Below are 144,179 nucleotides of genomic sequence, written 5' to 3'. Positions count from 1 at the left end.
TGGCTGTGGAGCAGCTTTGGTTGGGTCTTGGCTTTACTCGCGATGTCATTTTCAAACTGTCTCTCTGCTTCCCTCCTCACTCTGATGTACTCATTTCTGGCCCTCTGGTACCTCTCCCTGCTCTCTGGTGTTCTGTTATTTCTGTAGTTTCTCCATGTTCTTTTACTCAGTTGTTTCGCTACCTTACATTCCTGGTTGAACCATGGGTTTTTCTGTTGTTTTTCGTTTATCTCCTTTTGGACGGGGATAAACCTGTCTGCAGCTTCCTGGCACTTTTGGGTGACAATATCCATCATGACCTGCACATTCTTGTCTCTAAGTTCTGTTTCCCATGGTATTCCCATTAGGAAGTTCCTCATCTCGTCATATTTTCCTCTTCGGTAATTCAGTCTTTTCCCCTCCACTCCCATCCTTGGATAGGTTATCCCTACCTCCACCAAGTACTCAAAGGTCAGTACACTATGGTCACTCATTCCTATGGGGGCTTCAACTTTGACTTCCCTTATTTCTGACTCATTTAGGGTGAATATTAAGTCGAGTCTAGCTGGTTCATCATTGCCTCTCATTCTTGTGGGTTCCTTGACATGCTGGCTCAGAAAATTCCTTGTTGCCACTTCCAAGAGTTTAGCTCGCCACGTATCTGCACCACCATGTGGGTCCCCATTCTCCCAGTCTATCTTTCCATGGTTGAAGTCACCCATGATTAAGAGTCTTGAGCCATTCCTGCAGGCAACTGAAGCTGCTCTCTCTATTATATTAATAGTTGCCATGTTGTTCCTATCAAACTCCTGTCTAGGTCTTCTGTCATTTAGGGGAGGGTTGTAAATGACTGCCACTATTATCTTAGGTCCACCCATTGTTATAGTTCCTGTTATGTAATCTCTGAATCCGTCACAGCCCGGAATTTCCATCTCATCAAAACTCCAGTCCTTCCTTATCAGCAGGGCCACTCCTCCACCTCCTCTCCCTTCCCTCTCTTTCCTTACTATATAGTAGTCCTTTGGAAACACAGCATCTGTTATGACTCCTGACAATTTTGTTTCTGTTAGTCCTATTACATCAGGGTTTTCTTCTTGCACCCTTTCTGCCAGTTCACTTGCTTTATTGGTAATCCCATCAATGTTTGAGTACATTACCTTGAAGCTCACTTTCTTATATCCAATTTCACCCACACTCCCTACAAGTGTAGGAGGTTGTTCTATGGTCCTTGCTACTTGGGTAGGCTCCTCCTCCTGTGAGGTAGTTGCCAGGGGTTCAGGGGGAGGTGGGGTGGGGGGTGGAGGGCTTAGGTCTTCCTCAGGCCTGCTTGGGTCAGGAAGAAGTCCTGGGGGTGAGGGAGCAGGGATTGCTTGGGGAGAGGGCACGCCCTCCTGCGGTGTAGTTGACAGGGGTTTGGAGGGAGGTGGAGTGGGGGATAGAGGGCTTTGGTCCTGCTCAGGCCTGCTTGGGGCAGGGAGAAGACCAGGGGTTGGGAAAGCAGGGGCTACTTGGGGTAAGGGGAGGGGGAGGATTTGGGTTTCATGATGGGCATTATGCAGGGGCAAGGAAGGGTTTGTGCTGGGGGGTAGAGAGGGCCCTATTGGGTGGTGGACTGGGGTGTTGCATTCCCCCCTGGGGTTCCTGGGTTGCTGGATTGGGGTTCCCCACTCCCCTCTGGGATTGCTGGGTTGGAGGCTGAGGTTCCCTGGCTCTCTTCCCTCTCCTTGCGCCTTTTCCTTGCATCTGCTGCCCTTACTATCTCGTCTCTGGTCATGTCCCTCTGAACATATACCTCTTTGTAGTTCCTTGCATGCCTCAGTTTGTTCTTCCTTACTAGAATGTCCTCTTTGATGTCCTCGCTCTTGAATACTACCTTGATCAATCTTTTTTTGTCTCTGTTGTACTGGCCAATCCGGAAAAACTGTTCTATGTCTCGTTCAGCCCCTTCCATTCCTATCTCCTTTAATATCCCTGCCACTGCAGCTTTGTCTTTAGTCTTCGTTTCCTCCCTTGTGGAGCCCTCTTGTTCCTCGACACCTACCACTACTACAGCTCTTTTCCTTTCCATTAGCTGGCTTGTGCATCTAGCTGCCTCCTGTGAGGTTACTGCTTTCATTACAACATCCTTGACTGTGGACATTGCTCCTGGGCTCTTGAGCATTTCAGCAAAGGTTGGGCCAATTGTAGGGGTCCCTGCCATAGCTACATCTCCTGGCACCTGGGGGTTGGTCCCCTGGACCAGAGTCTGAGGAGGACCTGTTTTTAGGCTTTTTATCTCCTCTTGTGCTGCACTTAGTTCTATCTGCAGCTTACATATAGTTTCCCTCAGGTCCTTCAATTCCCCACTGACTTCCTTCCATGCCTTAGCAATCATCTCCATGAATGACTCGTCCAGTCCCTCTCCTCCAGCTTCATTCTGTTGTCTTACCATCCCGCTTGACCTGTGTGTGTGTGTGTGTGTGTGTGTGTGTGTGTGTGTGTGTGTGTGTGTGTCTGTGTGTGTGTCTGTATGTGCGTGTGTGTGTGCGTGTGTGTGTGTCCGTGTGTGTCTTTGTGTGCGTGCGTGTGCGTGTGTGTGTGTGTGTGTGTGTGTGTGTGTGTGTGTGTGTGTGTGTGTGTGTGTGTGTGTGTGTGTGTTGGGTGCGGGGGTGTTTGTGTATAGGGGATGGGGTAGGGGGGTGTCTTGGGGCAGTGTAAGGCGTGGGAAGGTGTGGGGTGAGATGGTGAGCGGTCACCAGGGTATCATGTGTCAAGCCCCACCCAAGTGAGCCACGGAGTTGTATATTTGAGATATTGAGACCTACTTTAAATTAGGTATTTTAAGTCACTCTGTACACCTTATTGATGACCTAGAGAGGGGTACCTACCGTCAGCTCACCCCGAGCAAGCACGCCTAGGTGAGTTTGAAGAGATGTCCTTATGACGGGGTTGGTCGCTTGCCCTCTCCTCTCTCTGGTATCAATGTTGTCTCCACGTGCTACTGTTGTCTCCACGTGCTACTGTTGTCTCCACGTGCTACTGTTGTCTCCACGTGCTACTGTTGTCTCCACGTGCTCCTGGTAACATTCGTTCCTATCTTCCTCACTGGTCGTCACCACTATGTGCACTTAGCATACGATCCTAAACGGTGCACACACTTCGGGGGATCAATCACTAAGTATGCTACAATCTGCTTCACAACACATCACTCAGCAAACAAAACGTAGGTCTTGCTAGGCTGGGTGGCTAGGCTGACCCAACGGTACACACTGATCTTGCCACTCGGCCTTATTTTTGTTTCTTAATTGCTCTACCGCTGTAGGAGCTCACTATACACTTGATCACTGCGTTTGCGTACACTTCTGTGACAAAAAACTATGTTTCTTGTCTCAGTGACCCTTCAATGTCTCGAGATAATTGATGTTATTCGCGGACCCTACGGACACAACGTGTGACTCTCTCCAGAGCTGAACTGAACTAGTAACTGGTGTTACTGGGTAGCTGGTTGTGGGTTCCCCCCTCGCCTCTGGGGGTGTTGTGTTGGGAGCTGTGACTTCCTGGTTTTCCCCTCTCGCCCTGCGCCTCTTCCTTGCTTCTGCCGCCATGGCTCTCTCCTCCCTTGTCATGTCTCTCTGGAGGAATACATTTTTTAATTTTCCCACGTTTTTCAGGGAGCTCTTCCTTGATAGGATCTTCTCCTTTGTGCTCTCGTTTGCAAACACTATCTTTATCATTCGGTCTCGGTCTTTGTTGTACCGGCCTAGCCTGAAAACCTTCTCAATGCTATGCTCAGCCCCTTCCATGTCTAGTGCCTTTAGTACTTCATTCACTGCTGCTTTGTCCTTGTCATTCCACTCTGTCCTATTGGAGCCTTCCTGTTCTTTAATACCCACAGCAACCACTGATCTGTTCCTTTCCAGCAGTTGGCTAGTGGAGCGTGCCGCCTCCTGTGAGGTGGCTGCTTTCATGGCCACCTCCATCACTGCAGTCATTACTTCAGAGTTATTTTTTTTTAGTATTTCCGCAAATGTTGCTTTTATTGTGGCATTCTCATCCAAAAAACTATTACCACCTTCTCCCTGGATGGTTTTCTGACTCTCAGCCTCGATACCATTCTCTTTGAGGGCTCTAATCTCCTCCTCTGCTGCTGTCAGCTCTCTTTTCAGGTTGTTTATTTCGTGTGTGTGTGTGTGTGTGTACTCACCTAGTTGTGTCTGCAGGATCGAGCACCGACTCTTGGATCCCGCCTTTCGAGCATCGGTTGTTTACAGCAATGACTCCTGTCCCATTTCCCTATCATACCTGGTTTTAAAATTGTGAATAGTATTTGCTTTCACAACCTGTTCCTGAAGTGCATTCCATTTTCCCACTATTCTCACGCTAAAAGAAAACTTCCTAACATCTCTGTGACTCATCTGAGTTTCAAGCTTCCATCCATGTCCCCTCATTCTGTTTCTATTCCGTGTGAACATTTCGTCTATGTCCACTCTGTCAATCCCTCTGAGTATTTTATACGTTCCTATCATGTCCCCCCTCTCCCTTCTTCTTTCTAGTGTCGTAAGGCACAGTTCCCTCAGGCGCTCCTCATACCCCATCCCTCGTAGCTCTGGGACGAGTCTCGTTGCAAACCTCTGAACCTTTTCCAGTTTCATTATATGCTTCTTCAGATGGGGACTCCATGATGAGGCGGCATACTCTAAGACTGGCCTCACGTAGGCAGTGTAAAGCGCCCTAAATGCCTCCTTACTTAGGTTTCTGAATGATGTTCTAACTTTTGCCAGTGTAGAGTACGCTGCTGTCGTTTTCCTATTTATATGTGCCTCAGGAGATAGATTAGGTGTTATGTCCACACCCAGGTCTCTTTCGCGCGTCGTCACAGGTAGGCTGTTCCCCTTCATTGTGTACTGTCCCTTTGGTCTTCTATCTCCTAGTCCCATTTCCATAACTTTACATTTGCTCATGTTGAATTCCAGTAGCCATTTCTCTGACCATCTCTGCAACCTGTTCAGGTCCTCTTGGAGGATCCTGCAATCCTCATCTGTCACAACTCTTCTCATCAACTTTGCGTCATCCGCAAACATCAACATTTAGAATTCTACGCCTGTAAACATGTCGTTAACATATACAAGAAATAGAATTGGTCCCAGCACCGATCCTTGTGGTACTCCACTTGTTACTGTTCGCCAGTCCGACTTCTCGCCCCTTACCGTAACTCTTTGGCTCCTTCCTGTTAGGTAGTTCCTTATCCATGCTAGGACCTTTGCCCCCACCCCCGCCTGCCTCTCGAGCTTGAACAGCAGTCTCATGTGCGGTACTGTATCAAAGGCTTTTTGGCAGTCCAGAAATATGCAGTCTGCCCAACCATCTCTGTCCTGTCTTATCCTCGTTATTTTATCATAGAATTCCAGAAGGTTTGTTAGGCACGATTTCCCTGTCCAGAACCCATGTTGATGTTTGTTCACAAACCTAATGTTCTCCAGGTGTGCAACCAGTCGTAGCCTAATTATTCTTTCCAGTATTTTACAGGGGATGCTTGTCAGTGATACAGGTCTATAGTTAAGTGCCTCCTCCCTATCACCTTTCTTGAAGATCGGCACGACATTTGCCTTCTTCCAGCAACTGGGCAATTCTCCCGACATAAGTGACTCATTAAAGATCATTGCCAGAGGCACGCTGAGGGCCTGCACTGCTTCTTTTAGTATCCACGGTGATACTTTGTCTGGTCCAACTGCTTTAGTTGCATCTAGAGTTGTCAACTGTTTCATTACCTCCTCTGCTGTCACCTCTATATCTGATAGTCTTTCATCTAGGGTAACCCCTTCCAACAATGGGAGCTGCTCAGGCTCGGTAGTGAACACTCCATGGAAACTGGCATTCAGTGCCTCGCAGATTTCCTTGTCACTTTCAGTATATGCCCCCTCTGTCTTCCTTAGTCTTGTCACTTGGTCGTTCACCGACATTTTTCTTCTTATATGACTGTGTAGTAACTTAGGTTGTTTTTTCGCTTTGATTGCAATATCGTTCTCATAGTCCCTTTCCGATGTCCGTCTTATGTTAATGTAATCGTTCCTAGCTCTGTTGTATCTGATCCTGTTGTCCTCTGTCCTTTGTCTTCTGTACTTCTTCCACTCCCTCCTGCTGGCCATTTTTGCTTCCTGACACTGTCTATTAAACCATGGGTTATTATATTCCTTCTTATTTTTTCCCTTTACTGTTGGTATAAATCTCTCTTCGGCCTCCTGGCATTTCTGTGTCTAGGTCCATCATATCTTGGACTGTTTTTCCTCTAATTTCTTCCTCCCACTGCAATTCACCCAGATAGTCCCTTATCCTCTTGTAGTCCCCTTTCCTGTAGTCAACTCTCCTTTCCCAGATCTCTTGTCCCATGGTCATAAGTGTGTGTGTGTGTATTCACCTAATTGTGTTTGCGGGGGTTGAGCTTTGCTCTTTCGGCCCGCCTCTCAACTGTCAATCAACCGTTTATTAACTACTTATTTTTTCTCCACACCACACACACATCCCAGGAAGCACCCCATGACAGCTGACTAACTCCCAGGTACCTATTTACTGCTAGGTAACAGGGGCACTTAGGGTGAAAGAAACTCTGCCCATTTGTTTCTGCCTGGTGCGGGAATCGAGCCCGCGCCACAGAATTATAAGTCCTGCGCGCTATCCACCAGGCTACTAGACCCCACCACCAGGCTGCCAGGGACCAGATTCACGAAAGCAGTTACGCAAGCACTTACGAACGTGTACATCTTTCCTCAATCTTTGACGGCTTTGTTTTCATTTATTAAACAGTTTACAAGCATGAAAACTACCCATTCAACTATTGCTACTGTTATAAACAGCCTCCTGGTGCTTCGGAGCTCATTAACTGTTTAATAATTGGAAACAAAGCTGCCAAAGATTGAACAAAGATGTACAGGTTCGTAAGTGTTTGCGTAAGTGCTTTCGTGAATCTGGCCAGAGGCCCCTTTGTGTGTGTGTGTGTGTGTGTGTGTGTGTGTGTGTGTGTGTGTGTGTGTGTGTGTGTGTAATGCCAGCAGGCTCCGTACAGTTGGTGTGTTTGTCTTGTATGGTTGGAGTGATTATATGGCCGCTGGTGTTCCGGTACAAATGTTGAGCAGCCTCTGCTTCGCTGCGCATATTACAGCATACCCGCTATACTGCACCTCTCCTGCACACCGGTACACCAGCTCCAGTACACCAATCGGTTTACAACCAGTACACCTGATGGGAAGAACGCTTCCTACTGCCTTGATAGACTTGCGACACTCCAAAAATACACAATACACCTATAATGTGTGGCGCAGGCCTACTGGCGCAGCTAGGCCTATCACCCCAGAATATTCTAGACTCAAGTCCCTCCATGTAATGTGCTGAATAATCGCTGGATTCCTATATGCGATCACAGGAGTCTATTTAACCAGAATATTGTTCTGGGCCAGTGAAGGAAGGTGTAGAAACTGTTCACCGGGTCCTGTGTAGAGTCATCTGTTGGTGGGTGAGAGTAGAGTCAGCTGTTGGTGGGTGAGAGTAGAGTCATCTGTTGGTGGGTGAGAGTAGAGTCAGCTGTTGGTGGGTGAGAGTAGAGTCATCTGTTGGTGGGTGAGAGTAGAGTCATCTGTTGGTGGGTGAGAGTAGAGTCATCTGTTGGTGGGTGAGAGTAGAGTCAGCTGTTGGTGGGTGAGAGTAGAGTCATCTGTTGGTGGGTGAGAGTAGAGTCAGCTGTTGGTGGGTGAGAGTAGAGTCATCTGTTGGTGGGTGAGAGTAGAGTCATCTGTTGGTGGGTGAGAGTAGAGTCATCTGTTGGTGGGTGAGAGTAGAGTCATCTGTTGGTGGGTGAGAGTAGAATCAGCTGTTGGTGGGTGAGAGTAGAATCAGCTGTTGGTGGGTGAGAGTAGAGTCATCTGTTGGTGGGTGAGAGTAGAGTCAGCTGTTGGTGGGTGAGAGTAGAGTCATCTGTTGGTGGGTGAGAGTAGAGTCATCTGTTGGTGGGTGAGAGTAGAGTCATCTGTTGGTGGGTGAGAGTAGAGTCATCTGTTGGTGGGTGAGAGTAGAATCAGCTGTTGGTGGGTGAGAGTAGAATCAGCTGTTGGTGGGTGAGAGTAGAATCAGCTGTTGGTGGGTGAGAGTAGAGTCAGCTGTTGGTGGGTGAGAGTAGAATCATCTGTTGGTGGGTGAGAGTAGAGTCATCTGTTGGTGGGTGAGAGTAGAATCATCTGTTGGTGGGTGAGAGTAGAGTCATCTGTTGGTGGGTGAGAGTAGAATCATCTGTTGGTGGGTGAGAGTAGAATCATCTGTTGGTGGGTGAGAGTAGAGTCATCTGTTGGTGGGTGAGAGTAGAATCATCTGTTGGTGGGTGAGAGTAGAATCATCTGTTGGTGGGTGAGAGTAGAATCATCTGTTGGTGGGTGAGAGTAGAATCAGCTGTTGGTGGGTGAGAGTAGAATCAGCTGTTGGTGGGTGAGAGTAAAATCATCTGTTGGTGGGTGAGAGTAGAATCAGCTGGTGGTGGGTGAGTAGAATCATCTGTTGGTGGGTGAGAGTAGAATCATCTGTTGGTGGGTGAGAGTAGAATCATCTGTTGGTGGGTGAGAGTAGAATCATCTGTTGGTGGGTGAGAGTAGAATCATCTGTTGGTGGGTGAGAGTAGAATCATCTGTTGGTGGGTGAGAGTAGAATCAGCTGTTGGTGGGTGAGAGTAGAATCAGCTGTTGGTGGGTGAGAGTAAAATCATCTGTTGGTGGGTGAGAGTAGAATCATCTGTTGGTGGGTGAGAGTAGAATCAGCTGTTGGGGCCGAGTGAGAGTAGCAGAACAGATTGTACCACCCAAAAATCTATCTTAGCCAATCATCGTAGGGAAAGTTGCTCAATTGACTCTCCAGGGAAGGAGAGAAGCTGCCAGCGATCGGCTCAGCCATTTTTGAACTTCCGATTTGAGAAAATTACAGGAATGTGGATGGGAATTTATTAAGCAATTACTGAAAATTTAACAGCAAACGGACGTGTTTGCTTGTAATAATCTTCATTTTGTTTCCTCAGGAGCAGACGACTGTTGGCTCCTGTTAACAGGCCGAGAGCTTTCCCTTCCCGTAGCTCATGGTAAGACTTATACCCAGTGTTTCCCTGGAACACGACCCGTCAATCGGTTTACAACCAAGTTCCTAATTACTGGGAATGATCGCTTATGTTCACTGGGTGAACATAGCGAACAGATAAGGATGTGTGTCTAGGCAATCCTCCTGACCAATAACTTGGGCTCGACGGTAGAACGACGGTCTCGCTTCATGCAGGTTGGGCACCATTCCTTTCCCCCGTCCCATCCCAAACTCCTTCCCAGTGCTATATAGTCGTGATGGCTTGGCGCTTTCTCCTTATAGTTCCTCTAGACAATCCTCCTTAGGCCAGGATTCGAACCCAGATCAAGTTGCTGGCGAGGCGTGGGATTGACCTTGGATGCAACTCCACAAACAGCTAACTCCTGAGTACCTATTTACTACCAGGTGAACAGGTGCATTAGGTGACGGGAAACGTGCCCAACCATTTCTGTCCCTCCCTGGATTCGATCCCGGAATTCCCGATTGCAAGTCGAGCACGAACCAGACTTAATTTCCTATTTCTTCTACTTGTATCCTATTTTCTCTGTATTAAATTTTCTCTACTGATTCATATCCCATTTTCTCTACTTATACTCGAATATATCCCATTTTCTCTCTCTACTTGCAATCCGTTTTCTTCCACAGATATGACAGGTTACTTTACGGTGGTAAGTGACATCGACTGTAAAGGACTTGTCTTAAGTTTGTCCATATCATGAAGGCGCCTGACAGCTGGGTAGACAGCGCTTCGGATTCGTAGTCCTGAGGTTCCGGGTTCGATCCCCCGGTGGAGGCGGAGCCAAATGGGCAAAATGTTTCTTTCACCCTGATGCCCCTGTTACCTAGCAATAAATAGGTACCTGGAAGTTAGACAGCTGCTACGGGCTGCTTCCTGAGGGTGGAAGCCTAGTCGAGGACCGGGCCGCGGGGACACTAAGTCCCGAAATCATATCAAGATAACCTCAAGATCTTGCAGCCTCTTGCTATCTTCCTGCCTTAATCCTCGTAATTGTGCACCAGCTGCAAACATTAAGAGGGATGAGTCTATTCTCCTCTGGAATTTACATATGTGAGGAAAATGGTAAAGTCCAGGAGCTGAAGCTTGTGGGACTTGGGTGGTGACTCCCGCCACTCACCCCTCACAAACTCATTGTCTTCCGTTGTTTAGGTGCTCCTTAATCTTCTTCTCCAACATGTGCATTAGTCTATTATGGTGTGTTGTGTCAAGCGCCTTCTGGCACTCCAAAAATATGCAGTCTAAGTGTAAATCACTTATTATAAAATCGCACGACGTTTCGAACCTACATGGTTCATTCTCAAGTGATGTTACAGTACAGAACATTATATTTTACTACTAATAGTGGGTCTAAGTGTAAATATACAGATTTTTTGTGTGTGTTTACTATTTGGGCCTGCAAGATCGAGTTGTTAGCTCTTGGACCCCGCCTTTCTAATCGTCGGTTGACTCTCGACCTATTTTCCTCTATAATATATACTATATATTTGAAACACACACACACATTCCCAGCTTGCAGCCCGTAACAGCTGCCTAACTCCCAAGTATCTATTTATTGCTAGGTGAACAGCGTGAAACTCTGCCCATTTGTTTCCGCCTCCACCGGGAATCGAACCCGGGCCATTCGGATCACGACCACCAAGACCCCTGTGTGTGTGTGTGTGTGTGTGTGTGTGTGTGTGTGTGTGTGTGTGTGTGTGTGTGTGTGTGTGTGTACCTAGTTGTGCTTGCGGGGGTTGAGCTCTGGCTCTTTGGTCCCGCCTATCAACCGTCAATCAACAGGTGTACAGATTCCTGAGCCTACTGGGCTCTATCATATCTACATTTAAAACTGTGTATGGAGTCAACCTCCACCACATCACTGCCTAATGCATTCCATCCGTTAACTACTCCCACACTGAAAAAGTTCCTTCTAACGTCTCTGTGGCTCACGTGGGTACTCAGTTTCCATCTGTGTCCCCTTGTTCGCGTCCCACCAGTGTTGAATAGTTTATCCTTGTTTACCCGGTCGATACCCCTGAGGATTTTGTAGGTTGTGATCATGTCTCCCCTTACTCTTCTGTCCTCCAGGGTCGTAAGGTGCATTTCCCTCAGCCTTTCCTCGTAACTCATGCCTCTTAGTTCTAGGACTAGTGTAGTGGCATACCTTTGGACTTTTTCCAGCTTCGTCTTGTGCTTGACAAGGTACGGGCTCCATGCTGGGGCCACATACTCCAGGATTGGTCTTACATATGTGGTGTACAAGATTCTGAACGATTCCTTACACAGGTTCCTGAACGCTGTTATGATGTTAGCCAGCCTCGCATATGCCGCAGATGTTATTCTGCGTGTGTGTGTGTGTGTGTGTGTGTAATTACCTAAGTGTAATTACCTAAGTGTAGTTACAGGATGAGAGCTACGCTCGTGGTGTCCCGCCTTCCCAGCACTCTTTGTCATATAACGTTATATAATATAATAATATTAATATAATAATATATATCATATATATATAATATATAATAATATAATAATGTCATATAATGTCATAAATTTGTCACATAATTGTCATATAACAATAACAATGTGTGTGTGTGTGTGTGTGTGTGTGTGTGTGTGTGTGTGTGTGTGTGTGTGTGTGTGAGAGTAAAGTAGGTGAGGGTGCGGCAGGTGTGGACGGGAGCCTCCAGAGCATGACCAAGGTAGCCACCGTTGTTCCGTTGACCGACCACCCCGTCAAGGGTGACCACATCCCCCCCCCCCCCGTCTACTGTTGCTGCTGGTAGTGCTTCCCTCTCTTCTTCTCCCTCTCCCTCCCTCCCTCCCTCCTCCTCCCTCTCCCTCCCTCTCCCTCCCTCCCTCCTCCTCCCTCTCCCTTCCTCCCTCCTCCTCCCTCTCCCTCCCTCCCTCCTCCTCCCTGTCCCTTCCTAGATTGATTGATGAAGATTAAGCCACCCAAAAGGTGGCACGGGCATGAATAGCCCGTAAGTGGTGGCCATTGAGCCATTACCAGTATCATGAGCTGATACTGGAGATCTGTGGAGGTGCGACTGCACCCTGCGTGACGGGAGATGTCTCCCGTGGTCCCTCCTTCCCATCCTTTTGTCCATATTTATAAGCGTGTCTTATAATCACAAAAATGTGTCCTATTAAATTAATAACTTGATCTCTCACACACACCATGATTACCGAAGATTATCAAACATCTTTTATTTTTGTATTATATATATATATATATATATATATATATATATATATATATATATATATATATATATATATATATATATGTCGTACCTAGTAGCCAGAACGCACTTCTATGCCTACTATGCAAGGCCCGATTTGCCTAATAAGCCAAGTTTTCCTGAATTAATATATTTCCTCTAATTTTTTTCTTGTGAAATGATAAAGCTACCCATTTCATTCTGTATGAGGTCAATTTTTTGTTATTGGAGTTAAAATTAACGTAGATATATGACCGAACCTAACCAACCCTACCTAACCTAATCTAACCTATCTTTATAGGTTAGGTTAGGTTAGGTAGCCGAAAAAGTTCGGTTAGGTTAGGTTAGGTAGGTTAGGTAGTCGAAAAACAATTAATTCATGAAAACTTGGCTTATTAGGCAAATCGGGCCTTGCATAGTAGGCTTAGAAGTGCGTTCTGGCTACTAGGTACGACATATATATATATATATTATATATATACACAAATGTTTACATTCTAGTACAGCCACTAGCACGCATAGCGTTTCGGGCAAGTCCTTAATCTTAATTTGCACACGCACACACACACACACGCACACACAATCCCCCAGGAAGCAGCCCGAAGCAGCTGTCTACCTCCGCAGGTACCTATTTATTGCTAGGTGAACAGGTACATCAGGGTGAAAAAAACTGCCCATTTGTTTCCACCTCCACCAGGGATAGAACCCGGACCCTTAGGACTACGAACCCCGAGCACTGTCCACTCAGCCGTCATGCCACTAATGTCATTCTATTCACAGTCTACCATAGTAACATTACCTCGATTACAATTCATCTTGCTCTTCTCTATATTAACATTCATCAGACAAAATTAGGATTCCTTTCACAAGCTCGAGGCGTCTTGTGGGCGCCACGGTCATTGGCTAAGGTGGTCACCGTGTGAGAACAAGTCACCTTAAGTACATCATATATATTTAAGTTACCCCTGCATCATATATATTTAAGTTACCCCTGCATCATATATATTTAAGTTACCCCTGCATCATATATATTTAAGTTACCCCTGTAAAATTGTACCACTATGGCGAGTGTTGCTAGTTACATTTTCTTTGACAAGCTTGCAACCCTTAACTATACTAAACGTTAATCTGGACTCAGAGAGTCGTACTCTACGAGTCTATTGCTCTAGAAATCTCATCAATCATTTAAATATAGAATTTAATCAATATTATTAAAATTTTGAAGAACATTTTTGACCACTTTTTATCTCCGTGTGCGTAGAACGAATAGAAGTTGATGCGTATTGGGCCGGTAGACAAATTTTATAAGTCTCCGGCATAGGCGTAGATACTTTCGTTGTCAGCCACCAATACCAGCAGAGATAAAGGGTAGGAACTGACTTAGGTTCAAGAAGGATTGTGAGAGACATTTGTGTCACAGTTAGACAGGACTGGATGGTCCAGGATAGGCCTAGACTAGTATTGGATGTAGATAACATTGTTTGTTCCAAGGCTTATGAGTGGCTCTTTCCAAAAGGGGAGTTCATCTTCTCATTCGTGTGAGTTGTATAGTGAACGAGGATTCTAAAGGTGGTTTCTAGGCCTATTGGAGTAAAAAATGACAATATATATTATATATATATATTATATATATATATATTATATATATATATTATATATATATTATATATATATATATATATATATATATATTATATATATATATATATATATATATTATATGCAATTGACGATCACAAAACACTGATCATTTTATGCGGAAAATCCACAGAGAAATATGAAATGAGGTGAACGTTTCGGCTTTGTTAAAGCCTTTGTCAACACCAGACTGACTCCAATTTCTCTGTGGATTTTCCGCATATATATTATATATATATATATATTATATATATATATATATTATATATATATATATATATATATATATATATATATATATATATATATATATATATATATATATATATATATATTATATATATATATGTGTGTGTGTGTGTATCACGAAAATAAACACGTGATTAAGAATGTGACAATGTCAGACCACGGAGGAAAATGAAACAGGAATTTCCTTAAGTACTTTCGTATATTAAATGCATCTTCAGAAGGTATCAAACCTTCTGAAGATGTATTTAATATACGAAAGTACTTAAGGAAATTCCTGTTTCATTTTCCTCCGTGGTCTGACATTGTCATATATATATATTATATATATATATATATATATATATATATATATATATATATATATATATATATATATATATATATAGGAGGCATGTAATTCCTTTTGCGTGTAAATACGTATACTGCCCCCGAAATCCAGTTCTTGACCTGTTAATTGCCTCGAGGAATTAATTTAGCTGTTAGAGTGCATCAGTACTTCAGGCGGACTCTGAAAATCCCTTCCGTCCAGCATTTCCCCAGTTGAATTCATTATCACACATCATTAATTAACAACCTCCCATGCTGCGCTGTGCTTTATCTGTCATTTCTCCTCCACGCTGTTTTAGAGTAACCAAGCTAGGAGAAGTGAACCTAATAGTAATAATAAAAGCAATAATAATATAATCATCTGTCTTTAGAAAATATACACGATACAGTCGTTAATTAGTTGTCACAGAGGATGCATGGTTAATAAAGCCACTCATATGTAAAGTGTTTCGACCGTATCAAAACATTTTTTTGTTTTTGAGATATATACAAGAGTTGTTACATAGTTGTAGAGCCACTAGTACGCGTAGCGTTTCGGGCAAGTCCTTAATCCTATGGTCCCTGGAATACGATCCCCTGCCGCGAAGAATCGTGTTTTACAACCAAGTACACATTTTACTGTTGAGTTAAACAGAGGCTACAGTTAAGGAATTGCGCCCAGTAAATCCTCCCCGGCCAGGATACGAACCCATGACATAGCGCTCGCAGAACGCCAGGCGAGTGTCTTACCACTACACCACGGATGACTGGATGTTGAATTTTTTTTACAATTTATATTAGTTTTATGAAGGGAAACATTTAAGTGGTTCGACCTTAAATATAGTGGGGGGAGGGGGGGGGGGTCCTCGATACAAACAAAATTAATTATAAATGGATCTTTCAATAAATTTAGAAAATATATAGAGATTCTAAGTGACCATGAAGAACTTTAAGACCAATAACAAGACGCTCAACTTATCCATAGATGTCCAATACAGTAAGTTACCAGTAGTAGGTCGGTGTGTGAGGAGGTGCCTAAGTCTCCCCTGTCAGCCCGTCCTCCTTAGATTTCTCAACGTTAAAAAACGGACAATTTAAAGTGGTCTCTCCTAACCTACCAGAGGACCCAAAACAGAAAACGGGACAGTACAAAACTTTCGCCAGCCGCTTCCATTTTTTAGTACGACAAATGTTGGCCTTTTGCCTGAAACACTATGTTCTAGTGCCTTTACAAGAATGTAATTTCAACTTAAACGCTAAGTTCTCTGTTAACACTCAATGTACCTTCTTGTATGTATATATATAAATAAATAAATAAATGTAACGCCTACGAGCGAAAAGCGACGTTCTTTGCAGGCGGAGAGCACTAGCAGACGGGCGAGGGCCTTACAATGTACCTACAAATAAACCCCTGTAATATGTTCTAATGTATATTGTATGAATGAAATTCTTATTATGCTAAAACTATTCAAATTATGCTACAATGTCTCTGTTAATAATCATCAAATTTTCCTACAATGTACATACTAATTTTCTTCAAATTTTCCTACAACGCACCTGGTAACATTTTGTTTTCAATTTGGTACAAATTACCTACTTGAAATTATCTGTTAGATTAAGGACCTGCCCGAAACGTTATACTTGTTTGTGGCTTTATAACAATTTAAAAATCTCTCATAAACCCAATGTACCTTCTTGTATATAAATAAATAAATAAATAAATATTAGATGTAATAAATAAAGAAATTGATGCACAGTCAGAGCCGATTTCAGACTAATATAATTACATCAAGTTGCCTGTAGCTCCCGGCGGTCTGAGCGGTGGCTGGATTAGTGTCTTGTACAAGATTAATGACGGACTGCTGCGTTAATGTGTGGTCAACGGTAGTCACCACACCAAGGATTAACGAGGTAATCACTCAAGCTGTGGTCAAGTAACCTTTAAGATCTAATCGGGAACAATTGTAATTACCGCAAATGACAAACATAATATGTCGAACTGAAGTGTAATTTAAAGTTTTCTGTCATTAGAAAATAAATTGGTGTGAAACTGACAAAGTTTCCTAGAGCGTCTGACCTCTAGAGAAGTGAACCTTTATTACTGAACACACAAGTAAAATTGTTTTTAAGAGATATTTTATTTAATTACTCAAAATAAAACCTGTCAACAAATATTAAGATATTCGCGGATATTGCTGGAGCTGCGGAAAATATTCACAGAACAATAATTGTCAATGTTAAATTACGAGAACAATGTAATAACATAGTGGGCTACGTCCTCGACTCACAACCAATTTTTTTTTAATATATGCAAGAGTTGTTACATTCTTTTAAAACCACTTGCACGCATTGCGTTTCGGGCAGGTCCTTAATCCTAATTTGCGTGTGGGGTTCAGTCCCTGAGCTCATTATGTGCCTCTATAACCCTTTCCACTACTGCCCACAAGATGGGTATGGGGTGCATAATAACTAAACTAAACTAACCACCGGAATACGACTCGCCAAATCGTTTAACAACCAGGTACCCATTCACTGCGGGGTGAACAGAGCCTACAGTTAAGGACTGGCACCCAGTCAATCCTCCCAGGCCAGGATACGAACTCTGGACTCCGCAAACATATAGGAACGCGGGTTCGATCCCACTGTAGGGCGTCGGTATTGTCTGATATTCGTGTGCTTGTAGTGCATCAGTGCAGGGAAATAGTGTCGGTCTCACAAGTAATTATATTAAGCTGTCCTTTATAGTTTGGTGAATAATTTCCTACAATCATCATTCTGAATTATTTATGTCCTCTCACCGATAACAAGTGTTAATATTTATTCCCGTAGTCGGAGAATAAATATTAACCTCATCAACACACCAGTTACTCCAGCTATCATCATTCTATTACGCAGGAGGCACCGCACGTCTATGGGTCATCCAGTAATGTTAGCAGACTTCTAGATGTTACCACTGCTAGGCTTAGGCTCGGCTACAAGTACCTCTGGCAGTTTGTAACATCTGCTGATGTAGATTTGACTAAATGTAAACTCTGTCAGCAGAACTATTCGCATACTTTGCGTCATTATATAATGAAATGTGAAAAAATCGCGGAATTCAGAGATAACACCATTAATGGAGTTCCAGAAATGTGTAAGTACTTCATTAATGATGATATACTGCCAGGAATCTTAGTGAAGCATCCAAAATGTGCTTACTGTAGGTGCAGCCTGCACATGACTGTAAAGCTGCCGCCCAGTTGGGTGGGTGTGGAGCACATGACTGTAAAGCTGCCGCCCAGTTGGGTGGGTGTGGAGCACATGACTGTAAAGCTGCCGCCCCGTTGGGTGGGTGTGGAGCACATGACTGTAAAGCTGCCGCCCAGTTGGGTGGGTGTGGAGCACATGACTGTAAAGCTGCCGCCCAGTTGGGTGGGTGTGGAGCACATGACTGTAAAGCTGCCGCCCAGTTGGGTGGGTGTGGAGCACATGACTGTAAAGCTGCCGCCCAGTTGGGTGGGTGTGGATCAAGACTAGTAACTGTGTGACTCACCATAGACGTAAAGTGCCTTGTATAGTGTTACGGTGCCCTCTCCTATCTCTTTCGTTTGCCTGCTTTAAGAGTCATATCAGCTCTCCCTACTGATTCTCTGAGGTTCAGGGAGTCTATTGACATATGTGGCGACCAGACCGGCTGCCGGTTAAAGGAAGGAAGTTACATTATAAGTTGTAAATAAGGGGAAATTGGCGCCCTGATATAAAATGAAAGAGTATCCCCTAATGCAGATATGACCTTTTGGAAGGGACACTAGCCGATCGCGGATTGGCCGACTTAGGTCGCATGCGACCAATCGGGGCCTGCCGTGACGTCACCGAGTGCCCCGGGCGGCGCCAACGTCAGAGTTGACCCGACCTTGGAAGCGACAGGACGCACCTCGGTCTGCTCTCAAGGATTAGAGGCTCTACAAGCCTTATTCAGTGGATTAAACTAGCCATCGCAGCCCACCATAAGTTATTGGAGACCCTGCGCTTCTGGGAAGCAAAAAGGAACCAAGTTCATTGAGCAGAGAAGTGCCAAACTTGGAAAGTAGTCGGCGACGACGCTGGGCGGCGCCGCTGGACGTTGAGGTCTGGAAGGTGCGGCGGGCAGGCCTAGCTGTGACTGGGTCACGTCCACTGAGGGTTTTGGAGGGACGACACCGTGCCTAGGACAAGGAGCAACGCCTTGTGGAAGGGGCGAGTGTGGGAAAATAGTGATTAGCTCAGCGCCTATCAATGAACCAGGATTGGGGTAGCTGAATCTCAGGGATTGGAACGGCGACGACGCGAAGGCTCCACGACACCTGAGGACCTGTGGAACGTTCCTGGATCGTCGAAGATCGACTCAGGAAGCGTGGGAACCTCACACCATCGAGGGACAGGCGTCGTGAGCCAGGAATGTAAGGTAGATCATTTTCCCTCCCATTACCCCTTGTATGAGTAGGCTAGTTAGGCCACAATAGTTACTTATGTATGTGGCAACAGGACATTAATGCTTTAGTAGTAGAATAGGCTGCAAGGCAGCTTGTGTCCAGGACTGTCAGAGGGGACAGTGTGTATGGATGGCAGGACAGTGAAGAAGAGGCGCCGACGTGGTGAAGAGGCCCTCCTGTGAGAGAGTGTGGGACTCCTGTCTCTCTGCCCAGTTGAAGGAGTGTTGGAGGTCGTGGAAGAAGAGGCTGACGATCTCCAGACTTATTATCCATATTTCCATATTCATGTGTTACTTGTGATTGTATGTGTGATTATGTAATTTGCATCAGTAAATTCACACTTTTATCACTGTGTTTAAGTGTGCCTCCATTTATGATATTTCTTTATGAGCATCCACGAAGGTTATCATAGTACCACCTAGGGAACACAACGTTCTCTATAGAAGTTCTTATTGTCTGGTGAGTGGTAAAGACAGCACAGACTTACATAAAAGTGTACCCCTAGCCATCCGATCAGTATCAGTGCCTGACTGGTGGCAACTATTAACGTAGTTTCTGCCCGAAACGCTTTGCGTAATAGTGGCTTTAGGCATTGTATGTACTAGCTCTTATCTATAAAGCCAACAAACTTTGTAAAATCTCTTTATGTATGTACCTTTGCCTAAATAAAAATTATTATTATTATTATTATTATAGTGGCTATAGAGAGAGGTAAAGCCACACAGACCTTCCTGGGAGAGTACCCTGGGCCGACAGTCTAGTAGCAGATCTATGGGAGTAGCAATCTTCTGGCTACAAACAACATATAATACACCCACTGAACTGCATTGCTGGGGTGCAGATATAATAACCCAGCTGGCGACCTTGTTAAGAAGAAGATAGAGAAGACAGGCAAGAAAGGAGTTCCTGCAACCTTTTTGTCTGGCAGGCAAGACTCAGGGAGGTTATTATTATAAGGTAAGTCTGAGTCTTCCTTCACTCCTCCACGGGTCTAGGCCGGAACTGTTAACAGCAGTTTCCCCGTGTTTGACTGAAGGGCTTCCAGGGTGAATCAGTGGCACCCCCCTTTTGTGGTGGAAGCAAAGACCTGCGGAGGTGGGCATTGTTGGTCCTCTCTTGTGTGACCAAGGAGACTCCGGTGAATCCCGGGAGTCGGAGGGGCTGAGTATTCGGCCTTTTGAGCCTCTAGCAGCCGAGTGCTAGCAGAGCCCCGGCCCACCCATCTCCACGTGACAGAGAACTGGCGACCTTGCCAGTGGATTAGTGCTGGCTATTGCAGCCCATCTCACGTATTGGAGACCCCGCACTTCAGTTCACTGTCACGTGGAGGTGGGTGGGCCGGGGCTCTGCTAGCATTCAGCTGCTAGGGGCTCAAAAGGCCGAATACTCAGCCCCTCCGACTCCCGGGATTTACCGGAGTCTCCTTGGTCATATATATATATATATATATATATATATATATATATATATATATATATATATATATATATATATATATATATATATATATATATACACAACATTAACAATTATGCAACTAGCTTCAAAATATTATCACTTGCTTAGCTAAACGAACTATGGGTTCATTTCCTGAACCCAATATGTGCCTCTTTCCAGCGGTATGGGTATGGGGTGCATAATAAAGAAATTGAATTAAATAAGGCTAGGCTAACTTTTGAACCCCCCCCCCCCCTAGGATTCAACACAAAAGTTGCCTAATTTCCAATCACCTATATGCTAGGTGAACAGAGGCATCAGATGTCTCCGTGGTGTAGTGGTAAGACACTCGCATGGCGTTCCGCGAGCGCTATGTCATGGGTTCGTATCCTGGCCGGGGAGGATTTACTGGGCGCAATTCCTTAACTGTAGCCTCTGTTTAACGCAACAGTAAAATGTGTACTTGGATGAAAAAACGATTCTTCGCGGCAGGGGATCGTATTCCAGGGACCATAGGATTAAGGACTTGCCCGAAACGCTACGCGTACTAGTGGCTGTACAAGAATGTAACAACTCTTGTATATATCTCAAAAAAAAAAAAAAAAAAAAAAAAAAAAAATGTATAGATACGTGGACAAAATTAGAATTTGGGATTGAATTGAATTATTGATTTCAATAATTGAATTATAAAAAAATCTCATCTTGCCGTGGGAATCGAACAACAGGTTGTGACAGTGTGCTAACTAGGCTACAACAGGTTGTGACAGTGAACTAACTAGGCTACAACAGGTTGTGACAGTGAGCTAACTAGCCTACAACAGGTTGTGACAGTGTGCTAACTACCCTACAACAGGTTGTGAGTGAGCTAACTAGCCTACAACAGGTTGTGACAGTGAGCTAACTAGCCTACAACAGGTTGTGACAGTGAGCTAACTAGGCTGCAACAGGTTGTGACAGTGTGCTAACTAGCCTACAACAGGTTGTGAGTGAGCTAACTACCCTACAACAGGTTGTGACAGTGAGCTAACTACCCTACAACAGGTTGTGACAGTGAGCTAAATAGCCTACAACAGGTTGTGACAGTGAGCTAACTAGCCTACAACAGGTTGTGAGTGAGCTAACTACCCTACAACAGGTTGTGACAGTGTGCTAACTAGCCTACAACAGGTTGTGACAGTGAGCTAACTAGCCTACAACAGGTTGTGACAGTGAGCTAACTAGCCTACAACAGGTTGTGACAGTGAGCTAACTACCCTACAACAGGTTGTGACAGTGAGCTAAATAGCCTACAACAGGTTGTGACAGTGAGCTAACTACCCTACAACAGGTTGTGACAGTGAGCTAACTAGCCTACAACAGGTTGTGACAGTGAGCTAAATAGCCTACAACAGGTTGTGACAGTGAGCTAAATAGCCTACAACAGGTTGTGACAGTGTGCTAACTAGGCTGCAACAGGTTGTGACAGTGTGCTAACTAGCCTACAACAGGTTGTGACAGTGTGCTAACTAGGCTACAACAGGTTGTGACAGTGAGCTAACTAGCCTACAACAGGTTGTGACAGTGAGCTAAATAGCCTACAACAGGTTGTGACAGTGAGCTAACTAGCCTACAACAGGTTGTGACAGTGAGCTAACTAGCCTACAACAGGTTGTGACAGTGAGCTAAATAGCCTACAACAGGTTGTGACAGTGAGCTAACTACCCTACAACAGGTTGTGACAGTGTGCTAACTACCCTACAACAGGTTGTGACAGTGTGCTAACTAGGCTACAACAGGTTGTGACAGTGAGCTAACTAGCCTACAACAGGTTGTGACAGTGAGCTAAATAGCCTACAACAGGTTGTGACAGTGAGCTAACTAGCCTACAACAGGTTGTGACAGTGAGCTAACTAGCCTACAACAGGTTGTGACAGTGAGCTAAATAGCCTACAACAGGTTGTGACAGTGAGCTAACTAGCCTACAACAGGTTGTGACAGTGAGCTAACTAGCCTACAACAGGTTGTGACAGTGAGCTAACTACCCTACAACAGGTTGTGACAGTGAGCTAAATAGCCTACAACAGGTTGTGACAGTGAGCTAACTACCCTACAACAGGTTGTGACAGTGAGCTAACTAGCCTACAACAGGTTGTGACATTGAGCTAAATAGCCTACAACAGGTTGTGACAGTGAGCTAAATAGCCTACAACAGGTTGTGACAGTGTGCTAACTAGGCTGCAACAGGTTGTGACAGTGAGCTAACTAGCCTACAACAGGTTGTGACAGTGAACTAACTAGGCTACAACAGGTTGTGACAGTGTGCTAACTAGCCTACAACAGGTTGTGACAGTGTGCTAACTAGCCTACAACAGGTTGTGAGTGAGCTAACTACCCTACAACAGGTTGTGACAGTGTGCTAACTAGGCTACAACAGGTTGTGACAGTGAGCTAACTAGCCTACAACAGGTTGTGACAGTGAACTAACTAGGCTACAACAGGTTGTGACAGTGTGCTAACTAGCCTACAACAGGTTGTGAGTGAGCTAACTACCCTACAACAGGTTGTGACAGTGAGCTAACTACCCTACAACAGGTTGTGACAGTGAGCTAACTACCCTACAACAGGTTGTGACAGTGAGCTAACTAGCCTACAACAGGTTGTGACAGTGAGCTAACTAGCCTACAACAGGTTGTGACAGTGTGCTAACTAGCCTACAACAGGTTGTGACAGTGAGCTAACTAGCCTACAACAGGTTGTGACAGTGAGCTAACTAGCCTACAACAGGTTGTGACAGTGAGCTAACTAGCCTACAACAGGTTGTGACAGTGAGCTAACTAGGCTGCAACAGGTTGTGACAGTGAGCTAACTAGCCTACAACAGGTTGTGACAGTGAGCTAACTAGCCTACAACAGGTTGTGACAGTGAGCTAACTAGCCTACAACAGGTTGTGACAGTGTGCTAACTAGCCTACAACAGGTTGTGACAGTGTGCTAACTAGCCTACAACAGGTTGTGACAGTGAGCTAACTAGCCTACAACAGGTTGTGACAGTGAGCTAACTAGCCTACAACAGGTTGTGACAGTGAGCTAACTAGGCTGCAACAGGTTGTGACAGTGAGCTAACTAGCCTACAACAGGTTGTGACAGTGAGCTAACTAGCCTACAACAGGTTGTGACAGTGAGCTAACTAGCCTACAACAGGTTGTGACAGTGTGCTAACTAGCAGTGTGTGTTAATCACCGTATTTCATGGTTGTTATATTGAGTGCATATTTCACTGCATTATATTGAGTGCATATTTCACTGCATTATTCCTTGTAATGATCCTCAAGTTATGTTTCAATGAACCAGTTGATAACCTTATCTTAGCCTAATGTACTTACTAATCTTTGTCATAATTGCGTTTCATCATTATTGTGTATTAATCTAATCTTTGTGTATTGTGTCAAATTTTCTTACAATGTGTCTGTAAAGTTTTTTTGTCAGTTCTGCTGGAAATTACCTACTTAAAATTATCTATTAAAATAAGGACCTGCCCGATACGCTATGCGTGATCGTGGCTTTACAAGGATGTAAAATCTTCATTGTTATGTACTCTCGTAACCCCCAATGTACCTTCTTGTATATAAATAATTACATAAATAGATAAATACATAAATAACTAGGCTACAGCTCACCTCACAGCGAGTGACGCCTGGGTTCCCTTGACGGACACATCTCCACACGCACCTAATCATAAAATATTAATATTAGTATACAAACACGTGGACATAAAACATGAATTTCAATTACAAGTGACTTAATAAAATTTGCAATTTAAGATATATCGAACTAGACACTGGGAGAGGTTAAATTTTAATCCAGATAAATTGTGAAAATCTAATTGTAAGACAGGAAATAGGGAGGGGGGGGGGGGGGGCAGGATATTTATATATATTTATATATATTTATTTATATATACAAGAGTTCTTACATTCTTGTAAAGCCACTAGCACGCATAGCGGTTCGGGTAGGTCCTGTATCCTAATTTTCACATACACACACACTCAGGAAGCAGCCCGTAGCAGCTGTAACTCCCAGGTACCTATTTACTGTTAGGTGAACAGGTGCATCAGGGTGAAGAAACTCCTCCTACTTGTTTCCACCTCCGCCGGGGATCGAACCCGGACCCTTAGGATTACGAACACCGAGCGTTGTCCACACAGCCGTCAGGGCCCCTGACGGCATAGGACCCCCGTATCCTAACCTAAGCTAGACAACCCTAACTTAACCTAGTCTAGCCTAACCGAGCATAGCTTAGCCGATCCAAGCCTAGCCGATCCGAGCCTAACCAAGGCACCTTTGTATGCCATTCCAAGTTTAGCAAATCCTGTAGCGTAGTGGGCTACGTCCTCGGCTCACAGCCGAAATAAGTCTAAGTACAGGTTTCATGTCCACGACAACGGGAATATATTTTCAGATAACTGTCTACACACGGTCCTCGGATTGTCAATTCCTACGGCTTTGGCTGCCTTTACAACCTTCCATCACGGTGGAAATGATCACTTATGAAACCATCTAATTGAATTAAGACTTCAAATCAACTATATAACAATCATCGTCATCATATTGGACACTCCTTCACTAAATCAACTGCATAATTTTCTCGATTCATTCACAATTCAAACGTATTTAAATTCATTACACTAGCATATTCTCATTTAGTGTTTGACTTAAAGCGTAACAAGCACAGGGGGTCGGTGTGTTTTGAATTATATTCATGTATTTGTGCGTTTGTAGCCTTATAACCCGTGAGAAAGACAAAATGTAAGTGCTCATCACCAGAATATTAAGTTCTGTCTGTGCTGGACAACTATCAATGGTTTGGCTGTGGTGACGGTATACCATTTCCACTACCGCCCACAGGGTGGGCATGGGGGTCCACTACCACCCACAGGGTGGGCATGGGGGCCACTACTGCCAAAAGGATGGGCATGGAGGTCCACTACCGCCCACAGGATGGGCATGGGGGTCCACTACCGCCCGCAGGATGGGCATGGAGGTCCACTACCACCCACAGGATGGGCATGGGGGCCACTACCGCCCATAGGATGGGCATGGAGGTCCACTACCGCCCACAGGATGGGCATGGGGGCCACTACCACCCACAGGATGGGCATGGGGGCCACTACCACCCACAGGATGGGCATGGGGGCCACTAGCACCCACAGGATGGGCATGGGGGCCACTACCACCCACAGGATGGGCATGGAGGTCCACTACCGCCCACAGGATGGGCATGGGGGCCACTACCACCCACAGGATGGGCATGGGGTCCACTACCACCCACAGGATGGGCATGGGGGCCACTACCACCCACAGGATGGGCATGGGGGCCACTACCACCCACAGGATGGGCATGGGGGCCACTACCACCCACAGGATGGGCATGGGGGCCACTACCACCCACAGGATGGGCATGGGGGCCACTACCACCCACAGGATGGGCATGGGGGCCACTACCACCCACAGGATGGGCATGGGGGCCACTACCACCCACAGGATGGGCATGGAGGTCCACTACCACCCACAGGATGGGCATGGGGGCCACTACCACCCACAGGATGGGCATGGGGGCCACTACCACCCACAGGATGGGCATGGAGGTCCACTACCGCCCACAGGATGGGCATGGGGGCCACTACCACCCACAGGATGGGCATGGGGGCCACTACCGCCCACAGGATGGGCATGGGGGCCACTACCGCCCACAGGATGGGCATGGGGGCCACTACCGCCCACAGGATGGGCATGGGGGCCACTACCGCCCATAGGATGGGCATGGGGGCCACTACCACCCACAGGATGGGCATGGGGGTCCACTACCACCCACAGGGTGGGCATGGGGGCCACTACTGCCAACAGGATGGGCATGGAGGTCCACTACCGCCCACAGGATGGGCATGGGGGTCCACTACCGCCCGCAGGATGGGCATGGAGGTCCACTACCACCCACAGGATGGGCATGGGGGCCACTACCGCCCACAGGATGGGCATGGAGGTCCACTACCGCCCACAGGATGGGCATGGGGGCCACTACCACCCACAGGATGGGCATGGGGGCCACTACCACCCACAGGATGGGCATGGGGGCCACTAGCACCCACAGGATGGGCATGGGGGCCACTACCACCCACAGGATGGGCATGGAGGTCCACTACCGCCCACAGGATGGGCATGGGGGCCACTACCACCCACAGGATGGGCATGGGGTCCACTACCACCCACAGGATGGGCATGGGGGCCACTACCACCCACAGGATGGGCATGGGGGCCACTACCACCCACAGGATGGGCATGGGGGCCACTACCACCCACAGGATGGGCATGGGGGCCACTACCACCCACAGGATGGGCATGGGGGCCACTACCACCCACAGGATGGGCATGGGGGCCACTACCACCCACAGGATGGGCATGGGGGCCACTACCACCCACAGGATGGGCATGGAGGTCCACTACCACCCACAGGATGGGCATGGGGGCCACTACCACCCACAGGATGGGCATGGGGGCCACTACCACCCACAGGATGGGCATGGAGGTCCACTACCGCCCACAGGATGGGCATGGGGGCCACTACCACCCACAGGATGGGCATGGGGGCCACTACCGCCCACAGGATGGGCATGGGGGCCACTACCGCCCACAGGATGGGCATGGGGGCCACTACCGCCCACAGGATGGGCATGGGGGCCACTACCGCCCATAGGATGGGCATGGGGGCCACTACCACCCACAGGATGGGCATGGGGGCCACTACCACCCACAGGATGGGCATGGGGGCCACTACCACCCACAGGATGGGCATGGAGGTCCACTACCGCCCACAGGATGGGCATGGGGGCCACTACCACCCACAGGATGGGCATGGGGGCCACTACCACCCACAGGATGGGCATGGGGGCCACTAGCACCCACAGGATGGGCATGGGGGCCACTACCACCCACAGGATGGGCATGGAGGTCCACTACCGCCCACAGGATGGGCATGGGGGCCACTACCACCCACATGATGGGCATGGGGTCCACTACCACCCACAGGATGGGCATGGGGGCCACTACCACCCACAGGATGGGCATGGGGGCCACTACCACCCACAGGATGGGCATGGGGGCCACTACCACCCACAGGATGGGCATGGGGGCCACTACCACCCACAGGATGGGCATGGGGGCCACTACCACCCACAGGATGGGCATGGGGGCCACTACCACCCACAGGATGGGCATGGGGGCCACTACCACCCACAGGATGGGCATGGAGGTCCACTACCACCCACAGGATGGGCATGGGGGCCACTACCACCCACAGGATGGGCATGGGGGCCACTACCACCCACAGGATGGGCATGGAGGTCCACTACCGCCCACAGGATGGGCATGGGGGCCACTACCACCCACAGGATGGGCATGGGGGCCACTACCGCCCACAGGATGGGCATGGGGGCCACTACCGCCCACAGGATGGGCATGGGGGCCACTACCGCCCACAGGATGGGCATGGGGGCCACTACCGCCCATAGGATGGGCATGGGGGCCACTACCACCCACAGGATGGGCATGGGGCCACTACCACCCACAGGATGGGCATGGGGGCCACTACCACCCACAGGATGGGCATGGGGTCCACTACCACCCACAGGGTGGGCATGGGGGCCACTACCACCCACAGGATGGGCATGGGGGCCACTACCACCCACAGGATGGGCATGGGGGCCACTACCACCCACAGGATGGGCATGGGGGTCCACTACCACCCGCAGGATGGGCATGGAGGTCCACTACCACCCACAGGATGGGCATGGGGGTCCACTACCGCCCACAGGATGGGCATGGGGGTCCACTACCGCCCACAGGGTGGGCATGGGGGTCCACTACCGCCCACAGGATGGGCATGGGGGTCCACTACCGCCCACAGGATGGGCATGGGGGTCCACTACCGCCCGCAGGGTGGGCATGGGGGCCACTACTGCCCACAGGATGGGCATGGGGGTCCACTACCACCCGCAGGGTGGGCATGGGGGCCACTACTGCCCACAGGATGGGCGTGGGGGCCACTACCACCCACAGGATGGGCATGGGGGCCACTACTGCCCACAGGATGGGCATGGGGGCCACTACTGCCCACAGGATGGGTATGGGGGTCCACTACTGCCCACAGGATGGGCATGGGGGGCCACTACTGCCCACAGGATGGGCATGGGGGTCCACTACCACCCACAGGATGGGCATGGGGGCCACTACTGCCCACAGGATGGGCATGGGGGTCCACTACCACCCACAGGATGGGCATGGGGGCCACTACCGCCCACAGGATGGGCATGGGGGCCACTACCACCCACAGGATGGGCATGGGGGTCCACTACTGCCCACAGGATGGGCATGGGGTCCACTACCACCCACAGGATGGGCATGGGGGCCACTACTGCCCACAGGATGGGCATGGGGGCCACTACCACCCACAGGATGGGCATGGGGGTCCACTACTGCCCACAGGATGGGCATGGGGGCCACTACCACCCACAGGATGGGCATGGGGGCCACTACCACCCACAGGATGGGCATGGGGGCCACTGCCACCCACAGGATGGGCATGGGGGCCACTACCACCCACAGGATGGGCATGGAGGTCCACTACCACCCACAGGATGGGCATGGGGGCCACTACCACCCACAGGATGGGCATGGGGGCCACTACCACCCACAGGATGGGCATGGAGGTCCACTACCGCCCACAGGATGGGCATGGGGGCCACTACCACCCACAGGATGGGCATGGGGGCCACTACCACCCACAGGATGGGCATGGGGGCCACTACCACCCACAGGATGGGCATGGAGGTCCACTACCACCCACAGGATGGGCATGGGGGCCACTACCACCCACAGGATGGGCATGGGGGCTGTTACGGCCCTCTCGGGACGCAACGGGGTTCTCACTCTGATGTTGTTAGAGGAAGATATATATGTATCCGTTCCCAAGCCAGTAGTGGCTATCAAGGGATGAGATCCGTGACGCAAGTAACTTAAAGGGAGTAGGGAAAGAAAGATAAGAACTTAATATAATATAATGTTCACCATCACCGTTTAAATATATAGAATAAAAGAGTACACAAGGGGGAGGGGTATTAACACTTTACAAAGGGGATCAACACTGTAGTCTTCTGCTGGAGACTATGGATCCTCGAAGCTAGGTGCTGAGTCCGCGGTGCTTTCTTCGTGGCCTCAAGACGTGTCTTCTGAGAATGCCGAGCCTACCCTGGCCACAGGTCAGCCAAAACACAGGTCCACTGGGGGCACCGTCGTGGAGGCCGTCAACCACACGTCCAGCAGGTCTGCTGGCAGGTACTGAGCCACCAAGGCTGGTACGGCCACTCCACGAACGATATATGAGGTACGCCCTAGACAGGAGTCTCGTGTGATATCACCAATCACCCTCCTGTCCTCAATACCCCAGTGGATTATCGTCTCCAACCGTCGGTCCCGGGTAAATCCTTTCACTGCCACTCCACTGGCAGGCTTAACACACCACAGTGTTCTTCCGGGGGGACGACGTCACAACAGCTGCAGCTAACTTCACAGTATGGAGACTGGCTGCCTCGGGTAGACTGACTCAATCGTCAACACAGTGGTCCCAGGTCGGCTCTGTAAGCAGACACGTCATTAATAACCGGGACACTAATACACCACACTCACAGGCTCAGATACTAACACCTGACGTATCCAGTCCATAGATGGCGCTGTCGTCGGAGCACCACCTCACCAGAGGTCAGGAGTGGCGGTGTTGAGTGCTGAACCAGACTGGAAACTGGTCCTCGAGGCCAGTACACGCTGTCCTCACCAGGTGTCGTCGTTCGTTTGGCGGGGGTTTCGGGAGCTGACCCACAGATGGCGTAGTTGTTACTGCTCCTTGCTCGGACGCTGGATCCGGGTTCGTAACAGGGGCCACTACCGCCCACAGGATGGGCATGGAGGTCCACTACCGCCCACAGGATGGGCATGGGGGCTACTACCACCCACAGGATGGGCATGGGGGCCACTACCGCCCACAGGATGGGCATGGGGGCCACTACCGCCCACAGGATGGGCATGGGGGCCACTACCGCTCATAGGATGGGCATGGGGGCCACTACCACCCACAGGATGGGCATGGGGGCCACTACCACCCACAGGATGGGCATGGGGGCCAATACCACCCACAGGATGGGCATGGGGTCCACTACCACCCACAGGGTGGGCATGGGGGCCACTACCACCCACAGGATGGGCATGGGGGCCACTACCACCCACAGGATGGGCATGGGGGTCCACTACCACCCGCAGGATGGGCATGGAGGTCCACTACCACCCACAGGATGGGCATGGGGGTCCACTACCGCCCACAGGATGGGCATGGGGGTCCACTACCGCCCACAGGGTGGGCATGGGGGTCCACTACCGCCCACAGGATGGGCATGGGGGTCCACTACCGCCCACAGGATGGGCATGGGGGTCCACTACCACCCGCAGGGTGAGGCATGGGGGCCACTACTGCCCACAGGATGGGCATGGGGGTCCACTACCACCCGCAGGGTGGGCATGGGGGCCACTACTGCCCACAGGATGGGCGTGGGGGCCACTACCACCCACAGGATGGGCATGGGGGCCACTACTGCCCACAGGATGGGCATGGGGGCCACTACTGCCCACAGGATGGGCATGGGGGTCCACTACTGCCCACAGGATGGGCATGGGGGCCACTACTGCCCACAGGATGGGCATGGGGGTCCACTACCACCCACAGGATGGGCATGGGGGCCACTACTGCCCACAGGATGGGCATGGGGGTCCACTACCACCCACAGGATGGGCATGGGGGCCACTACTGCCCACAGGATGGGCATGGGGGTCCACTACTGCCCACAGGATGGGCATGGGGTCCACTACCACCCACAGGATGGGCATGGGGTCCACTACCACCCACAGGATGGGCATGGGGGCCACTACTGCCCACAGGATGGGCATGGGGGCCACTACCACCCACAGGATGGGCATGGGGGTCCACTACTGCCCACAGGATGGGCATGGGGGCCACTACCACCCACAGGATGGGCATGGGGGCCACTACCACCCACAGGATGGGCATGGGGGTCCACTACCACCCACAGGATGGGCATGGGGGTCCACTACCACCCACAGGATGGGCATGGGGGCCACTACTGCCCACAGGATGGGCATGGGGGCCACTACCACCCACAGGATGGGCATGGGGGTCCACTACTGCCCACAGGATGGGCATGGGGTCCACTACCACCCACAGGATGGGCATGGGGGCCACTACTGCCCACAGGATGGGCATGGGGGCCACTACCACCCACAGGATGGGCATGGGAGTCCACTACTGCCCACAGGATGGGCATGGGGGCCACTACCACCCACAGGATGGGCATGGGGGCCACTACTGCCCACGGGATGGGCATGGGGGCCACTACCACCCACAGGATGGGCATGGGGGCCACTACCACCCACAGGATGGGCATGGGGGCCACTACCACCCACAGGATGGGCATGGGGGCCACTACCACCCACAGGATGGGCATGGGGGTCCACTACTGCCCACAGGATGGGCATGGGGGCCACTACCACCCACAGGATGGGCATGGGGGCCACTACCACCCACAGGATGGGCATGGGGGTCCACTACTGCCCACAGGATGGGCATGGGGGCCACTACCACCCACAGGATGGGCATGGGGGCCACTACTGCCCACGGGATGGGCATGGGGGCCACTACCACCCACAGGATGGGCATGGGGGTCCACTACCACCCACAGGATGGGCATGGGGGCCACTACTGCCCACAGGATGGGCATGGGGGCCACTACTGCCCACGGGATGGGCATGGGGGCCACTACTGCCCACAGGATGGGCATGGGGGTCCACTACCACCCACAGGATGGGCATGGGGGCCACTACTGCCCACAGGATGGGCATGGGGGACTTACTGAACGCCCTAACAATGTGCCAACTCACCCCCGCAAAACACAACTAGGTGAATACAAGGTTGTTATTTTGCCCAAATATCTAAAACATAAATTTTGCGCGGTGAAATATGCCGCGATGTTCTGATTGGCTAAAACAATGATGGAGACAATGAGTCACAATAAGGTAGTTGAAGATATGAAGCCTAAACCACACACCAAAATATGAGGAGACGAGGAAGACGGCCCAAAGACCATGAGAATGGCCGTAACGTCGTCGTCTCCTCAAGTGTGTGGTTTATGTCTTCAAACAATGATGGTTCTTGAGACTGCTCCTCTATACTTACAATCAACACACTTCCAGCTTGCTGGCTTGCTCACTCCCTGCTCCGCACGTCTTGACATGGCACCTTTGTGCCCGACAAATGGCAGGAGGCGCCGGGGGCGACGACCCCACCTGGCAAGTGTAACAAGACTGGCAACTATGGGTCACTTGGCGCCACCCGGGGCGCTCAGCCCGCCCCGGCCTCCTCTATATAATCATTGCTATTGCTCTTGTTAATATTAATATTATTTCTTTATGTATGTATATAGAAGAATTATAGTAACAAGATTCGTCCACATCAGCTCCGGACCTCCAAAATCTATATAAATAAAAATTGAAATGCTCGTTTGGTTAAAAAATCTCTAATCTCCGAAATTTCTTCACCTGTTGCTATGAAATTTTCACACAACGTTCCATTCGAATACGCCCGTGTTTTTATATATCTATTATATAGATGTCTGTGACAGGTAAAAATGTTGTTTTTTATACTGTTTTTTTCATGTGAGGGAAATCTCTGAAACCTCTTTACCAATTGCTTTGAAATTTTGACACAAACGTTGCATTCGAATACGCGCGTTTTCATATACCTATTATATATATGCCACACCTGAGACAGGTAAAAACGTGCTTTTTTTTGGAAGACAGCGCCATCTGTTGGACGTGAAAACAACAAATGCTATACTACATATGTTACGATTCCATTTCACTGTTTCCGATTGCATTATTAAATTGAATTGTCATAGATTTCGATTTATTTTCATTTTGATATAATTATTTTGTGACATTGTATTGGAATTGAGCTGTGTTGTTTACCATACCATTCATTTCCTGAGTATAGTTTATTTTGTATTTTTTAATTGTTTTTATTTTGTTTTTTTTAATTAACTGCTTTTCTTATTTTTCAATGATGGGAACATCAGATCATTTGAGAACGCATCGGACGGGGGAGTGGGGAATGGGGAATGGTGGGGAGAACGAGGGGACAGGGGAGTGGGGGATGGTGAGAAGGACGAGGGGAAGGGGGGGAATGGTGGGGAGGATGAGGGGACAGGTGAGTCGGGGATGGTGAGGAGGACGAGGAGATAGGGGTGTGGGGAATGGGGAGGGAGGGGATGAGGGGAATGGTGGGGAGGACGGAGGAGGGTTGCTGTTGATCAGCAACGCGTGGCTGGGTACAACTTGTGTGTTTATATATATATATATATATATATATATATATATATATATATATATATATATATATATATATATATATATATATATATATGCGAACAAGCCTGAATGGTCCCCAGGACAATATGCAACTGAAAACTCACACCCCAGAAGTGACTCGAACCCATACTCCCAGAAGCAACGCAACTGGTATGTACAAGACGCCTTAATCCACTTGACCATCACGACCGGACATAATGAGGTGATAGCCGAGGATATTTGAACCACCCCACCGCCGGCACTCGGATAGTAATCTTGGGCATAGCATTTTACCAAATCACCTCATTCTTTGGGGCACACGTGAGGAACACAAATGCGAAGCGAAGCAGTTGCGTTGCTTCTGGGAGTATGGGTTCGAGTCACTTCTGGAGTGTGAGTTTTCAGTTGCATATTGTCCTGGGGACCATTCAGGCTTGTTCGCATTTGTGTTCCTCACGTGTGCCCCAAAGAATGAGGTGATTTGGTAAAATGCTATGCCCAAGATTACTATCCGAGTGCCGGCGGTGGGGTGGTTCAAATAGCCTCGGCTATCACCTCATTATGTCCGGTCGTGATGGTCAAGTGGATTAAGGCGTCTTGTACATACCAGTTGCGTTGCTTCTGGGAGTATGGGTTCGAGTCACTTCTGGGGTGTGAGTTTTCAGTTGCATATTGTCCTGGGGACCATTCAGGCTTGTTCGCATTTGTGTTCCTCACGTGTGCCCCAAAGAATGAGGTGATTTGGTAAAATGCTATGCCCAAGATTACTATCCGAGTGCCGGCGGTGGGGTGGTTCAAATAGCCTCGGCTATCACCTCATTATGTCCGGTCGTGATGGTCAAGTGGATTAAGGCGTCTTGTACATACCAGTTGCGTTGCTTCTGGGAGTATGGGTTCGAGTCACTTCTGGGGTGTGAGTTTTCAGTTGCATATTGTCCTGGGGACCATTCAGGCTTGTTCGCATTTGTGTTCCTCACGTGTGCCCCAAAGAATGAGGTGATTTGGTAAAATGCTATGCCCAAGATTACTATCCGAGTGCCGGCGGTGGGGTGGTTCAAATAGCCTCGGCTATCACCTCATTATGTCCGGTCGTGATGGTCAAGTGGATTAAGGCGTCTTGTACATACCAGTTGCGTTGCTTCTGGGAGTATGGGTTCGAGTCACTTCTGGGGTGTGAGTTTTCAGTTGCATATTGTCCTGGGGACCATTCAGGCTTGTTCGCATTTGTGTTCCTCACGTGTGCCCCAAAGAATGAGGTGATTTGGTAAAATGCTATGCCCAAGATTACTATCCGAGTGCCGGCGGTGGGGTGGTTCAAATAGCCTCGGCTATCACCTCATTATGTCCGGTCGTGATGGTCAAGTGGATTAAGGCGTCTTGTACATACCAGTTGCGTTGCTTCTGGGAGTATGGGTTCGAGTCACTTCTGGGGTGTGAGTTTTCAGTTGCATATTGTCCTGGGGACCATTCAGGCTTGTTCGCATTTGTGTTCCTCACGTGTGCCCCAAAGAATGAGGTGATTTGGTAAAATGCTATGCCCAAGATTACTATCCGAGTGCCGGCGGTGGGGTGGTTCAAATAGCCTCGGCTATCACCTCATTATGTCCGGTCGTGATGGTCAAGTGGATTAAGGCGTCTTGTACATACCAGTTGCGTTGCTTCTGGGAGTATGGGTTCGAGTCACTTCTGGGGTGTGAGTTTTCAGTTGCATATTGTCCTGGGGACCATTCAGGCTTGTTCGCATTTGTGTTCCTCACGTGTGCCCCAAAGAATGAGGTGATTTGGTAAAATGCTATGCCCAAGATTACTATCCGAGTGCCGGCGGTGGGGTGGTTCAAATAGCCTCGGCTATCACCTCATTATGTCCGGTCGTGATGGTCAAGTGGATTAAGGCGTCTTGTACATACCAGTTGCGTTGCTTCTGGGAGTATGGGTTCGAGTCACTTCTGGGGTGTGAGTTTTCAGTTGCATATTGTCCTGGGGACCATTCAGGCTTGTTCGCATTTGTGTTCCTCACGTGTGCCCCAAAGAATGAGGTGATTTGGTAAAATGCTATGCCCAAGATTACTATCCGAGTGCCGGCGGTGGGGTGGTTCAAATAGCCTCGGCTATCACCTCATTATGTCCGGTCGTGATGGTCAAGTGGATTAAGGCGTCTTGTACATACCAGTTGCGTTGCTTCTGGGAGTATGGGTTCGAGTCACTTCTGGGGTGTGAGTTTTCAGTTATATATATATATATATATATATATATATATATATATATATATATATATATATATATATATATATATATATATATATATATACTATATATATATATATATATATATATATATATATATATATATATATATATATATATATATATATATATATATATATAGTATATATATACTGTATACAAGATGTCTTTCATTGTTGTACAGCCACTATAGCACACATGGTGTTTTCATTACCATACTGTACCTGTTCATTTCCATACTGTACCTGTTCATTACCATACTATACCTGTTCATTACCATACTATACCTGTTCATTACCATACTATACCTGTTCATTACCATACTATACCTGTTCATTACCATGCTATACCTGTTCATTACCATACTATACCTGTTCATTACCATACTGTACCTGTTCATTACCATACTGTACCTGTTCATTACCATACTATACCTGTTCATTACCATACTATACCTGTTCATTACCATACTATACCTGTTCATTACCATACTATACCTGTTCATTACCATGCTATACCTGTTCATTACCATACTATACCTGTTCATTACCATACTGTACCTGTTCATTACCATACTGTACCTGTTCATTACCATACTGTACTTGTTCATTACCATACTATACCTGTTCATTACCATACTGTACCTGTTCATTACCATACTATACCTGTTCATTACCATACTATACCTGTTCATTACCATACTATACCTGTTCATTACCATGCTATACCTGTTCATTACCATACTATACCTGTTCATTACCATACTGTACCTGTTCATTACCATACTGTACCTGTTCATTACCATACTGTACCTGTTCATTACCATACTATACCTGTTCATTACCATACTGTACCTGTTCATTACCATACTATACCTGTTCATTACCATGCTATACCTGTTCATTACCATGCTATACCTGTTCATTACCATACTATACCTGTTCATTACCATACTGTACCTGTTCATTACCATACTATACCTGTTCATTACCATGCTATACCTGTTCATTACCATGCTATACTTGATCATTACCATGCTATACCTGTTCATTACCATACTGTACCTGCTCATTGCCATGCTATACCTGTTCATTTCCATACTGTACCTGTTCATTACCATGCTATACCTGTTTGTTACACGATATTATTCTGAACTGTTATCAATTGATAAGCTATTCTATTCTGTTTACTACTCAAACACTATTTTGTCTCACTGATGTGAAATCATTTAAATACTGTATGTTGTATTTTTAAACTACAATTTATTATTGCCTGTTACGGCTCATTGTTCAATGAAACACACTGCTTTTTTAAACACTGATAAATGTTGTTTTTAAATCTAAATCTAGATTACAGTATATAATTATAATAAATACATGTTTTGCTATTAATATGACTTACTCTTGTGTAAATAATGTAAACTAATTCAACAAACATTGTACAAGCATTAATGAATACAGTTTTTTATTTTTTATTTTAATTTAAATATTAAAGTATGAGTCAAGATAATCTTTTCTTTTGACAGGGGAGAGAGAGTTTAATAATTTAATCACCTTTTATTATACCCCTTTCAAGATTGAATCAATTAATTTATTTTAAGAGTTCTATATGATTTAAGGCTATGTATCAACTTTGTCACTTGACCCAATAATGAATTGTGCAGAGTGAGGAAGACATTCTTAGCTTATAAAACAAACATCTTCCAATAAAATTTAAACATAAATAAATTTATATAGCCTCAATACACTGTTTCTTGGCTTTAAATTACCAGCCACTAGCACCCCCAGATCTTTCTTTGTATACCTGCTTGATGGGGTTCTGGGAGTTCTTCTACTCCCCAAGCCCGGCTCGAGGCCAGGCTTGACTTGTGAGAGCTTGGTCCAACAGGCTGTTGCTTGGAGCAGCCCGCAGGCCCACATATCCATCACAGCCTGGTTGGTACGGCACTTCTTGAAGAAAACCATCTAAGTTTTCTCTCGATGATGTCCCACAGTTTGGGCAATATTCCTTATAGTCGCTGGGAGGGCGTTGAACAACCGTGGACCTCTGATGTTTATACAGTGTTCTTTGATTGTGCCTACTGCACCCCTGCTCTTCACTGGTTCTATTCTGAATTTTCTTCTATATCATTCACTCCAGTGCACTGTTATTTTTATTGAGTAGATATCTTTATTGGTGCTACAGTGTTCATCCAACAGCAATTTTTTTTAAATTTTCAATATGAATTACCCTGTACCTTAAATTTATCAGCATTTAATCTTTCCTACCACTTTCATACATTAGTTTAAGATTGATATTGTAGCTTATGTGACACAACATGGCAATAGGGCTTCTTTACTTTAAAATCACTTTCTATAAATGACGAAACATATTAACATTTTTTTTCACAAAATATAATTGGAAAATAGGGGTGTTTTCAGTGGAGATGAATTTTATATGCCAACAAATAAAGTATGGTACAATGGGGCCTCGACTTACGATGCTAATCCGTTCCCAGAGACGGATCGTAAGTTGAAATATCGTAAGTCGAAGCGATTTTTCCCATAAGAAATAAAGGGAATTGAATTAATCCGTTCCCCACCCTCCAAAATATTAACATACAAATACATTTTATATTGAATACAATGTTTTTTTCTAACTACAATACAGTACCAAAGTTTCCCTTACCTTTATGGAGGGCTCTTGATGGCGTATGGAAGATGGTGATGAGGGGGGAGGAGGAGAGATGTTACTGTTTGGAAGGGGAGTCCCCTTCCATTATCACATCAGGCAGTGATGTTTTCTCTAGGGTACTCTCTCTCCTACGTTTTGCCTGAATACCACTAGAACCTGGTTGTGGTTCAGTGCTTGTTAGTCTCACTACAAATTTGTCAAGAGACATTTGTTTTTCCCTTCGTTTTAACATTTGTCTGTAATGCTGCATCACAGTGTCATTGAATAGGTTAAGGCAACGACCTACTGCAGCTTGATTTGTGTGAGTCGTTTCAGCAAAGGTTTGCAATTCTTCCCATGCTGCACACATTTTCTTAATTGTTGAGGAAGAGACATTCTGTACTCTTGTTTCTGCTCTGTGATCATCCTTACAAAGGTTTTCGTATGTTGAGCCTTACCACTAACGTTCCTGGGACTCATGGCGTGATATATAATAATTACTTTAATGTTCAAAATGCAAAAAATCACCACAAAAGCGAAATTTCTTATAGGCACGATCGTTACTAAGCGGGCAGCTGTAGTAAACTGAGGCAGGTCGGCTGCGTGACCGGAAACCACGCGCTTCATCGACCCAAACGTGTACCAACAAATATCGGAAGTCGACGACACCATCGGATGTCGAGTCACATTTTTCGATGAAATTTACATCGTAACTCGAAATTATCATAAGTAGGGGCAATCGTATGTCAAGGTGCCACTGTATTTTGTTTTATCACTTTTGTTACATTTGGTTGTTGCAAGCTGGACATTTACTTTTCTGTACAGTTACCTATTGCAAGGCTAGTTTTGCCTTCCACTGTGTATAATTATTAGTGAAGTATTTTAATTTTCGTGAGTACCATTTTGTGCCATTAGCCAGTCATTCACTTACTTGTTTTACCAGTGTTCCTTTTTAATAATATGTCCTTTGATAATATCCTCAGTGAATCTGGCACCTTTCATGTCGCTCGTCTTCTCTCTCTCTCTTTGCTCTGGTATTGGCATCCTGAATAATATCTAGGAATTTGTTTAATATTCAGCGGCACGATATTGAATATTCTTACAGGCTTGGTGCCTTCTTTTGACTTTGGCACCTTAATGTTCAGCTATGCATTTACATGTCTGCTTGCCTAAGTGAAAAAAATAAAAAATCTTTCTACAATTATTAATTTGGACGTAAAAAGTATGGAAAAGTGGAAATAAAGTAACCATCCACATTTTAGCCAGTTTTGTGCAGGGAACAGGTGGAGTGTGTGTGCACACACGTGTGGCAGCTCGGCTCCGTCTGTCAACACCAGACATTCACAGTGACCCACCCACACCACTCTCAGTGTTGACCTTGCATGTCTACTACATCACGAATACACTGGTATGTATGTATGTATGTATGTTGAATGAATGAAAGAGTGAATTAGAAGATAAGAATTTAGACAACTGCATAAGGCTTATTAGCCCATACAAGGCACCTTCTATTTTATATCATTGATGTAAATACTGTAAGAGCATCCTCATATCAGCCAATAGGCCCGTATATAAATAAATATGGGTGGATATAAATGGGAGCTGTCTTGCATGGGTCACTAGGCCTTCTGCAGTTCCTTTTATTATGTTCAAATGATCATTAGTTGACCTGTTATACTTCATTACAACCTTACACAATTGTGAAAATCACATCAACATAACCAATATGCATACGTATCACATAATTATTATGGAATTTCATACCATGATGATTGCTGCATTGGAATAGTATCATTTGCAATGATAAGCACATATGCAATTATGCATAATAGGCAATCATGAAATGACAGCGGGATTTTTTTCATGGGGTCAAGGTAAACTCCACTACATCCATACTATTATATATATATTTGTATCATTAGTGTAAAACCACGACTAAATGAACTGTAGTAACTAAATAATAACTTAATGATAAATAACTAAACTGTAAATGTTGACCAAACCACACACTAGAAAGTGAAGAGACGACGACGTTTCGGTCCGTCCTGGACCATTATTAAGTCGATTTTTCAGGCAGGTTATTGTGACTTTTCATCTGCATTCTAATACACATCTTTGGGATTAAATTAATGTAAATCCATTCCAAATTAAACGTTTTGTTATATTTTGCTCAAAGTGCAGGTGTTACCGGACTAGGAACTTTTTCAAAATTAACATAGCTCGTCTATAAAATGAGCTCATCTGTATTAATAACACCTTACACACTTTAAAAATATTTATATCACGTGCAAGAAAATCAGTGGATCTGTTAACAAATTAAAAGCTTTGAGATAGTACCTTTATTGTTCAATAAATAAGTAAAAAATATTTAAAGTCTGGATCAGCCTTTTAGGTAGTACAGTAATACAGTATACCTCGTCCATGACCCACTCTACATGCTTCTCACTTTTATCTTAAATTATCAGATACCTTTCTTTTCTTTAACCATGTGAAATAATTTTCCACAACAAAAATTAAAAAGAGAAAACTACTGTACATATATAGAAAATCAAAGCCAGTTTCATAGTTTTACTCGTTTATAATGTAAACACTGGCTTCAACTTCAGTAATTAAATTAGTTTTCAGGAGAAATTCTACTTTCAGTAATTATGCACTTCAAGGGGAAATTCTAAACGCACACAATTTTCTTTGTCGACACTCACATTAAAAAGCCAAATATTACATTAAATTATTCCATGCTCTTGATTCACTGAGCACAAGCACATGAGTTGGCAGCCTCCTCCTGCTTTTCTAATTTCTCTTCTTGGAGTTTTCTCCATGTGAACATAGCCTCTAATACATCCCACAGGCAGGATTCCTTTGGGTAATCATTATCAACTAGATTCACGAGGTAATAATTGTTGGTAATGTGCTGGATTATCTCTTGAGATCGGCTTCCCTCGGGATACAACTTGCCCCATTGTTCTTCCCATAGACCAAATGCTTCCTCCTTTAAGAAAAATAAGCAAATTATTTGTCTATCCATTTGTAATGGAGAAAAATCAATGTTTCTACTATATACTTTTACATACATGTCTATGTAATATACACAGGCAAATAAACCTAGGCATGTTTTCATCATAGCTGAGGGGAGGAATTTCAGATTTAGCATATCTCAAGATACAAATAATGGTATGATGGTAATGAGTACAAGGGGTGCAATGATTACAAGATTTCATATAACTAAAGGGCATAAACAAATTCACAAGGGCCTTGATGAGGATTCAAACCTATGCGCTGGATTTTCACAGACACGTCTGGGCATATAATGAATACTTTAAGTATGAATACTGAATTGACTATAGAAATTATGGTCCAAGACCAAGGATATGAGTACAAAACATAATGTTCACCACAAAGGTCTTCAATTTGTGCAACACAGGTAAATACATACAAACTGGAGGAAAGAGGTAACGAAAAATGCAGCAGTTTGAATCCACACAAAATGTGTCCATCACAGAGGTCAAGCAGATAGCAAATGGAGCCACATAAAGAGGCAGCTGACAATTTCATGCCAAGGTAAAGAGATCCACTTAAGGATGCCTGAATGACTCTCATATACATTGATAGAAGTCTATGTCTACTGTCCACACTGTAAAAATCTGATGAAAGAAGCAGATGTCATCCATGAGAATGTTTGAAACATCTTTGTATATGAACTGTACTGACGCTATCCTTGAAGCCTCCCCACTCCTCCCTGACCCCCAAAAGGGAGAAGGACCTGGTGGACCCATCCCACTTTAGGCAATGAACCACTGGTGTTCAATCCCAGTAAAGCTCATTGTAAAGTAAATTCTAAGCCTCATAGAAGAGAAAAGTATGAAAGCACCATTCAGACTGCTGCAAACATCACCGTGATCTGTGCCTGCATCAGGGAAAGATACCCCAACTCCTGACCGATGTGGTGAGTGCTGGAGACAAAGCCCCAGGCAAGATCCAATGTCTGTGTACAACTCAAAGAGACATAGCGAGATGGATAGGAACAGGCCAATGAGCAGCTCAATGATTCAGAGATGTGAGAAACATCTGGGCCAAAACCAGCAGGTGAATCTGGTACACTGTGGTTATCTAGAATGTTGGACAATAAGTAAGTGCATTTGGGAAAAGAAGATCAAGAATTAACTAAGGCTCTGAAGAGTCCTTTGGAGTCAGAAAAAATTAGACAAACCCCTAATGATACATGTCACTGCTAAGACACACTTGTTGAACAAGTTATGGATGACATTACAGAGTAGATGTTTGAGCCAGATATCTAACTCGAAAAGGAGGTCCAAGTCCACCAAAGCCTCTTGAATTGAGGCTGAAAGCCAAGTTGTCCAAGAACCAAGCCTAATAAATGGCTCCCAAGTATGCTCTATCACTGGTCACCAAACTTGGGTGATCGTTGTCATGCCCCGGTTGAAGTCTGAAGAGGCACTCGCAGATGGACAAACCATCTCCAAATGTTACTGCACAGAGAAGAGCTTCTGAGAAGTGTAAAAAAAAGGAAAACTTTCAGAAGCAATCTGGAATACTGGACATTGAGTTACCACACCCGTACATCACAGGAAGAGGGGCAGACATGAGCAAAGCATGACTGACAGCAGAAGACACTAAAGACAGGGGGTAATCATCAACATCCTCGAGTGAGTGCAACAAAAAGTCGCCACTTCTCCAAGGAGAACAACAGACTGCTCACTAACTTGAAGGAAACCTGGACCTCATACATTAACTAGGAAGCAACCGAGTTATTTGTAGAATTTTGGGTCAAATTCAGATGCATAGGAACAGTCTTACTGTAGTAACTACACCACATCTCATCAAGGAAGGCAAGATTTCAGGAACCCACAGAGTGGGTTCAAATGTAAACCCTGAACCAGGACTCAGAAACATGCTGACAAAGCTAAGGGGGGTAACTGAAAAAGTATCAAACTGGTTGGAAAACCTATATCCCTAACTTGGAAGGAAAGACCCTCCCTTGTCACAGAAGAGGAAGCGATAGAGTTTCAGGACAACTCCAACATACAACCCACTGAAAATTAAGCCTCGGGAAAACCTCGAGAGGTTGCCCCCCTGCCCTCTGTTCTTTGCCCGTGTGATTTGGGCAGCCTAGGTTAATCACCTATAAGAGTCAGTTGAGTATTGCATTGTTTGTCTGAAAGAGGAGAATATAATGTGTTGATCATTATCAGTGTACAATTGACAAATGTACTTCACTTGTTTTTCTGCTTTCAGAGCAACAATATCATTTGTAGTCTGCAAGTCTAGACATTACATTAAGTTAAATATATAAAGCATAATAACAACATAAAAGAAGACACGATGCAAACACAGGCAAAAATATCAACCCAAACAATTAGCCTAGATTGCATGGCATTGGAGATGTATTATTCTATAAACTCAAGGGCTGAAAAATTGTTGTCATGTGGACGTGAAAACCTTAGTTTAAGGTGTCCTAGTATCAAGCATGGATTATACAGTACACAAAACATACAAAAAGTAACTGACACATCACAAGTAATGACATGCTGCATAAAGGTGAAAATCATTGTTAATGAACTAGTACACAAATACCATTTGTGGAGTTTAAGAGAATATGAACATAGTACAATGTATGTATTACCTTCCATGCCCTAAAGCTGAGGGGATCAACTATAGTTGGCTGTATAATCTCAGTGCCTGGGAATGCTCCCCATGTTACAGCAATTGGTCGATGCTTGTGGCAGTTACTGAAATCGGCCGAGCCCTGAAGATAAAAATACATCTTTTAAAACTTAATCACTAAATATGACATGACTGGTTATGCCAAAATGTGAGTGTATGACATTAAATTAACACATAATAACCAAACACATCTTTAAAAAAATTTATCATATACTGTACAACTGCAGAGAAACTGTGCTACTCCAACATCAAATCAATGACAATGTGAGCTCATCTATATTAAACTACTTTTGAGCACAGTACAGTACTGTACTCTTATTACAAATTTTGAATATTTATGAGACATCAGGATTGGAAACTTAATAAAACGGTAAAAAGGTAGAAGGAAATGAAATATCCCTTTCTGTGTTAGATCTCGGAAGCCCTCAGCTTACACTCTCGGTAGCCCCTCAGCTTACACTCTCGGTAGCCCCTCAGCTTACACTTACACACTGGATGGCACTGGCCAGGCTAGTTATATATATGTCTGGCAGCAATGAGACACATTACCCACTGAGGGGACACTACCCTTGAAAAGGCTCCATTAACCCTTTTCCAGGAGTTGATGGTACCTGCAGATCAGAAATTATGAGTGGCAAACTATCAAAAACAAAACTGACAAGCTAGCTAATGCATTTTTTTTTATTATTATTATTTTCTACCACAGACGAGGCCACACATTTACAATGCTAACCAGCATAAATATATTTTCTTCTGTCCTCCATGGACAGGGTTAGAGATGTGTTAAACATATAGTTCATGGGTTTATTGAACAATCAACCACAGAAGGTGATTCGGTGTTTTTAAAATGCTAAGCTAACATACATACGTAAATACATAGATACACAGATTTACGTATGCCCTACATAAAGTGTTCGATGTGTCTTTTACATAGTGTCATTAATGTGCATTTACAAAGGTGAAATGTAATTCTGATCAGCTTCCATATATGCTTTATACACATACAGTACACACACATATACGTACATATACATATATATACACACACACACACATGCATTCACATACATTTGTCAATTTTACTCTGACAGGGTGAGATATCTGATAGAGAAACTAGTGTGCAATTAAGCACTTAATCACTGAAGGTGATGAAGGTGCTTTTACAAGCTCAGGTTATATAGTTACATCACATACATACATTGTATAATTGATACATTACATGGTTAATCTTGGGTACAAGTCCAATATATCATAAAGTGTTCCAGTACTCGTATAGTAATTACACAGTTCAGCATACCCTAGCCCAGGAGGGCGAAAGTCAGTCAATATGGGACATTCTACAATATAATGTTCAAGAGAGTGCATGTTTTTTCTTTCACAAAGTTGACACATTGTGTACTCGACATTTGGGTTTGAGAAAGCTGCCAGATACGTCTATATCCCAGGCGTATTCTGGCCACTATAACATCACATTGCCGGGTTCTTGTTCTAGTAGTCCCATATGTGAATGTCTCCTCACGATATCTATCATAATATTTAATGCTACAACTTTCCGGTCTTTGTGAATTTGTTAGGTCTGAGAGATCTTATTAGATATTTGTTTAAGTATTCTCTTTGTCACTACTAATGAAACACCCATATCAATTTCTACCACTGGTTTTCTGCAGGCTGTCTTTGCAAGCATATTAACAGTGTCATGCCTTGAGATGCCAACATGTGATGGTATCCATAGGAATTATGCATTAAATGACTACCTCTCTCCATTTGTCACCTGGAAGGATCCAAGAGGAAATGGGCTCCAAGCACCCAAGTGGAATACCAAAAGCTCCAGACCTCATACTGGTAGAATTTATAACAGAGAAGACTGCTACAAATGCAGGGCTCATTCCAGATATCTTGTGCCCCAGGAAATTCAATAGTTCAGCAAGGCTAAACCACTCAAACTATGAACAGAAACTGGAGCCATGGAACTGGGCAGCACAAAGTAAAAAGAGAGAATGGTATAAGTTGCCAAGTCCAGCAGAGCATAAAAAGCACTTCACTGTATCTACTAGACACAGCAAAAGATGGAACCCAGGCCAAGCCAACAATGCTAGAAAGATTATAGATCCCTGGGGAAACTCACAAAATTCACATACTGTACAGCTAAAAAGGAGGTGTGATGCAGAATTCAAAGCTGATTATAACAGACATCGAAAAAGGCACAAGAGTCATACCAAAGATGCAAAGTGCACTGTTCAGCAACACAGATGCCTAAAGCAATAGCCAACTAAAACATCACCTGCAGCCTATAAGCATCTGAAGAAGAAAACCTCTATGAACTGAGGAGGAACGGCTACTCCAAGAACCCGTGCAATATCACACCCCTCACCAGGAGAGAAAGGCCAATCAATAACACATTTACTGTCATTCAGTCAAAAAGCAATGAAAAGCCACCAAAAGACTGTTTTAGCAAACAAAAAATGGAGATTAACTAGGTCAGCCTCCTCTTCCAAGACATGAAAAGCACTGCAAACACCAGGCAACAAAGAATGGCAGGAAAGCCAGAGTTATCTTGAAAGAACCGAATGCCAAGGTGAAAATTTTAGTCTCCGAAATAGAATGAGAAGAAAAAAATGTCCCCAGAATCTGTAAAACACCAAGGCAATCTCCTTCCCTCCAAACCTGTAACTGAAGAGAAAGGAGGATAAGGAGAAACTCCCTGATGAAAAAATGGCCAGAAGGCAACTCACTCAAAGATTCAGGGCAACTGCTGATTCCATTGGTCCCTTAAAAAAATGGAGGGTTAGAACCTCACACTCATGTGGACTACAGTACAAGTAAACCAGAAATTATTAGAGGGACTGGTTCCAAATCTGCACATACATATATACCTCCTTTGTGAGAAAGGGTGCATGAACACACAAGCCACAGATAACTAAGTACTCATATTTGACCTGGCCAGGAGTCGAACCCATGCCATCCAGGATCACCCCTAAACGTACACAGTACTGTAACCACCACACTTGAATGGTGTGGTGGTAGTGTAGAATAGTAGATGATCAATGGTGTGGTGGTCATGGTACTGTGTATGTTTAGGGGTGATCTTGGACGGCATTGGTTCGAATCCTGGCCGAGTCAAATATGAGTTCATAGTGATATAACTCCTTATGAGACCAGGAAGCATGGCAGGAAATACAAAATAGCCCCATTGTAAAGCAGAGGTGCAGTAGGCATGCCAAGAGACAATTCTGGTAACATTAAAGGACCAAGACATTTCCATGCACTCCCTCCATGTAACAGGAGCATAATTAGCTGACCTCTCATGGTGTCCAAAAGAGATCTAGATAAACATCACCAAAAGGTACCTCATAAATCATGCTGCAATTCAAATGTCAAACTGCAAGCAGCAACATCTAACAGTCTGGTTGACCAGACCACCAACCAGGAGGCCTTGTTTTGTTCTACTTACCATCACAAAGTACGTAGAGAAACCTACTGAATTACAAATAAATTTTCATACAGTACCTTTCTAATACAGAAAATTCCCTCTTTAAATGCTATATACAGTAGCTTTGAAAATACATGCAAATAAAGTGCCCCCTAAAGAAAAAATACTCACTGCTGTCAGGCTTATGTAGAGAATTCAAATACTTACATCTCGATTTAAAATGTGGTAGTTAATCCCAGGGAAGAGAGGTAGAACGTTCGTGAGAGCATCAACATTCTCACGACAAGTAAAAAACTCCAAATAGGCTTTTTGGTACACGTAGCCACCTGGCATCCCCCATCCAACAACTGGGTCCTCACTGCTTGCTCCATTCACATTTGGCTGTCACGATGTGTAAAAAAAATTTAATAAGCTTTGTTAATATAATTTAAACAAAAAACCAGCATTGAATGTAATGAAACGCCATTTTCTGGGTGAGCCCCAGAGGCTCTTTGGAACTATCGGGCTAAAGTGAGATATATTAGACTGGGGCATTAGTCTATGGTAAGCCCCTCTTTTCCTTAGCTTTGAGTATGTAGCTCCAAGGAGTCATAGGGGCTTCCCACAAAAAATGTACACCCTTTCATTTAATATTGTTAGTCTCGTCATACAGTAAATATTTCTCTTGCCTCAAAATCAGTGATGGCTCATGAATATATTGATACAAATAAAATACCTATACAGTATATGTATTTGGAATAATTAGCCATGACTTTTTTTTCACTAAGCCTGTCAATGTTGGTGACAAGAATTATGATTACAGTACTATAGTATATCTAAATAGCAATCATGCCTTTGAAGTTGAATAGCCTAATTCATTTAAGGATACATCAAGCACAGTTGAGATAAAACAATAAAAAAAACTGCAGTAGCATGTAACGAACCTGAGAGTTGATGGTGAGGACTCCCCGTTTGTTGAAGTCTGCCAGCTTGTCTCTGAGCAACGAAGTCTCGGAACTTAGCTCATCATCATTCCATGGCACCTGGTTATATATGTTTGTTACTACAAAAGTCTTGGAAATGTGTGCATTTAATTAAGTATCCATCAGTCTCCTGAGACTGATGGATGCCTACTACTAACTCTTACATCATCGAATGTAACTAGGCTTTAACCTGTGATTTCTTCCTGTGCTCAGATCACCTTTTGCAATTGTTTCTTACGAGTTTTCAATACATTTTCTTCTTCACGTGCACCAGGATGAAGGAATTTTACGATAATTTCAGCATTTGTTTCAACTGAGGAATAAAATGAACCTGGTGTAAAAGACAGCTCAGGTTTGATAAGGATGAGAAAAATCATTGACTCTTCAGGCATATAAGCAGTAGCTTGTGTTGCTTCTAGTTCTGCCTATTAATACTGGGCTGTGTTGTACTACTGTACTCATAGTACTGTGATACCAACACTGGCCTGTGTTGTACTACTGTACTCATAGTACTGTGATACCAACACTGGCCTGTGTTGTACTACTCTACTCATAGTACTGTGATACCAACACTGGCCTGTGTTGCACTACTGTACTCATAATACTATGTACAGACAACTGTCTACTTTCAGTTGTATAATGAACTACTATGTATTGATAATTATTCTCATATTATTGCAAATTATATGATAAAAATTTAAATATATTCCCAATACTAATAAGCTGGATTTTGTTCTATACCCGACAAAAGTTGATTATGAATCTTTTGAAATGTAGTTTTGTCTGGAAGACATAAAACTACCTTTCAAAGGTACCAAGTTCAATCCCCAGGCAGGCCAGCAATGTTTGGGTATGTTTCTTTTCACCTGATTGCTCTTTCTTCACCTACAGTAAATAGGTCCCTAGGAGTCAGGCAACTGTTGTGGTTTGCATCCTGGGAAAGGTCAGTAGCTGACCTGGGGAGACCTCAAGGTACCAAAGTACAGGCTTGCTGTTCCAACAAAGAACATTATTATACTGTGCAGATGAAGAATCACACTAATGTGGCTGAAAAATGTTGACTAAACCACACACTAGAAATTGAAAAGAGACGACGACATTTCGGTCTGTCCTGGACTATTATGAAGTCGATTGTATTACTGTATGATCCAGGACGGACTAAAACATCGTCGTCTCTTCAATTTCTAGTGTGTGGTTTGGTCAACATTATTATACTGTATGCGACAATTATATTTTTCGTTATATACTCGCGTAGTATTCACCATTAGCCAACTAGGCAAGTACTGTACCTTAGTGATCTTGCGGCCAGTCTTGTTACAGCTGCCAGTAAGGTAAGCATGGAACACATCCCACACATCCTGCTCAGTCTCCAGAGATTCTCCCCACATAGCTAACAACTGCTCCTTGGAGCTTTTGCTCTGTAAACCAAAAAAAAATTCAGTTAAATAACATTACAATTGCTTAAAATAGTGTGTGTGCACTTAGTGCCTTTGTAACAAAATTATAAGTCAAACATTTTAAGCAATGAAATGTACCCGTTTTAATATTTTGTATTTTAATAAATCACTGTCATTATTTTATTATACAATGTGTGTATTGTCTATGTTAATGTAGAGAATTAGCGACACGATAAGAGGTTAAGCAATCCTTTTCTTAGCTGCCACCTTTCCACTGAAGGCATAGAATTCCCAACTAGCCAAGAAGCAAAGGGGACTGGATATCTCAATCACAAAGGGACAGAAGTACAAATCTCAAAAATAATAAAGATCAAATACAGTAGTAAATTCCCCATCTCACAATTCCAAAAAGAGGATGTCTAGTACAGAAGCAGCTCCCCATCTGACAACTGATACCACAGCAAGTTCCATTGTGCTCGGGAAGAAGGAATACTTAACCATGTGTACCTCTGTAGAACTAGAATATCTGTCCCTGAAAAAGCATGATGAACCGAACGTGAAATGGAGTAGAGATGAAATCATAGAAAACTAGGAAAGGAAAAGGAAAAATATTCCCCACCCAGAGAAGAGTACCATCCAGTCTGGAAACCAAAACCAAGAGAGTTTGGTAGGTCAGCTCTGTAGCCTCCGCAGGGCTGGCCTCCAGCCGAACACCCTCCAACACAAAGAAAGAGTCACACGTGGAAATCAGACCTGGAGCCACACATCTCAACCCAAATTTGTGTGAATTCAAATTAAATTTGATTTTCCAGGAACAGACTTCTTTTCATAATTAAAGTTTTTTTTTTTTACAAATGTAAGTACTGTACTGTACTATGTATGGGTCAGGTCGGCCATCAAAGCTAATTATGTTAGTGTTTTTTCTGAAAATATAAATACATTACAATAGTAAAGCTCACAGTTCACACAATTTTCAGCAAGATCCAAGCTAATTTATAAGTTACATATCCTAACTTGAGTTAAAACATCACTTTGTACAATGATTCTATTATTGAAGATGAACTTCCTCACGCATGAAATATGCGTGAGGCAACTCACGCAGACTTACCTTAAGGTAAAACAAATAGTAATCTTTCAGTTCACCAAAAGCCGGAGACTCAGAACTGCCCCATCTTCCATTAGGGAACTCGTCCCAATGCTGTGTTCTGTTACAAAATTAACTACAATAAGATACATTAAATCTAGCATGCTACTAAACTATCTTATAATATGTGTAAGGTAATAAATGTACATCAATTCTGAGGATAATACATCAATATTCATACAACAGAAACATTAACAAATTTGCAGACGAATAAAATGGCCAGAAACAAATGCAGACTCAGTACATATGAAGAACTTTAAAATGGATAAAATACTACTAGATGCAGTTTAATACTAACAAATATAGGGTTATGAGTGTACATGATGGAACAGAATAAATAGATATAAGCTCAACAGCATTGAAATTGCAAAATCTAAATGTGAAAATTATATGGCAGTCATGGTTGGTAGGAATCTTAAGTAAAAAATTATCAATACATAAATGTTAGAAATGAGGCAAATAGAAAACTTGGATTCATATTTAGAAGCATTATTAAAAGAAATCTAATGTTATTTTCAGCTAAATCTTGCCTTTGTTAGGCTTCATTTACATAAGAACATAAGAACAAAGGCAACTGCAGAAGGCCTGTGTCGTGACGCTGAACATAAGAACATAAGAACAAAGGTAACTGCAGAAGGCCTATTGGCCCATACGAGGCAGCTCCTATTCTATAACCACCCAATCCCACTCATATACTTGTCCAACCCGTGCTTGAAACAATCGAGGGACCCCACCTCCACAATGTTACGCGGCAATTGGTTCCACAAATCAACAACCCTGTTACTGAACCAGTATTTACCCAAGTCTTTCCTAAATCTAAACTTATCCAATTTATATCCATTGTTTCGTGTTCTGTCCTGTGTTGATACTTTTAATACCCTATTAATATCCCCCCGGTTATGTCCATTCATCCACTTGTAAACCTCTATCATGTCACCCCTAACTCTTCGCCTTTCCAGTGAATGCAACTTAAGCTTTGTTAATCTTTCTTCATATGAAAGATTTCTAATTTGGGGAATTAACTTAGTCATCCTACGCTGGACACGTTCAAGTGAATTTATATCCATTCTATAATATGGCGACCAAAACTGAACTGCATAATCTAAATGGGGCCTAACTAGAGCAAGATATAGCTTGAGAACCACACCAGGTGTCTTGTTACTAACGCTGCGATTAATAAATCCAAGTGTCCGATTTGCCTTATTACGAACATTTATGCATTGATCCTTTTGTTTTAAATTCTTACTAATCATAACTCCCAGATCCCTTTCGCAATCCGACTTCGCAATCACAACACCATCTTAATGAACCCCGGTTCATTAAGATGGTGTTCATTCATCGCTGTGTTCTGAATGAACCCCGGTTCATTCAGAACACGGCGATTATACAACACATAACACCTTGCCTCAGCAACCGTTACTACCACCTATACTCCTACACACACCAGACCCTTGAGGCGTACCACTCGGTTTGTACTGGAACACAATGAACGAACATATGGAAGGTATTTAAAGGCCGTCGGGTTTTGTCATTTAATTACAAAGAATAGACTCTGACAAATAAATACATATTAACATACTCTATTAGGTCAATACACTTTCAATACCCATAGACCACTTGACCTCCACGATCACCACCCACACTCGTAACTTCCGCCTAAGTCCCTAATACGGAATGATTACTACAACGCTCCACACCCGGTTAGTCTTTCATTCAATACTCACATACTGCAGACTTAACTTGGTCACTAAGATCACATCAGGTTCTCGCATAGCTGTCTGCTACACTTCGTTGCTGCCGCAAACGGGGATCCAAAGGACTTGCTAGTTCAACTCCCACAATCAGACTGACTCCAGTCAGCCATGGCCTCAAACATTTCACCCCGCCTCTCAAGGAAGGTATAATCCGATTCACCTTATCCCTAGAGCGATAACCTTGATCCTAGAAGCCTGACTAAGAATAATTCCTCTTTCCAGGAATTATTAATTTGGCTAAACAGCTTCGGTCTTAATCCATTGACCTTTCTTAGATATGTGATCCATAGTCTGTCTACTTACATGTACTTCCAATCATCATTCGTTAAGTGTTGTAGTAATGATCCTCTAGCTAATAATTCCTACTAACTTGTGGATTACAACACCTGTTGGCCCATACGAGGCAGCTCCTATTTATAACCACCCAATCCCACTCATATACTTGTCCAACCCGCGCTTGAAACAATCGAGGGATCCCACCTCCACAATGTTACGCGGCAATTGGTTCCACAAATCAACAACCCTGTTACTGAACCAGTATTTACCCAAGTCTTTCCTAAATTTAAACTTATCCAATTTATACCCATTGTTTCGTGTTCTGTCTTGTGTTGATACTTTTAATACCCTATTAATATCCCCTTTGTTATGTCCATTCACCCACTTGTAAACCTCTATCATGTCACCCCTAACTCTTCGCCTTTCCAGTGAATGCAACTTAAGCTTTGTTAATCTTTCTTCATATGAAAGATTTCTAATTTGGGGAATTAACTTAGTCATCCTACGTTGGACACGTTCAAGTGAATTTATATCCATTCTATAATACGGCGACCAAAACTGAACTGCATAATCTAAATGGGGCCTAACCAGAGCAAGATATAACTTAAGAACCACACCAGGTGTCTTGTTACTAACGCTTCGATTAATAAATCCCAGTGTCCTATTCGCCTTATTACGAACATTCATGCATTGATCCTTTTGTTTTAAATTCTTACTAATCATAACTCCCAGATCCCTTTCGCAATCCGACTTCGCAATCTCAACACCATCTAGCTCGTATCTTGTAACTCTATCATCATTACCTAGCCTCAGAACTCTATATTTATCAGCATTAAACTGCATTTGCCAATCCTTTGACCATTTCAAAACCCTATCTAGATCAACTTGAAGTGATAGCGAGTCCTCCTCCGAATTAATTTCCCTACCGATTTTCGTATCATCGGCAAATTTGCAAATGTTGCTACTCAAACCTGAATCTAAATCATTTATATATATTATAAACAACAGAGGTCCCAGGACAGAGCCCTGAGGTACTCCACTAACAACATTATCCCACTCTGACTTAACCCCATTTATACTAACTCTCTGTTTCCTTTGGAATAGCCATGCCCTAATCCAAGTTAGTATAGCACCACCAATACCATGAGCTTCTATTTTTTTAATTAGTCTTTCATGTGGCACTGTATCAAAAGCTTTGCTAAAGTCAAGGTACACAACATCACAATCCTTACCACTATCAACTGCCTCAACTATGCTGGAATAAAAAGTTAGCAAATTTGTTAAACATGAACGGCCATTTGTAAAACCATGTTGCGACTCATTTATTAATTTATGTTTTTCAAGATGGAGACGAATTGTATTTGCAATTATTGATTCAAGTAACTTTCCCACAATAGACGTTAGGCTAATTGGCCGATAGTTTGACGCAAGTGATCTATCTCCTTTCTTAAAAATTGGTACCACATTAGCTACCTTCCATGACTCTGGCACTCTGCCTGACTCTATTGATTTATTAAATATGGTAGACAGTGGCTCGGAAAGCTCCTCTTTGCATTCTTTAAGCACCCTGGCAAACACTTCATCCGGCCCTGGGGATTTGTTTGGTTTTAGTTTTTCTAATTGTTTAATTACATCCTCCCTGGTAACTGCTAAACTAGTCAACCTGTCCTCATCCCCACCCACATAGACTTGTTCGGCTGAAGGCATATTGTTAAGTTCTTCTTTAGTAAATACAGATATAAAATATTTATTAAAAATACTACTCATCTCCTTGTCATTATCCGTTATTTGACCTGTCTCAGATTTTAATGGACCTATCCTTTTCCTAGTCTTAGTTCGATATAACTGAAAAAACCCTTTAGGATTTGACTTTGCTTGCTCTGCTATGCGAACTTCATAGTTTCTTTTTGCTTTCCTAATCTCTTTTTTAACATTTCTAACCAGTTGTATGAATTCCTGTTCTAACCTGACTTCCCCATTCTTAATCCTTTTGTACCAAGCTCTCTTCTTACCTATAAGGTTCTTTAAATTATTTGTTATCCACTTTGGGTCATTAGTATTCGACCTATTCAATTTGTATGGTATACTACGTTCCTGTGCTTTGTTTAGAATATTCTTAAATAAGTTATATATTAAATCCACATCGAAATCCCCTTTTACGTCACCTATCGCTGGGTTCATGTCTCGCTCTAAGACCGGCCCACACCCCATACCCAAGAGTTTCCAATCTATTTGACCCAAAAAATTTCTTAGGCTATTAAAATCAGCTTTACGAAAATCTGGCACTTTAACAGAATTTTCTCCTACAGGTCTAATCCATTCTATGCTAAATCTGATTACTTTGTGATCACTGTTCCCTAGCTCACTCCCTATTTCGATGTCATTAATTTGTGTTTCCCTGTTAGTTAACACTAAATCTAAAATATTATTTTCCCGCGTTGGTTCCTTAATGTGTTGCGTAAGAAAGCAATCGTCAATTAATTCTAGAAAATCTTCTGCTTCACTATTCCCTGTTTTGTTCACCCAGTTTATTCCACTAAAATTAAAGTCACCCATGACATAAATACTGTTAGATCTAGATGCTCTAGATATTTCATTCCATAGATGCTTTGCTTCCATTCTGTCTAAATTTGGTGGCCTATATATAACTCCTATTATAATATTATTTGCTTTTTCATTTAATTCTATCCAAATAGTTTCTGTGTGTGGCTCAGTTTTGATTCCCTCTTTGAGACTACATTTCAAATTGTCCCTAACATATATGGCTACTCCTCCTCCTCGTCTAATATATCTATCTGTGTGAAATAGTTTAAATCCATTTATCTGATATTCAGCTAATAGTTCTCTATTTTCTACGTTCATCCACGTTTCGGTAAGTGCAATAATATCTATTTTTTCTGTGCAGACAAGAGCATTTAATTCATTAATTTTATTTCTTAGACTTCTACTGTTAGTGTAATATATCCTAAGTGAATTGTTATTTTGAGGCCCTTTTCTTTCCCTGATCATTTTGCCAATTCTTTTCTCCCACGAACACATACTTTTATTACCTCCTTCCTCCAAATCAATTCCCATACCACTATCTACTAACAGTTTAAACCCAAACAAACACCTCTAACCGCTGGTTCCAACGAGTTCGCAACAGCAACAACCCCAGCCCTCGATAGATGCACACCATCACGAGCATACATTTTATTTCTTCCATAGAAGTGTTCCCAGTTGTCTATGAAAGATATTGCATTTGATTTGCAATATCTTTCCAGCCGGCAAGTGACACCAAGTTAGATTATACAATTCAATTTTAGGCACCATATATATAATTTCCCTTGAAAATAAACAGAAAAGGATAGCAAAATTAATCCCAGAAAGTAGAAACTTCTTATATGAATCAAAATTACATTCTCTTCAAATATGAACAGTAAGATGCAATATGATTAAGTACAGTATACAAATGGATGAAAGGTGTTATTTAATATGGTGCTAAATATATCAACACTAAACAAAAGACAAAACAATGGATATAAATTGGATACATTTCAATTCAGAAAAGCGCTCAGTAAATACTGGTTTGAACAAAGAGTTTTAGATTTATAAAACAATTTGCAAAATAATAAAACAGGTATGGAATGAGCCGATTGTTTCAAGTGAAGGTTAGGCATGAATAGGAGCGAGTTTGGTTGGGTGACAATAGGCAATGTCTTCTATGAGCAACAGGCCTTCTGCAGTTTCCCTTATTCCTATGTTCTTATATAAACCAATGATGGCCAATACAAATTTTAGAATATATACCTGTACTAGAATAAATAAGAAAAACAGCAAAAATTATCTAACCTGTAAACGTAGGCCTTTGGCCGGGAAGCCCAGAAAATGGGACGCACATCCTCTCCTCTTCTCTTATGGTTGGCAGCCATTTTCCAGGGCAGTGGTCGTCTAGGGGCTGCCGCCCAGAGCCCCAACTGCTTCAGAATGGCTGTAGTTGCTACCTCTCTGAACAAGGAATTGCACATCTTAAAAAATTTGCAAAAAACCCAGCTTTGAATGTAATGAAACGCCATTTTTTGGGTGAGCACCTGAGGCTCTCTGGAGCTATCGAACTGATATTAGCTATATTAGTCTGGAGCTTCAGTCATATGAAGTTCTTATGCCTACCAGGAACCACGAGCCAGAACCTGGTTCTCTCAGAAAAGAAAAGGAGCAATGGCCTATGAAAACTCCACTCTTTGAGAGTATTTTCATGTGTGCCATCAACCGGGGTTAGGCACCCAGAAAGGTAGGTGCCCTAAAACAGACCCCAACTGGTAGAAAAGTGCAACCCAAGACCAAACAGAGCCCAAGAACTCCAAGAAAAAACAAGGTAACAAGCAAATTGTCATCAACTCAACATGCAGCTCATTCAACCCCCCCCTACTTGGGGGGGAGGGGGAGGCATGCTGAGTGAGTGGTTATTTGCTTGTTTTAGTTACCTTTTGGGAGGGGTTCATGGGCACTGTTCGGTTTTAGGTTGCAATATTTTACCAGTTGGGGTTTAAAATGGTCCTCCTACCTTTCTGGGTGATACCCCCGGTCAATGGCAGACATGACTATACTCTTACAAAGTAGAATGTTCATGTGACTTATGAACGCTCCATTCGCCTCTCTTTGCTAACTTCTCCTCTCTGAGGGAACCAGGTTCTGGCTCATGGTTCCCAGTAGGCAAAGAACTGCAATTAACTGATGCTTTAGACTAATATAATGGATATCAGTCTGTTACCTGCATGGACCCAACGGGGCGCCCCCCCCCCACCCCCTAGAAAGTGTTAAAAGTTAAGTTTATTGAAATAAGGTGATGATTACAGGGAGAAGTAGCACTAATATCTGTCACACTAGTGTATGCTAATGTTTTAATTTTATTAGGTAAAGTGCACAGTGGGAATGGTAAATTAATATAGGTAAAATTAATATATTCCCTCTATTGCTGAAATAGAGGGAATACAGAGAACATATACGGCACGCATAGATGAGATAAAACACCTAAATTATTGGGATCGTCTCAAATCTCTCCAAATGTACTCTCTAGAAAGGAGACGAGAGAGATACCAAATAATATACACATGGAAAATACTGGAGGGCCAGGTCCCAAATCTACACAGTAAAATAACAATGTACTGGAGTGAACCATATGGAAGAAAATGCAAGATTGAACCAGTGAAGAGCAGAAGTGCCATAGGCACAATCAGAGTGCACTGTATAAACATCAGAGGTCCGCGGTTGTTCAACATCCTCCCAGTGACTATAAGAAATATTGCCGGAACAACCGTGGACATCTTCAAGAAAAAACTGGACTGTTTTCTAAGAGAAGTTCCGGATCAGCTGGGCTGTGGTGGGTATGTGGCCCTGTGGGCCGCTCCAAGCAACAGCCTGGTGGACCAAACTCTCACAAGTCGAGCCTGGCCTTGGGCCGGGCTTGGGGAGTAGAAGAACTCCCAGAACCCCATCAAGCAGGAAACAAGCAGGTAATATCAAATATGCATGTGACAACTGTATAAGGGAAATGCAAATTAGAGCAAAATTTTAGCCGTTTTTAGTTGCTAAATTGTAACTAGATAAATGCACTCACCTGTTAAGAGTATAAAAGTGAACCCCAGGTGCCATTTCTGCATCAAACAACTCCCTTATAAGCATACACGTTTGATGAATTCCATAATTTCTGATAGCTTCATCGTTGTCTTTTAGAGGAGCCACAACATCCATAATGTCCTGTGGCACGTCAAGTTTGGAGAGTTTGACGATGTGTCGCAGAGAGTCATAACTCTGTATAGGCATTATGCCTGGAATGATGGGGCAATTTATGCCTAGTCTTTTACAATCTCGGACAAATTTGATGAATGTTTGAGCCTTAAAAAACAGCTGTGTGATGATAAAGTTAGCCCCTTCATCTACCTGCAACCGTTAAAGGTAACATGGTGTCAAAGTCAATAAAAAATCAATCATTAAATGTAATGAAACACCTTTACTGGTGAGGCCCTCAGTATCTTCCTGAGCTAAGGTGTTGGCACAGTATATCACCAAAAAACTGACAAGAAAAACCGATGCAAAAGCACAAAAAAGTAACCAATTGCTTGAAGAAAATTAGGTAACCAGAGGAAATAAAGCAAAAGATCATTGATGTGGAGAATACACCCTAATCGAGATGTGCCCAACTGCTCCGAAAAGACAGCCCAGATCATCCAAAGCTCCAGCCAACCTATCCACTCACTCACTCACATGCCCAAACCCCTCCATCCCACGAGGAAGTAGGGAACAAGAACTGATACTACAGCCCACAAGCCAAATGAAGGGAAAGAAGCCAAACCCAGAATGGAAAGAGGAAAACCCGGAGACTGTGCTAGATTACCAGAGATGCCACAAACCCAGAGAGCAAGGAAATGTAAACCCAGTGGTGGCACTTCAGAAAGAAAATTGAGTTGGATCCAATGCAAAATCCAAAGCCAATCCCACCAACTGAAAATGATACAGGAGAAAAGACAACAAAACATTGTATATAGTGGAACCGAGCCATGAACCCGAGACCTAGAAATACATCCAAGGAATGGTGCTGAAGAGGCCCCAGCAATTGACTTGTAGGGAAGATGAAACAAGCCTCAAGGGAGAACATGCTCTCGGGCCTACCAGAAACAAGGCCATATAGACTAAGACAGCTAGCACAGGACCTCCATAAATAAACCATCCCAAAAACAAGAAAACACACCCTTGCTAATTGCAAGGTAAGGTCATGATTAGAAACTATGACACCCCTTCACAGCCCAAACAGAGGACACCTACCCCACCCCATAAAAGACGAGTCCCCTTGGAAACACTGAAAACCAGGGGCAGCTAGAACAAAGGTAGGCTTCAAACTTGTAATCAAAACACCTAAGGAAACAGCCCAAGTGCTGCCACCACCAATTCACTATCGCAATAACTAGGGACACAAACCGAAGCCCAACAGGGCCCCAGTTAGCAGGAAAAGACAAGAATCTGGATAATACCACCAATCCCTATCCAGAGGTGGTGGTCCACATAGAGCACTTGGAGTAAGAAGAACTTCATTGACAGACAGGTTTATCACACTTAGAAAACAAAGTAAGGACACACAACAAAGCCGCAGGCCATGAATAGTGGGGTCTCCAGCCATGGTCACAAAGGTAGAGACCATCAGCCACAATCACAGCACAAGCCTGCTACAGCTCCAACAAAGGCAGAGACCATCAGCCACAATCACAGCACAAGCCTGCTACAGCTCCAACAAAGGCAGAGACCATCAGCCACAATCACAGCACAAGCCTGCTACAGCTCCAACAAAGGCAGAGACCATCAGCCACAATCACAGCACAAGCCTGCTACAGCTCCAACAAAGGCAGAGACCATCAGCCACAATCACAGCACAAGCCTGCTACAGCTCCAACAAAGGCAGAGACCATCAGCCACAATCACAGCACAAGCCTGCTACAGCTCCAACAAAGGTAGAGACCATCAGCCACAATCACAGCACAAGCCTGCTACAGCTCCAACAAAGGCAGAGACCTTCAACAGCAGATCAGGGGTGGGAAGAGAACAGCCTTCCATCAACAGATGGAAAGTCTGCAATTGCAAAATCAAATATTTAATGATGGAAATGGAGAGGAAGCCAAAACAATCTGAGCAAGAAGTTTACCAAGACCAAAGAGACAAGGTAAACTGGTCTCCTGGACCATCCTGCAGACAGTCAAGAGTGCCAGGCAAGATGGAAATGTTGAACAAACCTTGAACCCCTGATCATTAACACCTGGTGAGAAAATGCCGATGCAGTCACAGACAAGAACAATAACTTACGTAACCCAAGCACACCTTCGGCGAAAGTGCACAAGGAATAAGGTTAGGAGTGATCACATAATAGGTATATAGCTAACTACTATTCACAACATCAACAAACCTCATAGTGAACAAGTCTCATGAGCTACCCAAAATTGGACTCAAAAGGAGTCGGCTCAGAGAGGAGCAGCAACCCAAATCCCTCAGACCAGGTATCTCTGAGGGGCCTACAGTCACGCACCCACACATTGTTGGTGGTATAAAACCACAAACATGAAGGAGAAGGGAAACAATAACAAAGCAATGGCCCCCAGAAGATTACTGTTACAGTGAAGAGGATGGGTCCTGTCTGAGGATCCGTGTTTCCTAAACTGTAACGAGGGGAGTGAGTGAGGGTACAATCTGGCTTGAGCCTCACACGACCTGGCCTGCCATCTAGTAGCCATCAGGCTACCAGATACTGTTAGGGTGTGTTATAACAGTGTGTTACTGCTAACACACTGTTAGGGTGTTTATCTCGCAGCAGCAATTGTTTGCCTTATTACATCTAGATACCTAATACTCTTCAAGCAGTTGCCCGATTTGTTACCTTTATGTTTTTTCTGGTGATTTTTTTCTCAATTTTGAGTTGATCGATCCCAAAGATTCCTTTGCCTTGTAGAGAAAGTCAGATTCTTATCCTGGCTCTCAGTAGGTCTAGTGCATCCTTCCAAGGTATGGGAGTATCAATGTTTAGCTCGGGAAGATACTGACAGGTCCCTCTCAAAAACTGAACATATATGAACACACACAAGTACACATTTTACAGTACTCTACAGTACATAAAATATATATAGTTTAAAATGCAAAAAAATTGTAGAAGAGGAGTGTTATGCCAGATTGAATGATGTGGAAAGAAATCTGCATAATAAATAATTCAGCATTTAATACATGATGTCTGGCTGTATTAAAAGCTTAGAAGATAACTATCTCAAGTAAACATTTTTAAATAAAAAATATTTAATTGAAGCCAATATGAACAATGAAGAAAATTCTTGCACTACAAGAAAGTTAGAGAAAAGATGTTTTTAGAAAATTTATCTAATGCATTCATTGTTTAATATGGAAATTAAAAAGCCAAACCAACTGACCTTCTGTTTCAGATACTTTAAGTCATCCTCATAAGATGTGGCCTCAGGGTGACCCATGGGGTAGCCAGCAACACATATTACGAAATAGTCACCAAACTCCTTTCTAATGTGCCTGACTAGATCTGTGGCATAACTAAACCCATCCTTAGGAGGGACCCAATCTTCATCAACATGCGGGGTATCTGGAAAAAAAAAGCATTAAATGTAATAAAGTGCCCTTTTCTGGGGGATACCCCACAGCTCCCTAAACTTAAATCTGGTACCATCAAGTCTTAATCAACCACACCAGGCCTTAGAGACCCATCTGTCAACTAGCGGAAGCCAGGACTACAATCTGGCTCACTCTATAAGGTGAGGTGAGCAAGCATATCAGAAATCAACAACAAAACTATATAAGCTCCAGAAAGAATAGGTAAACAAAAAAAGGGTTTTCATGGGGAAAATAAGGCACTCAGAAGAAATCAAAGCAAGTGAATCAGCAGCGATTTATTTTCAGGGTAAATACCCTAACCGTTATCAGATGGCAACTCAAATCTCCTAGGGTCTCAGCCAGCCTGCCACACTAACTCTGGACCTGCCCATGCAACATCCCACAAGAAAGAATGTAACATGAATTGAACTGGGAGTCACTGGGGGTCCAACAGAAAAGATCATTTCATTATATTCGATACTCATATTCTAGGAGAAACCTCTTGGTTACTCCTCAAGCTTACTAACAATGGTGCTTTAGCTGAAGAGGTTGAATTTTTTGGGGAAAAAGAAAAGGTAGACAGGGCTGATCTGTGTGAGAGGAATAGCAGAGAAGAATAGCAGGAGAGGAGCGCCTGGGACGAAGAAAGACAGCGGTGTGCCAAAACGGAGGCTGAAAAACATCCACGAAGAAATGAGAGGCCAAAGAAGAACGTCAAAAAAGCTGCCCAAGTAGCAAATATCCACACACCCGCAGAGCAGAAACAAGCAGCTGGCTGGCTGAACCAAACCTACGAGAAAGGCAGGTCTTAGAACATGGTACAGTATGTTAGAAACAGGAGAAACAGAACTCCAACCCTCAACATTGCAAAAATGTGCAGAAAACAGTGTAGTGACAGGACTGAATTCCTGGAACTTATGCAGGCGATGAGTCACAATAACGTGGCTAAAGTATGATGACCAGACCACACACTAGAATGTGAAGGGACGACGACGTTTCAGTCCGTCCTGGACCATTCTCAAGTCGATTGTGAAACTTGTGAATGTGAATGTGAAGATCTTCACATTCTAGTGTGTGGTCTGGTCATCCTGGAACGTAGTTCATCATGAAGACCATGACTACAAAACGTGTCTGTATCTGCAACTTTTGCACATTTCAAGTTTTGTACTGATGTACCAAACTGAATTAAATATTAACTAAAATCTATATCTTTAAATGTAATCCAAATCAAAATAAAGAAATAAAATAACCCAGCCCACACATATGAAATAAAATTAATATGACAATGTTTCAGTCCATCCTCTACTTTTATGTCATAGTTGTTACAACCCAGTAAAGGTCCAGCATGGACTGAAATATCATCACTTTCATTTCGTTTCATATCCAGGTATGTGGGTGGATTATTTGTTTCCACCTATGTTATTGTGATGTATTCATTGCATACAGAACTGCACATAAAATAATTAAAGTTAGTGTGAATTTACTTACAGTACAGTGCTTCATTTGATATTGATAAAATTTCAATTTTCAAATTATGTTCAACCATTAAATTCAAGATTGTGATCACTGGTAAATGAATTTTCGAACATTACGATATTTGTGGAAAACTGTCAAACCTTATACGAGTTTATAACAAAATTTATGTACAAGGCAATGGTGTTACAAGCAGGGAATAATTACAGTATTAGATTTAACAAGAATACAAGCTCACCTCCTCTCAATGCTAGGATATTGCGGATACCAATGTCCTTAGCTCGCTGTAAGTGCTTCGTGATTTCCGCCTTGGTCATACTACAGCAGGTCATATGCAGCATTGTCTCCAGCCCACAGTAGTTCAGAGCCGCACCTGGATACAAGTCATACATCTTTACAAAGCTATTATGCACTGTACAGTATTAATACTGTGTATTACAGTAACTTGCTAAATTTATTTAGAAATTCTAAAACGACCATTTTAATTTGGAGAATATCAAAGGTCACAAATTAATGTACCTGCTATTGTTAAAGATGAAGTCTCTGTATCTCCCCCAGGGTTGCCAGCTGGGTGCCACGTAACATCGCAGAAGAGCGGGTTGCCTTCACGCAACCGGTCAAACCTTGTGGAATTTAAATAATAAAGTTTTACATAGTTTGTAATACATTCCCAAGCAAAACAACCGAAAGAAAAATTATTAAAAAGTAAACATTTAATGCAGCATCATGTCTTCAAAGTAACTAAATACAGTATACTGTATTACAGTAAATATATAGTGCTGTACTGCATTATATTATTTTAATATTATATATATACAGTATATATATATACAGTATATATATATATATATATATATATATATATATATATATATATATATATATATATATATATATATATATATATATATATATATATATATATATATATATATATATATATATATATATATATATATATATATATATATATATATATATATATATATATATATATATATATATATATATATATATATATATATATATATATATATATATATATATATATATATATATATATATATATTATATATATATATATATATATATATATATATATATATATATATATATATATAGGTTATGGATCTCTTGAAGAACACAACAATGGGAAACATTGATGAATGTCACAGACGGGTTCGATCATTGTTGCAAGTCAAACACTTCTTCGAATTCCTCTGAAGTTGGACTAGTGCCCAAGACGCAACAGGCATTTCCCCTTTGAATCGCAACACTGAGGCGCTGGAACAAGAAACTTTTTGCTCTCTGGTCTTTTGTAGCGCTGATCAATTTGTCCCCCAATTCCTTCAGGAACTTCAATGCACATTTTCCCCACGAACCGAGGGTCTCCGAGCCGATCGGAACAAAGCTGTAGCAGTGTGCTAGACCTCTGTATTTAATAATTTTCTGCGATTCCCTGAAAGAAGCAGCACCACCGCTTTCACGTGTGCTGTAGTGGAGGTAGGTACTGGCCAGTGTGGCAGCGCACGTGTAGTCCCATACCACTTGCTTACCATCCTTCCAAGGTAGCAAGGTGACCCCATCAGGGCGCTTCTGAGGGTCGTTAGGTCTGGATATGTGTGGTTCTCTTTGTGCCGGGCAGCGGGCTGTGGCGAGGCTATTCTTGATGATGTCGTTGACTTCTTCATGTCTTGCAATTTTACCCTGTGATTTACGACATACCAGACCATGACGACCATATTGGTCTGCCATCGCAGTTCCGCAGATGCACCTATGTTCGGTGAGGATGGGGGCGGCAAGGCGAAGGGCAACTCCAATGCGGAGAGCGTCATGACTGAGGCGAGTTCCCAGGGCTGCATTGGGCACAGCAAATAAAAAATCCCCGGCGTGGGGTGCTGTTACCGCTAGGAGGCGGGCATATATATATTATATAATATATATTATATATATATATATAATGAGATGCGAACAAGCCTGAATGGTCCCCAGGACTATATGCGACTGAAAACTCACTCCCCAGAAGTGACTCGAACCCATACTCCCAGGAGCAACGCAACTGGTATCTACAGGACGCCTTAATCCGCTTGACCATCACGACCGGACAAAAGGAAGTGATAGCCAAATCTATTTGAACCACTTCCCCGCCGGCACCCGAATGGTAATCTTGGGCATAGCATTTTATCAAATCACCTCATTCTTTGGGGTACACGTGAGGAACACAAATGCGAACAAGCCTGAATGGTCCCCAGGACTATATGCGACTGAAAACTCACACCCCAGAAGTGACTCGAACCCATACTCCCAGGAGCAACGCAACTGGTATCTACAGGACGCTTTAATCCGCTTGACCATCACGACCGGACAAAAGGAAGTGATAGCCGAAGCTATTTGAACCACTTCCCCGCCGGCACCCAGATGGTAATCTTGGGCATAGCATTTTATCAAATCACCTTATTCTTTGGGGCACACATGGGGAACAGGAGTCATTATATATAAATATATATTATATATATATAAATATATTATATATATATAAATATATATTATATATATATAAATATATTATATATATATATTATATATATATATATATATATATATATATATATATATATATATATATATATATATATATATATATATATATATATATATGTTGTACCTAGTAGCCAGAACGCACTTCTCAGCCTACTATGCAAGGCCCGATTTGCCTAATAAGCCAAGTTTTCATGAAATAATGTTTTTTTTCGACTACCAAACCTAACTTTTTCGGCTACCTAACCTAACCTAACCTATAAAGATAGGTTAGGTTAGGTTAGGTAGGGTTGGTTAGGTTCGGTCATATATCTACGTTAATTTTAACTACAATAAAAAAAATTGACCTCATACATAATGAAATGGGTAGCTTTATCTTTTCATAAGAAAAAAATTTGAGAAAATATATTAATTCAGGAAAACTTGGCTTATTAGGCAAATTTGGCCTTGCATAGTAGGCTGACAAGTGCGTTCTGGCTACTATGCACGACATATATATATATATATATATATATATATATATATATATACATATATATATATATATACATATATATATATATATACATATTATATATATATATATATATATATATATATATATATATATATATATATATACACATATATATATATATATATATATATATATATACATATACATATACATATATATATATATATATATATATATATATATATATATATATATATATATATATATATATATATACATATATATATATATATATACATATATATATATATATATATATACACATACACATTACACACAGTGGCCCTACTCATGAGAAAGGAATGGAGTTTTAAGGAAAAGGATATCCCAGGTTTTGAGGGATTGAGAGACTACATAGCAGGCACCATGACAATGGGAGGACCAAGAATAGTAGTAGCAGTAATATACAACCCCCCACCAAATGACAGAAGACCCAGTCAAGAGTATGAAAACAACAACATGGCAGTTAACAATATAATTGAGAGGGCAGCCTCTGTTGCCTGTAGAAATAGATCCCACCTACTCATCATGGGGGACTTCAATCACGGAAGGATTGACTGGGAGAACAAGGAACCACATGGAGGCGAGGATACATGGAGAGCCAAACTATTGGAGGTGGTGACTAGAAACTTTTTAACCCAGCATGTCAGAGAACCCACAAGGACGAGAGGAAATGACGAACCAGCAAGACTCGACCTAGTCTTCACTCTGAACGGCTCCGACATAAGAAAAATCGGTTTTGAGGACCCAGTAGGAATGAATGACCACAGTGCACTGGTGTTTGAGTAACTGATTGAAGAAGGGTTACTGAACTCGAGGAGGGATACTGAAACCAAAAGGTTAGTATACCGAAAGGAAAACTATGAGGAGATAAGAAAATTCCTAACAGATATAGCATGGGAAACAGAGCTCAGTGGAAAGACCGCCCAAAATATGATTAACTACATCACGCAGAAGTGCAAGGACACAGCAAACAAGTTTGTCCCAGTCCAAAAGGAAAACAGTGAAATGAAGGTGAGAAACCCATGGTTTAATCAGAGATGTAGGCTAGCTAAGCAGCAAAGAAAAAAGGGCATGGAGAAACTATAGGAATAACAGGACACTGGAGAGCAGAGAAAGATACCAGAATGCCTGGAATGAATATGTCAGGATGAGAAGGGAGGCAGAAAAACAATACGAAAATGACATCACAAGCAAGGCAAAGACTCAGCCTAAATTGCTGCATAGCCACATCAGGAGAAAAACAACAGTAAAGGAACAGGTTATGAAATTAAGGATAGTGGCAGAAGGATTCACTACAAACGACAAGGAAGTGTGTGGAGAAAGAGCAAGGAAGAGCAAGGAGAAATTCCAGAGATAAGAGAGGGACTGGCTAACCAGGAACCACTGGAAGAGTTTGAGATTACCAGCGGGGAAGTAAGGAAGTGTTTACTAGAGTTGGATGTGACAAAGGCTATAGGCCCAGATGGAATCTCCCCTTGGATACTAAAGGAAGGAGCAGAAGAACTGTGCCTACCATTCTCCATAATGTATAACAAATCACTGGCAACAGGGGAACTGCCAGATGTTTGGAAAACAGCTAACGTAGTCCCGATATACAAGAAAGGGGATAGACAGGAGGCACTGAACTACAGGCCAGTGTCCCTAACCTGCATACCATGCAAGCTGATGGAGAAGATTGTGCGAAGAAAGCTAGTGGAGCATCTGGAGCAAAAGAACTTTGTAACACAGCATCAACATGGGTTCAGGGATGGCAGGTCCTGCCTCACAGGATTACTGGAATTCTACGACCAGGCAAGAAAGAGAAGGGTGGGCAGACTGCATATTTTTGGATTGTCAGAAAGCCTTTGATACAGTACCACACAAGAGGCTAGTGAAAAAACTGGAGATGCAGGCTGGAGTGAAAGGGAAGGTACTCCATTGGATAAAGGAGTACCTAAGCAACAGAAGACAACGAGTCAGTGTGAGGGGCGAGGTCTCAGATTGGCGAGACATTACAAGTGGAGTCCCGCAGGGGGTCAGTCCTTGGACCTATACTGTTTCTGATATATGTAAATGATCTCCCGGAGGGTATAAAATCGTTTCTCTCATTGTTTGCTGATGATGCAAAAATTATGAGGAGGATTGAAACAGAGGATTATAGTAGGAGGCTACAGGACGACCTAGACAGACTGAATGAATGGTCCAACAAATGGCTGCTAAAGTTTAACCCTAAATGCAAAGTAATGAAACTAGGCGGTGGGAACAGGAGGCCAGACACAAGATACAGAATAGAAGACAAAGTACTTAACGAAACGGAAAGAGAGAAAGATCTAAGAATTGATATCACACCAAACCTGTCTCCTGAAGCCCACATAAAGAGAATTACGTCTGCAGCATATGTGAGGCTGGCAAACATCAGAACAGCGTTCAGGAACCTGTGTAAGGAATCGTTTAGAATCTTGTACACCACATACGTACGACCAATTCTGGAGTATGCAGCCCCAGCATGGAGCCCGTACCTTGTCAAGCACAAGACGTAGCTGGAAAAAGTTCAGAGGTATGCCACTAGACTAGTCCCAGAACTAAGAGGCACGAGTTACGAGGAAAGGCTGCGGGAAATGCACCTTACGACACTGGAAGACAGAAGAGGGGAGACATGATCACTACCTACAAAATCCTCAGGGGAATTGACAGGGTAGACAAGGACAAACTATTTAACACTGGTGGGACGCGAACAAGGGGACACAGGTGGAAACTGAGTACCCAAATGAGCCACAGGGACGTTAGAAAGAACTTTTTCAGTGTCAGAGTAGTTAACAGGTGGAATGCATCAGAGATGTGGTGGAGGCTGACTCCATACATAGTTTTAAATGTAGATATGATAGAGCCCAGTAGGCTCAGGAATCTGTACACCAGTTGATTGACAGTTGAGAGGCAGGACCAAAGAGCCAGAGCTCAACCCCCACAAACACAATTAGGTGAGTACACACACACACACACACACACAGTATATATATAGAGCAGTCTTTCTTGTAAACATATGTTGTTGAATGTGACCGAAAAGGTAAGAATAATGATTCTAACACGAATCTTCTCAATATTTCTTATGTTTTTCTTCACTGTTGAGGGAAGTTGAAAAATTTACTCTCCAAAGTTCATTTTCACAATTAATATGGTCTGATGCCTAGGGATGCATTTCGCAAGGCACTCCTTACATTTTCAAAGACAAATTTACAATGCTTTAGCAAGAGTTTATATTTTTTCCCTGATGGTGGAAACAGTAAATTGACTGGCTACTCATGTGGAGTTTACAATGTAAAAGCACCAATTCTTTTCTGCCACAAACTAGATACTCTAGGCAGGCTAAATTTTGCCTACATAATTTACCCCGTGAGTTGTATTTGTCTAAAGATGTTGACCAGGTTCCTCTGGCATCATGTTCAACACTGTTTCAGGAATCTAAGCGCTCTTCCTTGGGAATTATAAAAACTTTCCTTCATAGGAAAATTACATATTTTACTACTATAAAATATATGTTAATCCAGAAAAATATATCCAGATTTCAAGTATTTTCAACATGTGAACAAAAATCTTGGATCAAATAGGTATCATCACTGAATTTCAGTAATGAGACCATATCTACTAAGAGTTTCTTACCTGTGTAGACAATGAGTCACAATAACATGGCTGAAGGTATGATGTCCAAACCACACATCACAAAATGAAGAAATGATTTGATAATGGTTCAGGATGGACTGAAACATTGTCGTTTCTTTATTTTGTGATATGTGGTTTGAACGTCACAGCTTCTTACCTGGCTAGCAGATTAACTGCACCTCCCTTAGTCCTTGGAGGGAAGAATTCAAGTGAAAAGAACTTGTCATTTGACTCGATACGGCTTTGTATCTTTTCACTAAGGCTATGGTAGCCGGTGAGATACTCTGGCATATGCAGATGGGCATCATCATCTTGCTGAGGATGATCTAAATAGCCAGGAATAGATAGTGTAATGAAAGCATTGTACAATTCTGTAAATGATTATCTACAGATATTTATGGCAATTTAAATAAACATATCAGACCCATTTTTCCAAAACCATATATACTGTAGTGGAATATAGCAGCTTTAATATATATTTATAACATGCTGAAGTAAATATGATTTCAATTTGCCTACCATTTTTTGAATGTGCATGATCTCTATGGCTCAGGAATTCCTTAAGGATGGGAAGAGCTGCAGGTGTACTAGGTGGTGACGGCAGGGCCGTCGGTCCCTCCTTCACCATAATGCTCAGTTACGTATGGTACCGCTTTCTCTTACTGAAAATAAATATTTCTATGTGCATATGAAATACAAAGAGGTGTACTAAGCAATTGTGTTGTGTCACCTCAAAATAAATATGTCATAAATGATAATTGGATAGTTTTGAAAACTGTATAATTATTGAGGTACACTGGATGCATATACTGTACAACCCTTGAGCTGAGTTTGAAGATATGCAGGAATGTTCTCTAAAGAAGGAGATAAATTTGAAAAAAACTCTGCTAGTCCTAGTTTGAAAATGGGTCAGTGAAGAACAAAAATGCTTTGTGGGAAAATTCAGTGGACAGCAAAATAATTATTTTACCTGTAAGAATTATAATGATTAATGTACAGGTATACTGTATCTACTAAATTATACGAAATTGGATCATAAGAGTTACGGTAATTAACCTATTAGTCTGGTACTGTATTTACATTTGGTTTGAGATATCTAAGGTATGTCCTTTCAAAACTAAAAAATTATTATGCCATATTTCTCAGCTGGTCTACTCGGTAGCTTACTACACTGGTACCCATAGTCCCAAATCGAACTGCCAGACTTCTGTGAATATTTTGACCCATCGAGAGGAAGAACTAATATCTGCCCCATCTCTGAGGCAGGGAAATTTGTGGGGATCAAAGATCAACCCACTACTAAGACTAATTGTCTGAAAAGTCTAAAGGGAGTAAACAAATTAAAAAAAATACATTTCTATGAAAAATTAATGGGGAAATCAAATATTGATATAGGTAAATGACTCATTGCCAATTCCTCCAATCACCACCAGGTGAAATCCCAGGACACTCATGGCTCTAACCAACTTACTCACTCACTCACTCACCTGCTGCCTCATCAATAGTTGGACTCTGCCAAGACTGCTGACAAGTTTTAGTTGGTTAGCTTTCCTTTGGACTTTTGTACAGCTTATTACGTTTGACAAGTGTGCTCATTCATCACACTGAGCTCTCCGTTCTTAGTCTGCTTCAGCTCTAGTTTGAGGGTTCCTTTGCCTTGTGCTGCCAGTGAAGTGTGTTAGCGGCCACTTTAGCGTCTCTCAAGCTTTCAAGTTTTTTTCTTTCCTGTCAAAATCAGACAAATTTAGAAGATAAATACTACATTTATATTTACAAACCACCCACATAATTGTTTTCTAAATTAAGATCAAGTTTATTTAATATAGTATGTATATTTTTTCTATATAATTTTTTCTATATAAATATATACAAGTATTTATATTAAGTAAATGGAGAGTACAAAGTTTTTCATTAGAAGAAATATTGGTTATTGCCACTAGCATTGCATATTGCAGGAAAATTCAAATGTCACAACCCCAATATTTTTTTAAATTTACAAGATTCATTTGTTTTTTCCAATTTTAATGATGTTTTTGCCCTGTGTTTATACCAAAATGCTAAGCAATGTATCTATGTATGAATGTCAATTATACATACATTACAGGCAATTAACTTGTTTTTAGTGTCCTATTTACAAATTTCTGATGATCCCAAGCTAGTCTTCGCTTTTTATGACTGCATCAACTTACAGTACTACAAAACTTTTGAAGGTTGCTTGAACAAACAAATACACCACGGTCCCTTCACATTTGTTGGTAGCAACTCACTATTTTCAATATAGCGATTTCCAAGTCTAGCAACCACGCAGTCCCCGTGGCGAAGTGGTAACACACTCACTTGGTGTTTCGCGAATGCTTTGGCCTGGGTAAGTATCCTGGCCAGGGAGGATTTACTGGGCACCAATCCTTAACTGTAGCCTCTGTTCACCCAACAATATTTAGGTGTAAATAGAGTAGCCTCTATTCACCAGCCACAAGGCATGGGTCACCTAGGCCCCTAAGCAGTGACCCGAAAAACATATTACAGCCTAAAACAAATAAAATACAGGTACGTGGCATAAGATGATAAAACAAGGAGACAAAAATAATACATAAACAATATAATTAGAACATAAAATAAAGATGCAGGCAAGTTAGATAAATGAATGGCATACGTCTCAATACCGGGACGACAAACCTTAAGAGTCATGTACGCATGGAAAATCATGTAGAGAATGGCATGCCTGACTTGCACTCAGTCAAGTCCCCGGAGCAAATGAGGGAACATGCACACGTCTCTCTCCAGCTGTAGCTTATCCTTTCATGGATTCAGTCAAGCAACCCACCATATTCTGAATAGCCACAGGGAAAGTGGTACCCCCAAGATGATGTTTGGCTCCTTAGCCAGAGTCCACATGCCCTTGCTGTTTCATGGGTATTCAGGACACAAGGGTAAGACCACCTGTATCCATATCCAGGGGTGATCGTTATCGACCCCTTCCAGTGCTCTTGCACCACATACGATAGATAGAGTACGTCCAGGTCAGGGCTTTCACAGAACAGATCTCCAAGTCGCCGTTAGTCAGCCCCAACCCTTATAGAACACGGGCACTCTCCAATTCAAGGTAACTACTGAAGAGGCAGGATCTGCATCAGCACCGGTGTAATCCCTGACCCATTGAAGAATCTCAGGGATGCCATATCAGTCATACTTGCTATGGTGTGGCTGGGAAAGTGGAAAACCATCAGCCGAGACCTGGATGTCTAGAATTATGGCCTTGTTCCCTTTGCAAGCAATGATGTCTGGCTTGCAAATGGTCCCTCCATAAGGTATCCGCACCTCCCTCACCACCTCGTACCCTCGCTGTCTCAAACGACCAGCTACAAACAGGGTGATATTGTCAAGACATACCACCCGTCCTCTATGCATCCTTGGGCATGCTTGTGAGATGTGCCCAAGGGTGCCAGGTTTCCTGCATGTGTCACACATGCCACTGGCACCTGGGCATCCCCTAGTGGCCATAGACGGTGTTGCCAAAGAGTTAGCCCTCACATGGGCCACATAAGCAAACTCACCACCGCTCAAAAGGTGGGTGGCAGATGAGATCCTCCCCAAGCACGAGGACCACGGTCCAATACCATCAGCCATGCAGTAGAGTCCTCTCACCAGGTCTGAGAGTACTCTGCTCTATTGGCTACCGGCTCACCCCAATCAAAGCCGGGCCGATCCACCGACACACCTTATCCTGGAATGCTCGGAGGGGGGCCGCTGCCCTGACCGTTGGGTTAACCGACTCCAATAGATTGCCAAAATGATTGTCCTTATGCAGCCAGATCGAAGAGGCAAACTCAAGCATCCTCAGACAACCGTGCATTCAGTCAGTGTAAAAGAAAGCATTCTGGGTGCCGTGAGGTAGACGGAGACAGCCGAGGATAGCTTGCCTCGTCCTCTGGTTGAGTCTCGCTTCTCAGTCTTATTCACCAAAACCAGAATCAGACGACGGTTCAGTTTAGGAACGAGGTTTAGGAACAAAGTTCTTATTATAAGATCTTGCAATAGCTTTCTTCCGTATGTCTCGGTTACAACTTAATAAGTGTCCAAGACGGGCCAAAACGACTTTATTTTTCTTTATGTGTGGGTTCAGTTATTTCTTTTCAGCCACGTAGTGTAACATTCTCTGCATGGTTCCTAATATCGTGTCTCTCCTGTGTTGTTGCACTTTGCAATATTAACTAAGATTTCCCAGGCTTCTTATCATTTGCTCATGTCGACAAATGTTGTGTAGAGCGATGCAGAGATGCAGAAGCGAGGAGCAGGCAAGTAAAGTACACGACTACACAACAAGCTGTACCTGTATCAACCATTTAAATAGCAGCAGATGACGCTGTGTGCAGTCTCCTATAACCCTCACCATTACTAAGGCATCGCAACTGCAATTATGGTTATTAACAGTAGATATATTTAATAAATTTGTCCTAACTGTATATGAGAAAAACTATAATAGAAATAAGCCTACTGGTAATTGCGATTATTTGTATAAAACATGTATTACGGAGCCGTAACCGCGGCCAAAACGCCACATTCAGACGCAGCCAGAGAGTGTAAACAAACATGAGTGCGAGAGCCGGCGGTGTTGCCAGACGGATTTGGCTCATACTCTTCCATTCTTTTATTTTTACTGCCAAGCCATTAAGTACACAATATTGTGCTCCTGCCCTAGTCTACAATGCCTTTAAGTCACACTAATACTTTAGTGACAGAGCACGCTATCTCAAACCATGTATATGTTTCACCACCAGAGTGTACTGGTGGTGTTGCCGGAAGTTTTTTTTTTCATTTAGACGGGTACTGGGATACACGACAGTTAAAGATCCAGTTACGGGCTATTTATGCCCGTGCCACCTCTTGGGTGGTTTAATCTTTATAAATCATCAATCAAAGATCCCCCCGTCCTCGACTCAAGTCCATTACATCCAGCGGTCGACCCCACAGACACATTGAGAAATTTTTACACGCTGTTCATTCAAAACGGAAATTTTTTCAAATATAAATTAATATTATAATATATTAGCATGTTGTGCTTATATATAGGCATAGGTTAGGTGAGGTGTTTAGGTTCTGTTGGCGATTATTTGTACTTATAGTACGTGGATGAAGCATTTACAGCGTTGTGGTTCGAACAAAATTCGTCAGTGAAGCACTTGTTCCGGAAGTGTTCGAACGAACTCAGTTTAGAGTTGTGTGTACACCGCTTTTCATTCAGAAACGGTAGAACCCCTTCCAAGTCAGCCCGTCCTCCAAACAAAGATCCAAAAGTGATTCCATGCACCCGCCAAACCCCCTGTTTATGAATGAAAAGCGGTTTACACACGACTCACAACTGCTGACGTTCGAACATATCCGGAACAAGTGCTTCACTGACGAATTTTGTTCGAATCACAACGCTATAAATGCTTCACCCACGTACTACAAATACAAATAATCGCCAACAGAACCTAAACACCTAACCTAACCTATCCTATGCCTATATATACACATTATGTTAATATATTATAATATTAATTTATACTTGAGAAAATTCCCGTTTTGAATGAACAGCATGTTAAAATTTATGAATGCGTCTGTGGGGGCGACCGCTGGATGTAATGGACTTGAGTCGAGGACGGGTTGTCCAAGTGCTATAAAGTCGTAATGGCTTGGTGCTTTCTTCTGATAATTCTCTCTCTCTCTCATAAACAGGGGGCTTGGCGGGTGCATGGAATCACTCTTGGGTCTTTGTTTGGAGGACGGACTGAAGATCCAGGCTCAATTGACTCTCCCTGCTCAGGGTTCGAGCATGGTCTGAGGTTGAAGTTGTGCCATTAATGAGTAATGGTTCATTTAGTAATACACAGAATGTTATGCATATTAGTGGTTTTGCAAGAATAACCATTTATTCGCCAAAATCTGTACTGACACACCCCATTGTACTTTCATGTATATATTTGTAGTAAAGTTGTATAGGGTCTCGGTAATAGTTGTGTTCGTTCTCGACTAGCACTCGAGTATCCCGGGGGTGGGACGCAAAAGATTGGGCACATTTGTTATTACTTAATGATGCCTCTGTTCACCTAGCAGTAAATAGGTACCTGAGAGTTATGCATCCTGGGAAGGGTCAGTAGTACGACCTTGGGGGACCTCGATACCAGCCTAACGTATATACCAACCCATCCTCCTGAAATGAATTTACCTGAGGGGCCACTATTTCTCTAGTGGCCTCGACGAGGACAGGAAGCTGGCGGGTTGTCAAAGGGCCTTCCATTTATCCTGATGATATTTTTCAAGCTGGATTTTAAAGTTCAACAGAATTTTGATATTTACGGTTTCTGCGGGTAGGCGGTTCCATGGGTTTATAACCCTGTGGGTGAAAAAAATCTGTTTTCTGTCCTACATTGTGGCTTGTTAAGATTGAAACAGTTGCTCCTTGTTTGTGTTGCATCTGACCTTTTGAAGAAAGTGTCTGGATCAACATCTTCCAAATTGTTACCACCTATCTCGGTATGAGAGTCGACTTAGGTCTGGAATGACTTTTGTTGCCCGGTGTTGAAGTGTTTCCAGTGAAGCATATCTTTATGAAGGTGAGGTCTCCATGCCTGGATACAATAATCAAAGTGGGGACGCACCAGAGATTTATACACTTGAATAACTATACCTTCTTTTCCTTAAAGTCAAAAGTATGCTTGATTAATAATAATAATAAATCATTTTTTATTCAGGTAAGGTACATACATACAAGGTAAGATACAAAAGTTGATGGATTTATAGATAGAGCTAGTACATACAATGCCTAAAGCCACTATTACGCAAAGCGTTTCGGACAGATTATTCCTAGGGTTTGGTTAGTTTTTTACTGCTGTTCCCACTTGTGCAACTTTCAGTGAATGATTCTGACTCCAACTCCTTTTCTTCATCATGAAAGTATTTATAGGAACCATTTGGTCGACGTACCAATATGTAGTGATGGACCGCCAGTAAAACACTTTTTGTACTAATAATTATAATAATAATTTTTGTACTAATAATTGCTAAAAACTGAACTTAAATATTCCTAGGCCTAGTATAGCACATGTATTTGTACTATATTATTAGGTGTAAGATAGCGTGTATGAGGTCTAAGATTGCTAGGAGACGTTAGGTTAGGTCATATACCACACGAGTTAATAGGAATAAAGACAACAGCAGAAGGTCTACTGGCGAAGACTCGGAAGAGAAAGAGGGGAAATAAAGACAGGAGAGATAACAAGACAAGAGGCGAGCAGTGTCTAGCCACATATAGCCGTTCAGGCGTAGCCTACTCTCATGATAACACCGCCGCTACACTGATACAAACACTGCTCTGAATTTAAACAAATCGAAGGAAAGTGAAAAAAAAAGGTGATATGAACTCATCTATGGATCCTTTAGCGCAGTTGTCTACGTCATCAGCTCACAACCAAGGGGACCCGGGTTCAATCCCCGAGTAGAACAGAAACAGACGGGCACGTTTCCTTTCGCCTGATGCACCAGTTCACCTAATAGTAAAACAGTTACTCAGGAGCTAGACAACTGTTGTGGGTCGCAACCTGGGCAAGGCCAGTATAGTTGCTCACCGTAGCAGTGATATCGTATCTCCAGACAATTGATAGCCTCCTCACACGCCAAGATTATCACCCTAGCAGGCCTCAAGTCCTCGGTAACCCTTGCACGTGGCCCAGGAACTACAGCACAACATTTTAAAAGATTAGGTTACAAATCAATGTTACAAGAAAAACATGGAAGTCCGCCATGCACATGGAAGGTGAGGCTCCAAGTCTCACATGGAAGGTGAGGCTCCAAGTCTCACATGGAAGGTGAGGCTCCAAGTCTACACAATAAACTTACACCACACTGGAGTGAGAGATGTGGTAGGTGGTGTAAAATATATTCAATACACAAATGATGGCGCCATAAGCACATTAGAGAACATAGTAGAACATCAGCGGCCCGCCTGCACAATGAAACTATATTAACGTGATGTATCAATGAGAAAATCAGTAGGAGCTATAATGAGGATTTGTAGCGAGTAAATTATGTAAACAATTTACTCGCTCCAAACTCATTATCACTAATTACGAAGCTATAATCTTTTCCCTAATTATAGGTAATATTTCTTCTATCCTTCCAACTTATTGGAGGACGGTGAGGTGTCGTCCAATCATATAAGCAGTCCAGAAGCGATTAATGATTTAATAACGTAATTAATTTTTACGGGCTATTCATGCCCGTGCCACCTCTTGGGTGGCTTAATCTTTATCAATCAATCAATCAATCAATCGATTAATGATCCACGGGAGACATCTCCCGTCACGCAGGGTGCAGTCGCACCTCCACAGATCTCCAGTATCATCTATTGATACTGGAAATGGCTCAAAAGGGCCACCACTTATGGGCTATTCATGCCCAAGCCACCTTTTGGGTGGCTTAATCTTTTCTCTCTCTCGATTAATGATCAGTATAATTTCCACAGTGATTAAGTACTTCAGTACAGACGCTTCGGAGTTCCAACAACCTTCAAGAATGTAGCACTCGGTGTATACACCGAGTGCTACAGTGTAGTGTATACCGAGTGTATACACTCGTATACACCGAGTGCTACATATAAGCAGTTCTAATCCACCCCCAAGACGCTCCCGCTTCGATACAGAGCAGGCACCAGATTATATTATATATTTTATTGGTAAATTATGAAGACAGCTGATTACGACCGCATTGAGTTTAGACACTCACCACCCCTGTGGTGAGGGGGTATACATAGGTATACTTAGGAGTTTGGCAACTATTGTGGGATGCATCCTAGGGAAATCTAGGATCCTAGGATATCCTAGGGGGGGGGGGAACCTCGATAAGTGTAAGTACAAGATTCGGGTAAGTGTAAGTACAAGTTTCGGGTCTCCGACAACATGGATGACATTTGATATACAGACCCCAGTGATAGGATTTTTTTAATATTTTAATTTATTTTAAGTAATACAAATATGCAAGTTATCTGACTCTTAGAAGTTAGTAAAAGGGAAAATTATAATAATTTTCAGGATTGTCAGTAGTATACTAACTTTCGCAGGTAGCCTATCACTTAGAACTTATTTTGCATGTTATTGACCACAGAAAACGGAAAAGTTGAGGGGAGACCTCGACGGTAACATCTTAATTTATCTCTTCCATGGACGGTTCACTATCAAATGTGTAGATAAATAAATAGACAGGCAAGTAGATGGATAGATGTTGATTCTTAGATATACTTTAATATATTAGCATATTTATGCATATACTTAACCACAGATAACCTGAACAGGAAACGAAAATTTACGACAGACAGATTAAACAAATTTTATTTAATTATTATTAAAGAAAATTGGTTAATTATGTGTACCATATATAGTAATATTATTCTGTGATAGTGTTTACATTCTTGATGACGAGGGTAAAGCTACAGTATTATAAGTGCTGTGACTGCCCCTATCCTAATAACACCAATAATATTATAATATTATTTATGTACACAGGTCCAGTAGCACAGTGGTCTACGTCCTCTGCTTGCAACCCAGGGACCCGGGTTCAATTCCCGGACAGGGCAGGAACAGTTGGGCATGTTTCCTTTCGCCTGATGGCTTTGTTCACCTAAATAGGCACAGTGAGTCAGGCAACTGTTGTGGATTGCATCCTGGGAAATGTCAGTACCTGATATAGGAGCACCTCAATAACCAAACAGGCTTCCTAGCTGTCCCCGACTACGGGAAACGATAAAGTTCAATCGGAGTAACACCGCCATAGGCAGCAGGAGAGCGCTCCCAAGACCAGCTTGGACATTCTTTATAGCTCAAACACACAACACACACTAAGAACTTAAGCAAAATAGGAAACTTCAAGCAAGTAGGTAATGAACTAGTCAACGTCTATCAGGAAGAAGTAAGGCTGAGGGCGCTGGTGTCTGCAAGTTTCCTGGAAATTATTAAAATAAGCTTTAATATGGACTAACTGCAGAGCTTTACAAATCCGCATTACTGAACACATTAAAATGTCTATTAGATATGTGCAACAATCCAAGGTTAATCTGAGAGCAGCAGTACACCGAGAACTTCAACAAGATCTTGTAGATCTGAGGCAAAGTGAAATTGACACCAATAATTCCATCTATCATCATACTATCATGCAAGAGGAGCCACACATCTATGGATCATCCAATAAAATCAGCAGACTTCTAGATGTTACTACTGCTCGGCTTAGACTCGGTTACAAGTATCTCTGGGAATTCTCATTATCTACTGATGTAGACCTGACCAAATGTAAACTGTGTCAACAAAATTATTCGCACACCCTCCGTCACTATGTGATGGAGTGCGAAAAGATACGTGAATTTAGAGACAATTCTATAACCAATGTTCCAGCGATGTGTCAATATTTCATTCAAAATGATCTGCTACCAGAAATTTTAGCCAAATATCCCCAGTTTGCTAACTGTAGGTAACAACTAAGTGATTGTAACCTATCCACCGCTGCCCACTGGATGGGAGGCGGTGTGCAGGACAAACATAAATTTTGACACTAGCTCTCCACATATGTCAGTTGCTTAATTTAGAACCTGTACTTGAGGTCGATCTCGAACCCATTGTTGATGTGACGACTTATATTAAATTTTGCAACTAGCTCATCAAGATTGTAACTTGCTTAGCTAAATGAATTGTGGGGTTCAGTCCCTGAGCCCATTATGTGCCTCTGTAACCCTTTCCACTACCGCCCACAAGATGGGTATGGGGTGCATAATAAATGAACAAAACTAACCAGATATGTGCAACAAAGTTCAGCATAATAAAAGCATGTAACTGAGACCCAATACAAAATCATATGGGATTATTCTTGTATCCCCAACACTGTGAGGGGTCGGCCAGTTATGTCCCTTATGTGTAGAGGAAGTGTGTTGAACAGTCTCGGGCCTCTGATGTTGATAGTTCTCTCTTGAACACTGTGAGGGGTCGGCCAGTTATGTCCCTTATGTGTAGTGGAAGCGTGTTGAACAGTCTCGGGCCTCTGATGTTGATAGTTCTCTCTTGAACACTGTGAGGGGTCGGCCAGTTATGTCCCTTATGTGTAGTGGAAGCGTGTTGAACAGTCTCGGGCCTCTGATGTTGATAGTTCTCTCTTGAACACTGTGAGGGGTCGGCCAGTTATGTCCCTTATGTGTAGTGGAAGCGTGTTGAACAGTCTCGGGCCTCTGATGTTGATAGTTCTCTCTTGAACACTGTGAGGGGTCGGCCAGTTATGTCCCTTATGTGTAGTGGAAGCGTGTTGAACAGTCTGGGACCTCTGATGTTGATAGTTCTCTCTCTCAGAGTACCTGTTGCACCTCTGCTCTTCAACGGGGGTTTTCTGCACATCCTGCCATGTCTTCTGGTCTCATGTGATGTTATTTCTGTGTGCAGGTTTGGGACCAGCCCCTCTAATATTTTCCACGTGTAAATTATTATGTATCTGTCCCGCCTGCGCTCAAGAGAATACAGATTTGGCACTTTAGTCGGTCCCAATAGTTTAGATGTTTTACTGAGTGGATTCTAGCAGTAAAGGATCTCTGCACGCTCTCCAGGTCAGCAATTTCTCCAGCTTTGAAAGTGGCTGTCATTGTGCAGCAGTACTCCACTCTAGAGAGCACAAGCGTTTTGAAAAGTATCATCATCGGTATAGCATCTCTAGTGTGAAAAGTTCTTGTTATCCAACCTGTCATTTTTCTTGCAGTTGTGACGGCTACTTTATTGTGTTCTTTAAAGGTAAGGTCTTCCGACATGAGTACACCCAGATCCTTTACATTGCCTTTTCGTTCTATGTTATGATTTGCCTGAGTTTTGTACGTGGTTTCCGTTTTTATATTTTAATTTTTTCCATAGCGCATGAGCTGGAACTTATCTTCGTTAAACACCATATTATTTTCTGTAGCCCATAGAAAGACCTGATCTACATCTGACTGGAGGTTCGCCGTGTCCTTTATGTTGCCAACTCTCATGATGATGCAGTGTCATCTGCAAAGGATGATACAGTGCTGTAGATTGTGTCTATGTCCGATATGAGGATGAGAAAAAGTACTGGAGCAAGCACAGTACCCTGGGGGACTGAGCTCTTCACGGTTGATGGGCTGGATTTTATTTTGTTGACTATTACACATTGGGTTCTGTTAGTCAGGAAATTGTAGATCCATCTGCCTATTTTCCCGGTAATTCCTTTTGAACACATTTTATGTGCAATAACACCATGGTCACATTTGTCAAAGATTTTTGCGAAATCTGTGTAAATTACATCCGCGTTATGTTTGTCTTCCATAGCATCTAATGCCATATCATAGTGGTCCAGCAACTGCGACAGGCAGGAGTGCCCTGTTCTGAAACCATGTTGTCCGGGATTATGGAGATGCTGTGATTCCATGTATTTTGTGATCTTACTTCTTAGCACTCTCTCAAAGACATTTATGATGTGTGATATGTTAGTGGCTATCGGTTTAAATCTTTAAACAGAATTGGCTTAAGCAAAATAATTTAAGAAATATCATTAACCATTCACCCCCCCCCCCACCCCCCCCCACCCCCCCCCCCCCCTATGAGATTCTCGTGGATTCAATTGTGGTCAAGTATGAAATATTGGAGTCGACCGAAGACTTTTTCATAAGAAAAAATTATGTAATGTGTTAATGAAAAAACTTTAAACACGTAAAGTCCAGTAATTTCACTGATGCTTAATATTATATTTTATGAAAGGGAAGAAAAGCTAAGCCAGTGGGAGAGGGAGGGAGAGAGATGGGGGAGGTGAGGGAAGGAGAGAGGGAGGAAGGGGGGGTCATAAATATAAGAACGCAAGAATGAAGGCAATTATAGGTAAGTCCACTACGGGCTCACCATAGCCCGTGCTACTTGGAACTTGTTCCGAGTAGCTGAATCTACAACAACAAGAACAACAAGAGCAGGCCAGTGCAGAAGGCCGCCACGAGGCAGGTGCCACCTATATCCACCCAGACTCATTCACACTCACGTCCACCACCACCCAAACACTCAAGCGACCACACTGCCACCATCCTCCGCCCCAACCTGCGCCATATATCAACAACACTACAACACAACACCCACACAACCCTACAACACAACACCCACACAACCCCACAACAGAACACCACCCACACAACCCCACAACACAACACCACCCACACAACCCCACAACACAACACCACCCACACAACCCCACAACACAACACCACCCACACAACCCCACAACACAACACCCACACAACCCCACAACACAACACAACACCCACACAACCCCACAACACAACACCACCCACACAACCCCACAACAGAACACCACCCACACAACCCCACAACACAACACCCACACAACCCCACAACACAACACCACCCACACAACCCCACAACACAACACCACCCACACAACCCCACAACACAACACCACCCACACAACCCCACAACAGAACACCACCCACACAACCCCACAACACAACACCACCCACACAACCCCACAACACAACACCCACACAACCCCACAACACAACACCACCCACACAACCCCACAACACAACACCACCCACACAACCCCACAACACAACACCACCCACACAACCCCACAACACAACACAACACCCACACAACCCCACAACACAACACAACACCCACACAACCCCACAACACAACACAACACCCACACAACCCCACAACACAACACAACACCCACACAACCCCACAACACAACACCACCCACACAACCCCACAACACAACACCACCCACACAACCCCACAACAGAACACCACCCACACAACCCCACAACACAACACCACCCACACAACCCCACAACACAACACCCACACAACCCCACAACACAACACCACCCACACAACCCCACAACACAACACCACAACACAACACCCACACAACCCCACAACACAAACACAACACCCACACAACCCCACAACACAACACCACCCACACAACCCCACAACAGAACAACACCCACACAACCCTACAACAGAACAACACCCACACAACCCCACAACACAACACCACCCACACAACCCCACAACACAACACCACCCACACAACCCCACAACACAACACCACCCACACAACCCCACAACACAACACCCACACAACCCCACAACACAACACCACCCACACAACCCCACAACAGAACAACACCCACACAACCCTACAACAGAACAACACCCACACAACCCCACAACACAACACCACCCACACAACCCCACAACACAACACCACCCACACAACCCCACAACACAACACCACCCACACAACCCCACAACACAACACCCACACAACCCCACAACACAACACCACCCACACAACCCCACAACACAACACCACCCACACAACCCCACAACACAACACCCACACAACCCCACAACACAACACAACACCCACACAACCCCACAACACAACACCACCCACACAACCCCACAACACAACACCACCCACACAACCCCACAACACAACACCACCCACACAACCCCACAACAGAACACCACCCACACAACCCCACAACACAACACCACCCACACAACCCCACAACAGAACACCACCCACACAACCCCACAACACAACACCACCCACACAACCCCACAACACAACACCACCCACACAACCCCACAACACAACACCCACACAACCCCACAACACAACACCACCCACACAACCCCACAACACAACACCACCCACACAACCCCACAACACAACACCCACACAACCCCACAACACAACACCACCCACACAACCCCACAACAGAACACCACCCACACAACCCCACAACAGAACACCACCCACACAACCCCACAACACAACACCACCCACACAACCCCACAACACCACCCACACAACCCCACAACAGAACACCACCCACACAACCCCACAACACAACACCACCCACACAACCCCACAACACAACACCACCCACACAACCCCACAACACAACACCCACACAACCCCACAACACAACACCACCCACACAACCCCACAACACAACACCCACACAACCCCACAACAGAACACCACCCACACAACCCCACAACAGAACACCACCCACACAACCCCACAACAGAACACCACCCACACAACCCCACAACAGAACACCACCCACACAACCCCACAACACAACACCACCCACACAACCCCACAACACAACAACACCCACACAACCCCACAACACAACAACACCCACACAACCCCACAACACAACACCCACACAACCCCACAACACAACAACACCCACACAACCCCACAACACAACAACACCCACACAACCCCACAACACAACACCCACACAACCCCACAACACAACAGCCACACAACCCCACAACAGAACACCACCCACACAACCCCACAACACAACACCACCCACACAACCCCACAACAGAACACCACCCACACAACCCCACAACACAACACCACCCACACAACCCCACAACACAACACCCACACAACCCCACAACACAACACCCACACAACCCCACAACACAACACCCACACAACCCCACAACACAACACCACCCACACAACCCCACAACACAACACCACCCACACAACCCCACAACACAACACCCACACAACCCCACAACACAACACCCACACAACCCCACAACACAACACCCACACAACCCCACAACACAACACCACCCACACAACCCCACAACACAATACCCACACAACCCCACAACAGAACACCACCCACACAACCCCACAACAGAACACCACCCACACAACCCCACAACACAACACCACCCACACAACCCCACAACGCAACACCACCCACACAACCCCACAACACAACACCACACAACCCACAACACAACACAACACCCACACAACCCCACAACACAACACCACCCACACAACCCCACAACACAACACAACACCCACACAACCCCACAACACAACCCCACAACACAACACCACCCACACAACCCCACAACAGAACACCACCCACACAACCCCACAACACAACACCACCCACACAACCCCACAACACAACACCACCCACACAACCCCACAACACAACACAACACCCACACAACCCCACAACACAACACCACCCACACAACCCCACAACACAACACCACCCACACAACCCCACAACACAACACAACACCCACACAACCCCACAACACAACCCCACAACACAACACCACCCACACAACCCCACAACAGAACACCACCCACACAACCCCACAACACAACACCACCCACACAACCCCACAACACAACACCACCCACACAACACAACACCCACACAACCCCACAACACAACACCACCCACACAACCCCACAACACAACACCACCCACACAACACAACACCCACACAACCCCACAACACAACACCACCCACACAACCCCACAACACAACACCCACACAACCCCACAACACAACACCACCCACACAACCCCACAACACAACAGTAAGGGAGGACGAGTGGGAGGGAAGGGGGAGGTTCATGTGTGAGGGAGGACGAGTGGGAGGGAAGGGGGAGGTTCATGTGTGAGGGAGGACGAGTGGGAGGGAAGGGGGAGGTTCATGTGTGAGGGAGGACGAGTGGGAGGGAAGGGGGAGGTTCATGTGTGAGGGAGGACGAGTGGGAGGGAAGGGGAGGTTCATGTGTGAGGGAGGACGAGTGGGAGGGAAGGGGGAGGTTCATGTGTGAGGGAGGACGAGTGGGAGGGAAGGGGGAGGTTCATGTGTGAGGGAGGACGAGTGGGAGGGAAGGGGGAGGTTCATGTGTGAGGGAGGACGAGTGGGAGGGAAGGGGGAGGTTCATGTGTGAGGGAGGACGAAGGGAAAGGCTGGAGGGAAAGGGAGGGCGAGAGGGGAGAGGGGGGGGGGAGACGAGGGTAGGGGGCGTAATAGGTGGATAAATAAATAGATGAGTAGATGGAGAGATAGATGAATACATAAACGGATACAGATGAATAAGTAAACGTATACAAACGGACAGATGGATGGACAGACAAACACAGATGAATAAACAGATGAATATCAGGATAAAAATATGAGTATGTTTAAATAACGCGCGGGATGAGGCGCGCCAAAAGATACATATGGCCACATAGCGTCCACGTGTGCGAGTACTATGTTCACGTGAGCATGTTGTGGTGTGACGTCACACGGCTGGCATCACGGGCCAGTGTTGCCATACACCACACAACCCTCCCCCTCTCTCTCTCACTACCAGTCATGGCGGGTATATATGGAGCCGGTTATCACTATATATCGGTCACGGACGTTACAGCCCCGCTCCTGTGCCACGTAAGTCCACTTCGGGCTCACCAAAGCCCGTGCTACTTGGAACATTTTGTTCCCAGTAGCTGAATCTATAACAACAACACTATACATCTCTCTCGCTCCGGTTGTGTTGTGTGTGTGTGTGTGTGTTGTGGTTGTGTTGACACACGAGGTATTGCTCGCGCGCGCGCGCGCGCGCGTGTGTGTGTGTGTGTGTGTGTGTGTGTGTGTGTGTGTGTGTGTGTGTGTGTGTGTGTGTGTGTGTGTGTGTGTGTGTGTGTGTGTGTGTGTGTGTGTGTGCTCCACAAGGTTACAGCTCTGTTGAGTGTCAAGCAGTCTTATCTCCCCTTTTGAGAGTATATAGCCTCATACATGCCTTTTTGAGAGTATATAGCCTCATACATGCCTTTTTGAGAGTATATAGTCTCATACATGCCTTTTCTTGAGAGTATATAGCCTCATACATGCCTTTTTATAATTTGGCTTTTAAAAGCCTAGTATTAATTGGTGCCTTTATATAATATACAAATACTACATCTGTAAGTAATTCCTATATGTAACATGATTCTTTGGTATATCTTATAAATAATAATAATAATAATAATAATAATAATAATAATAATAATAATAATAATTATTATTATTATTTAGCATAAAAACCCACAATTGTGAATTTGTGAAATTTATGTAAACAAATTTACACCAAGTGTTTCACACTCTCCTGAGTGCTTTGTCAAGGTCTGAGTGTGTGATAAATCACTCAGGAGAGTGTGAAAGACTTGGTGTAAATTCCTAGCATCAATTACACAAGTGTGGGGCTTTATCCTATGTTATTATATCTGTGAAGTAGACATTAACATTACTAATTATTATTATTGTTATTACTGTATTATTGTTATTACTGTATTATTGTTATTACTGTATTATTATTATTATTATTATTATTATTATACGGAAATGACTCTACTGATACAGTGTATCACTTAACAATATAGATATTGCCGTGAACCAGATCGCTCTTGATAATGATTATTAAATAAATGCAACAATTATTGCAATGTGCAGACGTCTGAAATCCCTCCCGTTGTCGAGGCCAAGGAGCTTGTATTTAGGCTTTTATCGAGGTCCCCCCCCCCTCCCCAACCTCCCTAGGCCTACCTCAGGGAGGTAGGCCTATCCATAACAAAACCGTTAACTAACTCCTATTTACCGCTAGGTGAACGAAGGCATGAGGTGAAAGAAAAAGTGAACAACCATATCTGTCGAGCCCGGGATCCCCGATCGTGAGTCGAGAAGTGTATTATGCATGATAAGTATTGTGGTTTTATATCTGGAAGCGTCAAAGTCTTGGTATAAATAGTTGTGTGTAGCCTAGCAACTTGATCACTGGCTTGGGTCAGTCCCCATCTGCATGCGCTACTTTTGAAGTACAGGATAACTTTGTTTACTCTAGCACAACGAGCAAGTGTTTTAGTTTAATGAGTTGTTGATGTCGTTGTTTTAGAATCAGCTACTGGGAACAACAAGTTGCAAGCAGCACGGGCTATGGTGATCCCGTCGTACTCACCTGATGGTAGAGATGTGCGCAATGAGTTAATTGTTGTTATTTAAGATTTAGCTACTCAGAACTAAATGTCCATGTAGCACGGGCAATAGTGAGCCCGTAATTGAGTTCTGTTATTCGCGATAACCTTGTTATCTTGAGATTATTTTGATATGATTTCGGGGCTTAGCGTCCCCGCGGCCCGGTCCTCGACCAGGCTTCCTTTTTGTTACACCCCCAGGAAGCAGCCGGCTAACTCTCAGGTACCTATTTACTGCTAAGTGAACAGGTGCATCAGGGTGAAAAAAACTCTTCCCATTTATTTCTGCCTCCACCGGGGATCGAACCCGAAACCTCAGGACTACGAATCCCGAGCGCTGTCCACTCAGCTGTTAAGACCCCTGCTTGTTGCTGTGATATTTAAATCAAAGTTTTAAATGGAGGTGGGGTTTCTTCCTTTTCTCCCGTTTCTTTTCCGCTTCTGTTTTAGCGCACTGGTTTAGTCTTGTTTTAATAACATTATCTTGGTGGCAGATATAGATGCACAATGTCAAGTGAGTTGAATATTAGCCCCATACTCAACCTTCTCGCCTCACTCTTCTACACTGACTTTCTCAACCGTTCTTGACACGACTTGATAATGCTCTGGGGCCAGATTCACGAAGCAGTTACGCAAGCACTTACGAACGTGTACATCTTTCCTCAATCTTTGACGGCTTTGGTTACATTTATTAAACAGTTTACAATCATGAAAACTTGCCAATCAACTGTTGTTATTGTTGTAAACAGCCTCCTGGTGCTTCGGAGCTCATTAACTGTTTAATAATTGTAAACAAAGCCGCCAAAGATTGAGAAAAGATGTACAGGTTCGTAAGTGTTTGCGTAACTTCTTCGTGAATCTGGCCCCCTGGAACGAACCGAGAAGTCCTCACTTCCTATATTTTCCGATATGTCTAAGGGAGACATTGTCACAAGGCTCCATGTTAACATTTGTTTCCCATTAAATTTTAGCCTGAGGCCCGGAGCTGGAAGCTGAAGTTAAGCACTAAGTAGGCAGTGCATATATATTAATGTAGTACCAGTCACTGGCATATTGGGATAAGTGTCTTTCAAGGTGCGCGGATGGGGATTCAGATCTTGGTGCAGATTCACCAAGCACGAACAAGAGTAAACATCTCCCACAAGCATAGTAAGAACATAAACACCTCAGAATAATGAAACGTACAGAAGAACAGCTCCCCAGCCGCTGCAAGCACAGACAGGAACCGGATTCATGCATCATTTCCGCAGCTTTTAACTAAACTGTACATCTGTTCTCAATCTTTGGCGGCTTTGTTTACATTTATTAAACAGTTGATGAGCTCCGAGGCACCAGGAGGCTGTTTGTAACAATAATAATAATTGACTGGGAAGTTTCGATGATCATAATCTTTCTAATAAATGTATAGAAAGGCGCCAAAGGGTGAGAAATGATGTATAGGTTTGCAAGTCCGCAGATGCTGCAAGCTATAACCCCGCTCCTGTGCCAGGTAAGTCCACTACGGGCTCACCATAGCCCGTGCTACTTGCCCCGCTCCTGTGCCAGGTAAGTCCACTACGGGCTCACCATAGCCCGTGCTACTTGCCCCGCTCCTGTGCCAGGTAAGTCCACTACGGGCTCACCATAGCCCGTGCTACTTGCCCCGCTCCTGTGCCAGGTAAGTCCACTACGGGCTCACCATAGCCCGTGCTACTTGCCCCGCTCCTGTGCCGGGTAAGTCCACTACGGGCTCACCATAGCCCGTGCTACTTGCCCCGCTCCTGTGCCGGGTAAGTCCACTACGGGCTCACCATAGCCCGTGCTACTTGCCCCGCTCCTGTGCCAGGTAAGTCCACTACGGGCTCACCATAGTCCGTGCTACTTGCCCCGCTCCTGTGCCAGGTAAGTCCTCTACGGGCTCACCATAGCCCGTGCTACTTGCCCCGCTCCTGTGCCGGGTAAGTCCACTACGGGCTCACCATAGCCCGTGCTACTTGCCCCGCTCCTGTGCCAGGTAAGTCCACTACGGGCTCACCATAGCCCGTGCTACTTGCCCCGCTCCTGTGCCAGGTAAGTCCACTACGGGATCACCATAGTCCGTGCTACTTGCCCCGCTCCTGTGCCAGGTAAGTCCACTACGGGCTCACCATAGCCCGTGCTACTTGCACCGCTCCTGTGCCAGGTAAGTCCACTACGGGCTCACCATAGCCCGTGCTACTTGCCCCGCTCCTGTGCCAGGTAAGTCCACTACGGGCTCACCATAGCCCGTGCTACTTGCCCCGCTCCTGTGCCAGGTAAGTCCACTACGGGCTCACCATAGCCCGTGCTACTTGCAACTTTTGGTTCCAAGTAGCTGAATATACAACCACACCAACAATACTGTTGCCATCAAAGAGTACAAGAGGAGCGGAGAGGAGCGCCAGCCACCGCGTGTAAATAGCCACAACCCACACTAACTCCGCTACTTATTTTCAACATAAACACTTCTAATTTCAACAAAAATAGAGCACCAATATGAATATTACAGTTATATATAAGTATACGGAAGACAATTATTTTGTTCTCTTCAAAAACCTTCAACAACGTAGCATAAGCGTCGTATTTATATCTATAAACTTAAACATATTTAATTTAAACATACTCTAGGGATCATAGAGGGCATCAGGCAGTGTTGGGCAGATATAATTCATGTATCTCCTGTTTACCTTACTGATAGGTAAGCTACGCAAGAATATGCTTCCCTAATGTTGGGGACAGGAAGCCTATTAGGCCATGTATCAACCTTCACGCAACTCACAATAGTTTCCTAACTCAGGTGAAAGGAAACTTGCCCAGACATTTTCGTCGTGCGCGGGAATCGAACCCGGGACCTTTCGGGTGTGAGCCGACTGTGTTTAGTCTCCTGTAACCCTATATAAGTGTGTGTTTACAATTATAAGCTTTGCTATTGTCTTGTTAAAACATTTGATTTAACACAATAGATCACACACAATGTTTGAAATGAAAATAGCCGTCTTGCAAAGCCACCAAAACATAAACCCACACAAAATAAGCAGTTGGCATGCGGCCTTGTGCAGACGAGCGAGTACTTACCTGAAGAAGCGCGCGGTGTCTGAAGCTGTTCCCGGAGCACCGTGCGGGGGAGAGCCACTCACCTGCCTCTGGGACAGATCGCGACGGAATGAGGCCGGTCGAGTGCCGCGCGCCCGTTTTACTCACTGCCTCAACCACAGTTGCACGATGTCTCCAGACAAGTCAATTATTTGTTTATATTTTTCCTCTTGTAATAGGAAAGATACTTAATGCATTCATGTATCATTGTTCACTATAGGTGTATATATAATAAATTTTTTGTATCCTGAACTAAATAATTTTAATATCGTTGACTTTGTCAGTATTCGAGACAATTATGCCAAAGAAAAACACTTTAGCAAGAGATACGTACGCTGATCGTCTTTCTAAATATTTCAAATATTTCTTTTCATTCTCTATTTTCCGACTTAATTTTAATGCATGAAGTGATCTCGAGGATACGAATTTATTCAATATAAATTTAAAACGTAATCATGTATATATATAGATTATACAATTTGTTTTATATGTCCATAAAGAGCATCAGCTGAGTAAAAGATCAATACCAGTGCGTTCTAGCGAGTGTTATGGTTGAGATGCATCTTAGCGGGCTCAACGCGTGTTGCATACAGACAATAATTATCATTGTCATTGCCTTTTAACAAGGCAAATAAAACCTGTAACTACTTCACCACAAAATGTAAATGGCTTAGTTTAAAAAAAAAGTAATGACTTCAGTTCCTGAATACAATTTGACATATGTCTATCTATCAACACGTGCAAGCCTTCATGTATCACTATGTATGGTACATGATCAGCCCATCCTCAAGTTCAAGTATGTTTATTGAGACAAGAAAAAATACATATCAAAAAGATAAATCAATTGACTGATAAGGATTAAGCCACCCAAGAGGTGGCACGGGCATCAAGAGCCCGTAAATAGTAAAAGGAATAGAGTTAGCTTAGGCTATTTCTACCCCCCCCCCCCCGCCCCCAAGCCCATCCTCCTGTTGTGTCAGTACTTACAGTAACGACGAGCACCATATTATATATACCCACCTATAATGAAATTAGAAAGTAGAAATCTGAAACTATTGAGTTGGACAAACCGGAAAATTATATTTTCCATGTGTTGCTTTAACTAAACTAACCTAACCTTCCTAGGCCTAATACACGCTATTTAAGGCCTAATATAGTACATATGTGTGCTATACTAGGCTTAGGATTATGTAAGCTTGTTTTTTAAATAATTCCTTATTATAATAATAATAATAATTATAATTTTTTATTTAGGTAAGGTACATACATACAATAAATTTTTACAAAGATTGGTTGACTTATAGGTATAGCTAGTACATACAATGCCTAAAGCCACTATTACGCAAAGCGTTTCGGGCATGATAAACTTAAATGACAAGCTTAATACTAATTGAGCATAATGAGTAGAATGAAAACAAGAAATGAAAACATAGCTGAAAAAGCAGCACAAATACAATTATGTCGACAAACAGCGCTCTTTAAAGAAAAACAGACATTGGTTGACAATAGAAGGGTAAGGTAGGTTACAGGGAATTTATTAGGTATAGCTTCGTTTTTAACTTAAACTGGTTGAGAGAGGTACAGTCTTTAACATGGTTGGGAAGGTCATTCCACATTCTGGGCCCCTTCATTTGTAGAGCATTTCTAGTTTGATTAAGTCGTACTCTAGGAATATCAAAACTGTATTTATTTCTGGTGTGGTGCTCATGGGTTCTGTTACATCCTTCTATGAAGCTTTTGAGATCAGGATTGGCATTATAGTTTAGCGTTTTATATATGTATAATACACATGAGAGAATGTGCAGTGACTTAATATCTAACATATTCAGAGATTTGAGTAGGGGTACCGAGTGATGTCTGGGGCCAGAGTTGGATATTGTCCTAATAGCAGCTTTGTGTTGAGTAATTAGAGGACGTAAGTGATTTTGGGTAGTAGAGCCCCAAGCACAAATACCATAGTTGAGATATGGATAGATAAGGGAGTAATAGAGAGTCACCAGGGCAGGGCGTGGTACATAATATCTGATCTTAGAAAGAATGCCCACAGTTTTTGAAACTTTTTTTGATATATTTAGAATGTGTCCCTGGAAACTCAGCTTGTGGTCAATGAGAATGCCAAGGAATTTGCCATCTAATTTGTTACAAATTTGGGTATTGTTTATTTTGAGATTTATTTGATTAGAGGATTTATTGCCAAACAGAATATAGAAAGTTTTGTCAATGTTAAGGGTGAGTTTGTTGGCAGTTAGCCAAAGATGGACTTTATTTAGCTCAGTATTTACTGTGGCATTTAGAGCAAGGGGGTCAGGACTGGAGAAAATGAAAGTTGTGTCGTCAGCAAATAGAATTGGTTTGAGGTGTTGGGAGGCATTTGGAAGGTCATTAATGTAGATGAGAAAGAGGAGAGGGCCAAGTATGCTGCCCTGAGGAACACCAATGTTGATGGGTAGGGTGGGAGAAATTGTATTATTCACAGAAACATATTGGAGCCTGTCAGTAAGGTAGGATTTGAGGTATTGTAGGGAGTGTCCTCTGACTCCATAATGATGTAATTTATGAAGAAGGTTTTGGTGGTTGACAGTATCAAAAGCTTTACGCAGGTCCACAAATAACCCAACAGGGAACTCATTTTTATCAAGAGCTGTATGAATCGAGTTAAGCATACTAATAAGTGCATCGTTAGTGCTTTTTTTGGGTCTGAAGCCATATTGGCAAGGGCTAAGTATATTGTGTTTGGCTAGATATTATTCAGTATACTACTATCTAAAAGCTAAGAACGTACTAATGTGTGACTATTGACGACCGTCACAATAGGTACTGTCTAAACAGGAGGATGGGTTGATATTTATATATAATAATATATATCGGGTTTATAATAAACGAATAGATTGAACGAGCTTTGTCTTGTAATTAGTTTTAATGGACAGAGCATCAAATCATAACTCTGTCAACACTTCAGCTACCCAAATGGTCTTATCTATACGAGCATATATGCATATATATATATATGTATATGTATATATATATATATATATATATATATATATATATATATATATATATATGTCGTACCTAGTAGCCAGAACGCACTTCTATGCCTACTATGCAAGGCCTAATTTGCCTAATAAGCCAAGTTTTCATGAATTAATTGTTTTTCGACTACCTAACCTACCTAACCTAACCTAACCTAACTTTTTCGGCTACCTAACCTAACCTAACCTATAAAGATAGGTTAGGTTAGGTTAGGTTAGGTAGGGTTGGTTAGGTTCGGTCATATATCTACGTTAATTTTAACTCCAATAAAAAAAAATTGACCTCATACGTAATGAAATGGGTAGCGTTATCATTTCATTAGAAAAAACTTAGAGAAAATATATTAATTCAGGAAAACTTGGCTTATTAGGCAAATCGGGCCTTGCATAGTAGGCCGAGAAGTGAGTTCTGGCTACTAGGTACGACATATATATATATATATATATATATATATATATATATATATATATATATATATATATATATATATATATATATATATATATATATATATATATATATATATATGTTAGTATATTTTGGTAGCAGTCTTTCCTGTAGACATATATTATTAAATATGACCGAAAAAGTAAGATTAATAATTCTAACACGAATTTTCTCAATCTTTCGTACATTTCTTTTCACTGTTGGAGGTAATTCAAAAATCAATTCTCCAAAATTCATTTTTATTTCTAGTCTGACGCGACACGAGCGCGTTTCGTAAAACTTATTACATTTTCAAAGACTTTAGTTTACAAATACACAACTGAATAGAACTTACGCATCTCCGATTTTGTTTATATCTACATTTGAGTGAGGTGGATGGGGTGAGGTGGCATTAATAGGGTATTAATTTCATCAACACAAGACAGAACACGAAACAATGGGTATTGAAATGGAAGTGATTGTAGAAAGCCTATTGGTCCATATTTCTTGATGCTTCTATATTGGAGCGGAGTCTTGAGGTGGGTAGAATATAGTTGTGCATTAATTGGCTGTTGATTGCTGGTGTTGACTTCTTAATGTGTAGTGCCTCACAAACGTCAAGCCGCCTGCTATCGCTGTATCTATCGATAGATACAGCGATAGCAGGCGGCTTGACGTTTGTGAGGCACTACACATTAAGAAGTCAACACCAGCAATCAACAGCCAATTAATGCACAACTATATTCTACCCACCTCAAGACTCCGCTCCAATATAGAAGCATCAAGAAATATGGACCAATAGGCTTTCTACAATCACTTCCATTTCAATACCCATTGTTTCGTGTTCTGTCTTGTGTTGATGAAATTAATACCCTATTAATGCCACCTCACCCCATCCACCTCACTCAAATGTAGATATAAACAAAATCGGAGATGCGTAAGTTCTATTCAGTTGTGTATTTGTAAACTAAAGTCTTTGAAAATGTAATAAGTTTTACGAAACGCGCTCGTGTCGCGTCAGACTAGAAATAAAAATGAATTTTGGAGAATTGATTTTTGAATTACCTCCAACAGTGAAAAGAAATGTACGAAAGATTGAGAAAATTCGTGTTAGAATTATTAATCTTACTTTTTCGGTAATATTTAATAATATATATATATATATATGTATGTATGTATGGACAAACACAAATTGTGTACAAAGTTATCAATATGTAGAGGGGAGTGAGGTCTAGCTCTTTATGCCTTGCTGTACCTGTTGCGTTATACTTTAACTACTCTTACACTCAAATGCTTTGTTGAATCTGATCTTAAAGTCGTGGATGGAGGTGGCTTCCACAACTTCTTCTTACAGTGCATTCCTCTAGTTGACCAACCGTACACGGCATGCATATTTTCCTGCATATTTAGCTTATATATATATATATATATATATATATATATATATATATATATATATATATATATATATATATATATATATATATATATATATTAACAGTTAGGGACGTGAGTTGTCCAAAATAAAGAGCTCTTGACCTACACCTTGTGATCCTTCACATAGAGCAACAACCCACTGCTGAACCAAAGCTTGTTATAAGCCAAATTAAACTTCCTCGTCAGACTTGGTCCATAAAGAATATGCAGCTGTAAGTGTTGTCCCGAGTATAGATTCACACAATAATGCAGAGAGTCCCTATTGCAGGATAGGCTTATATTCCTTAACAATTAAAGCACCGTTATATAATTATATAACGGTGCTTTATTTTTTAGGGAAACCAGCAATCACCAGGCCACAACTAGCCAGGCTATGTACCGCTTCTACCAGGCCACAACTAGCCAGGCTATGTACCGCTTCTACCAGGCCACAACTAGCCAGGCTATGTACCGCTTCTACCAGGCCACAACTAGCCAGGCTATGTACCGCTTCTACCAGGCCACAACTAGCCAGGCTATGTACCGCTTCTACCAGGCCACAACTAGCCAGGCTATGTACCGCTTCTACCAGGCCACAACTAGCCAGGCTATGTACCGCTTCTACCAGGCCACAACTAGCCAGGCTATGTACAGCTTCTACCAGGCCACAACTAGCCAGGCTATGTACCGCTTCTACCAGGCCACAACTAGCCAGGCTATGTACCGCTTCTACCAGGCCACAACTAGCCAGGCTATGTAACACTTCCACCAGGCCACAACTAGCCAGGCTATGTACCGCTTCTACCAGGTCACAACTTGCCAGGCTATATACCGCTTCTACCAGGCCACAACTAGCCAGGCTATATACCGCTTCTACCAGGCCACAACTAGCCAGGCTATGTAACACTTCCACCAGGCCACAACTTGCCAGGCTATATACCGCTTCTACCAGGTCACAACTTGCCAGGCTATATACCGCTTCTACCAGGCCACAACTAGCCAGGCTATATACCGCTTCTACCAGGCCACAACTAGCCAGGCTATATACCGCTTCTACCAGGCCACAACTAGCCAGGCTATGTAACACTTCCACCAGGCCACAACTTGCCAGGCTATATACCGCTTCTACCAGGCCACAACTAGCCAGGCTATATACCGCTTCTACCAGGCCACAACTAGCCAGGCTATGTAACACTTCCACCAGGCCACAACTTGCCAGGCTATATACCGCTTCTACCAGGTCACAACTTGCCAGGCTATATACCGCTTCTACCAGGTCACAACTTGCCAGGCTATATACCGCTTCTACCAGGTCACAACTTGCCAGGCTATATACCGCTTCTACCAGGTCACAACTTGCCAGGCTATATACCGCTTCTACCAGGCCACAACTAGCCAGGCTATATACCGCTTCTACCAGGTCACAACTTGCCAGGCTATATACCGCTTCTACCAGGTCACAACTTGCCAGGCTATATACCGCTTCTACCAGGTCACAACTTGCCAGGCTATATACCGCTTCTACCAGGTCACAACTTGCCAGGCTATATACCGCTTCTACCAGGTCACAACTTGCCAGGCTATATACCGCTTCTACCAGGCCACAACTAGCCAGGCTATATACCGCTTCTACCAGGCCACAACTAGCCAGGCTATATACCGCTTCTACCAGGTCACAACTTGCCAGGCTATATACCGCTTCTACCAGGTCACAACTTGCCAGGCTATATACCGCTTCTACCAGGCCACAACTTGCCAGGCTATATACCGCTTCTACCAGGTCACAACTTGCCAGGCTATATACCGCTTCTACCAGGCCACAACTAGCCAGGCTATATACCGCTTCTACCAGGCCACAACTAGCCAGGCTATATACCGCTTCTACCAGGTCACAACTTGCCAGGCTATATACCGCTTCTACCAGGTCACAACTTGCCAGGCTATATACCGCTTCTACCAGGTCACAACTTGCCAGGCTATATACCGCTTCTACCAGGCCACAACTAGCCAGGCTATATACCGCTTCTACCAGGTCACAACTTGCCAGGCTATATAACACTTCCACCAGGCCACAACTAGCCAGGCTATGTAACACTTCCACCAGGCCACAACTAGCCAGGCTATATACCGCTTCTACCAGGTCACAACTTGCCAGGCTATATACCGCTTCTACCAGGCCACAACTAGCCAGGCTATATACCGCTTCTACCAGGCCACAACTAGCCAGGCTATATACCGCTTCTACCAGGTCACAACTTGCCAGGCTATATACCGCTTCTACCAGGTCACAACTTGCCAGGCTATATACCGCTTCCACCAGGCCACAACTTGCCAGGCTATGTAACACTTCCACCAGGCCACAACTAGCCAGGCTATGTAACACTTCCACCAGGCCACAACTTGCCAGGCTATATACCGCTTCCACCAGGCCACAACTTGCCAGGCTATATACCGCTTCTACCAGGTCACAACTTGCCAGGCTATATAACACTTCCACCAGGCCACAACTTGCCAGGCTATATACCGCTTCTACCAGGCCACAACTAGCCAGGCTATGTAACACTTCCACCAGGCCACAACTAGCCAGGCTATGTAACACTTCCACCAGGCCACAACTTGCCAGGCTATATACCGCTTCCACCAGGCCACAACTAGCCAGGCTATATAACACTTCCACCAGGCCACAACTAGCCAGGCTATGTAACACTTCCACCAGGCCACAACTAGCCAGGCTATGTAACACTTCCACCAGGCCACAACTAGCCAGGCTATGTAACACTTCCACCAGGCCACAACTTGCCAGGCTATGTAACACTTCCACCAGGCCACAACTAGCCAGGCTATGTAACACTTCCACCAGGCCACAACTAGCCAGGCTATGTAACACTTCCACCAGGCCACAACTAGCCAGGCTATGTAACACTTCCACCAGGCCACAACTAGCCAGGCTATGTAACACTTCCACCAGGCCACAACTAGCCAGGCTATGTAACACTTCCACCAGGCCACAACTAGCCAGGCTATGTAACACTTCCACCAGGCCACAACTTGCCAGGCTATATAACACTTCCACCAGGCCACAACTTGCCAGGCTATATAACACTTCCACCAGGCCACAACTTGCCAGGCTATGTAACACTTCCACCAGGCCACAACTAGCCAGGCTATGTAACACTTCCACCAGGCCACAACTAGCCAGGCTATGTAACACTTCCACCAGGCCACAACTAGCCAGGCTATGTAACACTTCCACCAGGCCACAACTAGCCAGGCTATGTAACACTTCCACCAGGCCACAACTAGCCAGGCTATGTAACACTTCCACCAGGCCACAACTAGCCAGGCTATGTAACACTTCCACCAGGCCACAACTTGCCAGGCTATATAACACTTCCACCAGGCCACAACTAGCCAGGCTATGTACCGCTTCTACCAGGCCACAACTTGCCAGGCTATGTACCGCTTCTACCAGGCCACAACTTGCCAGGCTATGTACCGCTTCTACCAGGCCACAACTTGCCAGGCTATATACCGCTTCTACCAGGCCACAACTAGCCAGGCTATATACCGCTTCTACCAGGCCACAACTAGCCAGGCTATATAACACTTCCACCAGGCCACAACTAGCCAGGCTATATACCGCTTCTACCAGGCCACAACTAGCCAGGCTATATACCGCTTCTACCAGGCCACAACTAGCCAGGCTATATACCGCTTCTACCAGGCCACAACTAGCCAGGCTATATACCGCTTCCACCAGGCCACAACTAGCCAGGCTATATAACACTTCCACCAGGCCACAACTAGCCAGGCTATATACCGCTTCTACCAGGCCACAACTAGCCAGGCTATATACCGCTTCTACCAGGCCACAACTAGCCAGGCTATATACCGCTTCTACCAGGCCACAACTAGCCAGGCTATATACCGCTTCCACCAGGCCACAACTAGCCAGGCTATATACCGCTTCTACCAGGCCACAACTAGCCAGGCTATATACCGCTTCTACTAGGCCACAACTAGCCAGGCTATATAACACTTCCACCAGGCCACAACTAGCCAGGCTATATACCGCTTCTACCAGGCCACAACTAGCCAGGCTATATACCGCTTCTACCAGGCCACAACTAGCCAGGCTATATACCGCTTCTACCAGGCCACAACTAGCCAGGCTATATAACACTTCCACCAGGCCACAACTTGCCAGGCTATATAACACTTCCACCAGGCCACAACTTGCCAGGCTATATACCGCTTCTACCAGGCCACAACTAGCCAGGCTATGTAACACTTCCACCAGGTCACAACTTGCCAGGCTATGTAACACTTCCACCAGGCCACAACTTGCCAGGCTATATACCGCTTCTACCAGGCCACAACTAGCCAGGCTATGTAACACTTCCACCAGGTCACAACTTGCCAGGCTATGTAACACTTCCACCAGGCCACAACTTGCCAGGCTATATAACACTTCCACCAGGCCACAACTTGCCAGGCTATGTAACACTTCCACCAGGCCACAACTTGCCAGGCTATGTAACACTTCCACCAGGCCACAACTTGCCAGGCTATGTAACACTTCCACCAGGCCACAACTTGCCAGGCTATGTACCGCTTCTACCAGGCCACAACTAGCCAGGCTATGTAACACTTCCACCAGGTCACAACTTGCCAGGCTATATAACACTTCCACCAGGCCACAACTTGCCAGGCTATGTAACACTTCCACCAGGCCACAACTTGCCAGGCTATGTAACACTTCCACCAGGCCACAACTTGCCAGGCTATATAACACCTCCACCAGGCCACAACTTGCCAGGCTATATAACACTTCCACCAGGCCACAACTTGCCCGGCTATGTAACACTTCCACCAGGCCACAACTTGCCAGGCTATATAACACCTCCACCAGGCCACAACTTGCCAGGCTATATAACACTTCCACCAGGCCACAACTTGCCAGGCTATATAACACTTCCACCAGGCCACAACTTGCCAGGCTATGTACCGCTTCTACCAGGCCACAACTAGCCAGGCTATGTACCGCTTCTACCAGGCCACAACTAGCCAGGCTATGTAACACTTCCACCAGGCCACAACTTGCCAGGCTATATAACACCTCCACCAGGCCACAACTTGCCAGGCTATGTAACACCTCCACCGGGCCTCACAACACACAACCACCTCTACAAGATGCTCATTCGGCCAACCCTTGTGTACCCGTTCATCATACTCACACAGGCCAAGAAATAGAACATGCTGCCACGCGTCCAGAACATGGCGCTCAGATTTGTGGGAAATGTGTCACTCTTAGATAGAGTGCGTATCGAAGACCTTCATATCAGACTGAGGATGGACCCAATGAACGTTCGCCTGCACGACCTTTCGGTCAAACGGCTACATAATGTGGAAAGTATGTACATGTCAAACTGTGAGGACCTCTTTGTTGTCCATAACACTACGAATTACCCGAAACGCTGCGCGTATTAGTGGCTTTAGGTATTGTATGTACTATTTCTATCTATAAATCCAACATTATGTTTGTAACTCATATTCTATGTATGTACTTTTATCTGAATAAACATTTGAATTTGAACTGGATTTGAATTTGAATTACGCGAGGCTCGACCTGCCCCACGGGGCGAGGAAGATGTCCCTCCACTAAAAGGGTGAGGATAGGAATTTACCACAATAGGATGAGTGGGAACGACCAGCCCCACTGTAATCCTCAGTCCTACGACCCGAAACCCACCAATTAAAGACTACAAACTCCAGTCACCAACCAAGCACGGCTCCCCAGGAAAAATATGGCGGGTGGCGCCTCCGTCACCCACCACCGACACTGGCGACTCATCGACACCTGATTATCCACGGCGGAAAAAATAGCCCCCCTACTAACCACCATGCTCCCCCCCCCCAATCACCCATCACAACAAACCCCAAAGTGGTTGGGCCACTTACCTGTAAGTGATAAGTCCTCTTCCTCACGCCCCAATCCCTTTTCAAGTTTCCTATATCCTCCCCCATTGTGAGAATATGGTTTCTCAAGAGTCTCCCACAGCTGATTTGAATAGCTCATTGCAGTGCACAGTGCACTGATCTTGTGCACAAGGTCCTATCTCTGTTAACCCAGGATAGTGACCTGGCATGTTGGGTATCTCCAGAATGCCCACTTAACCAGGAACACTTTCATAATACGGAGGCCGCTGTATGTCCAGGCAGGAAGTAGATACAGGGAGTTAAGCATACTCGCCACCAAGGGTCAGTGAGTACATTGGCCGGTGTGGACCGTGAGAAGAGTAGAGGGGACACCTGCGAGGCGACAGTGTGACCCTGAGGTCAACCTCAATCAGCGCGATGGAAAATAACAGCTATGACGTGGTTGTGACGTGTTCATGATGTCATTCCTGCTACTGATCATCGAACGGTCAATATGATTGGTTCCCGCTCATTTGCTGCAATGCTATTGGTCAAATTGTAACCTTTTGTGTTGGGTGCCCACGAGACACCCTGAGCTTCAGGCAAAAGTACTCACGTGAGGGAGACCTTACCCAGAGGACGTGTAGCTGTTCTGTCTATCGGCCAATAGACTGAACACCGTCTATTTCTCACCGTCAAGTTAACTCAGCATCTGAAGAATATACTATACACTCGCCCAGAATCACGAGTGTGAATATATTGTTCAGAAGCCTAAAGTGACAAATCTCCAGAGCGAAACAGACTGGTATCAGGTAACCCCTGGTGACAAAGATCGTTGTGTTTACTAGTTGTGTTTTTGCGGGGGTTGAGCTTTGCTCTTTCGGCCCGCCTCTCAACTGTCAATCAACTGTTTACTAACTACTTTTTTTTCCACACCCCCCCCCCCCCCCCCAGGAAGCAGCCCGTGACAGCTGACTAACTCCCAGGTACCTATTTACTGCTAGGTAACAGGGGCACTTAGGGTGAAAGAAACTTTGCCCATTTGTTTCTGTCTCGTGCGAGAATCGAACCCGCGCCACAGAATTACGAGTCGCTATCCACCAGGCTACGAGGCCCCCCTCGTAGTGACTTAGTCACTTGTGAGTGACTTAGAGTGAACTAAGGCAGTGCTGCCGCCTAAGTAACCTGTGTGTGACTTTACCACAGTGTACCTGTACCACAGTGTACAGTGTAGTGCATGGTACCATATAACCTGCAGCCGCCAGCCGCCGCCGCACTCACTGTACCACGTGACCTCACCGCCAGTGCCAAGAATGTGCGTGTGTCTGTACGCCCTACTGCGAGTACCTTCCGTGTCTACGAGCGAAACCAGCTGTCAGGCCACCTACGAGTTCTTGCATAAATGTGCCTGAGTGAGTGAGTAAGGAAAGGTACCTTATCTGTAAGTACAAGATCTTGTCATTGTTTTATTGTGTCTGTGTTGATCTGAGGGATCAACCACAGTTCTCACCTCATACCTGTCACAGGTCATAGGTGAGTCGACGGTGTATGCGTGTTTATCTGTGTGGTATCACGACATTTCACTCGTCTGTGAATGTGAGCTTCACATACACCACACATTTAGTTATTGTGTGATAATATTATTGTGCATGTTATTGCCTGTTCCATTGACAGTGTATTTGTTGATTTATTGCATATCATCATTACCGAGTATCCGGTTGGAACTCTTGTGATCCCTTTGCATACCGGCAGTTAGGTTGCCGTGTTAATGATTGGCTGTCAACTGTGTTAAGTTAGGTGTTTCTCCACGAGTGGATACGAGTCGTTTAGCCAGACGTCAAGAGTCTCGCTAATATAACCATAGCTTTGTTGACGCCAATCTAAAGTAAATCAAGCACCCTGTGTATTAGTGGTTAAGTTAGTAATAAACTACTGTTAAGCTTTATGCGGTGTTTCCGTTGAACCACTTCTGAATACTGTCAACATTACTCAAGCCTTCAGCTCTAAGTGTCTTCAACACCGAGTTGCCTATATTCACTAAACTATAAATGTGATGAGGACCCTAGGAGTCCCTTAAAGTGTTAAATCATTGAGGAGATTCCAACGACCAACGTGGACCAGGACCAGGTGAGGCTAGTCTGAGAAGAGACCCTCAAGGACTCTAACTCGACCTTGCTCCCAGGCCCTGTATGGTTGCTCTCGTATTTTCTCTGCTGATTCCGACAGCTTCGTGAAGCGTCTGCCACATGTACATTGGCGACGTACCCATTGCAGTCGTGAAAGCAAAAAAGAAACCCCCCCCACACCAATCCTTCTCTCCCCGGCTTACCAGTCCTATGGTCCTTGGAACTATGCATCGGCCTCGATAGGTTAGGTGGGTTGCTTGGGTTCGAACGTTTCTGGTTAGGCTATACAGTCGCATTTTTTACGGAGTGGCTCAAGATAAGGGTTAGGTATACCCACTGTCTGAGACAGGAAGGCGGTTAATGTTTTTGGAACTGTTTTATGCGTACTTAATTAAGTAGTACTAAGTAGTTATTGTTATACTTTATGTTGATGGATGGCGTCCCTGTAGCACAGTGGTATACGTACTTGGATTACAACCGAGGGATCAGGTTCAATCCCGGCAGGATAGAAATGGCTGGGCACGTTTCCTTTCACCTGATGCACCTGTTCACCGAGGAGTAAAATAGGTACCTGAAAATTAGGCAAGTGCTGGGGGTTCCGGCTCCCCGACCACTGCAACGTCACCCAAGTGGGGGAAAATATCATCTTTTTAATTAAGATATTTGTCCACATGTTCGTAAGGACAAGAACGCACATTAACCTCAGACACGAGGATGCACGTTCTCACCTCAGAAAAGTATACAAATGCACGTTCTTACAACAGAAACGTCGATAAAAGCTTTTTCTTACCTTAGAAACTGCTTTTAAAACTCCGTTATCTCAGAAAAGTACACAAATTTACGCTCTTGTTTCAGAAAGGCACTGAAAAGACCGTTCTTATGAAACTGAGGTTTTTACCTGAGAAACCTACATAAAAGTAGGTTTTTATCTGAGAACCGTAGGTACGTCGGCTGCCCTATTTTATCACTTTGATGTTTGTTCATTGTTACGGCCTATAGTCGTCAGTCAGTTTCCACTCCCCATTCAGTAGCCTATTCCCTACCTCAGCCTAGGTTCAGGAAAATATATTAATGCAAATGATTTGACTATTACAATTTAAGGAGAAGGAAAAAGAGTCTGGTTATGTTCCATCAGGTCTAATATGATCTAATATAAAGAATAAATTATTTACAAAATATAATAATGTTAATAAAACACGCAAATAGCACTAAGGCGCTGATGAAATAATGTGTTCCATTGATAGAGAAGCCTAGTGATAGTTACCAGGACTCAATACCCAGCAAGTGGGTATTAAGACACAAAAATGTGTTGCAGACTCACAGACAGCACCAGATTCCCTCAAATAAAAATTCCCCTTAATATTTCATCAAACAACTTATAAGCATTAATCCCTTCAGCAGCCATGAACCATTCCTAAACAAAGGTGCCACTGTCTTATATATAACTCGCTACCTGAGCACAAAACAAAAATTTACGTGAAGGCCGTCGAATGGCCTCGACGAAGACGGGAAGCCGGCGGCTTGTCAAAGGTCCCCCTATTTGCCCTGATGATCTTTTTCAGCTGTATTTTAAAACCCAGCAGAGTTTTGGCGTTTACGGCTTCGGCGGGTAGGCGGTTCCACGGGTTTACAACCCTATGGTGAAAAAGCATCTCCGTGTTTTCTGTCCTTCATCAGGCGCCTAACAGCAATTATCAGCCGTGGTGCAGCAGTCCTGCTTCAGGGTAGTTCACTGTCCTCTGGTGATCTTAAAGAGTTACCGGGCTCTCTGGTCACAGTCTTGCCAGATTTATTAGTAACCACTTTCCTCCTACTAGTTATACAATCCCCAAAAATACTAGAACGTATCAAATGTGCGCAGTACAATTATTGGCGGCCTTAATAGACTACAGGATGGGTATGGGGAGCCCCTGTCACCTTTCCCATTATCACACACAGGATGGGTATGGGGAGCCCCTGTCACCTTTCCCATTATCACACACAGGATGGGTATGGGGAGCCCCTGTCACCTTTCCCATTATCAGACTACAGGATGGGTATGGGGAGCCCCTGTCACCTTTCCCATTATCAGACACAGGATGGGTATGGGGAGCCCCTGTCACCTTTCCCATTATCAGAGACAGGATGGGTATGGGGAGCCCCTGTCACCTTTCCCATTATCAGACACAGGATGGGAATGGGAAGCCCCTGTCACCTTTCCCATTATCAGACACAGGATGGGTATGGGGAGCCCCTGTCACCTTTCCCATTATCACACACAGGATGGGTATGGGGAGCCCCAGTCACCTTTCCCATTATCAGAGACAGGATGGGTATGGGGAGCCCCTGTCACCTTTCCCATTATCAGACACAGGATGGGAATGGGGAGCCCCTGTCACCTTTCCCATTATCAGACACAGGATGGGTATGGGGAGCCCCTGTCACCTTTCCCATTATCACACACAGGATGGGTATGGGGAGCCCCTGTCACCTTTCCCATTATCACACACAGGATGGGTATGGGGAGCCCCTGTCACCTTTCCCATTATCAGACACAGGATGGGAATGGGGAGCCCCTGTCACCTTTCCCATTATCACACACAGGATGGGTATAGGGTGTCCCTGTCACCTTTCCCATTATCACACACAGGATGGGTATAGGGTGTCCCTGTCACCTTTCCCATTACCACACACAGGATGGGTATGGGGAGCCCCTGTCACCTCTCCCATTACCACACACAGGATGGGTATGGGGAGCCCCTGTCACCTCTCCCATTACCACACACAGGATGGGTATGGGGGGTCCCTGTCACCTTTCCCATTATCACACACAGGATGGGTATGGGGTGCCCCTGTCACCTTTCCCATTACCACACACAGGATGGGTATAGGGTGTCCCTGTCACCTTTCCCATTACCACACACAGGATGGGTATGGGGTGCCCCTGTCACCTCTCCCATTACCACACACAGGATGGGTATGGGGGGTCCCTGTCACCTTTCCCATTATCACACACAGGATGGGTATAGGGTGTCCCTGTCACCTTTCCCATTACCACACACAGGATGGGTATGGGGAGCCCCTGTCACCTCTCCCATTACCACACACAGGATGGGTATAGGGTGTCCCTGTCACCTTTCCCATTACCACACACAGGATGGGTATGGGGTGCCCCTGTCACCTTTCCCATTATCACACACAGGATGGGTATGGGGTGCCTCTGTCACCTTTCCCATTATCACACACAGGATGGGTATGGGGTGCCCCTGTCACCTTTCCCATTACCACACACAAGGATGGGTATGGGGAGCCCCTGTCACCTCTACCATTACCACACACAGGATGGGTATGGGGAGCCCCCTGTCACCTTTCCCATTACCACACACAGGATGGGTATGGGGGGTCCCTGTCACCTCTACCATTACCACACACAGGATGGGTATGGGGGGTCCCTGTCACCTCTACCATTGCCACACACAGGATGGGTATGGGGTGCCCCTGTCACCTTTCCCATTACCACACACAGGATGGGTATGGGGGGTCCCTGTCACCTTTCCCATTATCACACACAGGATGGGTATGGGGGGTCCCTGTCACCTTTCCCATTACCACACACAGGATGGGCATGGAGTGCCCCTGTCACCTTTCCCATTACCACACACAGGATGGGTATGGAGTGTCCCTGTCACCTCTACCATTACCACACACAGGATGGGTATGGAGTGTCCCTGTCACCTCTACCATTACCACACACAGGATGGGTATGGGGAGCCCCTGTCACCTCTCCCATTACCACACACAGGGTGGGTATGGAGTGCTTATACTTTAACTCAACACAAAACCCCCGAGACAAGGCCCCACCTTTGAGTGCCGCTGTTGAAGGTGTCTGAGATAACTGGGCCCATCCACATATCTGTATCACCAACATAATCAAGGTGTATAATACTTTTTCTGATAAATGAGTCATCCAACAATACCAATTTTTGTGAGGCTTTCTTTAATATAGATAACAAGCCCTCCAGATAGATATCGCCAGACGTGTTTTTTATTTTCAACATAAAATAGCTAATTAAGCTGAATTAGCATTTAAGCAAACAATTACGAAACCTGTACATCTTCCCTCAACCATGGGGGGTTTGTTTACACTTATTTACTTGAGCGACTCCATCTGTCTAGTGGCCTCGACGAGGACAGGAAGCCGGCGGCTTGTCAAAGGTCCTCCCATTTATCCTGAAGATCTTATCCAGCTGAATTTTAAAAACAGCAATGTTTTGGTATTTGTGGCTCCGGCGGGTAGGCGGTTCCATGGGTTTATAACTCTAAGGCGAAAAAACATCTCCAGTTTTATGAGCTAGTTACAAAATTCAGTATAAGTCGTCACATCAACAATGGGTTCGAGATCGACCACAAGTACAGGTTCTAAATTAAGCAACTGACATATGTGGAGAGCTAGTGTCACAATTGATATGTTTGTCCTGCACACCGCCCCCCATCCAGTGGGCAGCGGTGGATAGGTTACAATCACTTAGTTACTACCTACAAATGGGAAGCGGTTCCTAATGGAAAGCGTGTTATACAATTTTTCTAAATATCTTCTGATATGGGTGCTGACTTCTCAATTCGTGTACCTAATTCTTTAAGGCTTTTCTCCAGTTCCTTGTAGATTTTATACCAGCAAGAACAATCAGTAAATGCTCTGAGTATAATTGCGTTTATTACACTATTCTTATGACTGCCTTTGAGCAGCCTGAGGGCAGTAATATTCCGGGAACATCAACTAAATTTCGGAGACTTGAGGCAAAGTGAAATTCACACCAGTTACTCCATCTATCATCATTCTATTATGCAGGAAGAACCGCACGTCTATGGGTCATCCAATAAGGTTAGCAGACTTCTAGATGTTACCACTGCTAGGCTTAGGCTCGGCTACAAGTTCCTCTGGGAATTTGTTACATCTGCTGATGTAGATTTGACTAAATGTAAACTCTGTCAGCAGAACTATTCGCATACTTTGCGTCATTATATAATGGAATGTGAAAAAATCGCGGAATTTAGAGATAACACCATCAATAGTGTCCAAGAAATGTGTAAGTACTTCATTCATAATGATCTGCTGCCCGAAATCTTAGCGAAGTATCCAAAATTTGCTTACTGTAGGTAATGCATGCACATGACTGTAAAGCTGCCGCCCAGTTGGGTGGGTGTGGAGCACATGACTGTAAAGCTGCCGCCCAGTTGGGTGGGTGTGGAGCACATGACTGTAAAGCTGCCGCCCAGTTGGGTGAGTGTGGAGCACATGACTGTAAAGCTGCCGCCCAGTTGGGTGGGTGTGGAGCACATGACTGTAAAGCTGCCGCCCAGTTGGGTGAGTGTGGAGCACATGACTGTAAAGCTGCCGCCCAGTTGGGTGGGTGTGGAGCACATGACTGTAAAGCTGCCGCCCAGTTGGGTGGGTGTGGAGCACATGACTGTAAAGCTGCCGCCCAGTTGGGTGGGTGTGCAGCACATGACTGTAAAGCTGCCGCCCAGTTGGGTGGGTGTGGAGCACATGACTGTAAAGCTGCCGCCCAGTTGGGTGGGTGTGGAGCACATGACTGTAAAGCTGCCGCCCAGTTGGGTGAGTGTGGAGCACATGACTGTAAAGCTGCCGCCCAGTTGGGTGGGTGTGGAGCACATGACTGTAAAGCTGCCGCCCAGTTGGGTGGGTGTGGAGCACATGACTGTAAAGCTGCCGCCCAGTTGGGTGGGTGTGGAGCACATGACTGTAAAGCTGCCGCCCAGTTGGGTGAGTGTGGAGCACATGACTGTAAAGCTGCCGCCCAGTTGGGTGGGTGTGGAGCACATGACTGTAAAGCTGCCGCCCAGTTGGGTGGGTGTGGAGCACATGACTGTAAAGCTGCCGCCCAGTTGGGTGAGTGTGGAGCACATGACTGTAAAGCTGCCGCCCAGTTGGGTGGGTGTGGAGCACATGACTGTAAAGCTGCCGCCCAGTTGGGTGGGTGTGCAGCACATGACTGTAAAGCTGCCGCCCAGTTGGGTGGGTGTGGAGCACATGACTGTAAAGCTGCCGCCCAGTTGGGTGGGTGTGGAGCAAGACTAGTAACTGTGTGACTCACCATAGATGTAAAGTGCCTTGTATAGTGACTGTTGTGAGCCTCTTGTTGATCACTTGTGACACAAAGATTATTGATGTGTGTATTTGTGTGGGTGATTAAATATGTATGTGTATGTATATTTGTATACGTATGTATATGTACATGTATGCATGAGTATGTGTACATGTATATATAACATTACTAATTTTGTAACTAGCGTCAAAAGATTATTTGCTTAGCTAAACGAACTAGAGGGTTGAGTTCCTGAACCGATTATGTGCCTCTGTAATCCTTTACACCACCGCCCACGGGATGGGTATGGGGTGCATAATAAAGAAAGAAATTGAATTCAACACAAGACAGAACACGAAACAATGGGTATAATATTGGGTAAGTTAAAGGGAAGAATGGAAGTAACTGCAAAGGGCCTATTGGCCCATATTTCTTGATGCTTCTATGTTGGTGCGGAGTCTTGAAGTGGGTAGAATATAGTTGTGTATATGCACAACTATACTGCACAACAACACAATATATGCACAACTATACTGCACAACAACACAATATATGCACAACTATACTGCACAACAACACAATATATGCACAACTATACTGCACAACAACACAATATATGCACAACTATACTGCACAACAACACAATATATGCACAACTATACTGCACAACAACACAATATATGCACAACTATACTGCACAACAACACAATATATGCACAACTATATTCTACCCACTTCAAGACTCCGCACCAATATAGAAGCATCAACCATCTTGTAAATATATAAATAAATAAATAAATAAATCAAGAAATATGGGCCAATAGGCCCTTTGCAGTTACTTCCATTCTTCCCCTTAACTTACAAAATATTATACCCATTGTTTCGTGTTCTGTCTTGTGTTGAAAGTTTGTTTTCACCTCATCCAAAACTGTTGTAACATATCACCTCACCCAAATGCTGGTATAAAATCGAAGCTGTTTTAAACTCTGTTCAGTTATAGTTGTGTGTGTGTAAACTAAAGTCTTTGAAAATGTAATAAGTTTTACGAAACGCGTTCAAGTGTCGCGTCAGACTAGAAATAGAAATGAATTTTGGAGAATTGGTTTTTCAGTTACCATCAACAGTGAAAAGAAATATAAGAAACATTGAGAAAATTCGTGTTAGAATTATTAATCTTACTTTTTCGGTCATATTTAATAATATATATATATATATATATATATATATATATATATATATATATATATATATATATATATATATATATATATATATATATATATATATATATATATATATATATATATGTATATATATATATATGTATATATATATATATATATATATATATATATATATATATATATATATATATATATATATATATATATATATATATATATATATAACTGAAAACTCACACCCCAGAAGTGACTCGAACCCATACTGCCAGGAGCACTCTGCATCTGGCGTACAGGACACCTTAACCTCTCGACAAACACGACCGGACAAAAGAGGATGGTAGCCGAGGCTAATTCCCCATCCTCCCGCCTGGAGCCTGGTATCATCAGTCACATGGAGGGAGTTCCCGCCGAGACGGGCTGCCCGGGGTATACCAGCTGGGGGCGCCAGTAACCACCCTGGCTCATCTGCTGTGCCACCACCGGTCACTCTGTCACACTCTCCTGCTTCAACCTGTCCTCTTAAAAATCAACCCGTCCTCTTAAAAATAACGTCACTTTTCGCTCGTATGTGCGCTATGGCCGAATTTGGACGTAATTTGAAATGAAATCGACTCATAAAAGTGACGTACTGTCCCGTTTTCTGTTTGAGTCGCCCGGCCTACTCAGTAAGGTTAGAAGAGGAAACTTTCAATTAACGTTTTTTATAACGTTTTGAAACTTTATGAGAATTACCTGCCCACCTAACCTATCAGAGGACCCTTAACTTACTGTTGTTGAAAAAAAGATCCCAAATTTACTTTAATTTTTTTTTTTTTTAATTTTCAAATTACGTCCACTTTCGGCCATACGGGCAAACGGCCAAAAGCGACGTTATTTTTAAGAGGACAGGTTGTTGAACCAGATACTCAGTTGGAATATTGCTTCTCTTAGAAAACGGTATTCAGACCTCCATCATAAGGTTATGACTGAAGACAGACATTGTCTGCCTCCAAGAAACCCTAACTCCTGCAGGTAAAACCCCGCAGAATCTGCCTAGTTATCAGTGCTATAATCCCAGATCAAAAAATACGTGTCTTATGTATGTTAAAAAATCACTGCCGCATGAGCCACTCCCCGCCCAACAACGAGAGGGGTTTCAATATCATGGTATCCGGGTACACGTTGGTAACTCTACACAACAATATCATGGTATCCGGGTACACGTTGGTAACTCTACACAACAATATCATGGTATCCGGGTACACGTTGGTAACTCTACACAACAATATCATGGTATCCGGGTACACGTTGGTAACTCTACACTACAATATCATGGTATCCGGGTACACGTTGGTAACTCTACACTTAATGTTATGAATGCCTATGCACCTACTGGCCTCTTCCAGTATACTGACCTACCTAGTTTTGCACATACTGATTCTACAATATTAATTGGGGATTTAAATGCTAAACACAAACAATTAGGGGATCAACTCACAAACACCAACGGGAGAAGATTGTTGGCACTTCTCGATGCATATGATGATGTTCAAATTATCAGTAAGAATCAACCAACGCAAATATATGGAGGAGTCCTAGATAGGTGCATTGGCTTTAACCTGTCATACACAACTCATGAGACTGATATTATGGATGACTTAATGTCTGACCATTTAGCCATAACAGCTAACATACACGTGGCTAATGTTGACCTACCTGGCACTAAGCTGAGTAGACGCAGGCTAACAGTAAGGAAAGAGCAAGAAAAATTCTTTATAGACAGCATAGAACATTGGTATAACAATTATGAGCCTGAGAATGTACAACAGTTTTATGATGACCTCGTGAATAATACCTATGAGGCCATCAACAATAGTGAGTCACGCCAAACAAAAAGAAGTACTGGTAAACAGGTCAGACACAACCAGTACTATGATGATGCTAAACTGAAAGAGCTTAAATCAATTGCTAGACAGACAGGTAAAGCATATAAGAGCCTTAGAACTCCTCAAATGATGTTTATTCAGGTAAGGTATATACATACAAGTGATGTTACATTAATGGATTGATATATAGATAGAGCTAGTACATACAATGCCTAAAGCCACTATTACGCAATGCGTTTCGGGCAAGAAAAACATTAATATCTAGGACTTAATACTAATTGAGCATAAAGAATAAAAAGTGTTGAGAACAAATACAAATAAAGATAAAAAAAGGGGGAACATGACTGAAAAAGCAGCACAAATACAATAGGTTGACAAACAGTGTTGATTAAAAAAAAAAAAAAAAAAAAAATAACAGACATGGGTTGACAATAGAGGAGTGAGGTAGATTACAGGGAATTTATTAGGTAGTGTTTAGTTTTTATCTTAAACTGGTTGAGAGAGGTACAGTCTTTAACATGGTTGGGAAGGTCATTCCACATTCTGGGCCCCTTGATTTGCAGAGCATTTCTAGTTTGATTAAGACGTACTCTAGGAATATCAAAACTATTTATTTCTGGTGTGGTGCTCATGGGTTCTGTTACAACCTTCTATGAAGCTTTTAAGATCAGGATTGGCATTATAGTTTAGCGTTTTATATATGTATAATACACATGAGAGAATGTGCAGTGACTTAATATCTAACATATTCAGAGATTTGAGTAAGGGTACCGAGTGATGTCTGGGGCCAGAGTTGGATATTGTTCTAATAGCAGCTTTGTGTTGGGTAATTAGAGGACGTAAGTGATTTTGGGTAGTAGAACCCCAAGCACAAATACCATAGTTGAGATAAGGATAGATAAGGGAGTAATAGAGAGTCACCAGGGCAGGGCGTGGTACATAATATCTGATCTTAGAAAGAATGCCCACAGTTTTTGAAACTTTTTTTGATATATTTAGAATGTGTCCCTGGAAATTCAGCTTGTGGTCAATGAGAATGCCAAGGAATTTGCCATCTAATTTGTTACAAATTTGGGTATTGTTTATTTTGAGATTTATATGACTAGAGGATTTATTGCCAAACAGAATATAGAAAGTTTTGTCAATGTTAAGGGTGAGTTTGTTGGCAGTTAGCCAAAGATGGACTTTATTTAGCTCAGTATTTACTGTGGCATTTAGAGCAAGAGGGTCAGGACTGGAGTAAATGAAGGTTGTGTCGTCAGCAAATAGAATTGGTTTGAGGTGTTGGGAGGCATTTGGAAGGTCATTAATGTAGATGAGAAAGAGGAGAGGGCCAAGTATGCTGCCCTGAGGAACACCAATGTTGATGGGTAGGGTGGGAGAAATTGTATTATTCACAGAAACATATTGGAGCCTGTCAGTAAGGTAGGACTCGAGGTATTGAAGGGAGTGTCCTCTGACTCCATAATGATGTAATTTAAGAAGAAGGTTATGGTGGTTGACAGTATCAAAAGCTTTACGCAGGTCCACAAATAACCCAACAGGGAACTCCTTTTTATCAAGAGCTGTATGAATCGAGTTAAGCATACTAATAAGTGCATCGTTAGTGCTTTTTTGGGTCTGAAGCCATATTGGCAAGGGCTAAGTATATTGAGTTTGGCTAGATATGAGTAAAGCTGCTTATATATAAGTTTTTCAAAAATGTTAAAACTGTTTCAGGCCGCGCTTGCAGCGGCAAGGGAGAGAATGACTGAACTGAGACAAAATGAATGGGAGGGTTTTGTTAGTGGACTTAACCTGCATACTCCCCTGGGCAAAGCCTGGAAAGGCATAAACAAAATTATTGGTAAAAATAGTAGACAAGTTTCACACCCAAACCCGCTACAGAAAGCCAATCAGTTAATTGCAAAATGGGCTCAGGTTTCCAGCCTTGGAATGTTACCAGCTAGCACTAGGGAGAAATTGCGGGAGAGGTCCACAGACAGAAATTTTCTCATAAATTTCATGTTGAGCAAGCAACATGATGAATGTGATGTTCCATATACAGATTATGAATTGGATGCAGCCCTCTCCAGGGGCAGTAGCACTGCTCCTGGTGAGGACGGTATCACCTATGATATTCTAAGACTCCTACATCGTGTACCCGGTAACCCATTATTAGAATTGTTTAATGCCAGCTATGTCACTGCCAGTATCATGGACCACCAGTCTTACGGTACCTGTACCAAAGCCTGGCCAACCTGATGCTTTCCGTCCCATCTCACTGACCAGTTGCATGTGCAAAACCTTTGAGAGAATGGTGTTTAATAGATTATTGTATAGAGTTAAAGAGCACATGTCACCTGATATCAATGGTTTCACACATTGTAAAAGTGTACACAACTGTATCACAACCTTTCTTACTGTTCATGGAGATAAAAGGCACAAGTACACAACATTTCTTGATTTAAAAAATGCCTTTGATATTGCTAATAGGGAAGTGATTATGTATGAATTAGCGAGAATGGATATAGGGGGACATTTATTACAATGGATACGAGGCTATCTTACTAACCGGAAGTCCTCTGCACTGTTCCAAGGCTACAAGAGTGAAACTAAAGTAATGCAACTAGGCACCCCACAAGGAGGAGTACTTAGTCCTACCTTGTTTAATGTTCAAATTAATGCTTTACTAAAATCAATCCCAACTAGTCCGGCAAACATCACTATCAGCTACGCAGATGACATCCTTGTGCATACTAAAACCCACCGAGAAATTCAAACAGTCTTAAATTGTATACATACAGCTTGTGAGAGCCTTGGTCTTGTAATCAACGCTGCTAAAACTAAGGTATTTAACAGACAAATTGGCAACCGCAAAAGTGGACCACGAAAACTTAAGATAGATAACATACCAATAGACTATGTCTCTTCTTTCAAATACCTTGGAGTCTCTGTCCCTTGTACCTCAACTGCAGTCAATAAGTTACATCAACAATGTAGAGACAGACTCAAGGCTCTCAGAACTGTAGTGGAGTACAGCCCGAAATATAGTGTTAATATTAGAATAGCAAGAATGATGTATTTAGCCTATATAAGGTCTCTGATAGACTATCATGCACCAGCTTTGGTCCTGCAAAATGGCAAAAGTATTGATAGACTGGAAAAAATGCAAAATGAAGCACTCAGAATTATACTTGACTGTCCTATAACTATCAAAGTTCTCAACATGCGGAAAGAATTAAATATACTTATCATTAGAGATAGAATATTTGAAATTAATCTTATGATGGGACTAAAGCTTCTGCGTGATAACAAAAAACAACATTGTGTCAGTTGCACTGTTAGAACACATACGAAATGGAACTAGCGAGTCTAAATGGATTCAAAGAACTGCCACTCATTAAAATGATGGGACTGCACGATGTATATACAGATGAAAAGAGTCAACGAAACGTTGACTCAACGTTGATTTCTGAAACAGAAGGTGCAGTAGTTAAAGGGTTAGAAATAGCTGGTCTGGACTGGCTGTGGGTATAAGTTTTGCTACCCTGTGGGGTATAATTATTTTTATTGGGCCTTTTGCCCGCCAACTGGTAGTTTTCTGCCATCTTGGCCAAATCCCCTATCTTAGAATCTACCTCTACCCTTCCTCTAATGTACTGTGCTACATTCTCTGGCATATTATCTATAAAGTGTTCCACTAAAACTAAATTCTTAATTGCCTCGTATGTTTCGGCTTTAGCCGAGCGAATCCATTTTTCAAACAATCTAATTTGATCATTAGCAAATTCAGTGAGCGGTTGGTCGTGAGTAGGCCTAAGGTTGCGATAAGCTTGGCGGTGAGCTTCAGGAGTAATTTCATATGCCCGCAAAATACGTTCCCTGACTTTACTATATTCAAAACACTCGTCGTCAGGCATGTTTATAAAAATATCTTGGGCCTTACCCCTAAGTCTTCCCTGTTGGATTTTCACCCACTCTTCCTTTGGCCAGTTCATGGACGTGGCCAATCTCTGAAAATGGTTGAAAAAACCTTTCAGGGTCCGACTCTGAAAATTCAGGCAAGTTATACTTTTTCTCATAATGCTTGGGGGTTGAATCCCCGGCAGGTGGAGGTCCAGTGGCACTCGCTCTAATTCTAGCCTCCTTGGTTTTGAGTTTTTGCTCCTCTAGTCTTATTTTTCCTTACTCTAGAGCCATCTCTCTGTCCCTATGAGCTGCACTTTCCGCTTGGCTTGACTGGCATAAAAGTGTATCACTTGCCAATAGTTCTTGATCAAAACAATGTTGTAATATTTCATTCACCAAAGTCCACTTTTTATCCGCGTCATTTAATTCTAGGCCAAATTCCTTGCCTAACAATACTAAATTAGACTTGGTAAGCTTCTTGATCTCTACTACTGAAGGGTCCTTTGCCAGTTCCTGCATTATATGCTCCATCACTAATTAATTTAGCTCCTAGCCAAAGAAAAAATTAAAAAATAAAAATTGGAAAAAAAACAAAAATTTGCACGGCCCCTAACACAAGGCCACACTAACCTATCGTGAAGGGATCCAGCTGGGTGTCCAGTCAGTGCAAGAATGTCCTTTGCTAGATGAGCTGGACCCTAGGCTAGCACACAACCGTTCTGCGGAAAACAAGAATTTTTAGTTTTGGCACTCAAAAATTTAATTTTTTACAATTACAGTTCATCCCGGTCAGGCCAACCACTTGTTACGACTTATGTGTCTGCTATGGGGATCTAGTATTATATTGGTGTAGGGTCAGCAGTTAGAATTCAGATGTATCAAGCATTGGAGATCTTAAAGGCCCGGCCCCCAATATAAATATAAGAGTAATACTTATAGTGGCTTACTGAAAATGTCAGCCTAGAGGTAGATCATAGATCTCCTACACAGGAAGAATGGATACTCCTTTAAAACTAACCAACTTATTTATTAACCCCTTAACAACCCCCCATATACATTCACACCAATAGCAATAATTACTTTACCACACTATCTTACGTTAAAAGCCTTGGTCCACATAAGCAGGATACAAGGTTTTACAATGAGCACAAGCTAGGGTAAAGTCTACTAGGCAAGGAACACTAGCAAGGACTCTAGGTCGCTTACTGGTACTACTGGAGCCCACGTGGTTCCACTGGGACCCCCCTTAGAGTGCGGAGAATAACTATCTACGGGCTCACCATAGCCCGTGTTACTTGGAACTTTTTGTTCCAGGTAGCGAATCTTTAACAACAACAAAAACACTGCGGAGAGCCAACAGCAGGTGACGCAGGAGGGGGGGGGGGGGCACAGGTAGCAACTTCGGAGCCCCTCACAGCACTATCATCCTCGGCGGGGGGCGCCAGAGCACCATACTCCCCAACCATCTCCCAAGGCACACCACGAAGGGGAGACACTCCGAGCCCGCCACGAACGCTTCGAGACAGGCCGCACCACACCACCCCCAGCAGGCCCCTCCGCAGGCACAGCCACCATCTTCACATCCACACAGGCCACACCCGCACCGTCCGAAGAGTCCACAGAGCCCACATCACCCACACTGCCCGCATCATCCAGGGAAGCAGCCTCAGAACACCGACGTGCACGCTTCTGCAAAGGGATGGAAAAAGCAGAACTACAGTCGCCAACACAAACATACACGGCAGCCACCTCCTCCTGCCGAAGCCCCCCCCCCCCTTCAAAACAACAGGACCCGCATCCCCGGGAGCTGGTACCACATCCACAGACGGGGGCGGGACATGGACAGCCACGAGGACATCCACCACACGCAGTGCGGGCGACGGCCCACGAGTCTTACACTCCGGCGCAATAACTACCTCCGGGGCCACAGCAGGTAACAGACTGCACGTAGAAGGCATAGTAACCGCCTCAACAGGCAGAGCAGCAGACAAGCAATCAGGCGCCTCAGGCACAGCACCCACTCCATCCTCAGAAGCGCCCGAAGTCAACAGGGGTGGAAAGTCGTCCTCACGAAAAACATGCACCCTGCCAGTTGCTCCCACGTCGCACGCTGCAGCGAGATGACCCACATTACCACACCTGTAACAGGTGCGCGGTTGCCCATGATACTGGCAACGGAGCGTATAACGCAACACGGACACAGAGGACGGAACACTACTCTTCAGAGACATGGTCAGGGTGCGGGAATCGTCAAGCATCCCAGTACAGTGCCCTGCAAGTACCTTGTCCCAACGAATGCTTAACACAGTACCAAACCGTCCAAACACAGCAGTTAGGAGAGCGTCGTTAAACTCGAAGGGGGCACCACGCACCGACACATACGTCAAGGCGACGCTGAGGTTCACTACCTTAACAGAACCGGCGGCATCAGGGAGAGGGTAAACACGCCCCTCACACCGCCCCAGAAACGCCTGAAATGCAGCCTGATGGCGAAACTTGACCACGGCGCGGTTCCCCTGTAGCAGCTGGACGCCCACCAATTCCGACAACTGCACATGTAGAACATCCACCAGGGCAACACCAACTAACAAGTGGTCCACTGGCACCGTAAAAGCCAGACCAGCCAACGAGGTCCTCTTCAATGGAGGCCGGTATGACCCCATGTATCCTCAACAGGCGTACCACGCCCACCCAGGGGACAACACCCCCACAGCCGTCACAGACACCCTCCTCACACAGCCACTAGGGTAGAACTGGCGAGGGCCACGAACGACACGTCTACACCCAACAGCCGCCAACCCCCGACTCCTCAACTAGGTCCCTTAAAAGTGTCATTAGACGAGAACTCCTGGATGAATTTGAAGAAAGTAGAACTGTGAAAACTAGAACTAGCAGGTCCATTGTTCATCACAATGAAATGTGTGAAGTAAAACATGTGTATGGGGCAAGTAACAAAGTCAGTAGACTAACAGATGTTGTCACAGCTCGTATAAGACTTGGCTACAAGTATCTCTGGCAGTTCTGCTTGTATAGGGATCTAGATGGAGTAAAGTGTAAAGTGTGTGGACAAAGACAGGGACACACTCGAACACCATATCTTGGATTGTAGTAAAATTGAGCCATTTAGAGATAAATCTAAGCTCACCCTGTCTGATATGGCAAACTATCTTATTACCATGGATAAATTACCTAATTACCTAAAATCTTTGCACTGTATCCACATTTCGCTTTCAGTAATGAACGACATATGAGATTCAGAAACAAGTAGTGTATTGTGAGGACAAATAATAAACAGAAGCTCCCCTATGACTCTGTAATATCCCCATTAGTCAAACTATTATGTATTAGCGATAAGACCTACCATTAATGTATGATGACTTACTGTAAATATATAGCTCTTGAAATAGCACTTTCTCTGTAACTAGCTGACATTGTAACTATAAGGTGTGAAGGATAGATGAAATTGTTTATGTAATAATCTAAGATAGGTCTGATAAACAACTTTGGTGCCCTCTGTAATGCTTTTGCGCTACCGCTCACAGGATGAGTATGGGGTGCACAATAATAATTAAGCCGCCTTCGGCGGCAACAATCAAAACATCACTCAACTTCATTTAATAACTATATGCCTGTTAACTAGAAGATTTTAACTGTTAATAGTCTTATATTGGGGTTTTAATACTAAGTATTGACACACACACACATATATATTTTTTAGACCAAGAAGGGGTACCACCTCTGGTGCAAGTGTAGGGACCCATAGCCTCGGAGAAGAAAATAAAGAGTACTCAGAGAAGACCTTGTGGATCCTCACTAAACACTTTGATATTTTCTCCTCCTACCTCCCCTATTCTTTTGGTATGTGTGTATATATATCTAACTTTATTTGAAAATTTCATTATACCATTACATTTTATTACATTACATTAATTTCATTTTTTTTTTTTTACGAAACACAGTTTGACCTCTATCGGCACGCAGGTGAATACGATCCCCGCCGCGGAGAATCGTTTTTTACAACCAAATACACATTTTACTGTTGAGTTAAACAGAGGCTACAGTTAAGGATTTGCGCCCAGTAAATCCTCCCCGGCCAGGATACGAACCCATGACAAAGCGCTCGCGGAACGCCAGGCGAGTGTCTTACCACCACACCACAGCGACTGGTGCTCTTATTAACCATTAATCCCACTTGGGATTAATGGCATCTTTGTATTTAAATAACCAACATTTTGAGCCGAATACGAATCCCGGGAAGAGCTATTCACCTAACTGTAAATAAATACCGTGGAGTTAGTTAACTGTTGTGGAGTGCATCCTGAGGAAGGTCAGTGGTTGGTCTATGGCAAGCTTCGATAACCCGATAACAATATTGTTTTAATGTTGATGACGTCAATCCAGTATACATTGCATTAATGTAGTCCTCGTGGTGCAGTGGTAACACACTCACCAGACGCTTTGACTTGGGTTCGTATCCTGGCCGGGGAGGATTGACCGAGCACCAATCCTTAACCTGTGTTCACCCAGCAATGAATGGGTACCTGGTTGTTAAACGATTTGGCGGGTCGTATTCCAGGGAATATTAGGATACAGGACCTGCCCGAAACGCTATGCGTGCTATAGTGGCTTTACAATAATGTAAGAACTCTTGTGTATATAAATAAATAACAAAGAAAACAATGTTGATCCAACGTTAATAAACGTTACTCGAGCATTTTTGACAGCTGGGTTTGCTCGAGTAACGTTTATTCAGCTTTGAAAACGTTGTTACTGCATCATTTGGCCAGGATCAATTTTTACTGTTGCGTCGAGAAAATCTACTGAGGTAGTGGCATAGAATCTACGTCCCAGGTCAGCCTTGGGGGACATAAATATATTATGCTATTGTGATTTCATTGTGTATGTTGCTTCATTTCCTTCTCCTCTATAGCTACTGAACTAGTAAATAGGATCTAAAACCTGCACCAGCATGAATATGCTAGGTTAGGTTGGGTTAGGCTAGGCTATCTTGAAGTTATCTTAAGATTTCGGGCCTTAGCATCCCCGCGGCCCGGTCCTCGACCAGGCCTCCTTTTTGTTACACATTCCCCCAGGAAGCAGCCCGTAGCTCTAACTCCCAGTTACCTATTTACTGCTAGGTAACAGGGGCATCAGGATGAAAAAAACATTTTGCCCATTTGTCTCCGCTTCCACCAGGGATCGAACCTGGAACTCAGGCGCTCTACCTGACAGGGTACGTTAGGTTATGTTAGGTTATGTTAGGTTGGATTCATCAACAACACACCACCAGTTGACATCCGCCCGACGGCGTCAGTACTGAACTCTCTAATCAAGTGAGGAAGCTCTGGAAGTGTTTTTTCCAGAACACCATGTCGTTCTTCAAGACTCTGACCTGATCATCTTGCCTACCCGTCGATACCTGGCTGATAGAACCACCTTTGTCAGCCGCACCAGCGTCTTCATCGCCACCAAGGAACCTGATACCATACTATCAAGCATCAACATCAGGAATATGGTTCTGACCGCAAAGTCACTAAGAACGACAACCTACGACGTACCCTGAAGGTGACCTTCTCTACAGCTGCAGCAGCGACCCAAGCAGTGGAAAACGGCTTCAGATGCCTGGACATATCAATCACCCCGGACACCGTCAAGAAAGAACGCTACCACCTCCTACGCCAATGCTTTAAGTGTTATAAGCCCGACCACTACACCAGGAACTGCGAACTCTCCGAGGGGAAAATGGTGCATCTGAATTGAAATTCATTACTACAAAGACTGCCAGTCGACCACCCAACTGTGCATCAACTGTGGAGGACCACATACCACTATCTCCCTTGGACTGCCCCCACAAGAACTAAAGAAATTCAGAAATCGGCAATCACCAACCACCAATCAGCCGGCGAGCTTCAACATCCATCCAGGCCAGGACGTTCTTAGCACTACCCAACTCCTCTGCTACGACGACGTCCGCACCAGACCAGACCAGACCCCCACCCTCCAATGGGGGTCCAGCACACAAGCAACAGCAATCCAGCCCACCAAACAACCAATCAGCAGCCCCGGCCGCCACCACTCTGGTCCCTGTACTGATCCACTATACGGAGGGGGGCCTCGTAGCCTGGTGGAGGGGGGCCTCGTAGTCTGGTGGATAGCGCGCAGGACTCGTAATTATGTGGCGCGGGTTCGATTCCCGCACGAGGCAGAAACAAATGGGCAAAGTTTCTTTCACCCTGAATGCCCCTGTTACCTAGCAGTAAATAGGTACCTGGGAGTTAGTCAGCTGTCACGGGCTGCTTCCTTGGGGGTGGAGGCCTGGTCGAGGACCGGGCCGCGGGGACACTAAAAAGCCCCGAAATCATCTCAAGATAACCTTAAGATAACGGAGAAGCTGGCAGTAACAGTCATCCCTCTCCCTTCCCCCCCATTTGATGTCCAGGTCCTTTGTACATCAAATCGAAAAAGAAAAAGAAATCACAAAGTACGTTGAGATACTTGACACTGTTTGTGGCAAACGGACTACCCAAGATGTTGGGTCCAGCGGATTTACTACAGACCCTACAAGCTACCTCAACTCAACCAGAACAGACCCCCAACAACAGCAGCAACCGTAGCAACAACAGGACCAGCAGCAACAATACTAGCATTTCTGTGTCTTCTAACAATACCAATGACACCCCCCCCCCATCAAGAGGCAAAACTGACAATAGGGCTTCACCAAGCGGCTGCATCAGCAACAGAACCAGCAACTCAGAGGAAGACGAGGAACTTGAAGAACTTTAAGTCTCCTATATTGAATCCGAAACTGAAGGCAATAAATGCAAGGTAGACAGGAGACGCCCTTGCTACTGACTTTACATCATGGAGGAAGCCAACTTAAGGGCAACAGCAGCTCCAGAAGACAACTTACCCTAAAATGCAACCAGATCATCGCACACTTGGAATAGCACACTTTTCTATCACGTTATTGTTCAAACTTTGTAGTGACATTACCCCAATTTCTTGTTGGTAAAATTTTAATTTCCAACTATAATGACCCTACATTTATTGTATATTTCTGCTATTTGATCATATATTTTGTAATAAATAGTTGACCAGGTTGCTTGTACATTATGGTTATTTTTATTAAATTATCTTTTATTTCTATGGATATGAAGACAATATCCAATTTACCTTTTACAATATGATTTGAGAATGTTTTAATATAATAACATGAATTTAGACTTAAAAGGTTTGTTGAAGCACCAACTTTTCGACAGTTATTTAGTCATCTCATGCTTAATGTTTAACTTTGTTTTTTCCTCTCACGCACCTCTCTAGCTATCTGGTCGAGTCACATCAATATTACCTCATGGCAGTTTTCCTGAACCAACACCCGGGCACCATTATTAACTTGGCTTGTACACTAACAGACCTCATCACTCAATTTGTCAATATCTACCCTTAATATAAGGCAGAGTTCATATAAAGCTTGATGGGATATCATGACATGGACCGTAGCGTAACACAAACACACTACAGTACTTCAACATTACTACCTACCGATTCGAGTACTGCAATTAAACAGTTAAAAATTCATTGGAAATGAAATTGTCATTCAACGGACTACATTAAAATATTTGGTATAAGTTAGTGGGCCAGATAAAGCAAAAACGTATCATTAGATTTAATATAGCAAAATGTTTGCTTCCCTTCTTTTGCTTTGCAAAATGTTAGCCGGTCGGCCGAGCGGACAGCACGTTGGATTTGTGATCCTGTGGTCCCGGGGTCGATCCTGGGCACCGGCGAGAAACAATGAGCAGAGTTTCTTTCACCCTTTGTCCCTGTTACCTAGCAGTAAAATAGGTACCTGGGTGTTAGTCAGCTGTCACGGGCTGCTTCCTGGGGGTGGAGGTCTGGTCGAGGACCGGGCCGCGGGGACACTAAAGCCCCGAAATCATCTCAAGATAACCTCAAATCAAATCATCTCAAGATAACCTCCTTTGTTACAATGTCAGATTAATAATTTCTCTGTCCACTTCTGAATATGATTTGTCTCGAGTTCATAAATTTTCACTTTTGCACCTACTGCTGTTACAACAGAATATGTATGGGAACTCGCAGCCTTAGATGTGGCTGTGAAAGAGGTGCCAGATAAGGGGGGTCAGTTTTTATAAATGTAGGATCAGTCAGAATCAGCAAATTCAGAAGAGGTGGACAGAAATCATTTATCTGGCATTGTAACAAAAGGAGGGAGGCAAACTTACTGTTATTTTAAATTTAATGATACATTTTTGCTTTATCTGGGTCACAAACTTGTACCAAATATTTTAAGGTAGACCGTTTAGATGAAGATTTCATTTGGGTCTGTCGTGAGGGTAACAATTGGTCGACATTGTTCAAAGTGACACATCAGTCATAGGACTACAAACTCCCATTGTCAGAGTCCAGTAGTGGGTCTTCAGTATGAGGAATATTAACATTAAAATGTAAAAGAACTGAACAGACAAGTTTAGTTAAGGACAGTGAAGTTCAGTGAATTGAGGTGGCCTTTGTTGTCCAGACACCCTATTCTGTATGCCCATTGTTATTTTCCAGTTGAGGAATTTTTGTACCCCAACAAGCGTTTCTATATACCAAGGCTCTACTTATTGTTTGGAAGAAAATTAAAATACTTAAAACATTGAATTTGGCTTTTTATTAATAAACATACTAGAAACATTTTTTTGGAACAGTTAACTGTGCTAAACATATCTTGTAAAATAAATTATACAGTATAAAGTTGTAGAAAAAGCCTCATGGTAAATGTTTAAAATTTTACTGTAAATATTTACAAAAGCTAATTTTGCTTATTACATATGAATAGATTAGAGAGTTTTTGTTCTATTACTTTTAGAATGAATCACAGCGGCTAAACACTATAGCACACTATAACAAATCAAATTAACATTTAACTGCACTAATTAGTAAGCATACATTTATATTTGTTACGCTAATGCCACGGTACATGTGCCGGATGTGCCGTGGGTGCCAACTTGAAATATCTTGCCGTGTGTTGTGACATGCCAGTTGTTCCCGACTGCTGTGAAGAACCCCCCGAAGTCCCAACCTCTGCCACATTCTCTACAGCTTCACCACGGAGAGTTGAGATACACTTCCATATGTCAAGATAATTTGCTGAAAATAAAATATTTCTTATAATACTGAGGACATAAGTCTTTATGCTCTCAACTGACATTCAGACATACAAATACTAGTATTTCATTAGCTAAGTATTTGCTCCCAATGGCTCCTAATTTAAGTCAGTCGATATGAATAATACAAATTCCGATTAAGGCTTTCAGCCACTCTGTGAATCCCATTCACTGCCCTTTGCCATTTCATTTTTTAACTGTCACAAATACTGAACTCTGTGAAGGTAAGATATTGAATAACATGTTCATATAAAATCCAAACTGATTCTCATGTATCCTGATAATGTTCCAGGCTATAGGATGCACTTGCCAAACATTCACCCCAAATGTTAAAGCATATATATGCCCTTAACACAGGGCGCCTGACAGCTGGGTGGACAGCACTTCAGATCCATAGTCCTGAGGTTCCGGGTTTGATCCCCAGTGGAGGCGGAGACAAATGGGCAAATGTTTCTTTCACCCTGATGCTCCTGTTACCTAGTAGTAATAGGTACCTGGGAGTTAGACAGCGGCTACGGGCTGCTTCCTGTGGTGGAGGCCTGGTCGAGGGCTGGGCCGCGGGGACACTAAGTCCCAAAATCATCTCAAGATAACCTACCTCATTACTCCTCGAGAAAGTCTTTGAACTGGCTAGCACCCCAACTATTCTCTGCTACCTCATCGACAAAGAGGTCAAAGGCAACCTGCTCTCCGGAACCAAAAACTGTCTCATAAACAGAGAAGCGAAACTTCATGGCACAGTCTTTGAATGCAAAGGACATGAAAATGGTACACTACAAGGAAGCATTCTTAGCCCTCTACTGTTCAACTGTTTAATGGAAAGAATAATGAGGATGAAATTCCCACAACACTGCAGGCTGCTAAACTATGCGGAAGACTTTGTCATCTTCATAAAAGTAAGGGATGCAGTGCGCCTTGCACCAAAATGGACTTGCACCTGTACTGCATCAGTGAAGAGGCAAAGCAGATTGAGATCAAACTCAACCCACACCAAGACAAAAACCATTATTATGTAGAGGCAGTCAGATAAGTGATCGACTATGCAGCACCTGCACTCACAAGCCTATCACAACAACAGTGAAAAAGTTTGAAGTAGCACAAAACAATGCTATGAGAGCTGGACCAGAAATGTGGACCAGAATTGAAACTCTTAAGACTGGAAATGGGTTTGCCCTCACTTCAAGAAAGAATATTTCAAAGAACAGCTATGATTATCAGTAAGATAACTGTTACCCCTGATTCAGTCCCAGTATGACAGGCCTTGGTGGTTGGACTTTACCAAAACAATGGAAACTCTTGGGCTGCCAGAGCAGGAAAAGTCCTAAACAGACTACAATTAAAAAGCATGATTCTTGATAGAGGGTGATCATCCACACCCAAACTACACTTGTTCCCCGCCGTGGGAGGAGCCTACCTTCAAAATAGTAATAGAAGGTCTTCCGATGAAAAAGGCTGCCTATGATTCAACAATCCTAAGGCGCATCATAGAAAAGCAAATGAGCAGTATTGCAGTAGCAGGAGCCACCCACATCTTCACTGACGGATCGGCGGACACAGAATATGAGTGTGCTGGCGCTGGTCTTTGTACGGACAGCGAACAGGCATTTTGGAAACTGGGAGGACCAGTATCCTCAACCCAAACTGAGCTGTTTGCCATGCAACAGGAATTTGCATATGTGATTGCACAAGACACTCAAAATGCAATCATACAAACAGACTCAAAAGCTGCACTTCAAATATCAGGAAAAAAAGCAGTGGAAAGACAACGTGGAAATAATTACCACAATTTTGTATCTAGGAGTAGTAGATAAAGATAAAGGACTCAACATCACTAAACTGTCCACAAAAGAATCTAACCCAGTTTAGAATACATAAAAAACACCATCACCAAAATACTCACTACCTCAACAAATGCCATCTTCACCAGAGAGTAGCAGAAGGTTCGCCCTCTGCAATATGATATCTTCAGGTAACCAAGTTAGACAGGTTAAATATCCCAAAAGGAATCCACCAGGAAATAGCAGTTAGGTTATACTGACTATGTCTAGGTTACAGATGCAAGTGGGAAATTAGTGAACCCAGAAAGTGGGAATGCATCTACTGACAAACAATCGCATAAAAGCCACTACTTCAATATCTCCTGGAATGTGAAGCAATCAAGGACCTTAGAAGAGCTTAAAGTCCCTGAATCTTGCAGTAACCACCCTGAAGCCATCAACACTGCCACTTTTCTGGTAATGAAAAGTGTTTGGCACCCGGACGCCCTCATAAATTCTGTCATGCAGTATCCTTCCCCGCGATAGCCGCCACATATTAACGACTGATGATTTAAAGGCAAGCACAGAACACAGCATATCCTTTCATGACTGAAGATCACATTCATTCAAAAAAATCTACCACTTCATGCCCGTGACACTTCTTGGGTGGCTTAATCTTCATCAACCAACCAACCTCATTACTCCAGAGCTTTAAATATTATTACACCATGATGTCAGTGGCTCAGTCTGCAGATGCATAGATGGATCAGATAAGCCTTTACTTCCTTTACTAGCCTTTTTGGAAGATTTATACCAAGCATACTATCAAGATCAACAGAAAATAGAAAAAAATAAACATACCTAACCTCAACTGAATGGGGTACAATAACACCTCCATGAAGGGAAGAGGGGCCTTACTGGGCCACAAGCTAAGGACAATTCAAGGATCACAACCAACTGAGGTTGGGGTGCTGCACCAGCCCAATCAGGGCATGGCCCCAAGCAAGCCACAAACATATGGAGAGCAAACCTCAATATCTGCTTCAGTTAAATGGGGCAGCTCAAAACCTGCACCAGCCATAGCAGGAGACTGTAATGTAGTGTATCATCTCTTAACACACTACTGTAACATAAGCCATCAAGTATGAAGAGAGCTCCAGGAACCGAAGTCCACATTTGACACTGGTCACACACACAAAATTGAAATCAATCCTGCATCCAGCATGAGACATGCCCGAGTCAAAAGGGATGGTAGTCAGTGGGGAACATCCAGCATGAGACATGCCCGAGTCAAAAGGGATGGTAGTCAGTGGGGAACATCCTGCATGAGACATGCCCGAGTCAAAAGGGATGGCAGTCAGGGGATAACATCCAGCATGAGACATGCCCGAGTCAAAAGGGATGGTAGTCAGTGGGGAACATCCAGCATGAGACATGCCCGAGTCAAAAGGGATGGTAGTCAGTGGGGAACATCCAGCATGAGACATGCCCGAGTCAAAAGGGATGGTAGTCAGTGGGGAACATCCTGCATGAGACATGCCCGAGTCAAAAGGGATGATAGTCAGTGGGGAACATCCAGCATGAGACATGCCCGAGTCAAAAGGGATGATAGTCAGTGGGGAACATCCAGCATGAGACATGCCCGAGTCAAAAGGGATGGCAGTCAGTGGGGAACATCCTGCATGAGACATGCCCGAGTCAAAAGGGATGGCAGTCAGTGGGGAACATCCTGCATGAGACATGCCCGAGTCAAAAGGGATGGTAGTCAGTGGGGAACATCCAGCATGAGACATGCCCGAGTCAAAAGGGATGGTAGTCAGGGGATAACATCCAGCATGAGACATGCCCGAGTCAAAAGGGATGGTAGTCAGTGGGGAACATCCAGCATGAGACATGCCCGAGTCAAAAGGGATGGTAGTCAGTGGGGAACATCCAGCATGAGACATGCCCGAGTCAAAAGGGATGGTAGTCAGTGGGGAACATCCTGCATGAGACATGCCCAAGTCAAAAGGGATGGCAGTCAGTGGGGAACATCCTGCATGAGACATGCCCGAGTCAAAAGGGATGGTAGTCAGGGGATAACATCCAGCATGAGACATGCCCGAGTCAAAAGGGATGGTAGTCAGTGGGGAACATCCTGCATGAGACATGCCCAAGTCAAAAGGGATGGCAGTCAGTGGGGAACATCCTGCATGAGACATGCCCGAGTCAAAAGGGATGGCAGTCAGGGGGAAATCAAAATTCAATGCCAAACCAGTGGAGACACGAGAACACCTCTCAAACACAGTGGAGACACCAGAACACCTCTCAAACACAGTGGAGACACGAGAACACCTCTCAAACACAGTGGAGACACGAGAACACCTCTCAAACACTGTGGAGACACAAGAACACCTCTCAAACACAGTGGAGACACGAGAACACCTCTCAAACACAGTGGAGACACGAGAACACCTCTCAAACACAGTGGAGATACAAGAACACCTCTCAAACACAGTGGAGACACCAGAACACCTCTCAAACACAGTGGAGACACAAGAACACCTCTCAAACACAGTGGAGACACGAGAACACCTCTCAAACACAGTGGAGACACGAGAACACCTCTCAAACACAGTGGAGACACAAGAACACCTCTCAAACACAGTGGAGACACAAGAACACCTCTCAAACACAGTAGAGACACCAGAACACCTCTCAAACACAGCGGAGACACAAGAACACCTCTCAAACACAGTGGAGACACGAGAACACCTCTCAAACACAGTGGAGACACGAGAACACCTCTCAAACACAGTGGAGACACAAGAACACCTCTCAAACACAGTGGAGACACGAGAACACCTCTCAAACACAGTGGAGACACGAGAACACCTCTCAAACACAGTGGAGACACAAGAACACCTCTCAAACACAGTGGAGACACGAGAACACCTCTCAAACACAGTGGAGTAACGAGAACACCTCTCAAACACAGTGGAGATACAAGAACACCTCTCAAACACAGTGGAGACACCAGAACACCTCTCAAACACAGTGGAGACACAAGAACACCTCTCAAACACAGTGGAGACACGAGAACACCTCTCAAACACAGTGGAGACACGAGAACACCTCTCAAACACAGTGGAGACACAAGAACACCTCTCAAACACAGTGGAGACACAAGAACACCTCTCAAACACAGTAGAGACACCAGAACACCTCTCAAACACAGCGGAGACACAAGAACACCTCTCAAACACAGTGGAGACACGAGAACACCTCTCAAACACAGTAGAGACACCAGAACACCTCTCAAACACAGTGGAGACACAAGAACACCTCTCAAACACAGTGGAGACACAAGAACACCTCTCAAACACAGTGGAGACACAAGAACACCTCTCAAACACAGTAGAGACACCAGAACACCTCTCAAACACAGCGGAGACACAAGAACACCTCTCAAACACAGTGGAGACACGAGAACACCTCTCAAACACAGTAGAGACACCAGAACACCTCTCAAACACAGTGGAGACACAAGAACACCTCTCAAACACAGTGGAGACACGAGAACACCTCTCAAACACAGTGGAGACACGAGAACACCTCTCAAACACAGTGGAGACACAAGAACACCTCTCAAACACAGTGGAGACACCAGAACACCTCTCAAACACAGTGGAGACACGAGAACACCTCTCAAACACAGTAGAGACACCAGAACACCTCTCAAACACAGTGGAGACACAAGAACACCTCTCAAACACAGTGGAGACACAAGAACACCTCTCAAACACAGTGGAGACACAAGAACACCTCTCAAACACAGTGGAGACACAAGAACACCTCTCAAACACAGTGGAGACACAAGAACACCTCTCAAACACAGTGGAGACACAAGAACACCTCTCAAACACAGTGGAGACACAAGAACACCTCTCAAACACAGTAGAGACACCAGAACACCTCTCAAACACAGCGGAGACACAAGAACACCTCTCAAACACAGTGGAGACACAAGAACACCTCTCAAACACAGTGGAGACACAAGAACACCTCTCAAACACAGTGGAGACACCTCTCAAACATAGTGGAGACACCAGAACACCTCTCAAACACAGTGGAGATACAAGAACACCTCTCAAACACAGTGGAGACACCAGAACACCTCTCAAACACAGTGGAGATACAAGAACACCTCTCAAACACAGTGGAGACACCAGAACACCTCTCAAACACAGTAGAGACACCAGAACACCTCTCAAACACAGTGGAGACACCAGAACACCTCTCAAACACAGTGGAGACACCAGAACACCTCTCAAACACAGTGGAGACACCAGAACACCTCTCAAACACAGTGGAGACACAAGAACACCTCTCAAACACAGTGGAGACACAAGAACACCTCTCAAACACAGTGGAGACACCTCTCAAACATAGTGGAGACACCAGAACACCTCTCAAACACAGTGGAGATACAAGAACACCTCTCAAACACAGTGGAGACACCAGAACACCTCTCAAACACAGTAGAGATACAAGAACACCTCTCAAACACAGTGGAGACACCAGAACACCTCTCAAACACAGTAGAGACACCAGAACACCTCTCAAACACAGTGGAGACACCAGAACACCTCTCAAACACAGTGGAGACACCAGAACACCTCTCAAACACAGTGGAGACACCAGAACACCTCTCAAACACAGTGGAGACACCAGAACATCTTTCAAACACAATGGAGACACCAGAACATCTCTCAAACACAGTAGAGACACCAGAACACCTCTCAAACACAGTAGAGACACCAGAACACCTCTCAAACACAGTGGAGACACCAGAACACCTCTCAAACACAGCGGAGACACAAGAACACCTCTCAAACACAGTGGAGACACGAGAACACCTCTCAAACACAGTAGAGACACCAGAACACCTCTCAAACACAGTGGAGACACAAGAACACCTCTCAAACACAGTGGAGACACAAGAACACCTCTCAAACACAGTGGAGACACAAGAACACCTCTCAAACACAGTAGAGACACCAGAACACCTCTCAAACACAGCGGAGACACAAGAACACCTCTCAAACACAGTGGAGACACGAGAACACCTCTCAAACACAGTAGAGACACCAGAACACCTCTCAAACACAGTGGAGACACAAGAACACCTCTCAAACACAGTGGAGACACGAGAACACCTCTCAAACACAGTGGAGACACGAGAACACCTCTCAAACACAGTGGAGACACAAGAACACCTCTCAAACACAGTGGAGACACCAGAACACCTCTCAAACACAGTGGAGACACCAGAACACCTCTCAAACACAGTAGAGACACCAGAACACCTCTCAAACACAGTGGAGACACAAGAACACCTCTCAAACACAGTGGAGACACAAGAACACCTCTCAAACACAGTGGAGACACAAGAACACCTCTCAAACACAGTGGAGACACAAGAACACCTCTCAAACACAGTGGAGACACAAGAACACCTCTCAAACACAGTGGAGACACAAGAACACCTCTCAAACACAGTGGAGACACAAGAACACCTCTCAAACACAGTAGAGACACCAGAACACCTCTCAAACACAGCGGAGACACAAGAACACCTCTCAAACACAGTGGAGACACGAGAACACCTCTCAAACACAGTGGAGACACAAGAACACCTCTCAAACACAGTGGAGACACAAGAACACCTCTCAAACACAGTGGAGACACCTCTCAAACATAGTGGAGACACCAGAACACCTCTCAAACACAGTGGAGATACAAGAACACCTCTCAAACACAGTGGAGACACCAGAACACCTCTCAAACACAGTGGAGATACAAGAACACCTCTCAAACACAGTGGAGACACCAGAACACCTCTCAAACACAGTAGAGACACCAGAACACCTCTCAAACACAGTGGAGACACCAGAACACCTCTCAAACACAGTGGAGACACCAGAACACCTCTCAAACACAGTGGAGACACCAGAACACCTCTCAAACACAGTGGAGACACCAGAACATCTTTCAAACACAATGGAGACACCAGAACATCTCTCAAACACAGTAGACACCAGAACACCTCTCAAACACAGTAGAGACACCAGAACACCTCTCAAACACAGTGGAGACACCAGAACACCTCTCAAACACAGTGGAGACACAAGAACACCTCTCAAACACAGTGGAGACACCAGAACACCTCTCAAACACAGTGGAGACACCAGAACACCTCTCAAACATAGTGGAGACACCAGAACACCTCTCAAACACAGTGGAGATACAAGAACACCTCTCAAACACAGTGGAGACACCAGAACACCTCTCAAACACAGTGGAGACACTGAGGCCACCTTCAAACAGCAGTGGAGGCATGAGGACACCTCTGCAAACACAGGTCTCAGGACCATCCTACCCCGTTACAAAACCCGACTTAGCTTAGTAGTTGTTTGCAGAGAAATGCTGTTCCTTGGGTTCCTGATTATGACTTGGAGGGTGTGTTGAGCATAATGAGCATTACTTGTGTGATATAGCTAGTCAGTCAATCAGTGGTAGGTTGAAAGGACTTTACTATTTTCCTACCCTAATTATATAGCAAGGCCATTTGCAAAGTCTCCAGTCATGGTAGAAGGTTAAGCTGCACAGAGTCTGGCATCGGATGATGGATTAAGTGGACCATACCAGGTATAGACTCTTATTACAAGAGCAACCAAGAGGCTTCAGCTCAGAAAACAGTTGCCATTTAGGCTACATTGCCCAGTAACAAAAGGAACTTTAGTTTTATAATCATACATAAATGATATCACTTTCAAATTGCACCAATGAGACTCAAAATATTGCACAGAAATTTAATAATAAAAATAACAAAATTGTTGCCATGGGACTTCAGTGTTCAATTTCAATAACAACCAAAATGTTTTCCTCAAGCAGAAACAGGGAAGGACATTAAAAAAATATCAAAACAAAACACTAAGGTATCTTTACTTTTAACACCTAATTAACAGAGATTACCACATGTCATAATGATAATATTATGGTAACAACTGTACCTTTCCACAAACGAACACAGCCGTCATCTCCTGAGGAAGCCAGGATGGTTCCTGTCATGTTCCAGCACACCCGCCACACTGTGGAGCCATGGTCATCAAACTGCCCTGCTTGACGCACTTCAAAGGTTGACAAACTGCCTTGGTTTTGAGTTGGGTCTTCTCTGTCAGCAACAAGAGAGGATACAGCAATAGCATATCTTATGCAAAACACACAACAACAACAAAAAATTGCATATAAGATACAATTTTATGATTTCATACATACAAACAAATGTACAAGAAAGTACAATGGGCAGTGAAAGAAATAGATTTTGGTTATGAAAATGGTACTCTTCTTGCAAAGCCACTAACATGTATATAATTTTGTGGAAAAATAATATAACAGTAGTAGGCATCCATGAGTCTCGGGAGACTATGGAGTTGCGCTCTGGTTGTCGGTCTGTAGTGGCTTCTCCAGTTTGCAAAGCCAGAGTAGGTTGATAAGAAGCTGTTATCCAAGCAACAGGTCCACAACAATTATACAGTATATCAATAATATGAAGCTTTGTTTTCTTGTAAATATCTGGAAATAGCAAGCTATGACTCACTTGGCAGGCTTCAAGTGCTATAATCCTGACATCCTTAGTGGCAATACCCAACAGATGATACGACCGTCCTAGATTAGGAGCAAAAGCCAGGTCGTGTACAGGCTCCGTCACAGTCACCAAGGTTTCCACTTTCGTCCACTTGTGAGTATTGGCCGAAAATTCATAAATGAACACCTTTCCTCCTGAGGCAGGATTAGGGTCATCACTACCTACTGCAATTAAGGGTGAATGAAGCCTGAAAATAATGAAATACCAAAGTTTGTAATTCAAAATTTGTATAACAAAGCATTGTGAGAATAAAAATATCACTTAATCTCTTAAGGTACATTAAATCAATTTAACACATGAACTGTTCTAAAAAAAAATAAAGCTGACCAGCAATCAATCAATACCATTATTTTTAAATGATTGTACATTTATAATTGCCTTTATTTAATAAATTTAATGGGTATTATTCATTTATATAAGAAAATAAATCACACTAAATGCAACACTTAAAAGGGAAATGAAGCACGCTCACCTGAATTCCACTAGCACTGAGTACTTCCAGTGCAGAACTATTCACTAATCTACCTACTAGTCTACCAAAGAGTCAGAGTCAAGACAAAGAGTCTACCTACTCTTTGTACACCTGTCCTCTGCCTCTGTTACAACCAGCAAACAACTCTGCAATGCAGCTATCAGTCTCATAACAAAGCTGTATATCGAATAGTTCCCTACATCACCAGGAAGTAAATGTTGACCATTCCTAGCTGTGTTTGATCCTGTCCTTAAGGAAAGGAAGACACTACCCAAGAAAGCAACCATGTGATCTATCTCATATATATTATATTTCACCTACCTAGAAGGTGAAGGATTCCAAGAGATGCACGAACACTGTAGTTTACAATTCATCTCGTACTGTGGTGACCACTGGTTAAGATTCATTACATCAGGGGCTTCATAGATGCGCACCTATTTGAGAGAACAGAAAATTATCCAGTGCTATTTGATTGCGTTTATGATTCTGAACCTTACTCCAAGCCAATAAATCTACAGCTTAAATGACCAGCACCATTGATGTAATTCTTACAGAACCAGAACTATGCATTTCAATCAACGTTAAATTATTCCAAACTTACCACCCCTCCAGCGGAGCACGTGGCTAACTGTAGACCCTGAATCTTAGGGGCAAACTTGACATCCATAACAGAGGTACGAGAGTCCACCAGACCAGCTCGCTTGATCCATGTGCTGTGGACACCATGCCCTGAGTCACTGACTACAGAAAAAACAGATCTGAGATATTGTTGATAGAGATAATATGCTTCACTAACAAATCTAAACTTAACTCACCTATTTTAATATAGTGGATGAGGTTGTTTACCACATGTGCATAATATTTATTGCATAGAAATTCTGCATAGCATAATGAAAAGAATTAATTTGAACATGTCAAACTTCATTGTAACTGAACTACTGAATCCCAGACAAATTCTATTACCATGAGCCACCTGATAATCAAGAAAAAGTAGCCCCTTTTCATCATACTCTCATGTGCAGCAAATGTGGAAACAACTAACCGGTTCCCAGAGTAAACCATGACATTATGTTCTATATTGTGTGTCCATACTTGGGACACTTCAGCACATGTATGCCAGATCCTTTGCATGTGGCTTGCTCCTGTTCTGCTTTGACTCTGCGACAAGATCTCCTTCCCTGACACTGTCAGCAAAGACTGACTGCCACCAGAAATATCTTCTCTGATATTTCTGTGTTTCTTCTTGTGGGGAGACTTTTTAAGTCAAATCTGTACAGTGCTGTCTGACTTGGCTGTCCAAGTGAGGTCACTCAGCATGAGTTAACATAGTTTTGAGCTTATGCATGCAAGTGCATGCTGGGTTATGTCTTCTTTTGCTTCAGAGTCATTAGTTGTGTATGTTTTCTCTTGTACAGTAGTATCATTAAACAGGAAAATATTTCAATTTTTTCTTGTGTGACGAGGGCAGATGCCTCCCTTAATGAAAATCAACTTAAGCATGTCGATTTAATCCTTTTTCTATTAGGCTCAAGATACCCCTGTTTGGGATACAATGCTTAGTGCATATTACAAATTTAGAAGATAGTTGCCTTGTGCCCCTCTTGCCATGCTTCTACATTGGCAACAAGTTTAAGAATCTTTTTCCTGAAGCACTGATGAAGTCAGGATACTTGGCCTTGGATGCTTCCTTAAAGAGGCTCAACCCTGCAGTGAGTCAGTAAGGCCAGTGCCAAAGGAAAGCAGGGGAAGAAATACAGTGTAAACACTACCAAATAGCAAACTCAACATTGAAGTAATCAAACTAAAGTAGTGTGTGTGGATAATTGTTAAACTGTGATGCTACTATATGTAGTGTGAAATGATATAATGAAGGGAAGGAAACTATAAGGAGAAAGTGCCAAGCCATTTTGACTACAGCACTGGGAATGGATCAGGATACGGATTTGGGGATGGACGGGTGAAAGGAAGGCTAAAATGAATGGAAGTGTGATACTGTACAGTATATTTCGTTTCTTCAATACTATAACCTTTCAATATACAGTATTATTCATCTTTTACCTCTGGGTTGATGCCTCCCCATCTTATGTAAGTTGAAAATAGAGTAATGATAATAGATGGGTGGATGAACACTTTATTCAATAACAACACTGATGTGAGTAAACATGATTTTTCTTCTATGTGGCATCTTAAGAGTAAAGAAAACATTGTTGACCATTTGAAAGGTACACTGATATTATACAAACCAAAAACTGCATAACAAAAAAATACTGGAAACTAGTGGTTAGCAAACCAAGTAATAATGTTAAGTGTATACAGGCTTTTTATTTTTTGTTTTGGATTACCCACCCCATTTACAATGAACTTCAAAATACAAAGCTTGTTTATAAATTATAGGTAGAACTTTCAAAGATAAATTTAGTTTTGCTGTATAGTGATGAGAGCAACTTTTGACACTTTTACTGTTTGGACAACACGACCAAAATGTCAAGCATTATTATCAGAATGACAATGTTTACAAACAAGAGCAACAAATTCTAAGTAAGACATACGACATTTTATTATCTCACCCAGAAAAAAAAGCAAAATATAATATATAAATTAAATAAAATATAAAATTTATTTTGATATCTATGCCATTAAACTATCTCAAATGAAACAATGATGTCTGTTAATGATATCACCATACCAAAGCATTATCAATGGCCAAAAGAAACATCCTTTTCACCTGATGATTCACCTGGTTAGTTCAGGATAATCTTGGACACAAGAAAATTCAACCAATATGAAAGCTGTTGTTGACCAGTACACTACTCAAAAACTAGTAGTTTCAACACATTGTTAAAATCTTCATTTGCACACAATATGACACCCTTTAACCCTTGCACTGCGCACCTGGTTTGGCAAAAACTTCAAAGTGCAATTGTTAAGGATATATATTTTTGTTGTTTTTATAAATGTTCAGGTAAAGTTAATGTCAAAATGTTTCCAAACTAAACTATTTTCATTTCAAAATGCAAAGAGTAATGAATACCTTAAAAAACATTAAAATATAGCCTAATTAAAAAAAATATACAACTCTTATAACGACATTTGTTGGCCGGCGCAGTTGAGGGGTTAAGAGGTATATTTATAACAAATTTATCATTATAAAAACTTACCACTTTCTTCCCATATAGCTGCTGTTCGGTCGAAGGAACAAGTAGCAATGATCTGGCCAAACTCAGGATGTGCCCAAGTCACTTTCCACACTGAGCCACAGTGAGTCTTCCAAGATGCAGAGCACACCCATTCCCCATCCTCGTTCAGGTCCCAGATCTGCTTAATGTACTAATGTATGAAACAAGGAAATAATTCCTACCTGCCTCTCGGAAACATTTTAACTAAATATTACATGAATTAGAAGAGTGAGGTAAAATCACAACACAATTTCTTTTAGCTATTAAAGGTTCTTAAAAATGTTATCACTAACAATAATTGAATCTGGCTGATGAATGCAAGAAATATGACAATAGATGAGGAACAGTATAATAGATTCTATAAAATAATATATAATTCTTGTTGATAGGGGGCAGGAATCCTGTACTTAGGCTTATCAAGATTTTCTTACATCAACTACTGACCTTCCCTAGGATGTGACCCACAATATACTCACCAGTACCTAAATACTGCTAAGTTAACAGTGACATCAGGTGAAAGGAAATATACCCAATTGTTTCTGTCCTGTACCGAGGACTGAACTCGGCTCCCTTGGTTATAAGCCGATGACTGCATGACTATATCACAACTACCTGTATAATGTATCCTATACAACAATTATAAAAAATTGAAAAAATCAACAGTTATAAATTACAATTATAACTCCCCCTCCTAGGGAAGGGGAGAGCTGCATGGACAAACATCGCAGCTGCAAGGTGTGACGACTGCTTGCTTCCTTGGGATCTGGGAGAGTTCTGCCTCTCTGTTCTGTTTTCGGTTGCAATTTTCTTACCAAATGGGGTTTGTTATGTTATGCTTACCTTTCTGAGTGCCTAGCCCCAGTCGATGGCGGATTAAGAAAACCCCCAACCACAGTTTTTTTCCAGGATCCAATTGCTCCTGTGTCCTCTTTGAGGGGGCCAAGGTTCTGGCTCATGGTCCCGGGTAGACTGAACTCCATTGACTAATGCCCTGGTCTAATATATCGCATAGTAGCTCGATAGCTTCCAGGGAGCCGAAGGGGCTCCTCTCAGAAATACTAGATAACCTTCTTTTAGGCAAGAATTTAAAAATCCAATATTGGGCATCATAATTTTATAAGATACATCGCTGCTGACAAAAGTAAGATATATTCAGCGAATAAAATAAATATGATCCTGTGGCAGTCCAACCCGTCCTCTTATAAATGACGTCGCTTTTGGCTCGTATGTGCACTATGGCCAAAAGTGGACATAATTTGAAATGAGATCGACTCACAAAAGTGACGTACTGTCCCATTTTCTGTTTGAGTCGTCTGGCTTACCTGGAAAGGTTAGGAGAGGAAACTTTCAATTAACGTTTTTCATAACGATTTGAAACTTTATGAGAATTTCGTGCCCACCTAATCTACCAGAGGACCCTAGACTTACTGTTGTTTAAAAAAAAAAAATCCCAATTTTCATTTTTTTTTTTCATTTTCAAATTATGTCCACTTTCGGCCATACGGGTAAACAGCCAAAACTGACATTATTTTTAAGAGGACAGGTTGGGCAGTCAGGCCACAACTGAAGAAAATCAGTTCTTTGGGCAATGCTTCCTTTCACCTGATGCCTCTGTTCGAGGAGCAGTAAACAGGTATCCACTAGCAGACAGTCGCAATAACATGGCTAAAGATATGATCAATAACTCCACACCAGAAGATGAACAGACGATGACGTTTCGGCCTGTCCTGGATCATTATCAAGGTGGTCGTAGGTGGTATCCACTCAGTCCGTCCTCTTACATATTACGTCGCTTTTCGTTCGTCTGCGCACTCAGGATAAAAATTTATGTAATTCAAAGTCAAATCGGCTCACGAAAATGACATGCTGACTGGATGGGTATGGGGTGCATAATAAATGAACTAAACTGAACTGTACTGCTTTCTGTTTTGGGTCCTCTGGCTTAATCTCTTAGATTAGACGAGGAAACTTTCATTTAACAGTTTTCATGACGTTTTGAAACCTTAGAACTTCCTGCCCTCATGACCTACCAGAGGACCCTTAACTTGCAGTTTTTTGGGAAACAAAATCCAAAATTTTAAATTATTTTTCATTTTCAAATTACCAGTATGGCCTTTTTTGGTTGTAATGCATATGAGCGAAAAGTGACATAATTTGTAAGAGGACAGGTTGATCCACTATGTCACAATCCCCATGGCTAAGTGGCAAGACGCTTGCCTGTCGTTTCACGATCTCTTTGTACTGGATTCGAATCCTGGCCAGGGAGGATTTACTGGGCACAAATCCTTAACTGTAGCCTGTGTTCACCTAACAATGAATGGGTACCTAGTTGTTAAACAATTTGGCGGGTCATATTCCAGGGAAAAATTGGATTAAAGACGTTCCCTGAAACGCTATAAGTGCTATAGTGGCTGTACAAGAGTAAGAACTCTTGTATATACTGTATAAATAAAAAAATAAAACAAAACTAGTGGATACCAGGTATCCACTAGTTGGCAATTGCATCCTGCGGAGGGTCAGTACTTGACCATGGAGAGACCTGGACAAGGCAGGAATAGGCCTTGGTGTACCCGACTGCTGGGAACCTGAGTGACCACGAGAGAACTGAGTGACCACGGGAGGACTGAGTGACCACGGGAGGACTGAGTGACCACGAGAGGACTGAGCGACCACAAGATGACTGAGTGACTACAAGAGGACTGAGTGTCCACGAGACGACTGAGTGACCACGAGAGGACTGAGTGACCACAAGATGACTGAGTGACCACAAGAGGACTGAGTGACCACGAGAGAACTGAGTGACCACGAGAGGACTGAGTCACCACAGGGAGGACTGAGTGACCACGAGAGTAACCTCACCTTGACACTCTGGTCACTGGAACACGTCGCCATGCGTCGTCCGTAGAAGTCAAAGGCCACATCATGGATGAGGTCCTTGTGCTCAGCGGTGAGGCTGCGAGCCACAAACATCACCACAAGCAACAACCTACTACAGTAACTCCTACAACAACAACACCCACAACAGTTCAAAACATCACTGGCCCGAAAAGAGCAACACTGAATAGAGCTGAATATCGCACGTTGAGTCCTTATTAACGAACCTAAGAGCCATCGTGCCACCATCATATATATATTTATGTCTTATTCGCTCATATAAATGCCTGATCATATGCACAAATTTAAACTAACAATGGGACATTATCTGAATTTTAACCATATAACCCAACATGTCTAATCGAACTGTTGGCGACACTTTCAACGGTATGAGCATACGATACCGCCCAATGA

The 144,179-nt window shown here is 43.7% G+C and overlaps 3 protein-coding genes across 3 annotated transcripts; 1 reads left to right on the top strand and 2 right to left on the bottom strand.

Moving 5' to 3' along the window:
* Positions 1-41,075: 41,075 nt before the first annotated feature.
* LOC123760246 (methylenetetrahydrofolate reductase (NADPH)) lies at positions 41,076-92,752 on the bottom strand. The gene is made up of 15 exons (XM_045745740.2): positions 92,660-92,752; positions 72,180-72,417; positions 71,212-71,354; positions 70,850-71,018; positions 64,518-64,621; positions 64,237-64,371; positions 62,336-62,517; positions 58,993-59,315; positions 57,228-57,383; positions 51,331-51,427; positions 50,115-50,243; positions 48,787-48,885; positions 48,071-48,244; positions 44,393-44,515; positions 41,076-41,740 (listed from the first exon to the last, which is right to left on the bottom strand). The coding sequence occupies exons 3-15, from the start codon at positions 71,318-71,320 to the stop codon at positions 41,498-41,500; spliced, it is 2,043 nt and encodes a 680-aa protein (XP_045601696.1). The 5' UTR covers positions 71,321-71,354; positions 72,180-72,417; positions 92,660-92,752; the 3' UTR covers positions 41,076-41,497.
* A 5,025-nt stretch (positions 92,753-97,777) lies between these two features.
* Positions 97,778-101,156, top strand: LOC138372707 (uncharacterized). Its single transcript, XM_069338218.1, has 4 exons — positions 97,778-97,785; positions 97,910-98,288; positions 98,793-99,584; positions 100,953-101,156. The coding sequence occupies exons 1-4, from the start codon at positions 97,778-97,780 to the stop codon at positions 101,154-101,156; spliced, it is 1,383 nt and encodes a 460-aa protein (XP_069194319.1).
* Positions 101,157-127,453: 26,297 nt separating this feature from the next.
* On the bottom strand, positions 127,454-143,945 carry Nup44A (nuclear pore complex protein Nup44A). Its single transcript, XM_069338414.1, has 7 exons — positions 143,751-143,945; positions 140,874-141,030; positions 138,317-138,456; positions 138,037-138,149; positions 137,192-137,430; positions 136,609-136,764; positions 127,454-127,779 (listed from the first exon to the last, which is right to left on the bottom strand). Exons 1-7 carry the CDS (start codon positions 143,859-143,861, stop codon positions 127,595-127,597), a joined length of 1,101 nt encoding a protein of 366 aa, XP_069194515.1. The 5' UTR covers positions 143,862-143,945; the 3' UTR covers positions 127,454-127,594.
* Positions 143,946-144,179: the final 234 nt, after the last annotated feature.

The sequence above is a fragment of the Procambarus clarkii genome, chromosome 39 (genome assembly GCF_040958095.1).
Source record: "Procambarus clarkii isolate CNS0578487 chromosome 39, FALCON_Pclarkii_2.0, whole genome shotgun sequence".
Classification (NCBI taxonomy): domain Eukaryota; kingdom Metazoa; phylum Arthropoda; class Malacostraca; order Decapoda; family Cambaridae; genus Procambarus; species Procambarus clarkii.
This window is presented reverse-complemented; position numbering and strand designations above follow the sequence as displayed.

Bases quoted from the DNA above. Each gene is read 5' to 3' on its own strand.
- Nup44A (XM_069338414.1), bottom strand. From the start codon at position 143,861: ATGTTTGTGGCTCGCAGCCTCACCGCTGAGCACAAGGACCTCATCCAT. The intron at 138,150-138,316 runs GTAAGTTTGGAA...TCTCTCAAATAG, and splicing joins CGTGCTCCGCTGGAGGGGTG to GTGCGCATCTATGAAGCCCC. The intron at 127,780-136,608 runs GTACAGTTGTTA...TTTTATTTTCAG, and splicing joins CTGTGTTCGTTTGTGGAAAG to CAAATTATCTTGACATATGG.
- LOC123760246 (XM_045745740.2), bottom strand. From the start codon at position 71,320: ATGGTGAAGGAGGGACCGACGGCCCTGCCGTCACCACCTAGTACACCT. The intron at 57,384-58,992 runs GTGAGTGCATTT...TTCCTTGTTCAG, and splicing joins CACTTTTATACTCTTAACAG to AGAGGTAGCAACTACAGCCA. The intron at 44,516-48,070 runs GTAAGTATTTGA...TTTTATCTTCAG, and splicing joins ACCACATTTTAAATCGAGAT to GGCTCGGCCGATTTCAGTAA.
- LOC138372707 (XM_069338218.1), top strand. The intron at 98,289-98,792 runs GCCACAACTAGC...CGCTTCTACCAG, and splicing joins CTATGTACCGCTTCTACCAG to GTCACAACTTGCCAGGCTAT. The intron at 99,585-100,952 runs GTCACAACTTGC...CACTTCCACCAG, and splicing joins CTATATACCGCTTCTACCAG to GCCACAACTAGCCAGGCTAT.